The sequence below is a fragment of the Sorex araneus genome, chromosome X, assembly GCF_027595985.1.
Source record: "Sorex araneus isolate mSorAra2 chromosome X, mSorAra2.pri, whole genome shotgun sequence".
NCBI lineage: Eukaryota > Metazoa > Chordata > Mammalia > Eulipotyphla > Soricidae > Sorex > Sorex araneus.
Window position 1 is genome coordinate 70,541,222 of NC_073313.1, and position 144,179 is coordinate 70,685,400.

The 144,179-nt window shown below is 39.4% G+C and overlaps 1 protein-coding gene across 1 annotated transcript; it reads right to left on the minus strand.

The window, feature by feature from the left end:
* Positions 1-14,342: 14,342 nt before the first annotated feature.
* On the minus strand, positions 14,343-100,780 carry LOC101543290 (26S proteasome non-ATPase regulatory subunit 10-like). Its single transcript, XM_055121103.1, is given in 5 exon segments — positions 14,343-14,860; positions 14,863-15,073; positions 17,915-18,061; positions 100,380-100,510; positions 100,687-100,780. Coding segments are annotated over 5 exon segments (1,101 nt in total).
* Positions 100,781-144,179: the final 43,399 nt, after the last annotated feature.

Consider the following 144,179-nt stretch of genomic DNA (forward strand, 5'->3'; position numbering starts at 1 on the left):
TTCATTGCATGAGAGCACAATTTTAGCTTTTGATTTCTACTGATATATTTGGATTTTCTATTTTAATAAGGAATAGCACACACTTATTTCATTTGAAAATTTTGTGAGTACTAATTTAAATATTTGATTATAAAGCACTTGCTTTCATTTTCTGTGAATTGACTGGGACTATTTTCCATTCATTTTCAATTTTGTTTTGAATTTTCCTTAGGCATGTTTTTTATACTCTTGAATGTTTGTAGGAAGATCACTGTAATATAATACAATGATTGTTTTTTTGTTTTATTTTTATCATATACATATATAAATGCAGTTTCAATGGAACTTTAAAATATCACCATTTATGTATGACATAGTTAACTCTGCATTTTACAATTTGATATTTACCTTCATAGATTTCTTTTCTTAAAAAATATAAAGCTTCTAAAATCTTATAAACTTGAGTTATGTTTTAGCTTAATACTTTTTTTTAACTCTTTAACATTTTAACTGTTACAGTTTATAGAGAAATCCTCACATGAATTAGACATTTCTAGCTTTTATACTGTCACAAAGTTCAATATATACTAAGGTTAGTTTCTGAAATATCATAGTATATTTTGTGTTTGACTTTTTGAAAAATATTTGGAATTTTTAGAGTAGCTTTTGGTTCACAGTAAAAATGAGAGTACAATACATAAATTTCTTATCTATGCTCTGTCCCCAAATATGCATAGTATCATCAAATTCTGCCACAGACGTGGGACAAGCATCAAAACTGATGAATTTTCTTCTTCTTCTTCTTCTTCTTCTTCTTCTTCTTCTTCTTCTTCTTCTTCTTCTTCTTCTTCTTCTTCTTCTTCTTCTTCTTCTTCTCCTTCTCCTTCTCCTTCTCCTCCTCCTCCTCCTCCTCCTCCTTCTTCCTTCTTCCTCCTTCCTCCTTCTCCTTCTCCTCCTCCTCCTCCTCCTCCTCCTCCTCCTTCTCCATCTCCTTCTCCTTCTCCTTCTTCCTTCTTCTCCTTCTCCTTCTCCTTCTCCTTCTCCTTCTCCTTCTCCTTCTTCTTCTTCTTCTTCTTCTTCTTCTTCTTCTTCTTCTTCTTCTTCTTCTTCTTCTTCTTCTCCTTCTCCTTCTCCTTCTCCTTCTCCTTCTCCTTCTCCTTCTTCCTTCTTCTCCTTCTCCTTCTCCTTCTTTCTTCTTCTTCTTCTTCTTCTTCTTCTTCTTCTTCTTCTTCTTCTTCTTCTTCTTCTTCTTCTTCTTCTTCTTCTTCTTCTTCTTCTTCTTCTTCTTCTTCTTCTTCTTCTCTCTTTCCTTTTCAGGCATTATGGTTTTCAATAATGATTCTTAAATGTTATCATGATTTTTCCTGTACCTATTTCAGCACAGTTCTTATCAGAGTCATCATTTCCAACTGTAATTGTCATAGTGGTCCCTTCTCTATTGTAACTGCCCTCTGCCCTGACCACTTGAGATCAGCTTCCAACTGTGATCCAGTATTTCTGACCCTTGTTTCTACATTCCTTATTATGTATGTCTCATATAACTGTATCTCTCATACTATGTTTTCTTATATCCCACAAATGAACGCAATCATTCGGTCTGTCCCTCTCCTTCCGACTTATTTTACTCAGCATGATACTCTCTAAGTTCATCCAGTTGTAAGAAAACTTCAGGACTTCATTTTTTCTGGTGGCTGTATAATATTCAAGGTGCCAATATTCCCGTTGCAGCAGGTTGCAACCTGCTGAGTTCTTGTGCACAGTGCCCACGATAGCACACTGACCAGCACAGCTTTTTCATTCTATAGCTCTTTGATTCAACACTTCCAGTTTGGTTCCTCTAGAGGCAGCTAGTCAAACAGGCAGCAGCAGCAGCAAAGGCAGCAGAGCCAGCAGGAAGAGATGCAAGGGAGGAATAGACTTTTATATATAGTGACCTAGGCTTATAGACATGTTTACCCGAACGCCTTAGTTGTTTCTTGTAGAATAACATTGGTTTGTCCTTTCTGCCTTGCCACAGGGAGCTTAGGTTTATTGTGTTACACCCATCACAGTGCCCCCATTCCTCTGTATTTACTTGTAATCTCTTCCTTTTCTTCTCCTTAAGTCCTTTGCATAGTTAATTCAGAGCAATGTCCGTTTTGTATGGACACAAGAATACAGTTAAGGCTACGCTTTTGCAACTTGGGAGTTAATTGACTTTGAATGGTATTTACCTCCTGGACATCTGTTCTCTTGACTTAAGCCTCAGTTGCCCTTACTTCCTAACACCCAAAAATCAGGGTCCCGACGAGGGACTGTATGTACCCAGGGCAAGTGGTGAGCTACATGCTCCCTGGTATTGAAATGGGTCTGGCCAATGCCCTATAATACTTAACTATATGTTAAGAGCATGGTCATGGACAAATTCTGTCATGATCCAAAAATTAATAACTAGATTCAGGCCCTGCTAAGTTAGGAGAGATTAATCCTACCAGAGCACTGTAGTCTGAGTCTGTGGCGAGACGTCCCCAGGAGAGCCACCCTACAGGTTCAGTGTATTTCTTACTGTATCCATACAAAATAGCTAATATTACAAAGTAGAATTAAGATGTGAATTAATTATTGGACTAAGGAGAAGAGGAAAACTCTTAGGTGGTGTTTCCGCCCTTGAGCCTGATGGCGGTCAGGAAGGACTTTCTTATGTTGATTTTGCTACCAGAATGGGTGTAGCGTCTATCCCCAATGCTGAGGACTTTTAGAGAGACAAGAGGGTTGGAGAGAGATGGGAGAGACAGCAGGGAAGCAAGGTGGAGCACAGAGAGACTGCAAGAGGTACAGAGGGATAAGAATGTAGAAGAATACAGGAGCAGGCATATGGAGAGAGAGAGAGTCCAGGAGGCTGTGAGATGGAGTGCTGAAAGACGAGTGGTAGAGATAGAAGGAGAAAGGAATGAGGGACAGTGTGAGACTAGAATGGAGACCTAAGAGAGACTGGAACAGGTGTGTAGGGAGAATAGAATAAACGACAACTAATCATTAACTGGCTTGGCCCTTGTTTCCTCTTTCGTCCACCCATGGCATGGGCCACTCCAGCTTGGAGAGTGGCCCAAGACCACCGCAATCGGGCAGCAAAGGAGAGAGCCGCTGAGACCTACCCCTAGCCACCCAGAGATTATGCAGTTTCCTATCTAACACCCTATGATGTCATCTGATTGGAGCAGCCAATCCAGTTGCAAAAGAGGATGTGGGGTGATTTTGGAAGCCAATCAGTGTGTACGCACCTTTCTGTGGACACTGCAGTGTTCTCTGTCTGTATGTAGCATTGGGTGTCCAGGTGTTCCTGATGTTGAAGAGCCATCTGAATTCAGTCTTTGAGTGTGATGGATCAATCTGTCTCTTTACCAGAGTTTGGTGAATCCAGCTTGGGATACCAGAAGCCTTGATAGCTATGGAAGTACAGAGAATGGAAGTGGACCCTCCAAAGAGATGATCATTCTGGTGAATGTGCTTAGCCTCAAAAGCATATTTATTTTATTTTTATTGCTTTGGTTTGGGGGCCATACTAAGCAGTGCTCAGGGCTTACTCTGACTTCACCCTACCAAGCATTAATTAAGATCAAAATATCTGGGGGATAACAAGATTCCCAAGATAACACAGGAACTCAGGGAATATTTCTGATCAATGTCTTTTATAGCCTGCTGGACATGAGCTGAGAAAGAGTTTGTCTTTATAGTTGACGATAGTCAAAGTCAAATCATAGATATGTGCAGAAGAAGGGCTTCAAAAGAGCTAACCTGATTTTTGGTGAGATTTTCAAACTGAGCTTTCTGATTTGTCTTAGGGTCTCATTTATTTGTCCCAGTTTTCCTGAAGATTGTTGTGTCTGGGCAGAATGGTGCTTGTTTCCCAGGGACTTGGTCACTAGCAGAGCTTCCAAAAGTCATTGTCACTTTGCAAGTTACAGGGTAGCCTAAACCCGAGAATTAATTTCTGGAGAGGTGCCTCAGTCACTTATTGCACCCTCCCAATCTCAGTGCCGGTTGCTAGCCCTCCAATTAAGGCATTCACTGTTACCAGCAACTATTTGAACCCACCTTGTGAGACGGAATGGAGTGAAGTCAAACTGTCAATCATCGCTGGGATATATGCCATGCTTGTGTGCAGTACCAGTCAACTTGGAAGGCTGATTTCTCAAAAGAGAAAGGTAGATTTTTAGTTCAGGTAGCTCCTGTAACCTCCCAAACAAAATAGATCTTAGATAGGAGTCCCGGATATGAATTTACAGTGGAGAAAACCATTCCCACATCCAAAAAGAAGTTAATAGTCTTGCCTTCCCACTCCGATATTTCACTGGGTTGCCCCAAACTCTTCAAACTACTGATGACTTCATTGAAGGCTACCAAAAGCTCAGGGCACTAGCAGTCCTCCTCTGGTTAAACGACTTGAACTGCAATTATCCTATTCTACTTCTTTTGGCCTCAAGGATGTTCTGACAACCAAGATCCCTTTTGACATCGCTGTCAGGGGGCTGGTGAAGTCTTATTCATATGCATATTTCTCCAGTGTTCTTTCTGGTGGCACAGTGAAACTTGCCCCTTGAGGTGGCAAAGGGTAATTTAGAGATAACTGGGTTGATTCTAAGAGCTGTAACTGAGATGATCTTCTCCTTTAGGTTGGGTTCCATTTTTAGGACCCTTTGATCTTTATCTGCTCTAAGTGCTGAAGCCTATTTCAACTGTTTGCCCAAGCTAGCCTCATGTTCAATGCATATTCCTGATAACCCCAGGAGACCTGTAGCCAAAGAGGCACCTTGGTGGGAAGACCTCCAAGCTCTCCTCTCATCAAACCTGACATCTGCTGTGGATGGGACAGAACTGACATGGAGTGAGTGAAAAAACACAAACCGTGAGCCAGAGGTCAGACACATTATGGGAGGAAACCACTGACCAATGGGGAAATATCCATTGATATGATTCAGAGAATCACCATCTGGTGGGTGAAAACAATAGGAGAAAATCCATAGGTGTGGTGCAGACGTATCAGGCCCAGGTGAAATTCTAAGGACATCTTGTCACTGAGTGCAGTTCCTCAGATACAGTGACAGAGACTAACTCAGGGAAGCTGTCCCCTGCCCAGGGCCAAAGTGAGGGAGATTAAGTAGGGAAGACTTTCTACATCAATTTCTGCTGAATTTGCCAGTGTGTAAACCCCAGAGCACAAGATGCATCTTGGTGATGAGACATTTGGATTCTTGCCAGGCCCTGGCCCTGATACTTAGAACCTCAGTATCACTGGTGAGAAACCCAATGCCATGAACCTCATAGGCCAGCCAGGTGTCTCTGTGATCCATAGGCCTGACCAGATGTTGCCAAGACCCTGGGGAATACGCATCGGGGATGAAAGATCCAAGACAGAGAGGGAATCCATGCTTGCAGCCTCGCTGAGATTGCTGGAATAGCTCTGAATATGTGCGACCCACCTTCTGCCTAGCTTGCTCATGCAAAACCTTGGACAGAAAAGGCCTGTCACCTGTCCCCATGCCCGAGAGCCTCCTTGACTGTGGTTTAGAGTTGCTGCCTGGGGGGGCAGAGCCTAAAGACACTGAAGACCCCAGGATTGTCACCACCTGGCACGGAAGTGGCTGGAGCACACAGGGCTGAAGAGCCGCCCTGTCCAGGAAGTTCCCATGATGCAGCACAGCACCTGAAGCCACGCCCATTTATAGGAGGGCAGGGTCAAAAGTGACCAGCCCTTCCGCAGAGCCCAAAGTTACCACCCGCGTCCGAGGGTGGCAGCAAATGCGGCCGTTCCCTGCATCACAGTGAGCCTAAAGTTGACCGCCATTGTGTCATGGTGCACCACAGAGCTCTTTCCCTGACACCAATGTGAATCCTACGGCACGCCTTCCCTGCCCCTCCTCTTTACCCACCCATCTAGTTTTGGTCACGTGGCTATTTGAAACCGTGCTGCAATAAATATCTGTGTGCACATAGATCTTCTAAAATTAGTGAAGTAAATAGATATGTAGAATAATTTGACAAGAAAACATAATGAAGTAGTGAAGGAAAGGATGCACAGAGGATACAGATAAGGACAGAGAAAGAAACAAATGGTGGGGAAGGTAAGAAGATGTGGAAAGGAGTAATGGCCTCACATACATCAGTGATAGAAGTATTATGATATAATATTATAAAATATTATATGTAGAAAATATAATGTTATATATAATATTATCAGTAATATAATGTATCAGTGATATGGGACTGTCATCCCATTGTTCATCGAGTTGCTTGAGTGGGCACCAGTAACGTCTCCATTGTGAGTGTTCTTGTTCCTTTTATCAGCATATCCAATACGCCACGGGTAGCTTGCCATTCTCTGCCATGTGGGCGGGATACTCTTGGTGGCTTGCCAGGCTCTCTGAGAGGGACAGAGGAATTGAACCCAGGTCAGCCACGTGTCAGGCAAATGCCCTATATGCTGTGCTATTGCTCCAGTCTATGTGCATATATATACATACATATATGTACACATATATATATACGTGATGTGTAGATATAAATATGTATGTATGAATATATATAATTTATAATTACTTTTATTTTTAATGAATCACCTCAAGATACAGTTGCAGACTTACAAACTTTCATGATTACGTTTCAGTCATACAATGATCGAACATGATCGAGTACTCATCCCTCCACCAGTGCCCATTCTCCACCACCAATGTTCTATTTTTAATTTTTTGAAACAAATCGCCATACTGTTTTCCACCAAAACCAAAGGAGTTTACGTCCCCAGCAGTGGTGAATGAAGGCTTCTTTTTTGTCCGTATTGCCATCAGATTTTGTTATTTCTGATCTTTTGTTGCTTTGATTAGCCTTTCCCTGGTAATCAGTGATGCTGTTGGTTACCTGTATGTCTCCATTGGAGAGGAGACACCTTTTACATGTGGTTGTTTTTCATGTGGGTTTTTGTTGTTGAATTTGATATCATGACTATTCACCATGTATATGAATATATATGTATTCACGTTTATATGCCTGATGGATGCTAGCTTCCTGTCATATGCAAATATTTTGGCCCACTCAGGCATACATCTTTATTTTAGTGATAGCTTCTTTCACAGTGAATATCACACTTTGATTACTATCATTTTCTTATCTGTCTTGAAGTCAGGTATTACTTATTATCAGAATACCTTTTACTTTCTTTGAGTTTTTCTGGATCATTTGCCTCCCAATATAATATTTATAATTTATACCTATAAAATAATTTTCCTGGATATTTAATGGAATATATTGAATGTAGAGTTCAATAGAAGAACTTCGATCTTGAAAATATTAATAACCTCATTTAAGACTATGGAATATCTTAATATGGAATATCTGAATTTATTTCATTTTTTTACCTTTTCCATCAGACGATTGTAGTTATGATTATATAGCTTGAATGCACAATTTGTCAATTTTATGCCTAAGTATTTTGTCTTCTTAAATAGTTTTATTTAGGAAATATAAGAGAGAGACAGAGAGAGTGAATGAGAAAGGGAGTGAAAGAGAGAGAGAAAATCCCATCAAGTAAAAGAATGGAAAGTATGCAACATAAGCTGGGATCAAGTGTATTCAGAATGGAGTACTTGAGTACTTGAGTAGTTCATTTTTGATGCTGTAATGCACATCATATTGTGTTTTTCATTTCAAATCCCATTTATTCATTGTGACATATACAGTAGGAATTGAGATTAAACTTGTATCTCGATACATTTTGAGTACCTTAAGTATAATTTGAAAATCAAATTTAGTCATTTTATATCCTTGTCCATGCTATTGTCTGTCATTTTTCATTTTTCATTTCCTGTTTTTTCACATGTATTTAATTAAATTATAATTGTTGATTATGCCAGACATAGTAAAGGGGATAGAGTTCTTGCCTTGCAAGTAGATGACCCCAGTCCTGTCCTTGACACCACATATTGTTCCCTGAGTACAGAATCAGGGGTAATTCTTAAGAACAGTTGAGTTTAGCCCATCCCCACACATACACAAAATATTATAACTGATGCTAATTTCAATTGTAGAGGAGGGTTTTTTTTACCTATTTGGAAAAAAAATGAAAATAATTAAAGAAATTGTTTTTAAAAATAAGGGAATGGCCAGAAGCCTACATTATAGAGTAAGAAATAGTTGTGAATGTAGTAAAAGGAAGACCAAAATTATTGTCTGAAAATCTAACTCTAATGATATGAGATACATATATTTAAAAGTAAATGAAAATAAAACATTGAGAAATTATCCATCATCTTCCACTGGACTAAATGCAGTTTATAAGTGTGTATCAAGTATAAAATATTGTTGAAACCACTATAGAAATTATATTAGGAAGAAAAACTGCTTTTGAATAATTATTTCAGGTAGCACTATAGCTCTGTCGTTCCGTTGTTCATCTATTTGCTTGAGTGGGCACCAGTAACATATCCATTGTGAGACTTGTTATTACTGTCTTTGGCATATTAAATATGCCATGGGTAGCTTTATAGGCTCTGCCTTGCGGGTGGGATACTCTCAGTAGTTTGTGGGGCTCTCCGAGAGGGATGGAGGAATTGAACCTGGGTCGGCCGTGTGCGAGGCAAATGCCCTATCCACTGTGCTATCGCTCCATGTGATAATTATTTTCTATGGTTTCAAATTAATTTGAAAAAAATAGTTCAGAATTTTTGGCTTTTTGCAATGCAGCTCCCATGGTTTTTTAATTTGGATTGTATTAAATTTATAAATCAATTTGGACAGGCTTGTTATCCTTACGTTGTTGAGTTGAATCCAAGGGTAAGCAAGTTTTTCCTCATGTCATCTCACAGACTTTTCAAAGGCACAAATATAATTTTTAATTCAGAGGTTTTAGACCATGGTAATTTTAAATTTTATTGAAATACATTATAGCAAACTTATTAAAGCTGCTAAGTATATCACTGATTTTTACTTGTATTTTAAATCTTTCAATATAGCTTCCTTGTAGATAATGGATTCAGAGAATGGGGGAAGTGTTTTGGTTTGAAAGCAAGAGCAGTTAATAGTGGAAATGTGATATTAAGAGGGAACTGATTTAATCGTTCATCTATTTGTTGATTTCTGATGGCTTTAGGGATGCAAATGATAGAGAATGTGTAGTAGGTGAATATCAAATTTCTGATTTAGTTGAGCATATCTTTTACTAGGAGCAATAGAAAACAAAGAAATATCAAGTAACAGGGAGTGATAAGAACGCTGAACAATCCTGGGACCAGAGAGAGGGTGTAGTGGGTAATGTACTAGCCTTGCTTGGTTCAATAGACTTACATGGTTCAATCCCAGCACTCCATATGGTCTCCAACACTACCTGGAGTGACCCTGAGCACAGAGCCAGGAGAAAAATCTTGAGCACATCTGGGTGTGGCCCAAAATTAAAAAATAAAAAGAAACAGAAAGAACGAACTGTAAAAATGCTGAGCAGATGCACAAAAATGATATTATTAGTCTATATTTTAATTTTTTTCCAAGCTCTCATTTGTAGTTTAAGCAATTTTTTCTGTACTTTGAAATAATATTGCTGAATGACAAACATTTGTTTGGTTTATTTTATTTGACATGGGTGAAGGAGAGCAGAATCCATGCTAGGAGTCTAACCTAGAGACTCAGAAAACAGATACATGGTAAGGACTGCCAAATCACATTATTTCTTTTTTGTTTGTGTTTTTTGATTATATCCCACAGTGATCAGGTCTTACTCCTGACTCTGAGTTCAGTGATTACTTCTGCTTGGCTCTGATGACCATCATGGGTGCTGGGAATTGAACCCATGTAGGCTGCGTGCAAGGCAAGAGGCCTGCCCCCCAATTATCTCTCTGCTCCTGCCAAGCCATGTTCTTAACTTCTCAAATACAACATTTAATTTTTTGCTTAGCACCAAATAAGGGTTCATAAATATGTGTTCAATGAACAGCAAGCATTTCTGTGTAGTTCTCTACATATTTTCACGGTATCTCTATTGCTATAATTTCCATAAATGACATATTCCCCATGTACAATGAACATTCTATTGACTTATTCCCATGATTCATTTCTACCCTTGGCACTTTTATATTGCTTATCCTGATATGGCATCCATGAGCCAGTATGATTTCATAGGATATTTTCATCCCATCATTGGTAGTTGCTTATGGGACAGGAAACCAAGATGAAGAAGATATATTTCCTGTTGACATGGTGAAAAGTACACGAATATACAATTTCAACATCCTAAATGACCCTTATAGAGGAGTGTATGTACTGTAATTGAACACAAAGTTTGCACATCTAACCTCCTCGGGAAATCATGTAAAAATAACTAGAATAACGTAAAGTGAACAGCATACAAAGGTACTGTGATATCCATGAAGACAAAGAAATCCGTGTGGGTTGAGCTTGATAAGGGTTATGAAGTAAATTGTGTAAGATAGCAAAAACTCTGTAGGCCAATACTTATGAGAATTTTTATTATAACTCTGGGTAATTAATTATGATTCTAATGTTAGAGTTAAGGACAGGGATGGAGGTATAGAACAGTTATGTAAGTTGATACATGTTTTAGGGGGAAAGATTATGGATGTACGAATGAAGAAATAAAATAGCAGTATATATCTTCAAAATTGATGAGCTAGGCATGCTACTCCTGCACAAATTTCTATAGTTTGTGGTGCTATCTTCTTGGGCTGATTTTCATTTTCATTATTAAACAAAGTGTATGTGACCCGATACCCCATTTTTATTGATGTAACATTAATTTATAAGAATAAAAATGTTTCAGACATCGGAGAGTTCAGCAAGAACTACCCAGATGTGACTGTTTTAATTTAGAGACTTGATATTGCATAGAAAAAAAGGTCATTGAAAATAGATGATGCCAAATTTAACAAATTAATTTCAAGAGAGCCAGATGACTCTCATTGCAAAATTCTGGAGAGACTCAACTGTACTTCTACCAGAAAAAAATGTAGATTCTATCGTTACCAATATGGCAGAGCCTAGCAAACTACCCATGGTGTATTTGATATGCCAAAAACAGTAACAACAAGTCTCAAAATGGAGACGTTACTGGTGACCGCCCGAGCAAATCGATGAGCAACAGGATGACAGTGACAGTGACAGTGACCAATAGCTTAATAAACACTCATCTGGAGGAAAATAAAAATCTAGACTGAATGTGAGAATTGTAGACCAGGCATCTGACTTTGAAAGAATAATTATGAAAAATATCTGAAGAAGACTTTGTTAAGGTCTTCATGATCTGCCACTACCTTTTCCACTAGCATAAATCTTGACTAACACAAAAAAGCTTTTAAATCAAAGCAAGTAGAGCTAGAGTCCAAAGAACTAGTCTGTGAGTAAATTTTCCATGAAACATTTTACAACTTTGGAAACTGCATTTTAGAAAGCTTTCAAAGAAAGTTGATAATTATATTTGTTTCAATCATTCCCTAGTTTTGTATTGTTAAGGTGAAGATCCTAGTGAATTGCAAAGTATTTCACCTTCTCTTAAGACAATTAAAGTTAGAAAATGACCCAAATTGGGAATACTCTTAAATTAATTAAATCAGATACTTACATGATTTTACATCTCATCATACAGATAAGGTAATTAATGTCCAAAGTGTAGAGTGGTTTATTGAATTCTATCTAGTACTATTGACAGTTATTAAAATCATATGCCATTTCCTGCATCTTGAATGTTTTCTTGGCATTCTGCCAAGATACTTTGACATACATTATCTCATTATTAATGTAATCAGACAATGAATAGAGACTTGAAAAACACTTACCCTGTTCAAGGTAACAAAAGTTTTATATTGGGCTCAAGATAACACAGACTTTGTATTGGCTTGTTATTTGTATTGTATGTGAAGGTGTAGATATGGGATTCAAACTTGGGTGTGTCTACTTTCTGCCTCTATTTCTATCCACAATGTTGTATTGCTTGGCCAGACCAGATGAATAATACTCCCAGTGCTACATTCTCCCTCATATTTCCAGCGATTGATATTAGTCATTGTATTGTGACAAATGCAGAAATTAACTGGGTTTACACTCTTAAAGATTCACGTATAGAGTATGTGTTCAACTACAGTAACAAAAATAACCAATTGTGTTGGAAAATAACTGTAACTGGCCAATTCCCTTCCTCTAGCTGTAAGGTAATTCTGCCAGTAAGAATTTGACAAGCTTCCAGTTTGTCTTTAAAGACACAGATGAACAGGTAGAACAACTTGTATAACAGTAATACCTACGTAGTTACTTAAGAGTCTTAACTGGAGGAAGATGTTACCTACAATAAAATGGTTGAAATATGCTCTTTTCAGTTTTTTAAAACATTATGAATCAGATAGCTCTCCAGTATTTTGAGTAATAACAATACCTTGACTTTGTATAAAAAGAAAATGACATATGAAGTGGTGATTCAGTGCTTCATGTATTTGCATAAGTCTGCTCATTCTTCTGCCTGTCTTTCCTCTACATTTTTCTTTCAAACTTTCTTTTGCTCTGTAAGTCATGTGATTGGGGGGGAGGAGGTATTTTGATTCAGGGGTCACACTTTGTGTGTTTCAGGGGCTACTCCATACAGTTCTCATGGGTTTTTCTTGGCAGTTCTCAAGGATATTTGAAGTGCCAGGGATAGAAATTATGTCTCCCCCATGCAAAGCATATGCTTAATACTTTGAGCCATCTCTCAGGCCTATAGCTCTGCGAGTCTGTGTGTTTGTGTGTTGTGTATGCTTCCAATTGCTTGGTCAGTGGTGTTTCATCTTTAAGAAGCCTTTATCTTCTATCTTCAATGTCATGGTGGGTTCCGGCTTTGTTTTCATCCGTGTACATTAGGACTCATGTCTTATGTTGGGGTCTTTAATTCATATTGTTTTCCAACAATGGCTGAACAGGTTAGAATTCTCACCAACAATGAATGAGAGTTCCTTTCTTACTGCATCTGCACCAACACTGGTAGTTTTTGTTCTTTTTTGATGTTTTCCAATCTCTGTGGTGTGAGATGATAACCAATTGTTATTTTGTTTAGCATCTTCTTGATGATTAGTGATGTAGAACATTTTATCATGTGCCTTTTGGGCATTTGTATTTCTTCTTTGAGGAAATTTCCTTTATTTATTTATTTATTCATTCATTTATTCTCTCCATTTTTTTGATGAGCTTAGATGAATTTTTTTCTTGTACGGTTCTACCAGTGCCTTGTATATCGTTGATATTAACCCTTTATCTGATAGGTAAATGTTTTTTCCCATTCCACGAGCTGTCTCTGTATCTTGGTCACATTTTTTTCTTTTGAGGTGCAGAAGCTTAGTGCTTCTTAATGTCAAACTTGGTAACGGGCATCCTTCAACTTAAAATTTTATTATTTAAAATGTATTATTTGAGTGGCTAGAGCGATAGCACAGCGGGTAGGGCAATTTTCTTGTACGCAGTCAAAGCCAGGTTCGATCCCCAGCATCCCATATGGTCCCCCAAGCACCACCAGGAGTAATTCCTGAGTGCATGAGCCAGGAGTAATCCGTGCGCATCACTGGGTGTGACCTAAAAAGCAAAAATAATAATAAAAATGTTTTTATTTAAGGACTGGAGCAATAGCACAGCAGATAGGGCATTTGCCTTGCATGCGGCCAACAAGGGTTCGATTCCTCCATTCCTCTTGGAGAGCCCGGCACGCTACCAAGAGTATCCCGCCCACATGGCAGAGCCTGGCAAGCTACCCATGGCGTATTCAATATGCAAAAATCAGTAAGAAGTTTCACAATGGAGACATTACTGATGCCCGCTCTAGCAAATCGATGAATAATGGGATGACAGTGCAGTGCTACAGTGCTATATGTGTGTGTATATATGTATATGTATATGTATATGCATATGTGTACATGTAGTTTGCCTTCAATCAGCTGTACTCATGCAAAACCAGAAATATTTGTTATAGGACTCTAAGTCAGCTTAAATCCATGCATTAGGGAATGCCTTAATTGTACCATGGAACCTTGTTCAATCCTCCTAGAAATGTTGGGCTTGCTGTTCTTGGGTTGGCTCTACCCTAGAGGAGAACAGATCCTGCATCAGGTGCTTGGGTAGATGCTGATAACTTACTACAGTCTCGTTTGCTCAGAATTAAGTGAAGTGGTAGGGAACAATAAAACAATCTCTAGCTTATTCAGAGTCTGGAAATCAGGGCAAAAGCTACCCCTTTACAAATACCTCACAGCAAAAATACTCAGCATCTTCCTAAGACTTTGAAAGTGAGAAAATGCATTCCTAATTGGTGTCTTGTGCACAAATGCAATAATTTCCAAGGCACTGTGGATGACTAGAAAACATTGAAACTAAAAATTATATCCAAACTGTCTAAACTTCCACCGTTCTCTGAATAGTAAACCCAACCCCCCTTTGACCACTTGCAGAGATGTATTTTCTTTGCTGCTTTCTGGGTAAAGACTGTCTCCATGAGTCACCAGCAGTTTGGCTTCTTCAATTCTTTCCTCATCACAGCCTAAGCCTGGAGAAGTGTTCCCCTTCGTGTCTTGGATATTTGTGGATGCTTTGTAGGACAGAAGAAAATGAATCATCTTCAAGTTACCCTCGGCTGAGGCCTTGCACATTGCTGTGGCCTCATAATGGCCCTTAACATCTGGGTTAGTTCCTCTTTCCAGTAACAGAACAACGATCTCATGCATGTGTGGGGAGACTGCATCACGTAAAGGAGTCCAGACATTGTGATTGACAGCATTCGCTTGAGTTCCTTTTCCCAGGAGGGCTTTTACAATATCATCCGGGCCAGCAGAAACTGCAATGTGAAGAGGACAGCAGCCTGCATCGTCTTTATCATTTACTGGCTCTCCCATTGCAGCAAGAATTCAATGAGGTCTGTATGGCTGGCTGAGCACGCCCAGTGTAATACAGTTCTGCAATCCTGTTCAGTTTTAGTAGCCAGGGATTTATCGGCCAGAAGCCTCTCCTTCAGCTCCTCCAGCTGTCTGGTGGAGGCCAGGTTGCAGACCATTAGTTTTCCTACACACCCCTCCAGTTTTCCTTCCCAGCATTTCTGCCGGAATTTCTGCTTTTAATTGCTGGAGAACTTTTTATGTTGCTGTCCCAAATGGCTGCACCAAGTCAAATTCTCACCAGTAGCCATAAACATATATTTGATATTACTAGAAAACTGATAGGCTAGTTGTTATCTCCTGTTTACAGAAAAAGCCTCAAAAGCTTGACATTTCCCTGACTTGACAAGTTTATGTGAGGAGGCAAACTTGCTCTAACCAGGAGGGTAGAGATCTAAGATTCATGGTTGCCCTGTGCCAATCTGCCTGGTGCAAGATTTCCCAGGAGAGTATCTTGGGTTTAATCACTCAGGACCTTCTCTTTACATTTGAACCCTTTCCCCCATTATTTATCTGTGTTTTCAACACCTGTTTGGACGCTTAGTAGCTAATAAGAATATATTTAGTTGCACTAAACTACATGTGCTACTGACAGCTAATATAGGACATCATAGAGAGGATATTTGGAGGAAGATGGTAAGTAATGCTAATGAGCAAAAGGAAGGGAATCATTTGCATAAACATACATATGGGGTTTTCTGAAGTGCTTCATAAAAGTGTCCAGACATATACCTTTAATGATACTGCTCTGCCAGCATGCATGGAAAAAAAATAAATTACCTGAGAGCTAATCCAGTATTTCTTGGTAACCAGTTCCCTTAGCAAATGCAGTATCTTAAGGCAACTCATGCCATGCCAGGTTGAGATTAGGGTACACGTGTGCCTCTCCCTTTGCTCACCCTCATTTCACTAAAGGATTGGAAAGTGTCACTCCCATTTGGTCCTTGGACTCATTCTGTCATGAAAGCTAAGACAGAAAACTAGCTGTGAATGCCAATAAATGTTTAAAACATTTCATTTCAGCGAAAAGTTCCCCCTTGATTTTTACTGTCAAATACTGAGCATCGCCCAAAAAGTTTCCAACTCTGTTGAAGACATGAGCACTGCATTGTATTCTTACCCTTTTGAGTCAGAGCTTGGTAGATCAGGAGACAGAAAAATTAATCAAAGAACTAAAGCTGCTGGGATGAAAAACTTCACACCGTATATTTAATAACTGGTACAGTTTTGGATGTGAACATATAGTGTCCATTGAAATGTAAAGGCTTAGCTTTATCAACTATTGGGATTATTAAACATATCTGAAGACCTTCCCAATATTTGGTACTTATAATTCAAATCCCTTTATCTTTAATTTCTATCCTTATAAATGCAGGAGGAGAAAGTGCATCCTCGTCCTTTTTCCTGATCAAAGATTTTGCTGCCTTAATTAATCTTTACTTTTCCCCTCAATTCATTATTTGCCTGTTACTAGTTTAATTGGAGCTACTTATTGTCTGCTCTGAAATTCTGCTTCCTTACAGAACCCATTTTCTTTTAATAAACAGAACCAAAGGTGAATTGCAAAACATAATTTTCTGTCAATTTTGGGGCACTCACTTATGATATAGTAAAAAGTAAATTCCTTTCTTGATTTCATTTTGTTTAAGATTGGTAATATTCTTCTTGATTATTAGTATTCTGGTCAGCAATTTACTTTAGCTTTAATTTTAAAAATGCATAAGGCTAAATTAAAAGTTGGGAAGACTTTGGGAATGATAATTCAGTAAGCATCCATGTAAGATGTGATACCAAACCATTAATCATACATTAAAACATTTGCTAGCTATGTTATGAACAGCATAATCTAATATATAGTTTCCCAAAGTGGGCTGTAAACCCTCTAGCGAACACTGGAGTAATTTAGAGCTACAGAAGCTTCTGAGAGCCAGTGTCTTACAGAAGGAAGGTAGATTTCCAGGGGGACACCAAGTGCCCTTTTAGATCTTTTTGACTCTTTTCAAAAATTGTTTTGTTTTGAGCCACACGATTAGTCTCAGGATTTATTCATGGCTCTGTCCTCAGGGATCAATTCTGGCAGGACTTAGGGAACCATATGAGTTGCTGCAGACTGAAGCTGCATTGCCCATGTGTAAGGCAAGCACCCTAAGCAATGTGCAAACTCTCTGCTCCAATTACTTAACTGGTTTTTCTATGCATTTCTCCTTATAAGACAAAATGACAAATGTAATTTATCAAAAATTTAGTATTCACAAGAAGCATTGAGGTAGATATCACAGACACCACACATTGTACATTCACATCTCATGTCTTACCTCTTCCAATCTTTTCTTTATCTTGCTTTTTACTATTGTTTTTGTTTTAATGTTACAGTTGGCATATGCTCTATATTATGTACCTGTTCAAACATATACAATTTTTAAGGTTTTGATGTATAAGCATCAACAAAATCATCACCAAAATGGCTGGAGATATAGATATTGGGTAAGGCAATTGCCTTGCACATAGCAGAACTGAGTTAATTCCCAGCATCCCTTATGGTCCAACAAACTGAATAATACAGATGTCTGAGCACAGAGACTGGAATAATGCCTGACTACCACAGGCACTACAGGAAAGTCATCACCTAAGACACTCTCCTACTGCCTGGTTTCATATCTAATCTGCCTCTTCCTCATTCCATTCCTACATTTATTGAATATCTGCTCCCTGTTATGATTTAGGTGGCAGGCTTGGCACTGGAACTGAACCAAACTAGAGCTCTACTTCAAGGGAATCGTAACTAACAAAGAGCAGAGAAATATGAACTGAGTGCATGTGGTATGATTGTTACTGCAATTTAAGATATTTGGGGAAGAATCATGGAACACTTACCTGAGATTATTTTTGTACAGTGTCTCAGAGAAAATCTAAGGAAAATAATGGCAGTCAAACCTTTCTGAATGAATCACAATGGGAACTTTTGTCTACACTGGTCGTGAAGTCTTTCTGGAAACAATCAGAGGTGAAAATACTCGGAGGTCTGGACAGGAGCTGCCAGCGCCGTGATGGGTAGTAGCTGGAGGGCGCTCTGGAGAGTTTGGCCTATGCAATTTAAGCTGCTCCTGCCCCTCCTTTGTACCCCCTGTAAAGCTGCAGTGATCTGGAGAATAGTAGCTGAACTGCAGGTTTAAGAACCCAGTTACTTAAGTTAGGATCCTGGTTCCTTCATCAACTAGCAACATAATTTAGGCAGGTTATATAACCTCTTCCTGTCCCAGTTTGTTCAACAGTAAGTCTCATCTGGTTGTTAGGAATAAATAATTCAATATATTAAAAGCACTTAGGAAGTTTTGAGGCCCTAATCAGTATTCAAATGAATGCTAATGATTATTGTGATTAATTTATCTCCTAGCAATGTCCTGCTATCTTCATATGCCTCTCCTTCCTCCTTAGACCTGCTTCCCCTCCCTTCTTAACCTACTTACTTCTTACCCACACTTTCTGTTAGTCATTGCAACCTTGGCAGTACCTGACATGAGCAAGTGCGAGCGTAAATAATGAGGAAATAAGGGATTTAGGGCAGAGCATTAAGAAGCTGCAGAATTTGAGGTTTTTGAAAAGAGAATGGAAATAGCAGCAATGTAGCACCAGACAGGTTGGAGGAAAACTCAAAACATTGGTATCATGCAAACCATGGCCACAAGGCCTATGAGTAAGGAGTAAGATGAGGTTACCGAGAACCACTGTGGTGTAGAGTTCACATTATACATGTTCCATAGTATGTTTTGAGGACTAAGAAGTTACTTCTGACATGAACAAGAGCAGCTGCAGTGACATGGTGATACTAAAAAAAGATCGTGGGAAATCAAGAAATGGCTGGAAGCGGACAGGATAGAAATAACTATAAAATCCAGTAAAATGGTACTTCTTTGAGAAATTTGTGGGGGAGACATGAGGAATCGGGATGGATGGAGATAGTCAAAGATGGGGTGTGAGGAGATTGGGAGATGTGTTCAAGGGAGAAAACTGACTTCTCAGAGGGGGCAGATTTAAGAATAGACATCAGTATATATCAGGTGAACCTTCAAGGGGAGACTGTGTAGCTGTTTGTCTTTTGAATGGTGGTTTTATAAAAAGGCTGTTTCCAAGGGACATCATTTTCTTGGTATGCTCAATGAGAAAAGCCTTAGATGTTGATGGTATTTTTCATGGAACCATACTTCTCTGGTGGAACTTTGTTTTCACCATTCCCAAAGAGCTCAGCACTTGAATCTCAAAGAAATGTGGTCTTGGGGCTGGAGCGATAGCACAGTGGGTAGGGCATTGGCATTGCACGTGGCCAACTCGGATTTGGTTCTCAGCATCCCATATGTTCCCCTGAGCACCTCCAGGAGTAATTCCTGAGTGCAAAACCAGGAGTAACCCCTGTGCATCGCCAGGGGGGATCCAAAAAGAAAAGGAAAAAAAAAAGAAATGTGGTCTTTATGCGTGTGAACTATTTCAGGGCTAGAGATAGGACAGTTTATTCTTGGTTTTATCATTTTCTGAAAACTCATTTCCAGGTGCTATTATCTATCTACCTGCAACATTAGCCCTAAATATTTTTTTCCCTTAAATCGTTAAGAAATATATGGGTGAATGTCCAATTATTTTCTGTTTGGGTCACACCCGGTGATACACAGAGGTTACTCCTGGCTCATGCACTCAGGATTTACTCCTGGCAGTGCTCAGGGGACCATATGGGATGCTGGGAATCAAACCCGGGTCAGCCGTTTGCAAGCCAAATGTCCGACTCGCTGTGCTATCGCTCCAGCTCCAAAAGTCCATTTTTTATAGCTACTTTTCCCATTGCCAGCAGGAAATAGTTTACTTTCAGTGCTAGAGTCTATCATAGCTGTTATTTTAAGGTAATAATTTGGATTTGAGATAGGTTCATGCACAGATATTTTACAGATTCAATGTAATCAGCATTAAAATTCCTATGGGAAAATTAAGTTAAATGACTCTGAAATTCTGTAAGTACATAGAATAAATTCTGTTAACAACTTTCTATAATCATAATTATTGTCAAATTGATTAAACAATCCTAAGATGCAATAACATGGCAGGTATTGCATTTTCAGCTTTTTAAGTTGTACCATATCACTGTATAACCACCATCCCGTTGATCATCGATTTGCTCGAGCAGATGCCAGTAACGTCTCCATTAGTCCTAGCCCTGAGATTTTAGCAGGCTCTCTTTACTAATTCTTCCCAGCAGTGCCACATTGGAGGCTCTTTCATGGCAAGGGGAATGAGATCCATCAATCTTACTGTATTTGGCATATTGAATAGCCACGGAGAGCTTGCCAGTCTCTGCCATGCGGGCCGGATTCTCATGGTTGTTTGCCAGGTTCTCTGAAAATGTGAACTAGACTATAAAAGGTTGCTTCTGGGAGCTTTGTTTTATAGTCTCTGGATCTTGGCCATTGATGGGAATTACACAGTGATGCGGACAGTTTGTGGGTGTGGCTGCCAAGCTACTGGAAAATGGGGGATCTGGGTAGAGGAGACCCAGTCCCAATTTAAGCAGGCTTGGAGATCTCAGCCCTGGGTCCTGCGCACCTGGGTTCCTCTGCTGGTTCCTTCATGCGTGAGGCTTGTCCAAACGTGTAGAGAGTGGCCTTGAGCATAGCTGTGGCTGGGTACCAGAGGTCATTGGCTGCTGGGGCTTTGCTCAGGGTGCAGAGGAAAACTCAAGGGGCCCAGGTTAAGACAGCCAGGCGGGGGTAAGAGACTCTGTTTGCAAATATATTTCTAGAAAACAAATGAAGACTGTAATATCCTACTGATATATATGTATATATATATCACAAACATATCAGTGAAAAAATATATATATATCAGTGTAATATTCCATGCATCTATCTATGATATATCAATAGGTATATATGGTAATATACTTATATGTATTAGCATGCAATATATTTTTGATTCTAAATAATTATAAGCACTGTCATGTAATGTTTTATTTGAACAATTAGTTTTAATTATTTTTCTATGACAATGTCTTATAGAGTGTATTATTTCTACATGCTACTTATAGTACCTTATTTCTTTGAAAAAGATGGCCACAAATCTTGATAATATTATGTATTTGAGTAATACATAGATGATAAAACAGACTACTAGTAATAATAGACCTATCTCTTTTATTTCTTGGGAATTTAAGATACAACTTCTATTAGGACAAAATGTATTTATTCTGTGCTTGAATAAGAATGAGTCCACCTCAAAATTTATGTCAGGAAAGTATTTACTGACAAAGGTTCAAAAATAATATGTGACAGAAAAATATGAATCTGACTTGGTTTTAAGAAAAAACTTACAAACAACCAAAATTATACCATAAAGCTATCATAATCAAAACTCTGTGATAATGGATTATAGAATCACAGTCCAATGAAACATAATAAGAGCCCAGAGAAAACCCCTCAGATATATGGAAATGATCTGGGTGCATGAGGTGAACTAAGAAAAGACTCTTCAACAAATGTTGGCAATGGTGGATGATAGCAAGTAAAAAAACTGGGACAATATGTCACACAATTCAAAAAGGTTAACACAAAGCTCATTAAAAGCCTTCAGATAATACAAGAACCCATAAAATACATTGAGGAAAAGATAGTGAGATATATCCAGGATATGGACCTCAGAGGCGGCTTCAATAATTAGGCTCCAAAGGAAAAGATAACATAAACAACAAAACATATGTACAAGTGGACCCACAGCAAATTAAAAGGGTTTGCATTACAATAGCATCTTGGGCTAAAATTAAACTATGCCCTTCTTAATGGGAGAAAAGTTTTGCAAACAATTATTTATACAAAGGAATAATAGGCCCACTCACCACAAATAATCAAGGCATATAATTTACACACAGAGCTCAACTACCAAAAGAATCAATTAACCATCACAAAATGGTGAGAGGAGATAAACCCAAGTTTCCTCAACAAAGATATATGGATGTCTAGTAGGCTTATGAGAACGTGCATCATCATTTATTATTAGGAAGATGCAAATAAAAGCAGTGATAAATCATTTCATACCAGTGAGGATGGCCTAAATCAACAGACTGGAAAAAAACAGTGCTGGCAAAGATGTGGCGAAAAAGGAAGTCTCTTATTGATGGGGAGAGTATCATCTGGTTCAGTCTCTATTGAAGGCAGTATTGAGACTTCTCAGAAAATTTAGAATAGAACTTCCATATTACCCAGTAATTCCTCTTAGTATATCGCACATCCCAAACACAGCATTTATTCAAAGAAATATGTACACACCTATGTTTATTCTAACAATAATCAGGATGTGGAAATATAGAAACAAACCAAATGTCCAACAACATAGAATGGATAAAGAAAATGTAATATATGTATATAATATACATGTATAAATATACTCACACAATGTATATTATATAGCTACAAGAAATGATGAAATTGGGGTCAAGCAATAGTACAATGGGTAGGACACTTACTTGCACACAGCTGGCCTTTTTTTGAAAATAATATGGATATTTCTTCAAAAACTAGAAATTGAGCTTCCATTTGACCCAGTAATGCCACTTATGGGAATATATACTGATAGTGCAAAAAAGTACAGTAGAAATGACATCTGCACCTGTATGTTCATTGCAGCATTGTTCACAATAGCCAGAATCTGGAAACAACCCAAGTGCCCGAAAACAGACGACTGGGTAAAGAAACTTTGGTATATCTACACAATGGAATGCTATGCAGCTGTTAGGAAAAATGAAGTCATGAAATTTGCTTATAAGTGAATGGTCATGGGAGTAACATGCTAAGTTAAATGAGTCAGAAAGAGAGGGATAGACATAGAATGACTACACTCATTTATGGAATATAAAACATTGTAATATGAGACTTACACTCAGAGACAGTAGAGACAAAGGCCAGGCAGATTGCTCCATGGCTGGAAGCCTGCCTTATGAGTTGGGGAAGAAGGCAGCTGTGATAGAGTAGGGATCACTAAGTCAATGATGGTCGGAGGGATTTCATGGAATGGGAGATGTTTGCTGAAAGTAGATGAAGGACCAAACATGATGGCCTCTCACTCTCTGCATATCAAACCATAATACCCAAAAGTATAGAGAGAGTAAGAGGAAAATTGTCTGCAATAGAGGTAGGGGGAGGGGTGAAAATTTGCATCTTCCTAATAATAAATAATGATGCACGTTCTCATAAGCCTACTTTGTATAAATTAGTTCAAATGGGGGCAGGGGTGGGATACTGGGGACATTGGTGGTGGAAAATGTACAGTTGTTTGATCATTGTATGACTGAAACTCAAACATGAAAGTTTTGTGACTGTAGCTTGTGGAGTTTCAATAAAAATAATAATAATAAAAGAGATAAAGGAGAATTATTCTCAAGTCCAACAGATGCGAAAGTATGGAGAACAGTGCAGTGGTTTGGAAATATTGCAGCCTTGATTTCCAAGGTGTTTTTTTAAAGATTATTTTTTATTGAATCACTATGAGACAGACCCTTACAAAGTCTCTCATATTTAGGCTTCAATCATACAGTGTTCCAATATCCATCCCTCCACCAGTGTGCATTTCCCAGCACCAGAGTCCCCAGTTTTTCTTCCTTTGCCTCCCCTCAGCTTGCCTCTTTGGCAGGCAGTTTTCTTCTCTCTCTCTCTCTCTCTCTCTCTCTCTCTCTCTCTCTCTCTCTCTCTCTCTCTCTCTCTCTCTCCCTCCCTCTCTCTCTCTTTTCCCCCCACTTTTGTAAATTGTGGTTTGAAATACAGATACTGAAAGATTATCATTTATATCCCTTTGCCTACTTATCCTACTATTATTGTCACATTGTTCCTTTCTCTATCTTTCATTCCACACACTTGTGGTGGATTACAGTTATTGACCTAGCCGCTGTTTTCCCTAGCCATGAATATGCACCCCTATGTTAATTGTAATGTTCTTCACAACAGCCAGAATCTGGAAATGACCTGAGTGTCCAAGAACAGAAGAATGGATAAAGAAACTATGGCACATGGAATATGAGACAGTTGTTAGGAACAATGAAGTTATGAAATGTGCCTATAAATGGATTGACATGGAGAGTATCATGCTGAGTGAAATGATTCAGAAGGAGATGGACAGCTATATAATGACTGCATTGATTAGTGATATATAGTAGATATATTAGATATATATGTGATATAATATATCTAATATATGCATATATATATTAGAAGACGAATATTGAAAGCACTTTGGAGGCAGACTTACTTCTTTGGGAAAACTTAGTCTTTCCCAGAAAATTATAAATTAACATGATGCTGATGTCAACCCTACTTTCCTTAAATTTTACTAGACTATATTTTTACACATTTCAAAAATTACTTTCCCATGATCATCTAGATTAATATTTGGCCAAACAACTGGGCACCATAGCTTCGTCAAGTTGACACCAAAATTTAGTCTTCACACGGTTACAAACAGAATGCTTATAAATTATTTATAGTGTTACCTTTTCAAAAATTGAAAATGATAATGCATTTTCTTAACTTTATTAACTTTTGCATTGATTTTGTCACTGGTTTATTAGAGAATATAGCTTTATACATCCTGGTAAAAAATCCAGCATCTATTAATATGATCATAGGATTGTTCTCTTTTTGTTGATAAGATGCATTGCAGTGATTTGCATATGTTGATCCATCTTTGCAACCCCAGGAACCCCAGGATGAATCCCACTTGGATGTTATGAATAATTCTCTTGATGTTTTTCTTGATTTGATTTGACAAGGTAATCAAGGTTATCTCCTTTTTTTTCTTGGTAAGTCAGCTGAGGCGTTTATCGATTTTATTGATCCTGCTAAAAAACCATTTCTTGGTTTCCATGATCTTTTGCATTAAGACTTCCTTTTGAGTCACACACACACTATATATATATTTACATATATATATTTACATATATATATAGTCTATCCTATATGATGTTTTCTATGTGCTTGAGATGAAGTTACTTTTTTTTGGAAATGGAAGTTTCTGTATATTTATCTTTTAAGTCTGTCCTGTCAATTCTTATATTTAATGTCATGATTTCTTTAACGGTGTTTCGTATAAATAAGCTTCCCATGGCTCTAAGTGGTGTGTTTAGATCTACAAATTATTGTGTTCCTGTCAATATGTCCTTTCTGTATATAGAAGCAGTAATTGTTTTGTGTATTTAGGTACCCCTTGTCTGGTGCATAAATATTGGTAACTATTGCATTATTTTTTGATTGATTAGTTGATCATTATATAATATCCATATCTATCTCTCCTTACCCTTGTGGGTTCAAGGTCAAATTTGTGAGTTCTTTCTCCTTAATCTGCACTGTTGATTTAGAATAGCTTGCTGCAGCCTTTCTTTCTGAGCCAGTTCGTCGATAGAGCTGATATAAATCGCTAGAAAGAATAGTGTAGTTTTTCATTCAATTATTGTATTTTGGTGTAAAAACTCGATTTGATTATCCAGTTATTTATCATTTGGGGGCACATCCAGTGGTGCTCAAGGTTTATTCTTGATTCTATGCTCAGGAATCACCAATGGTAGGGCTTAGGGGGCCATATGTGTTACCAGAGATTGAACCCAGGTCTGCCGTGAACAAGGCAAGTGCTTGCCACTGTACTATCTCTCCAGCCCCTTTCTCTATCTTTTTTCATTTCAAGTGTGTTTCTAAAATTTTGTTGAAGCTGTTCTTCAAATCTTTGATAATTCTAATATATGCACTAATACCCATTAGCTGTAGTTTTATTCAAGGTGATGTCCTTGAGGTATTTTTATTGATTATTTTGATGTAAAAATCGACATGCTGTACGAAGTTGGATCCTATTTACATTTGTTGTTTTCATTGGCTGTCTCTGACACCATTTTTCCATGAGAAAGGGGGGGAAATGATTGCTTTTTGCCAGGTCTGGGTAGAAATCTAGGTTGCTTACTCAGTTTTCCATTGTTCCCTGAGGATCAGTGTCTGGGGTGAAGGTTGGAGTTTCAATTTGCATTTACACCTCCACTGTACTTCCTCCTCTTGTGAAATTTAGTTTAAACTACTTCACAGTAATATATAAGAAATCTATTTAGATAATAAAACTGTAATTTGCAAAATTATTTCCAAGAGATAAGCAAACTTTTTGGCCAAGATACCCATGTATCTTTTCTTTAATGATTTTTAATTTCAAAAATGTAATTTACTTTTACTCATATGTTTTTGGCAAAAGATTTTATATACATATATATGTATAATGTCTTGGTATCGAATCCACTTTGCTTAGTGGACTTACACAGCTATTTTGTATTTGCTAGGTACTTTCTGGAGTGGGGAAGGTCATACAGTATGAATACATAATTTTGGCTGAATTGCAGTTAGCCTTTATTAATCTTTTTGTCCTGATGATTGAAATATTTCCTTCCATTTAATTTTTTAAAATTTAATTAAAGAGAACAACTTCCTTACCTTTTGATAGTTCAAATATATCTTGATATTAATTTGTGATTGAGAAGGCCATAGCACTAGGTGCTTAAAGGGGCCCTGAGACAAACAATTATTTATGTCAGCACTGGCTATCTATGCAATTCAGCGTCCCCTTGAAACGTGTACATCTGAAAATTACAGCAGACCTGAAATGGTATTTTTAGGAATAAAGATTATTGTGCTTCTTCGTGATACACAGTACATGGACTCAGCATCCCTCATCACCTCGCAGTCAGCCCTCCAACAATCACAGACACACAAAAGCGTTTTCTTGCTTCCATTGATTTTTTTCCAAATTGAATGCACAGCCTTCCCCTGACTGGCACATGCTATTATGCCATGCTGCAGTTCTTCCTAGCCCCTTCTATTACCTTGTGCTACGCTGTTCAAATCCCTAATTACCCTTCTGGATACTGTTATGGCAGCTAATAAAAGGATTCTGCAGACTCAGACTGCCATGATTTTTCAGAAGCTACGTACTCTTCCGCTGCTACCATGGAAGTTTCGGCAAATGTCTATGACTCCACCTGTTGTTTACAGCACCAGGAAATTTTCTTTTTTCTCTATTATACTTTAGAGATTTTCCTGGCAACTCCTTTTCCAAGTGAGGATTCAATACAGGCAACACAGCACATGCCTTTGGCTCAGAACATTTTGATGATGTACATAGAAACAACATCCATTTAGAGTAAGCAGACATGTCCTATTTGCTAAACCATAGGCTACATGTATGTTGGTTTCTTGTGAGTCACAAGGGACAAGCTATACAACTTTGGTTGAAAAGCTGTCTATATAACTTTATAACTCAGGATTGTGTTGAAAAAGGTGTGCTCCAATAAGGTAAGATTTTGACCGAGCAAGAACTCTGCACCAGGCTGTTTTCACTTAGGGCACCCCAGAAGGGGACAGATGAGAACCCTCCCCATCCCAAGGGACCCAGCCGCAGCAGCCGTCATGCTCCAGGCCCCTTTCTGGACCACACTTCTACTTAATGGCTGTGCAACACATAAGACACTTCCTACCCATTTTCCACAATTACCACACTGTATTTGATGGGGTTCAGACATACCTCTTGGAGATCCCAGCAAGCTACCAAAAATATCCCGCCCACACAGGCAGAGCCTGGCAAGTTACCTGTGGTGTATTCAATATGCCAAAATCAGTAACAATAGGTCTCATTCCCCTGACCCTGAAAGAACCTCCAATTGTTGGAAAAGACAAGTAAGGAGAGGCTGCTAAAATCTCAGGACTGGGAGGAATAGAGATGTTACTGGTGCCCGCTCAAGTAAATTGATGAACAACTGGATGACAGTGATACAGTGATACAGTAATTGACCAAGCAGATATGGAGGTGTCCTGTATCACTGTATCACTGTCATCCCTTTGTTCATTAATTTGCTTAAGTGGGAGCCAGTAACATCTCCATTTATCCTAGCCCTGAGATTTTAGCAGCCTCTCTTTACTTCTCCTTCCCAACAGTGCTGCATTGGAGGCTCTTTCAGGGTCAGGGAAAAGAGACCCATCATTGTTACTGTTTTTGGCATATCAAATACACCATGGGGGGATTTCCAGGCTCTGCCGTGCTGGCAGGAAACTCTTGGTAGCTTGCCAGGTTCTCCGAGAGAGAGAACTAGATGATAAGAGGTTGTGTGGCCACAGATGCGGCCGCATGCTCCTGGGAGCTTTGTTTTACAGTCTCTGGGTCTTGACTGTTGATTGAGTTACACAGCGCTGGGGGGCAGTTTGTGGGTGTGACTGCTTAGCTACTGGAGAAAGGGGAATCTAGGTGGAGGAAGACAAGTCCCAATCCGAGCAGGCTTGGAGATCTCAGCCCCGGGTGCCACACACCTGGGTTCCTCTACCGGTTCCTTCATGCATGAGGCTCATCGAAGCATGTAGAGAGTGGCCTTGAGCATGGCTGTGGCTGGGTTCTGTAGGTCTTCAGCTGCCGGGACTCTGCTCAAGGTGGGGAGGGAAACTCAACACTCCCCCCCTCCAAGGGGCCCCAGAGAAGATAGCCAGGCGCAGGGGCTGGAGATTCTGGAGGTGTCCTAGTCTGGAAAAAATGTTTTTAATATATTGCTGTCTTGTGTTGGAAGATCAAGTAACAGATTCCAAAGTGCACTCATTCCTGTCCTATTGGGATCTTAACCATAGTTAAAATAATGTTAATTTACGAGAGAGTGTAGGTCGCAGAAAAGAGGGTACTTATAGGGTAAGTAGTTCAATCCCTTAACTGTGTTCAGAAAAACTCTCTCACCACACAATTATTGCTACCACATAATTGGTGCCACTTGTTCTTTCATTCCCCAAACTGGTTTTCTAACCTCTCATCACCTAAGTACCACACACTATAATTCTGTTCATCATGCCATTTACAAAGTAAGTGTATTTGCTAGTGGCAACTATCCATAGAAAATAAGATGCAACTGATTCACGCCTGTGGTCTAACCTAAGCCTTGCAAACCTCTAAATCTAAACACAATGGCCACTTGTTGATAGGTGTGGTAATGGAATTATAGGCAAGAGAAACTATAATTATCAGCATTGCAAATCACAAAATATAAATGAAAAAAAATTTCTGAAGCAGTTTTTGGACCACGCCTGACAGAGCTTAGGACTTACTCCTGGCTTTGTGACCATGGGTCAATCCTGAAAGCACTTGGGAGATCATATGTGGTGCCAGGAATTCAACTCAGCTCAGTCACGTGTATAAAAGTGCTCTGCCCTCTGTACTACCACTCTGGCCCCTCAGAAAAAAAAAAAAATAAGTAAATTAAATAAAATCATGTAGTAAAATGTAAAAGAACTTGCACTAGTTCAACAATGAGTGAATGATAAGCAATGCTCACCAATTCATATTTGTTAGAAACATTCAGTGTCCTTCCTTTGAACTTCTCTGCCTATGGGGCCCAATAGAACCCAAAGTAGGAATCTAAAGCTTAAACAAAGAGATTATTTCTAGTGCACTAAATGGATCTGAAAAGAACACATCATGTTAACACACAGAGCCATAAAGTAAACACATCTTACATGAGTGGTGCTGAGGACACTGTATCGTGGATGAAACCAATGAGACTAGAGCATAATCTTTGAGTGCAGAGATTGAAGTTATTAGTCTGTGCTTTGTAGAACACTGTGGTATCCGCAATTAAGTATAATACTTCAGCGATAGTGCACAAGTTAGCTAATGTTCTAAAATGTTTTGTTCTTTCAGATCATAAAAATATTCTCTAAACTGTCATGAAGAAATCATGTTTGTTCATTTGTAATACTTAGTTTTAATGAACCAAAGATAGTTTAGCAATGAATGCTTTTTTAGGTAATGCCAATTGGTTTTTAAATATTCACATAATGGTTACAGCCAACTTTTATTTTTAAAGAAAAGGGGGATACATATACTGAAAGGTTATCACGTATGTCCCCTTACCTACTTTCAAAACTCAATACGCTCCAAAATAATCATTTCTATCTATTAATGTCATACTGGTTCCTTCTCTATCCTAACTGTCCTTCACCCCCCAGAAACTCTTGTGATAAGCTTCCAACCATTGACCAGAGCTTCTGGTCCCTATTTTCCCTGGCCTTGGATATTAGTCTAATAATATATATGTAATATTATATATATATATATATATATATATATATAGGACTGGAACGATAGCACAGTGGATAGGGCATTTGCCTTGCACGCGGCTGACGTGGATTCAATTCCTCTGTCCCTCTTGGAAAGTTTGACAAGCTACCTACCAAGAGTATCCCACCCACAGGGCAGAGCCTGGCAAACTACCCATGTTGTATTTGATATGCCAAAAATAGTAACAATGGACTGACAGTGATATAGTGTGTATTGTAAAATTTTAAAAAGAGCTTAAAATCATGACTTAAAATAAAGTATTTTAAGTCAGCTGGAGTTCTAAAATAAGTCAGGTCATAAAATATATATTTTAATAAATTCTTGGTTGATAGATTAAAGTACTATCTAAATAAAAAAGATTTATCCCTTATTGAGTATTTTCCATGTTACAAGACTTGTAAAGTAATTTACGTGGTTTATTATATTAAATTCTCTTATGAATTTGTTGTTGTTTTGCCACACACTCTGGCAACTAAGGGTATAGAAAACAGCTTCACATCAAGAGATCAAGTCTGATGGGGCTCAAGCTCAAGGGACCATCTGTGGTATGAAGATTGAGCCCAGGTCAGCTATGTGCAAGGCAAGCATATTACCCACTTTACTCTCTCTGGCCCCTATCATATTAATTTTATGATGTAATTGCAACTATGACTACACATACAATTAAAGAAAGTCATACTCATATAGTAGGTTTGATATAAATTACATAAATAGGAACAGATTTGGGGTTCCAAGTATACTTACTTCATTTTCATATCCATTAAATATATATATTGCACCATTTCTCATCAGCTGGAGTATATTGTAATTTGCTTTATCTTACTTATGATGTACTTAGGAAAGGATGTGTACAAAGCAAATCACTGACAAAATTTAAGAGCTTATAGGTAATGTATAGAACCATGTTTCCTCACCTATGGTTCGAAACAAAAGTAAGTACCACACTTATTTTTAATAAATGGGTAAAAGCTGTCTGAGGATCTTGGGTAAAGGCAGAGAAAGAATGTATGTGGTGAAAGGCATAAAACATAATAAAATCAGAATTTTCAGAAGAGATTAACCTTTAATATTTACAAAGTTATTAAATTTTGCATGATTCATACATGAAAAGTTCGTCATTCTCCAACACTGACCTTCAGGAATCACTGGGGTAGCCGTAGTGATGTGTAGTACTACTAAGAGTGCTCCCTCCATAAGATAGTTCTAATCAATGAGTGTATTAATTAATTAATTCTATAGCACTGTAACACTGTTGTCCAGTTGTTCATTGATTTGCTCTAGTGGGCACCAGTAACGTCTCCATTGTGAGACTTGCTGTTACTATTTTTGGCATATCGACTATGGCACGGGTAGCTTGCCAGGCTCTGCCCGTGCGGGTGGGTTACTCTCAGTAGCTTGTAGGTCTCTCCAAGAGGGATGGAGGAATCAAACCTGGGTCAGCCGCATGCAAGGCAAATGCCCTACCTGCTGTGTTATCGGTCCAGTCCAATTAATTCTATAGGCATGTAAATAATTTACCGTTCATAATTGTTACTTCTTTATTATTTGGAGCATGAACCATTAGTGGTACTCTGGAGTTCCACGTTTTCTTCCATGCAATTCTTTCCAATCGGGTTAGTTATTCAATCATTCAATGCATACGGATGATGCTTGGATATGGTCCTTGAATACGATGCTGCTCATCCCTGCAGTACTGGGAATTACCCAGATCACCCCAGCAGTTCTATGACTGGGGGGTGGGAAGCTTCTATGGTTGTCCTGGTGATACTCTGTGATTAAATCCTCTACTATTGCTCTGGCTCTCAGAAATTGTATTTATTTAAAATTTTGATTGATGTTCAGGGCCTCTCTCAATTAGAAGAAAATCACAGTTTTCCTGTTTTCAAAGCTTGTGCTCAAGCCCTTGGGGCGATTTCCCCAGCAGTTGAAAGGATTAAACCAGGGCCCCACACATACAAACATGTGCATCACTTTACTGATTATCAGGAATTTTAATCCCTGTGATCACCAGTGTTTTTAGCTACAATATAAATCATTCTACACAACACGGGGGAATACAATGAGTGCATTAATTAATTCTATAGCACGGTAGCACTGTTATCCCATTGTTCATAGATTTGCTCGAGCGGGCACCTAAAACACTGAAGTAAATTTTTTAAGTGATCTCCTACTGGATTGATATGCATGTCTACATAGCATAAATATAAAACCATACACATATAAAGGATATGTATATGTTTATGCATATTTTAATACTTTTATATTTACTATATTTGCTTCCATAAAACTTCATAACTGTGATATCTGCTTCCATCGAAGCTCAAGTTTTCTGTTTCCTGCTTCCAACATATCAGTTGACTAATCCAACAGATTACTAGCTTTATCTATGTCAGTGGTAATCACATTTTAATAAGTTAGGGCTGCCATATTTCAAGCATTATTTTGTTAATTTTATTTGCTCTGTACAGCTAATATGAGGAAGACTTTGGGAAAGATCTAAAGATTATACGCTTTGTATTACTACCAGTAGTTTATTATGATTCTTATCTGCAAAGATATGCTGACATTTCAGAATAGTGTTGACAGTACTTGACTTACATTTTGAAAATAAAGATTAACTTAAGATTCTGAATGGGAAATAGATTAATGAGTGATTTGTCCACCCAAGAGTACTTAGCTGTTTCAATGTGGAATCTAAGATATAACAGATATGGATTAATTTACCTCAAAGTTCTGAATATATATTAATGAATTTATATTATCAATGGTAAATTGGTAAGTTGACATATTGGGCAGATATGCATGAAATAAAGGATTCCATTTATTTAAGATTTTTGTCCTTTATTAAAATCGTTAAAATTTCTCTGAGGGAAAGTGGACATTCTGCTTTTTAATTTTCCTTTCCCAGCATCTAGTGAAGATTGTAATGAGGCTTCTCAGTAGCCACACAAATTATTGGTCTTCTGGTAATTGAGCGTTGTTTCTCTTTGATCATTTAATTGCCACTTTCATTTTAGAAATTTCTTATCATTTTATTTTGTGTGTGTCCCTAATCATGATGATTGAATTCATCTTCATTCCCATTAAGGTTCCATTATGTATGATGGAAATATTAATAAGTAATGTGATAATGTTTCAATAAACAGGGCCTTTTAGATCTCACATTTAAGGGAAATAGTATTTTGGGTGTCTTTATCTGTTTCATATTTTCAAGTCATGTCACAAGGAAGTACTAATGCATTTGATCTTCTTCCTGTCTCGGGATCTTGAGCAAAGTCAAAAAATAAAGTGTGGGGGGAAAGGCATAAAATACAAACTACAAATTAAAAAAAATAGATTAATTTTCAATTTTTATAAATAGTTATTAAATTTCACATCAGTATATTCTTATATCTTAATTTTTGAATTCCCCACCAGATAATTTGCACTCTCGACTTTCAACGTATATTCTACCCAAAATAATTAAAAATCTAAAATTTTTGATGAGACCCTATTATACCACAACTGTTATAGGAAAACTATTGAAGTAGATGACACATTTCCTGTTCAAAATAAGTTTAAAATCTATTCAGGGGAGGAGTTCAAGTTGATACCTGCATACAAAGAAGGCTAAAAATATAAAGAGGATAAAATAACAACTATATATGTATATATATAAATTATGTATCATTAATGTTCCAACTACAATTGTGGCAGAAATGTTTTCTGAGGGTCCGTCTCAGTGTAAAGGTGTTACCTCTCAGTGTAAAGGTATTATGTGAAATTGTCTTTAGAATATACTTTAGTTCTTAAGTAAGTGTTCTCTAGTAATTCTCTTTCCCACAAAAATGTAAGTTGATCTTGAATTGCAAGGAAGGGGAAAAAGAGGAGAAGATTGCTTTGAGCAAAAAATACAGATATCGAGGCAGTCTGGTGAGCAACGCGGCCGGAGAAATGCTCCGGACTCGAATCCGGGCCAACAACACCAGGGATCCAGACGGAGGAGGTACAGCTGGCACCCCTTCTCCGGATGGAACCCTGGCGACACTGAACAGCAACTAACACGGCTCCGGGTTGCGGGACTGGAACACATCTGAGCCGCAGGGGGGCACTGGAGTGGGGCAGCGCCTGCCCGAACTCCAAATGGTCCCGGCCGCCGGAAGTCCCTCCCTCGACCCACCCTCGGCGCCATCTTCCCACCTTCAACAGAGAAGAGGCCAGGCAGTCTGGTGAGCAACGCGGCCGGAGAAATGCTCCGGACCCGAATCCGGGCCAACACCACCAGGGATCCAGACGGAGGAGGTACAGCTGGCACCCCTTCTCCGGATGGAACCCTGGCGACACTGAACAGCAAGTAACACGGCTCCGGGTTGCGGGACTGGAACACATCCGAACCTCGTGGCCGCGTTAGCCGCGACCTTTTCTAAAAACTGAAAACATACAATCTTTTAATGACAAACCAATTATCAAATGCTTCCTTAGTAGGGCTGTCTTCCTTGGGGGGAAACTCCAACAACAATAGTGAGTTTTGTTTTGCAATATGGAATGTAATCAAGGTAGAGAGAAAATGAAGTGAAATTCATCAGTTTTACAGTTGGGGGGGGCTGTGGCGGGGGGTATACTGGGGATTTTGGTGGTGGAATATGGGCACTGGTGAAGGGATGGTGTTTGAATATTGTATAACTGAGACATAAACCTGAAAACTTTGTAACTTTCCACATGGTGATATAATAAAAAAAAAAAATAAAAAAAAATACAGATATCACCAAACGCAAGAACTGTCATGTGGGGAGCTGAGTCTAAGTGGCAACAGCATCCTGGGAACTTCTGGAAAATGAATGTGTTAGATCCATGTCCAAGAAAGTCCGCTCAATTGCCTAAGACAACGTTCAAATACTACTGAAGGTTGTGGGAGGTGCCGTCTTTCTCCATCCCACTCACTTCCATTTTGCAATGACATCTCTCATCCACTTCCAGTGAGTGGTGGTCAGAGAGAGATGGAGCGTGTAGAGTCTGGTCCTTGACACCTTCAACAAAGAACTGAGGTAGACAGAAAAAATAGCCACAGAGAAAGGATTCATTGAAAGTCACAGTGGACTCTGTCAAGCTGAATGTGCTGAGCAGAGTGTTTCCAGGCCCACGTGACATGTTTCAGCTATTATAGGGCCTCTTTTTTAATGGCTAGAGGAGGTGTAGGAAAAGATGGAGTCAGGGAGATGAATCAGGCAGTTAGTTGTAGAATAACATTGGGTTTGTCCTTTTAGCCTTGCTGCGGGGAACTTAGTTTATCTTAAAACAATGTTCTTTCTGCATGGACACAGGAAGATAGTTAATATTATGCTTTGTAACTTGGGAGCTGATTGACTCCAATAATAATTTATTCTTGGGCATCTGCTTTCTCAACTCAGTTGTCCTTAGTTACTAGCACCCCAAAAGCAGGGCCCCGACAAGGGACAGAATGAATACAGGGCAAGCTGTGAGCTACCCTGGCAATGAAATGGGCCAGGCCAAAGTGCCACAATACTCAACTATAAGTTGCGAGCATGATCATAGACAAATGCTGTTATGATCCAAAAGTAATGACGAAAGTAGGACCCTGCTGAGGTTAAGAAGACTAATCTAGTCTGAGGACTGTGGTCTGGAATATATAGTGAGATGTCCTCAGAAAGAACTAAACTTTAAATTTGATATATCTCCTACTGTGCTCATACAGAATGACATTGCTAGAAATATTTGAAGTAGATTTTCTGCAACTATTTAAGTGGATTACTAGCTGGTGAAGGAAGAAAGGGACACACCCTTGTTTGGATCCCACCCTTTAAGGATCTGCTAGTAATCTGGAGTAATCTCCTTAGGTGAGATTTTGTTAATCTCCTGGAGGAGTGGTCTTACACCTCTTTGTTGATTTCTTAATGTTTAACCCACCGTTGTGTCACCAACCTATGTGATTGCTATATAAACTAATACTGTAGGAGAAAGAGGAGTAGACAGAGAGGCAAAGGAGAAGACACAGAAGCAAGAGAAAAGACAGAAGCAAGAGAGAAGACACAGAAGCAGAGACAGAGAGAGGTCGGAAGAGAGCAGAGGAGAGACTATAGAGACAGAGACAGAGAAAGAGAGACAGAAGAGAGCACAGTGGCAAACACAGAAGCAGAGCACAAGGAAGAGCCATCCTGATCTGGTCCATACACAGCAGCTGGAGAACATCGAATGGGAGCGGTGAGAGAGAGGGAGAGAGAGCGCCGCCCCGAGACCCTGCAAACAACACGCACATCACCCCCTTCCGAGCATGCACCTTTGTATTTTTTACAGTTAGTGATCCTTGATAGTCTTAGTTGGGAAGTGTAAAGTTGTTGGGGGACTCTTTGCTGGTCTCAATTGATGCGTGCAGGTTGTTGAACAGGATTCCAGACAACTGGTTGTCTGTTTCTCTACCTTCTGGACTATGGGTAAGGGGTGTATCCCCAGTTACAGTCTGCTAGGAAGTGCTGGGGTGACATTTGGTCATCCCTTGTCATTGTCCTTGTTCTGGATCTGTTTGGCTGATATTACCAAAATAAAGATGCACCATAATTTATTTTGATTAGAAATCCTCACTCTATTTAAGGTACATTAGCAACACTATTCATTCCAGTAATATGTGTTTGTAAAGGACTAATATGTAATATGTCAGTTTCTGCACAAAGTAATATGAGAAACACTAAAATGATATTTTTCCTTTACCAAGCTCTAGGAGAATAAAAGGAAAAGAAAAGAAATCGGAGACATTTCAACATATAAAGTGTTCTCGAGAACAGTAAATTTAGGAAATGATCCGTTATATAAAATAAAGTTAGACTAGTGACTCTTTGAGATCTGAATAAAGACTTCTAAGTGGGAGGAAAGATGAAAATGAGGTGGAGAAATTTAAACTAATTAGGTAAAGAATGTGGCATTTGGAAAACCTCTGAACAGCAAATTATTAAATCTTGAATTAGTGGGAGGGAAATATAATCTTTAAATGGGCCTATGAATAGAGACGCAGGGATTTGAAAGTGTTCAGTCATGCATCTAATTCTGGATAAGAGGTATGATGTGTGAATTGGAGGCACTAAAATAGTGTACAAGGTTGATGAAAGTAGAAGTTGGAGTCCAGGAAGACTAACTGAGGAATTTTAAACAAGAAGCTGACGTAATTGCTCCTCATTTAAAGGATTGGAGGTAGCTGTTAAATTCTGGATAGGTCAGTATCAGGGAAGGAAGGAATATAAACAATCTGAAAAACTAGAAAAATTACCCTAGAACAAAGGAATTATACTCATTAACGGCCATGATCCAGAGACTCAACAATAAATCTCTTGGAAGAGAGCACAGAACGATATGCCATAGGCATGCCTTCAGACTCCATGCCAGGCTGTTTCATTTGGGGAAACCCGGAGGGGGGTCAGGTGAGGCCCCTCCCCATCCCAACGGACTCAGCCCCAGCAGCCAAAACCTCCAAAACTCAACCCTGCCGTGCTCACAGCTGCTCTCCATATGCTCGGACAGGCCTCAGTCATGAGGGAGTCTATTCCTGGACATCTTGTACTTTACACCACCAATATACCAAGAGTAGCACACCACACTTGATGGGATTTAAGGCAACCAATCTTAGAAGGAAACATATTTATACGCATGTAGATATAAGCACACAATGCTCAACTTTTAACAGCCTGTTACCAATCTCCTATAGAAGGGCTTAATGGCTCCTAGGTGAAATACAACAATCTTCACACACTTTCCTTTAAGAAACCTTCTTTTGGATCTCTTTAACAGATTATTCATGACAAGCCATGCAAAATAAATTATTTTGGTTCTGCTTTGGGGGCAGGGTTTGGGGTTTGGGATGAAAACATCCAAATTACGGTGGTGGAAAGGTGTAATGGTGGTGGGGTTGGTGTTTGAATATTAAAGGTAATAAAACATTGTGAACAACTTTATAAAAATAAAAAAATAATAAAATAAGTAAATAAAAAAGAAGGGTTCTATAATGAATAATAGAGACTTCTGCAATGGCTCTTCAGAGATAAACCTCTGTGTGTGTGTATGTGTGTGTGTGTGTGTGTGTGTGTGTGTGTGTGTGTGTGGAGGAGGGAAGGGGAGGAAAGGGGAGAGGAAACAGAGGTCTTAAAGTGAAAGTGCATGAAGAGATTATAGGAATTAATATGTGTAGTTCTGAGAAAGGGTGGCAGAGAAGTCTCTCTGTATATGGTGCAAACCGGAAGACATGCAAGTTATGTTCCTAAAATTATTCAGTTTAAGTGTTAGGCCTGAAAACAATGCTGCTACTGGTCCAAAGTCCCAAGAACCAGGAGTCCAATGGAAAGAAACCTGTGTTGAGAAAAGATAAAAGGTTCTGTGCCTTCATCTGTAACAACATAATATTCTGCTGATGCTGGCTTCCAGTCTCTCTGTGCAGTACTGGCATAGCAGTAGTCTTTGAATGGGTATCCATGCTGGCTTTCCGCCATTTGTACAACAGAGTCTGAAAATGGGTTAATCTTGTCCAGAGTATCATTGGGTAAAGACTGATGATGGATGATTTCACAAAGATCGTGCTGAAAGCAATGAAACCTCTGCCCTTCACCACAGTGCAGTAAAGCCCGAGCTTTGAAGAACAAGAAAGCAGCATCTCCGGTCATAAAAGAAAATAAGAAATAAATCTCATCAAACTTTTGATGGCCCAAGAAACTGTGGCTCCAAACGCAGTCCAAAATGCTCGGAAGTGCACCGTTAGGAGAATCCTACTTGGTTTCTATGCCATCATGCAGTTTCTTCTGACCACCGACTCAACCCTGACAACGACAGCATCAGACAGCATCAGTAATGCTTGAGTTCACCGTGGAAGTGAAGGCTAGCACGCACCAGATTACCCAGAGTGAAGCAGATCTGTGAATGACGTGGCCACATTAGCACCCTGATCATATCTGATTGGCCAGAAGTTTGACTAGTTCTTGAGGATGATACCCCACACGTGGCCAACAAAATAGGGATCATTTGAATTGTGTCCAGAGGGGTGATTCAAAATACACCTTTATGCCATATTTATTTTAAGTTCAAAAAAAGAGCAAGAGAGTGCAGATGTTCAGGTGTTTGCCTTGTACGTAATACACCTTAGTTCAATCACTGGCCACGCATATGGTCCCTTAGGCATTGCCAGGAGTGATCCCTGAGCACAGAACCAAGAGTAAGCCCCAAACAGCACTAGTTGTGCCCTGCACCCACCTTCTAAGAAAGAAAGAACAGGACAAATGGTGAATTGGAAGGATATTCATCGTTCACTTGGATCTAGAGAAGCTTATTACTGATATTTTCCCCGACTCATCTTTTTGTCCCCACATTGCACAAACAAGAGCAACTGGGTCACTTAAATAAGAGAAGGACATTAAGAGCTGGTGATGTTCTAGAAAAATATTGGGGAAAAACAGGTCTAATTCTGATCAAAATATATCATACAACACACCCATAAAAAGAACTAAGCCAGTGCTATTTCTAGGACATAAAAATAACCCTATCTCTCTTAATCAACTAGGGTAGCTCTAAAACAAATTCAGCTTATTTCTCAAGGTTGTCAAAGTTCCAATATCCAAGAAAATTGCATAAAAAGATTTAATGTCTGGTCCCTGGTTTATAGGTGGGTCATAATTTTTCACTTGACCATCTCATGGTAGAAGGGGTCAAAAAACTCTTTGAAGTGTCTTTTATAACCAAACCAATCCCATCCATTATGGTAAGATCCTTAAGACCCTTAACACAAATGCCCAACTCCAAACTCGAGGTCTCTGGGACTCAGGATTAAGAATATAAATTTGAGGAGGAGGACACAAATGTGAAGTATCCAGAATTCTTAACATTTCTTCTCTAAGCCAGTGATGTACCAGGAGTAGTATACCACATTCGATGGGGTGTAAAATAGAAGGCAACTGATTTTGACCAAAAATATATATTAACACATAAGGCTCAACCTGTAACATGATAGTAATCTAGTAATCTCTTATACAAGAGTTTAATGTCTTCAGGGTGAGATACAACAATCTTCACACATTTTATTCTAAAGAAATGTTTTGGGATCATTTTTAGTGGATTATTCATAATAAGAGATACAAAAAATTATTTAGAATCTGCCTTTGGGGCAAGCTTGCGTGGTGGTAGGAAAATTAGAAGTAATGGTGATGGGAAGGTGTAATGGTGGTGGGATTGCCATTGAAATATTGAATATAATAAATTAGTGTGAGCAACTCTATAAAATGGCACTGTTTATAGCACTGTCCTCCCATTGTTCATTGATTTGCTCGATCGGGCACCAGTGATGTCTCCATTGTGAGATATTTTGCTACTGTTTTTGGCATATCAAATATGCCACAGGTAGCTTGCCAGGCTCCGCCATGCAGGCAGGATACTCTCGGTAGCTTGCCGGGCTCTCCGGGAGGTTTGGAGGAATCGAACCGGGTCTGCAAGGCAAATGCCCTACCCGCTGTGCTAAAAAAGGATAAACAAAACTACATTTGCAAACTTCAAATTTTAAAGCTGAATCCTAGTTTTCCTTTTGTTCTTTGATTAATGTTTTGACACAGAAGCCACAAAACAGTGGAGGGAATTTAAACAGTTCCAGGAGCGTGGTTTTGAAATGAATGTAGCATATATATGCGTTGTCTTTAAAAATCATAAAAATCAACAGCCTGCAGCTGCCCCGCCCCGTGCGCTGTGCGTCCCTTCTCCCAATCCCGCTCTCTAACTGCGGCCTGCCTACCCAGGTACCGTCACTGACTCTCGGCCACGCCCTCCCATCCCCCGCTTCCCGCCGAACAGGGTTCCTGGACTGCCTGCAGCTGCCCCGCCCCGTGCCCTGCGCGTCCTGCCTGGCTCTCTAACAGGAAGACACTGGGGGCGTGGCCTGTATCTTAGGGGGCGTGGTCTCAAAGTGGGCGTGGTCTCCTGTCGGAGCTGCCAACGCTAACGCGGGCGTGGTTATTCTTTATTACCTCAGTATAATAGTTACCGTGTATTTCTTTGAAAATCACTTTAGCCATCTCAAACACTCATGCAAAATATCCATTAGCTTAGTTTCACACTATAAAAGCTGTCAGTGAATAAGGAATTTTAGCATAAGCAGAAACCCTCCTTTCCTCAGCAAGAGGGAACAAGAATAGATAATTACAAAGTTCCAACTCTATACTTCCGTAACAACATGAAGAAGCAGCGAAAATCCCCTCCACGAAGAGAGGGAGAAGAAAAAATTCCAGAAACATCAACGGGGGCTACTCACATCTACGACCTCTCAGATAAACAATTCAGAGAGGAGATCTGTAGGAGAGTCTACCTACTCCAAGCAACCATGGAAGAGACATCCAATAAATTAAGGGAGGAGATGAATGAAGCACTGGAACGGTCTACCAAGAAAATACAGGAAGAAATGAGAACAGAAATCTCAAACCTACGAATGGAAGTCAAACAAATAAAGGAATCGGTAGACAAATTAAAAATCTCACTAGATGCCCTCAACAGTAGAATGACTACAGCTGAAGACAGAATCAGTGACCTGGAAGATGAGCTGCAGAAAGCTTATAGACAACAACAAATCATGGCCAAAGACCTCAAAATGGCTATAGAGCGAATCAGAGCCCTGGGGGATGACTTCAAGAGGAACAACATAAGAATCATTGGAGTACCAGAACCACAGGGAAGTAACCCCAATGAAAAAAACATAGTCAAAGACATCATCACTAAGAAATTCCCAGAGCTGGACAAGGCAGGCGTCCAGATACAAGAAGTCCGAATAGTGCCAGCAAAAAGAGACCCAAATAAAAAGACTCCAAGGCATATCATAGTCAGAATGGCGGATGCTGTAGATAGAGACACAATTCTACAAGTAGCAAGGTCAAAGAGGGAAATCACATACAAAGGAGCACCCCTCAGATTTACAGCAGACCTGTCAGAGGAAACCCTCCGAGCCCGAAGACAATGGTGGGACATAGTGAAAAAACTCAACGAAATGAATGCCTCACCAAGAATACTTTATCCGGCTAAACTCTCACTCAAATTCGAAGGAACCATACACTATTTCTCGGATAAACAACAGCTCAGGAACTTCATAGACTCAAAACCAATCTTGAAAGAAGGTCTAAAGGGGCTACTGTAAGACAAGGAGGAGCCCCATAAGAACAACAAATCCCACAGAAAGATGACACAAAACCACATCACAATAATCTCTCTCAATGTCAATGGCCTAAATGCACCTATCAAAAGACACAGAGTGGCTAAATGGATCCGGAAATTAAACCCAACATTCTGTTGCCTGCAAGAAACACACCTGAACAAACAGAGTAAACATAGACTCAAAGTCAAAGGATGGAAAACAATCCTCCAAGCAAACAACCCCCTTAAAAAAGCTGGAGTGGCCATCCTGGTATCCGACAACATAGATTTCAGGATGAAAAAGATCAAAAGGGACAGCGAAGGTCATTTTCTGTTTATCAAGGGATATGTACAACAGGAAGAAATCACACTCTTAAACGTATATGCTCCTAACAAACGACCGGCTAAATATTTAAAACGACTCCTAACAGACTTCAAAGAGGACATCACTAACACCACAATTGTAGTCGGAGACTTCAATATGGCCTTATCACCTCTAGATAGATCCACAAGAACAAAACTCAACAAGGAAACACTGACTCTGAATGAAGAAATTGAAGAGAGAGGCCTAATAGACCTATACAGGGCCTTACACCCCAAAAAGAAAGAATACACATTCTTTTCCAGTGCACATGGAACATTTTCAAAAATAGACCATGTACTGGGCCCCAGAACATACCTCAATAGAATCGGAAAAATAGAAATTGTATCAACCATCTTTTCAGACCACGATGCACTGAAGATAGAAGCTAACCACCCACAAATACGGAAAATCAAATCAAACACCTGGAAATTAAACAATTCCATGTTGAACAATGAGTGGGTCAAGAAGGAAATCAAGGAAGAAATCAAAAGATACTTAGAAACAAATGAGAATGAAGACACGAGCTACCAAAACCTATGGGACGCAGCTAAAGCCGTGTTAAGGGGAAAATTTATAGCTCTCCAAGCATTCCTCAGGAAGGAAGAAAGGATCCACATAGATAGCTTGACTTCACGACTCAAGACCCTAGAAAAGGACCAGAGAAAGGACCCCAAACCAGACCGAAGGAAAGAAATAATAAAAATTAGAGCAGAAATTAATGACATCGAAACCAAAAAAACAATCCGAAAGATCAATGAAACAAAGAGTTGGTTCTTTGAGAAAATAAATAAGATTGATAAACCGCTAGCAGGTCTCACAAAGAAAGAAAGAGAGAAAACTCTAATAAATCGAATCAGAAATGAAAAGGGGGACATCATAACAGAAACCAGTGAGATTCAAAAGATCATTAGAGACTACTTTGAAAGTCTTTACGCCACAAAAAAGGAGAACCTAAAAGAAATGGATGGATTCCTTGATTCCTATAATCTCCCAACACTGAAGAAAGAAGACCTGGAATACCTGAATAGACCCATCAATGTTAAGGAAATTGAAACGGTAATCAAAAACCTCCCCAAAAACAAAAGCCCAGGCCCAGATGGTTTCACTGGCGAATTCTTCCAAACATTTAAAGAAGACCTATTGCCTGTTTTCCTCAAACTTTTCCAGGAAATTGAAAAAACAGGAACTCTCCCAAACAGTTTCTATGAAGCACATATCTCCCTAATACCAAAAGCAAACAAAGACACCACTAAGAAAGAAAATTACAGACCAATTTCCCTGATGAACACCGATGCGAAGATCCTCAACAAAATACTAGCAAATAGGATCCAACAACTCATCAAAAAGATCATACATCACGACCAAGTGGGATTCATCCCAGGGATGCAAGGATGGTTTAACATTCGGAAATCAATCAACATAATCCATCATATCAACAAAAGTAAAGATAAAAACCATATGATCATATCAATAGATGCAGAGAAATCATTTGACAAGATCCAACATCCTTTCATGATGAAAACCCTCGCCAAAATGGGGTTTGGAGGAACTTTCCTCAAGATAGTCGAAGCCATCTATCACAAGCCTACGGCAAGCATTATCCTCAACGGGGAAAAACTAAGGGCCTTTCCTCTGAGATCAGGCACAAGACAAGGATGCCCACTCTCACCACTCCTCTTCAATATAGTACTGGAAGTACTTGCGATAGCTATTAGACAAGAAAAAGAGATTAAGGGCATCCAGATAGGAAGGGAAGAAATCAAACTCTCACTATTTGCAGACGACATGATACTATATCTAGAGAAGCCTAAAACCTCTGCTAAGAAACTCTTAGAAACAATTGACTTATACAGTAAAGTTGCAGGCTACAAAATCAATACCCAAAAATCCATGGCCTTCATATATGCAAACAATGAGGCAGAGGAAAAGGACATGAAAAAAGCAATCCCATTCACAATCGTGCCCCAGAAAATCAGGTACCTCGGAATCAGCTTAACCAAGGAAGTAAAAGACCTTTACAAAGAAAACTACAAAACGCTACTCCATGAAATCAAAGAGGACATGAGGAAATGGAAACATATACCCTGCTCGTGGATAGGGAGAATCAATGTTGTCAAAATGGCAATACTCCCTAAAGCATTATACAGATTCAATGCGATCCCTATAAGTATACCCATGACATTCTTCAAAGAAATGGATCAAGCAATCCTAAAATTCATATGGAATAACAAACGTCCAAGGATAGCTAAAACAATTCTTGGGAAAAAGATGATGGGAGGCATCACCATCCCCAACCTCAAACTTTACTACAAAGCAGTAACAATTAAAACAGCATGGTACTGGAACAAAGGCAGAGCCGTAGACCAATGGAACAGGGTGGAATATCCCTACACACAACCCCAAATGTATGACCATCTAATCTTTGATAAGGGAGCAAGAGATGTGAAGTGGAGCAAGGAAAGCCTCTTTAACAAATGATGCTGGCACAACTGGACAACCACATGCAAAAAAATGGGTTTAGACCTTGACCTGACACCATGCACAAAAGTCAGATCAAAATGGATTAAAGACCTCAACATTAGACCACAAACCATAAGGTACATTGAAGACAAGGTTGGCGAAACCCTCCACGATATTGAAGATAAAGGTATCTTCAAACGTGACACGGAACTAAGCAATCTAGTAAAAACAGAGATCAACAAATGGGACTACATTAAACTAAAAAGCTTCTGCACCGCAAGAGATACAGTGACCAGAATCCAAAGACTATCCACAGAATGGGAAAGGATATTTACACAATACCCATCAGATAAGGGGTTGATATCAATGGTATATAAAGCACTGGTTGAACTCTACAAGAAGAAAACATCCAACCCCATCAAAAAATGGGGCGAAGAAATGAACAGAAACTTTACCAAGGAAGAAATACGAATGGCCAAAAGGCACATGAAAAAGTGCTCTGCATCACTAATCATCAGAGAGATGCAGATCAAAACAACTTTGAGATACCACCTCACACCACAGAGACTAGCACACATCCAAAAGAACAAAAGCAACCGCTGTTGGAGAGGATGTGGGGAGAAAGGGACCCTTCTTCACTGCTGGTGGGAATGCCGACTGGTTCAGCCCTTCTGGAAAACAATTTGGACGACTCTCAAAAAATTAGATATTGAATTCCCATTTGACCCAGCAATACCACTGCTGGGAATATATCCCAGAGAGGCAAAAAAGTACAATCGAAACAACATCTGCACATGTATGTTCATCGCAGCACTGTTTACAATAGCCAGAATCTGGAAAAAACCCGAATGCCCCAGAACGGATGACTGGTTGAGGAAACTTTGGTACATCTATACAATGGAATACTATGCAGCTGTTAGAAAAAAGGAGGTCAAGAATTTTGTAGTCAAGTGGATGGGCATGAAAAGTTTCATGCTGAGTGAAATGAGTCAGAAAGAGAGAGACAGACATAGAAAGATTGCACTCATCTATGGTATATAGAATAACAGAGTGGGAGACTAACACCCAAGAACTGTAGAAATAAGTACCAGGAGGTTGACTCCATGGCTTCGAGGCTGGCCTCATGTTCTGGGGAAAGGTCAACTCAGAGAAACGATCACCAACTACATTGTAGTCGAAGGCCATGTGGGGGAAGGGAGCTGCGGGCTGAATGAGGGCTAGAGACTGAGCACAGCGGCCACTCAACACCTTTATTGCAAACCACAACAGCTAATTAGAGAGAGAAAACAGAAGGGAATGCCTTGCCACAGTGGCAGGGTGGGGTGGGGGGGAGATGGGATTGGGGAGGGTGGGAGGGACACTGGGTTTACGGGTGGTGGAGAATGGGCACTGGTGAAGGGATGGGTTCCAAACTTTGTATGAGGGAAGTATAAGCACAAAAGTGTATAAATCTGTAACTGTACCCTCACGGTGATTCTCTAATTAAAAATAAATAAATTAAAAAAAAAAACCAAAAAAAAAAAATAAATAAGTGTATATATTTTAAGGAAAAAACTATGTTGCTTTTTTGCCAAAATGAGAAAAATTGCAGGAAATGTCTGTCTTATTTGTTTTGATGACTGGAGAAACTCCAAATAATTTACTTTATTGTGCAGATGAAACATAACAGAAATCTTTGTTTTTAAAAAGCCCCAAAACAAAATTTTTCTGCCAGATGTTGTGATACATATATTATTTTGGTATTCTTTGATATCAGCATCAATTTCCCTGGGATATTTTTACATGACCCACATTATTTGTTGGCTAACATCACCAATTTGTAATTGTCATTGTCACTATCACTGTCATCCCGTTGCTCGTCAATTTGTTTGAGCGGGTACCAGTAACGTGTCTCATTGAGAGACTTATTGTTACTGTTTTTGGCATATACAATACACACGGGTAGCTTGCCAGTCTCTGTCTTGTATTTTTTCAGCCCAAATAAGACCTTTCAAATTACTGTTGTTTTGTTTCTAATAATGGTACAATGTGTAATTTGTAAATTTAGTTTGCATGTAATTTTTAAATGTATTTAAATTCATTTTTATTGTATTGTTAAGACATAGAAAATTATGAGATTCATTATGGGATTACTAATATTTGTGGTTGGAATTATGCCATACCCATTGCAATGCACTCTTTGAATTTTCCCCAAATTTTGACTCTAAAGGTCCACAGAGAAGAGTCAATTCTTCCTGATCCCTTTACACTCAGTATGTTCTTTCTAGTCGTGTACATTTACATGACAAACACTGAAAGATAGGATTCCTGGTGCAAAATTTAGCTTTCCTTTTGCCCCCCCCTTCTCCCTAGCCCTTAAATCTGCTGAAATGCAAATATCTAGTGGAGTTAAAATATTAGTTTTTGTTATACTGAGAAACCCTTCTGCCTTTTCTTAGATTTAAGAAAAGATTGTTTCTTTCTACTTTGGGGTGGTGATGGCTTTAAGAATGCTTGGGCTACATCCAGCTTCCCTGGCAGGGCTTTGGGTACCATATTCAGTGCTGAGATTGAACCAGGGTTTGTGGCACAGAATGCAGTGCCTTACTCACTGCAATATCTCTCTGCCCCAGAGAAACTTCTTCAAAAAAGAAGTTTAAGTTTTTTGGCTTTCCAAAGAACTTAGACTAACAGAAAGCATTTTAATATATGAATAATATATAAAACTCAAACTATCATTTTTGGCCGAGAATTTATACATAATTTTCTTATGGGAGATCCTTAGACCCTGGGATGTCAAGATGACCTTAGTTCATACAGGCAATGGGGATTAAACTTAGAGCCTTGTTCTTGCCACGACAAGTGCTTTAGCATTATCATATTTCAACCACAGAACACATAACACATGTTACAGAGAATATATTCAAGAACATATTGAATACAGAGCATTATAGAGAATACGTTATACAGAAGGGAGGAAGTATAATAAAAGTTAACATTAAAACTTACAATTTTTACTTTTCTGTCACATGCTGATTTGTATTTAATTTGCTATTTATGCAGTTGAGTTAACCAATTTCTTATGGAGAATAGTTTCTTATGGCGAATAATCCCATAAGAAAACAGTCAACCTTGATTAATTTTTTATATTTTTTCTCTCTAAAATATATCCCGAATGATGGCCTCAAGTTTCTAGTATTTTCTGTTGTCATCCTATTCCTTGTGAACACCTTTTATCACCAAGGCATTAGTTAACATTTCAGTCATGAATTTTGAAAGCTATTCCTTCTTATCTATTTATCTTTTATTTTAATAAAAGATTTAGATGTTTACTAAACATCACTGTATTACTGTATCACTGTCATCCCATTGATCATCAATTTGCTCGAGTGAGCGCCAGTAACATCTCCATTCATCCTAGCCCTGAGATTTTAGCAGCCTCTCTTTACTCATTCTTCCCAGCAGTGCCGCATTGGAGGCTCTTTCAGGGTAAGGGAAATGAGGCCCATCATTTTTACTGTATTTGCATATTGAATATGCCACAGAGAGCATACAAGGCTCTGCCGGCCGTGTGGACAGAATGCTCTCGGTACCTTGCCAGGTTCTCTGAGAGGGAGAACTAGGCTATTAGAGGTCATGCAGCTGCACTTCTGGGAACTTTGTTTTATAGTATCTGGATTTGGGCCGTTAATGGGGCATTAATAAACATTACTAATAAGGCCTGACAGAACCTCCTGGTATTATGGACACAGCCAAACTATATTTTTTCTTGACTGGTATATTTCTGCTTTTCTCTATTTTTCTCTATTCACTGAGACGATTGCATCACTGGTGACTTGGCTGAAGTGGAGCGCAAGAGAGGTTGCCTCAAATAAACAGTGCTGGGCCAAAGGGTAGACACTTGCATTGCACGCAGCATAGCAAGTTCGATACCCTAAAACCCTGTAATGTCCAGAGCTAGAAGTAACCCCTGAGCATTGCTGGGTGAAGCCCCAAAACCAAAAAGGAAGAGAGAGACAGAGAGAGACAGAGACAGAGAGATAGAGAGAAACAGAGTGCGAGAGACTGAATGAGATTGAATGAGATAGAGATAAAGAGAGACACAGAGAGAAAGAGAGTCAAAGAGACAGAGACAGAGACTCAGAGAAACAGAGAGAAAAAGAGAGACAAAGAGAAAGAGTGAGAGAGAAAGAAAGACAGAGACAGAGAGAAACACAGAATGAAAGAGAGAGGAGAGAGACAGAGACAAAAAGAAACAGAGAGACAGAGACAGAGAAAGAGAAAGATAGAGAGTTAAAGAGAGACACAGAGAAAGAGAGGCAGAGAAAGTGAGAGAGTAAGACAGAAACAAAGAGAAATAGAGAGAAAGAGACAGAAACAGGGATGGAGAGAGAAAGAGACAGAGAGACAGTGACAGAGAGAGAGGAACAGAAACAGAGACAGAGTCAGAGAAAAAAGAGAGTGACAGACACAGAGAGAAACAGAGAGAAAGAGAGAGTGAAAAGAGACAAAGATGAATAGAGAAAGAAAGAGACAGAAACAGAGACAAGAAGAGAGACAGACAGAGAGAGAAACAGAGATAAAGACAGAGTGAAAGAGTGAGTGAGTGAGTGAGTGAGTGAGAGAGAGAGAGAGAGAGAGAGAGAGAGAGAGAGAGAGAGAGAGAGAGGAGAAAATTCCATCCCTCTGCTGAATCCATGTCCACGACCAGGGTAAATGCCTAAATGGCTGGTGAGGTTCAGGACTGGTGCAGTCTGCTAAGAGTAACTACACCCCATGGGTACTTGCATCCCATTTCTCCCCACCCCCAGTTCAGCCCCATAATGCAGCCTTCAAGCTGCCCCTGAAGCGCTTATTCTGAGCCCTGGATTCAGACTGGAGCAAGGAATTGTTCTTTGCAGGAAAAGAAACTCATTTCTAACCTCTGCGCAGGCAGTCCAGATCTGTCATTTTCCCAACCAGAGAAGAACTTCAGGAGGAGGTGAAACTGTGAAGATAACAGGTTTTTAATGAATGAAATTTGGAGAGACAGGAGAGGGGAGGAACCAGACATGTGTCGAGAGAGAAAACAGGCTTCTCCAGAATGGACACAGCGGAGAATGGTTTGAGGAGAAGGTTAGATCGAATTTCTCCAAATTGTCTTGACCTGGAGTTCTCTGCACACAGAAAAAGTGAACCTGGGAGGAGTTGTCACAGGAAAACCTTAGATTTAGCGGGTAGGACGTTTGCCGGGAATGAGGCTGACCTGGGTTCGATTCCTCCGCCCCTCTCGGAGAGCCTGGCAAGCTACTGAGAGTATGCCGCCCGCTCGGCAGAGCCTGGTAAGCTACCTGGGGAGTATTCGATATGCCAAAAACAGTAACAACAAGTCTCACAACGAGACGTTACTGGTGCCCGCTGGAGCAAATCCTGAACAAGGGGACCTCTGTGCTACAGTGCATTATGATCTTTCTGTTCTGATTCTCCTGTAGGTTCCCCTTGCCTGAGGGGCTCACACTCCTTTGTGTGGTGCTTCAGGTCCTGCAGGTGAGTACTGCCTCTGTTTCTCCATTTCCAAAGAGTTCAGGATTTGCATCTCAAAGGGATGTGTCCCTCCTGCCTCAGGAATAGGGGATTTCTTTTTATTTATTTATTTATTTATTTATTTATTTATTTATTTATTTATTTAATTTGTGAATCACCATGAGTTACAGTTGCAAACTCATGAGCTTTCATGTTTGAATTTTGTTTACATCCCTCCACCAGTGCCCAGTCCCCTCCACCAGTGTTCCCAGTATCCCTCCCACCCTCCCACCCCATCCCCCCGACCCCCCCACCTCTGTGGCAGGGCATTCCCTTTTGATCTCTCTCTCCTTTTGGGTGCTGTGGTTTGCAACAGGGGCACTGTGTGGCCATCGCCTTTGGTCTATATTCTATTTTCAGTGCGCATTTCCCATCCTGTGCGGGTCCTCAAACCACACTTTTCCTGGTGTTCCCTTCTCTATGTGAGCTGCCCCTTCCTACAGCGTGTGGGGCCAGCTTCCAAGCCTTGGAGCCACCCTCCTGGTACTTATCTCTACTATTCTTGGATGTTAGTCTCCTATTCTGTTATTTTATATTCCACACATGAGTGCAATCTAAATGTTACTATTTTCCCCCAAACTCTGTACCACGGGGCCCCTATCTGCCCACAACCAATACTGCTTTGCATATCTAATAGATATGACATTTAAAATATACCCCTGATTCCTTTTTCTCTCTCAGTCATAAACTTATATCGTTTTCTACCAAAATGTCTCCTTCCTTGCCTTTAAATATCCATAACATTGGTGATGTTCTTTATTCTCCTATTACCAACAAACCACTTCACACCCTTCTTATCTTGGGCCTCTGTTACTGAAATACCCTCTTGATAGATTCTTGCCCTATACTCCTCTCCCAAATTGCAGTAGCATTTTGCTTGTTGAAAGTGTTATAGTTTTTGTATTTGCTTTGTACTTGTTGCCTACCCAGGGGTCTCCACAGAAATAGAAAAAAGAGATGAATTAAGAAACACATAGGCATAGGCTTTTCTTCAAAAAAACCCAAAGCATCACAGTGCATCAATAAAAATACAGGGGAATGATGTTGGCAGGCAAGTAGATAGGGAAGGCCCCTCCCAAGGCAATGGCAGTAAATTTCCTGGGAAGTAACAGCCCTGACCTCATGGAGAACTGGTGCCAGTCTTAACAGACCCTGAGGAGGCTGGACGCCCCTCAGACAAAAGCTCCTTGTGGAACAAAAGGCCAGGAAAGGAGTTTCAAAGAAGACCATCATCACCACTCCCAACTTTTCCCTGTTGACAACCTCCTTAGTAATGGACTTTGACCTAAGTGGAAGCCCCACCTGGGGATAGGTTGGTGAAACCCTCTAAACGCCACCTTGAACAAAGGAAGGGCACACATATGCTGCCTGGGTCATGTGCTGCTTGTGCCCACATGGCCGAGCACATGTCGTGCTTGAGCACATGTGTTGCCCGCATCTCCCCTCTTGAGATGTGGACTTTCATGCTTTCGTGTCTAATGCTGGGATGTGTGTAAGGGCTCTCTCCGACCTTGGAGAAGCCCGGGTTCTCTCTTGAGCACGTTACTCTCCACTCTCTCCCAATTTCTATCCCTCTTTCCCTTCAAAACCTCCAAGTAGGGGCTGGAGTGATAGCATAGCGGATAGGACATTTGCCTTGCATGCGGCCAACCCTGTTTCAATTCCCAGCATCCCATATGGTCCCCTGAGCACAGCCAGGAGTAATTTCTGAGTGCATGAGCCAGGAGTAACCCCTGTGCATCACCGGGTATGACCCAAAAAGCAAAAACAAACAAACAAACAAAACCTCCAAATAAAAACTATAATTTTCACTTCTTGTCTGCTCCTGAAATTCTTTTCTGTGAGGTGAGACAAGAACCCAGTAATCCTGGTCCCAAGTGGCAGAGTTAAATCAAGAGAAATTGACCATCTTTCTCCTACCCCTTTCAAATTACCCACCCGTGGACCCGCCAACATCAGGAGCGGGCACAGATTTATTATACAGGGCAATGGCATGGATATCACCATGCCATGTACAGCCTATAATGGTCATGTAACTACACGGCAATGCCAAAGATCCAAGAACAAGTGAGGGGCCAGGAAGATATGTGCTCAAATGGTTGAAGCATACATTATACCGGTGGAAGGCTTAGGTTTGAGTTTCCCATCACTGCATGATCCTGTGAGCACTTGCTTTGAGTCATCCCTATACCCCCAGCAACTAGGAAGGGGTATCACATGAGCTAATTTGAGTGGCTCCCCAAAAAATAACAACAAAAGGATAAAAGAAAGCATTCTCCATAAGAATAAGCCAGAGATAGCACAGCAGGTTGGGCATTTGCCTTGAACACCCTGGGCTGGGTGTGATCCCAGCATCCTATATATTCCAGAGAGCACTGCCAGGAGTAATTCCTGAGGTCAGAGCCAGGAGCAATCTCTAAGTATCATTAGTGTGACCCAAAGGAAAAAGAAATGCAGTAGAAATAAGGACAACCATCAGTGCCCCAACGCCTAAAGATAAAGACACTTAATTCTCAGTTTATGCCTCTCCCCATACCTAACCCTAGCTTTGTTTATATTTATAGATAACATGGGATTTACCTTTAGGGACCAATCCCCCAGGTATTTTATCGTTCATTCTGTCATTCACTGGTCTGTACCCTATGCTTTCTGCCCTGTTCTAGAGGGACTTAATTTTATTTGCTGGTTTGTTTTCACACAACCGACCCGTGTTCGATTCCTCCGCCCCTCTCAGAGATCCTAGCAAGCTACTGAGAGTATTGTGCCCGCACAGCAGAGCCTGGCAAGCTACCCGTGGCATATTGGATATGCCAAAAAAAAGTAACAATAAGTCTCACAATGAGAGACGTTACTGGTTCCCGCTTGAACAAATCTATGAGCAACGGGATGGCAGTGACAGTGATTTGTTTATTTTGATTCGGGGACCACATTCATCTGTGCTCAGAACTTACTCCTGGCTTTGTGCTCAGGGATCACTCTTGGTGGGGTTCAGAAACCCTTTGGGATGCTGGTTTAGAACCCGGGTTTGCTACATGCAAGAAATGAACCCTACCCATTGTACTATCTCACAGCCCTCTAGAGGGATTTTTGAGGAGAAGTCTACCATTTCTGAGATTTCTAGCAACAGACTGGTGGTGGGATGGGCACTAGCTTTTGACATCAATACCAGAACCGTTTACCCCATCACCTAAAGTATAATGTGGGGAAAATAAAAAAGAAAAATATTTTCTGCATCAACTCTTGTTCTTCAAGTAATTGACCTTTTTTAGTGAGCATCCAACTTTAGGTTGGCTAATATATGGGAGAGAAAGATCCAAGGGTAGACCAGACAGAGAGTAAATACACCTTTTTTCTCTTTTCTTCTATCTGAGCCCTTTATGGATTTGATGGTACCCTGAGGTCAGAGCCTGGAGTAACCCCTAAGGGTCATTAATGTGACCCAAAGAAAAAAATACAAGTTGAATCAGGTTTGCCAAAGGTCAGTAAAGATAAGGATACCCATCCACATTGGGACAGCAATCTTTTTGGCTTACTTTCCTAATTCAAATATGGAGTTAAGTGGGTTGCGGAAGAAAAAAGACCACGTGTGGAAGTCTTTTTAATTATATAGAAGGAGAAAGGAAAATAAATATATTTTTAACTCCCCCTTTTTTTAAAAAAAAATATTGGATTACCATGTAGAAAGTTACAAAGCTTTCAGGCTTAAGTCTCAGTTATACAATGCTCGAACACCCATCCCTTCACCAGTGCACATATTCAACCACTAAGAATCACAGTATACATCCCACCATTCCCCTGCCTGTGTAGCTGATAAATTTCACTTTACTTTCTCTTTACTTTGATTACATTCAATATTTCAACAAAAAATCACTATTATTATTTGGAGTTTTCCTCCCCCCTCCCCAAAGTTAGACATGCTGAAAAGGAAGCATTTGATAATTTGTTTTCCATTGCTGAGAATGAAGAGACATGATGTCGAGCGGGCTTCAAGAAACTTTGGTACATCTACACAATGGAATACTATGCAGCTGTTAGAAAAGCTGAAGTCATGAAATGTTCATATAAGTGGATCAACATGGAAAGTATCATGTTGAGTGAAATGAGTCAGGAAGAAAGAGACAGACATAGAAGATTGGACTCATGTGGAATATAAGGTAACAGAGAGGTATGAGCTTGCAATGATGCAATTTTTGGCAGAAATTTCTCTGGACTTAGTCAGTAAAATACCAAAATACAGAAATAACTCCCCTTTTTTGGCTACAATATGCTTTAAGACCCTGCCCATTCATAGACCAACCTCCAGTTATGACTGCTTGTCTGGGAGAAACCAGAGCCAAATATTCATCCAGGCAAAATTCTTATGCTGCTTCTCCTTTTTAAAGTCTCTTACGTTGCATGTTCTCAAACCAGGAATGGTTCCTGCTTCAGATAACAGGGGCCAAATAAGCATTTGTTTTATTGAGCCAGGATGTAAGAAAATACCAGAGAATATTAATGAGACAAATATTTCATGATTTGAAATACTTACTCTTTCAAATAATAAAATATTTTTTACAAAATACTGTTAACTTTATCTTACTGGGAATATTTTGCTGGTCACAATACTATAGAAACTAGGGAGATGGTGAGATCAGTTCTTCTAAACAGAACTCTCTTCCTGTTCATTTCCTCCTCCAGGCAGCCCTTAAATTAAACTCTGAAAAATAAAGATATTTGTTTACCTTTCTTCATGCAGTGTTAATGTTTTATTTTAGTTAACAAGTTCTGATCACTTTCAGAAACACCTTCGGAGACACAGCTAGAAATCCTATATTTATCAGCTTCCTGAGCAACCCTTAGCCTGGTCAAGTTAAAACAGAAAAGTAACTGTGATAATTTTCTTCACCAATTCTGGCTTCTCATGTTGAAGTTCTTTGATCTTGAAATTTTAGCACTAAATGCAACTTTCACACAATTATCACCTTATTATTTATGGAAAATATTTTTGTGTTCTGTCTTTATGGCTCTATTAATATTAGTGGATGTGCTCTTTTTGTTTTGTGGTTGATTATATAGACCGGTCTCTATTCCTGTTGTGCATCTTAATTAAAAGAAGCACATAAATATTATCATCATCATCCCATTGATCATTGATTTTTTCGAGCGGTCTCAGTATCGTCTCCATTTGTCCTAGCTCTGAGATTTTAGAAGCTTCTCTTTACTTGTCCTACCCAACGGTGCCGAATTGGAGGCTCTTTCAGGGTCAGGTGAGATAATCCACTGTTTATCTTTCTACCTCTAACTTTCTCTGCTTAACTTTCTCTTTAGTTCTATCCCTGTTATAGCAAAATACAAGATTCCATCTTTTCTTATAGCCTAGTAGTATTCCTTTGTATGTACACCATAGTTCTCTTACCTATACATGTGTTCTGAGACATGTGGGTTGTTTCTACATCTTGACTGTTATAAATTGCACAGCCATAAACATATATAGGAACACATTTTCCCGAATTAGTGTTTATGAGCTATTGGAGTAGATGTCAAGGAGTGGAATTTCTATATCATATAGGAATTCCATCTTATATTGTTGGAGAAGTCTCCAGACTGCTTTCCATAGAGGCTAAACCAGTTTATGTTCCCACTAACAGTGAATGAGGTTTCTTTTTTTCACTGTTCCCCCAACATCACGGGATGTCTCTGACTTTTTGACTGAATCTCCCAGGCCTACCGTGGTGGAACAATGCCATTGCAGCTCTCTCACTGCCTATATATTTATATGACATGGCCCTTCCATTCAATCAGGTTTTTCCCCAAATGTCACAGGGATAAATTTATCAAGAGTTGATTTCTCAGAAAAAAAGTTCACATAAATATACTAAAATAATAATAATCATAAATTAATTTTTAATAACAAAGTTGGTACTGCATTATTTACCACAATCGAGGAAAGTTTTTGGCTATTTTTTTTCAGCCAGTGGCTAAAAGGGAAACTTGTTCACTATTAGAGTAATACAAATTTGTGGAGAGGGGCCTTGAGCATGGCTGTGGCTAGGCTCCGAAGGTCTTCAGCTCTGCTCGGGGTGGGGAGGCAAACTGAAGCCCATTCCCTCCGAGGAGGCCCCGGGAAAGACAGCCAGGCACATGAGCAAGAGACTCTCTGTGTCACTCTCTTCTGGGAGCTTGCTTTTAAGTCTCTGGATGCTGGCCATTGACAGGCCATGCAATATTTTATAGCCTACTTCTCCCTCTGGGAGAACCTGGCAAACTACTGGGAGTTTCCTGCCCACATGAAAGAGCCTCACAAGGTCCCCATGGTGTATTAATATGCAAAAACCAGTAACAATCTGGGTCTCATTCCCCTGACCCTGAAAAAGCCTCCAGAACGGCATTGTTGGAAAGACGAGTAGAGAGAGACTTCTAAAATCTCAGGGCTTGGACGAATGGAAACGTTACTGAGACCACTCGAGAAATTCGATGATCAACGGGATGATGATGTTGATGATGATGATGATGATGATGATGATGATGATGATGATGATGATAAATTTGTGTAGTCGTGATAGAAAATAGCATTCAGGCTCCTCAAAAATTTAAAAATAGAATGGCCAAATAATCTAATCTACAATCCCACTTCCTTTTTATAAAATGCACTCACTTTCCAAACATCAATTTTAATTAACTCCTAGACTCTGAAACTATGGTGTTTCCCATAGGAAATGCTTGCCAGTGGAGGAGGAGTAAGGACAAGGAGATTGTTCTAGCAGGTTCAGGAGCTCATGTTCTTGTCCTCAATCAGTCAAAATTGAAAGCAAGGGACCAGAGATCAAATGGCTGATTTCACAAAAGAGTTGATTTAGGTGAAGGGAAAGGGAGGGAAAAGAAGGCAGGGTGATAAGAGAGAACTCCGAAAGAAGTATTGCAGAAAAAGGCAGAAAACTTTCCCCTTTTATACATTTTTTTAAAAAGGTGGGAGGTGAGCATTTCTTTATTGTGTTGCAAGAATGTAGACCAATAAAGATGCTGAGATAATTACATTCTGGTATATTCTGTGACTTTCACCTAGATTTTGTGATTATGATTGGCCAGATTATGATTATCAAGCAGGGTCTAGGTCATCCAGGTTATCAGGCACCAAGTACACCCTGTGAAATTCCATACCAATAATTCCTTTCTTTAGGCCCGTCTTCCTAATCTCACCCTGCCTCTTCTCCTTTTGTTCCTATCAGGCACTGAAAGTATGGTACTGTGCTGGTGACAATTGCAAATTTATAGAGATATGCAGCTAGTCCCAAGAAATCCTCCCTGTAATATTGCCAACCAACTATAGGGCAACAAAGAACTAAAATTAAGGATGAAATTGATAAACAACAAAAAACATCAATAAAATAAAAGTACAACCCCCCATCGGCATTAAAATTTGCATATTAAAATCACTTCACACTTCAGATAAGGAAATAAAACCCAGAGAGATTAAATGATTGATTCAAGGTCATACATCATTTTCAAAGTTTCAGTGAACTAAAAGTACATTGCACTCAGTAAGGCTTACTTTGAATGAAAGGAATGGTAATATAAGGATCAAGGATCCTTGATACTATAAGTATTCATTTTCTTGTTAGAGGCACATCTGGAGATGCTCAGGGATGACTCCTGGCTCTACACTCAAGAATAATTCCTGACCATGGTTGGGTACCACGTGGGATGCCAAGAATTGAACTTGGCATGACCTCATGAAGGGCAAATGTCCTACCTGCTGTACTATCTCTGCAGCCCCTATATGTATTTATTTTAAGTCTTTATTAAAAATGTTTATAATAACTGTTTTATGCCTGAATTTTGATAATATATTAAAATTTAATTTTTGTTCAGATTAAGAAAATTTACATTGCATTATGAAAGAGAAACACTCTGCTTAATGTTAAATGTTAAGAGATTATGAAAAATCAAGTATTTCATGGCATTGACTGGTATATTGGATATTTTAGTTAATATTTAATATGTTGGGTTAAGTTATAAACTTTCCTCGATGTGATTTCAGATACTAGTTCAAAAATTCATTTTATAGAACTTGAGGAAAACTAAAGTTGCAGAAACAGCATGGGACTTTGTAAAAATCTGGCAAAAAATAAACAGATCTGCTGAAAAGACAAGAAGGTGAATGATGTTATATAATAATGCATCATGTTGTATAAGCTTTGGTAATATCAAACCAAATCCACTGGCTTTAAATTCGATTCTATCTGCCGCCCCTGCCCCCCCCCACACTCTTCAAACAATGCTCTACGTATCAGTATTCACTTTAGTATATGCTTTTCAATTACTATTTTATGAAAAATGCCTTTTTTAGAGAGAATCCTTGTATCATGTTGTCTATAATAAAGAAGATCAACTGCAGGCTTACTATATTCTCTTAACTATATCATCAGTGTGTTTTATTTATATTTCTCTCCTGAATATTATTACTAAACAAAATAAAATGCAAAATCCTTATTGTACAAGCAAGAGCATTTCTTGCTTTCTGGCTGTGGTGGCTTAGGCAATTTGACTTCCTTTCTTTTTTAGTTCTTTTTCCTTCTCAGCTTCTTAGCTGAGTTCTTAAACATGTGCTCAATGTACATTTTTAAGGTGGTTTCTTTCCTTGACTTACTGTGAGTAGATTCGTACTTTGTGCTTGCAAAGTTCTCTCAAGAGTTGGACTCTTTTCAATTATTATTTTTTTAATTACAGGGTGACCTTGTAGGACAGAATCATTACATTTATTCTAAGCTATTTTTTGAATTTGAAAATTCAAGATCTTCTTAAACTCCTTTGTATTTAATTTTATTTAAGTACTTGCAATTTTAGATAAATAGATTGGCAATGAAGACGGGCCAACAAAGGAACTGCTTCTTCCCTTAGTAGTTAGCAGCAAATTATTAGCTTTTAAAGAAAATTGCCTCCTTCACCCTCCTTTAAAATATGCAGTCTTTGTTTATAGCACATTTTGTCTTTATTGCTCTGTAGCACCATATATGTTATTTGCTTCCCTTCACGTTGATTCTGCAGCGTAGCAACCAAGGTAACATTAAAGGAATGATGCTTCCATTAGAATATTCTCTATTTACTCGTAGACCCAAATTACCATTCTATGCCTCAGATAAGCCACACTGGTATTACCAAGTGGAAATAGGAACTTTATTATTTTAGCAAAGTTAATATTATATTTCATGGAAATCATAGTATGTGAAGCCAAGTACATCTATTCGACATAGAGATAGTCACTGTGGGTCGTGACTGCAGAAAATTTAAATAGGGAGCCTCCTGGAAATAATCTCTCATAATCATAATAGATAGCTTAAGTGATTAAAATAGTTTACCATTGGAGTTGAGTGATATATAGTACAAGGATCAAGGCATACTGCTGACCTGGTTCTACTGCAGCATCTCTTGTGCCCCTGAGCAATACTGGGGTTCACTTCCAAGTTCAGGGCCAGGTTTAGCCCACGATCACTGCTAAGTATGGTCCCCAAACCTCAAATGAACGGATTATAATAAAATTGGTTACCCTGAGTATCATAAGACAGATATAGCCAGTGACTTTAAGGTTAACATAATGAAAGCATCCTAAAAACAAAGGCAGTGTGGCAAACAGAAAAATGCTACTTTCAAGTAGATTAAACCTCGCTAAATTCTGTTTCCTACTGTATTATTGAAAAATGACTAAACTGTTTTTCGTTTTTACTTCTTCTGAAGTATTAAAATTGATTTTCACTGATGCACAGTTACATAGTTGTATATTATTGGGCTTTAGACATATAATATTCTAATATCCTTGAATCATTGTATATTTCTTACCACCAGTACCTCCAGTAGTTTACCTCCCACTTCTTTCTTTCTTTCTTTCCTTCTCTCTTTCTTTCTTTCTTTCTTTCTTTCTCTCTCTCTTTCTTTCTTTCTTTCTTTCTTTCTTTCTTTCTTTCTTTCTTTCTTTCTTTCTTTCTTTCTTTCTTTCTTTCTTTCTTTCTTTCCGTTCTTATTTGTTGTAATCTTCTTCTTCTTCTTCTTCTTCTTCTTCTTCTTCTTCTTCTTCTTCTTCTTCTTCTTCTTCTTCTTCTTCTTCTTCTTCTTCTTCTTCTTCTTCTTCTTCTTCTTCTTCTTCTTCTTCTTCTTCTTCTTCTTCTTCTTCTTCTTCTTCTTCTTCTTCTTTTTCTCCTCCTCCTCCTCCTTTTCCTTCTCCTCCTCCTCCTCCTCCTCCTCTTGCTCATCTCTCTTTATTCTCTCATTCCTTTTAGGCAATGTGGTTTGCAATACTCAAACATTATCATGTAAATCTCTTTGCCTCTTTTCAGCTCTCAGTTCTTGTTAAAAATGAACATTTGCAATTATCATTGTCATCCTGGTCTTTTATCTGTCCTAAATGCACTCCCACACAACTTGTAGAAAACTTTCTACCATGAATTGGTCTTCCTGGCCCTTATTTATACTGCATTTGGTTATTATTATCATACTATACTTTATCACTGCATTACTGTATCACTGTCATCCTGTTGATCTTTGATTTTCTTGAGCAGGCGCCAGTAACATCTCCATTCATCCTAGCCCTGAGATTTTAGATTTTAGCAGCCTCTCTTTACTTGTTCTTCCCAGTGGTGCCGCATTGGAGGCTCTCTCTCTCTATATATATACATATATATAATATAAACTATAGTTTATATATGTAATATATATCCCGCTAATCATTGCAATCATTCTATGTCTACACCTGTCCCTCTAACTCATTTTACTCACTATGATACTCTTCTTGTCCATCCATGTATGAGCAACTTCCATGACTGCAGTTTTCCTAATGACTGTGTATTATTGTATTCCATTATATAGATGTCCTATATTTTCTTTAGCTGTTTACCTGTCCTTGAGCACTTGAGTTGTTTCCAGATTATGGCAATTGTGTACAGTGCTGCAGCGAATACAAGAATTCAGATGTCTTCAATATCGTGGAGGGTTAACGGTATCTTCAAAGATGAAGATGACACAGACCTGAGCAATCAAGTAGAAACAGAAATAAACAAATGGAATTATATTAAACTAAGAAACTTCTGCACCGCAAAAGACACAGTGACCCTGATACAAAGGCAATCTACAGAATGGGAAAGGATATTCACCCAATACCCATCCAATAAGGGGTTGATATCAAGGGTATACAGGGCACTGGTTGACCTCTACAAAAAGAAAACATCCAACCCCATCAAAAAGTGGGGCAAAGAAATGAACGGAAACTTTCTCAAGGAGGAAATACGAATGGCTAAAAGCACATGAAAAAATGCTCTTCATCACTAATCATCAGGGAGATTCAGATCAAAATAACTATGAGATACCACCTGTGACCACAGAGAATAGCTCATATCCAAAAGAACAAAAACAACCGCTGTTGGTGTGGTTGTAGGGAGAAAGGAACCCTCCTACACTACTGGTGAGAATGCTGACTGGTCCAGCCCTTTTGGAAAACAATATGGACGCTTCTCAAAAAATTAGAAATTGATCTCCCATTTGACCCAACAATACCACTCCTGGGAATATACCCCGGAGAAGCAAAAAAGTATAGTCAAAATGACATATGCACCTGTATGTTCATCGCAGCATAGTTTACAATAACCAAAATCTGGAAAAAAACCGAATGCTCGAGAACACATGACTGGCTAAAAAAACTTTGGTACATCTACACAATGGAATACTATGCAGCTGTTAGAAAGCATGAAGTCATGAAATTTGCATATAAGTGGATCAACATGGAAAGTATCATGTTGAGTGAAATGAGTCAGAAAGAAAGAGGCAAACACAGAAAGATTGCACTCATATGTGGAATATAAAGTAGCAGAGAGGTACGAGCTAGCAATGATGCAACCTCTAGCAGAAAGCCCTCTGGACTTAGTCACTAAAATACTAAAATACAGAAATCTAGAACCTCGAAGCTGCTACTGTGGCCACACGACCTCATATCTCTTCATTCTCAGCAATGGAAAACAAATTATCAAATGCTTCCTTTCCAGCAGGTCGACTCTGGTGAGGGGGGAACTCCAAACAATAATAGTGAGTTTTTTGTTTGTATGTAATCAAAGTAAAGAGAAAGTAAAGTGAAATTTATCAGCTACACAGGCAGGGTGGGGGGCTGGGGGACGGGGGGGGGCGGGGGGGAGGTTTACAGTGGTTCTTGGTGGTGGAATATATGAACTGGTGAAGGGATGGGTGTTCGAGCATTATGTAACTGAGACTTAAGCCTGAAAGCTTTGTAAATTTCCACAGGGTGATTCAATAAAAAAAAAAGAATTCAGATGGCTTAAATTGTTTTCTTAACCTTAATTTCCTCAACACCTGGCTGTATTCACCGGGACCCTTGTAGGGGGTGGGTTGAGTTTCCCTCCCCACCCCGAACAGAGCTCCTGCAGCCAAAGACCTCCGGAGCCCAGCCACAGCCATGCTCAAGGCCCCTCTCCACACTTTGCAATGAGCTTAGTGATTGTACAACACCTTATAGCTTAGTTTTCCCTCTGAGAGAACCTGGCAAGCTACGGAGAGTTTTCTGCCTGCATGGGAGAGCCTGGCAAGCTCCTTGTGGCATATTCATATGCCAAAACCAGTAACAATGATGGGTTTCATTCCCTTGACCCTCAAAAAGTCTCCAATGCTGCACCAGTGGGAAGGAACAGTAAAGAGAGGTTCTTAAAATCGCAGGGCTAGGACAAATGGAAATGTTACTGAGACCGCTCGAGAAAATCAACTATCAATGGGATGATGATGAATTTCCTCATTAGCTTAATGGAAAGAAGCTATCACGGGATATCACATGAGTGATACCATTTGACTATTATGATACTTCATCCAAGTTGCTTTCAAAAAGCACCTACTGGAGGGACAGCATAACATTCAGTCATTCAGTGTAGCACTGCTGTCCCATTGTTCATCGATTTGCTCGGTTGGGCACCAGTAACGTCTCTATTGTGAGAATTTTTGTTACTGTTTTTGGCATATCCAATACACCACGGCTACCTTTCCAGGCTCTGTATTGCGGGCAGGATACTCTTGGTAGCTTGCTGGGCTCTCGAGAGGGACAGAGGAATCAAACCCGGGTTGGCCTCATGCAAGACAAACGCACTACCCGCTGTGCTATAACTCCAGTCCCATTCAGTGTGAAGTAAATAATTTATGAATGTCCTTTCTGAAAAAAGAGGGACTAGGGCTCTGCATGATTGAATATTAATTATGGAAAAATGTATATTTTAGTAGGGGTGGGGTGCACAGCCGGAAGTGCTCAGGGATTACTCTTGACTCTATTCTGAGGTATCACCCCTGGCAGGCTCTGAGTACTATATGCAGTCCTGGGGATCAAACTCAGATCAACTGCATGCAAGTTAATCACCCTACCCTCTGTATTATATCTCTGGAGCCACTGGGATAATGTAGAGCTGGTCGCAGAGCCTGAGAATAGAGCAAAAGGGAAAATTTAATATTCTTGGAGGAGTCAGGATTAAGAAGTAGAAACAAAGTTTTAGCATCAACTTATAGATCAATGAGTTTAGAAAATCTCTCCCATGAAAGGTCCTACAGATGAAGAGAGAAAATGCAAGCCATAGTTTGGTACAGTGCACAAGAAGGCAGAAACTGAAAAAACAATGTGGGAAAAGAGAAGTTCCCATCTGTTGGTGGGAACTTCAACTTCTTTGGAAAACAATATGAACACTTCTCACAAAACTAAGAATTAAGATTCCATCTATTACTCAGCAATTCCACTTATTGGCACATACTCCAAGGAGCCCAAATCATTGCTCTTAAGAAAATTTTAAAAAGTGTTCCCATGTTTAATTGCAGCAGTATTGATATTGCTCAAGAACAGAAGACTTAACAGGAAAATTTAGGTATATATACACAATGAAATACAACGAAACTGTAGCACTGTAGCACTGCCGTCCCCATTATTAATCAATTTGCTCAAGCGGGCACCAGTAACATCTCCATTGTGAGACTTCTTGTTACTGTTTTTGGCATATTGAATATGCCATTGGTAGCTTGCCAGGCTCTGCCATACGGGTGGGATACTCTCAGTAACTTGCTGGCCTCTCCGTATGGGATGGAGGGATCGAATCTGAGTCAGCCACGTGCAAGACAAACGCCCTACCTGCTGTGCTGTAGCTCCAGTCCACCACAAAACTATAACAAAAAATTAAATCATGTCTTATGTTTGCTATGGGATGGATCTAGTAGGGAAAATTATGAGTGAAGTCAGTCAGGAGAGATACAAAAACAGATTGATCTCTCTCATATATGGGATCTGTAGGAACATAGTAAAGGAGTAATAAATGGTACTAAGCAATAGTACTGTACAGAGAAGCAGGGACTCTTATGCTGGATGTGATATTTGAAAAATGTGTGCATGAAACTATCATTAATAGAGTTATTAATCATGGTACCTTGTAGGAAAAAAGTGTCAAGCTAGGAGATAAGTATTTTTAAAATATGGATCATATGTACCCACATTAAGAGGGCCTCTCCTATAGGGTCTCTGTGTCACAAAAATAAAAATAGAGAAAACACTCTTACTTTGCTGATCATAAAATTGGGAAAAATATATATAATCTGCTGGTTCATTAAAGTAATTCAATTATATTCAGTGTGATAAATATTGAAAAGGTGTCAAATACAAATACAGAGAAATGAGAGTAGAGATTAGGATATACAGACTCATACACTGAACATAAGAAATTGCATATACCATTTCAAGAAAGAGATGCTATACATGTCAAAATATAGCATATGAAACATTAGAAAATATTTTAGCCTAAAATGTTTTCTAAAATTATAGAAGTTATCATATTCAAAAATGATTTGAGATGGGCCTTGATAGTGGTATTGGATTTAAAAGAGTTATAAAATGAAAATGATATGAAAAAATATATATAGAAATAGAAATATGTCCATTTTAGTTCACAATCTGCCTGAATGGAGCAAAGGATTTAGAAGTAGGAGTAAATCATAGGAGTTTTAATAGCAGCACTGCACTGTAGCACTGTCATCCCGTTGTTCATCGATTTGCTCAAGCAGGCACCAGTAATGTCACCCTTGTGAGACTTGTTGTTACTGTTTTTGGCATATCGACTATGCCATGGGTAGGTTGTCAGGTTCTGCTGTGCAGGCAGGATACTCTTGGTAGCTTGCCGGCCTCTCTGAGAGCTTGCAAGGCAAACACCCTACCCCCTGTGCTATCGCTCTGCCCAACACGGCCTAGAGCAGGCATTTTCCTTGCACGCGGCTGACCTGCTTCGATTCCTCTGTCCCTCTCTGAGAGCCCAGCAAGTTACCGAGAGTACCCTGACTGCACAGTAGAGTCTGGCAAGCTACCTGTGGTGTATTTTACATGCCAAAAACAGTAACAAGTCTCACAATGGAGATGTTACTGGTGCCCACTCGAGCAAATTGATGAACAACAGGACAACAGTGCTACAGCGCAATTTATTGAATTCAGAACAGAGCAGTATCTTGCTAAGATTAATGGAAAGCTTTTTGCAATAGAATGGCAATTCTGTTAATAAATAATTTTGAACAGACTTTGAGAATTGGATGGACAAAACTATACCAATAAACTAGTGACCTATATTTGCACAAACTTACACCTTGTAGTACCTCCTCATTTGCGTTTTCAGAAGGTTCATAACAGCTACCACTTATTGAGTGTGTCAACAAACGTACGACTGAAAACTGTATTAATGTTTACTTCACCGTACTCACCCATGCAAAAGATTGGTACCACCTTCCACTGGTACAGTAGAAATGGAGGGTGTTGAATAATCCAGTTAAATACAATTGTTCATTTTAAATCTCACCTAATGAGGTGTAGTCGAAGAAGTCCTGGAAATGGCTGGAGCAGGGGGTACGTTAGAACGTAAGGGTGAGCAGAGAGCAGTAACTTCCACTTTGACCATATACTTGTTCAGATGAACGGCAGCCTCTTTTGTATCCCCACCTTGCCTAGGAGGATGACAGAAACCAGCAGTTCTCAACTACTTATGCAGCATAAGAGAACAGAGGACAGTGAAGAGGACAGAGAACATTAAGCATCAACATGGTGAGACCACAGAGTATGAGGGACAGACCAGCAGGCTATTGAAAGCATGAGGAACGATGGACCGGGACCAGTATGAACGTGGTTAGAGACAGACCATCACGGACAAGTTCATTGAGATACATACCAGGATGAGAGACACAGCACATCGGGGCATCAGAAAATGCCTTCTCAAACTGTTAAAAACTAATTTGAAAATCACAAATATCTGGAGTGTTGTATGCCAATATTATGTACATTACTCAAGAATCCAAACACATAGGAGCTGGCCAATTTTGTTATAAAAGTAGACAGGTATTTTCTATAAAGCAGAAAAGTGGAGAAAGAAAAAACAGAAAACAAGTGAAAGAACAAATTTATATGATGGTTTTTGAAATAAAAATTTCTATAGAAATACTCTTTTAAAAAGGTATAACAGAAATGTAGTAAAATATTAAAATTATCCTTAGTATAGTGTGACACTCATCAATCCTGATGCATAGCCTAATATTTATCAAATAATAGGAACAATTTTTTTCATGTGAGTCAAATGCACACTAAACGGATTTAGGATTTTGTTTGTTCCCTGAGACCTACAGGTCTGGACACGTATTCTCAATGGATAAGCTGAATTACCACGTGGAAGATAAAAATAAAGGTGATTTTTGTTCTCTGGGGTCTGCTTTTCTAAGAACACTAGTTTGGGTGAATGCATGCGAAGCCAAGATTTTATCTTTATCATACTTTCTTTCTTTCTTTCTTTCTTTCTTTCTTTCTTTCTTTCTTTCTTTCTTTCTTTCTTTCTTTCTTTCTTTCTTTCTTTCTTTCTTTCTTTCTTTCTTTCTTTCTTTCTTTCTTTCTTTCTTTCTTTCTTTCTTTCTTTCTTTCTTTCTTTCTTTCTTTCTTTCTCTCTTTTTATTTTTTTGCTTTGTGAGTCACACCAGGCGATGCACAGGGGTTACTTATGGCTCTGTACTCAGCAATTACTCCTGGCGGTCCTCAGGGGACCATATGGGATGCCGAGAATCGAACCCTGGTCGGCCACCTGCAAGGCAAATGCCCTACCCACTGTGCTATCACTCCAGCCCCTCTACCATATTTTCTATATGAGTATTAGGTTAGAACTCCATTCCAGTTTAGAAACCCCAGGAAGAGACAGTCATATAAAGAAAATACCGGTTTGGGGAAGGGACCCTAGGTGTGAGTATGGACTATGGAGGGTCTATGATGTAGCCAGAACACCTCGGTTTCTGCCTCAGAGGCCTCTAATGAAATGAAACTTCCAAGTCGAATAGGGAGACATCACGCATCACTACAAATATTGGGACGGATGTGCTCGGTCACAGAGGAATGAAACCGTGGGAGGTGAGCCAATGGGCAGTGGAGGAGAGATATGGATATTTGGCTGTGGTTGTTGTGTGGTCACATATACACGAAAAAGATCTTATGATGTATACTTTGAAAAGGCATCAATATGACTCATGATCACCTGTGTCATATACATTTACAGATTAGCTTCGTTCACAGTTTAGGAATAACAAAGAACTCGAATCTGAAGCTGAAAACACCAACTTGAAATGTTGAGGCATTAAGAAGATTTGGCTGCTTTATATCTGAGTTTCTTTGCAAAATTTACTTTAAAAAGATGAATTCCCAAAGGCCAGAGAGATAGTACAGGATATAAGGTATTTGCCTTGCATGTGACCATCCCTGTTCAATCCTCTGCACTGCACATGGACTCCCAAAGGTCACTCCTGAACACAGAGCCAGGAATAGGCCCCCAGCATGTCGTAGAGTGGCCCAAGACCCCTATTCCCATCGCCCCCAAAGAAAACCAAACTTGAACTCCTTAGTTTTCTCCTCTAATATACATATACAGATATACATTATATACACACACATGCAGGTGCACACAGACACACACACACAAATAAATGAATTTGGGGCCACACCTAGCAATACTCACAGGTCACTTTCCTCTTCTGATAAACTGAGGAGTACAAGTTGGCAACGATGCTACTTCTGGCAGATATCTCTCTGGACTTAGTTACTAAAATACTAAAATACAGAAACCCAAAACCGAGAGGCCGCTAAGTGTGGTCACTCGACCTCATACCTCTTCATCCTCAGCAATGGAAAACAAATTATCTAATGCTTCCTTTTCAGCAGGTCTGACTTTAGGGGAGAGACTCTCCAAACAATAATAGTGAGTTTTGTTGAAATATTGTATGCAATCAAAGTGAAAGTAAAGTAAAATTTATTAGTTACACAGGCGGGGGGGCTAAGGGTGGGAGGCTAGGAGCGTGGGGGTGTTAGGGGGGTGGGGGTGCGGGGTGGAGCTATACTGGGATTCTTGGTGGTGGAATATGTGCACTGGTGAAGGGATGGGTATTCGAGCATTGTATAACTGAGATTTAAACCTGAAAACTTTGTAAGTCTCCACATGGTGAATCAATAAAAAATTTAAAAAAATTAAAAAAATAAATGTTGGGCCACAATTGGAGATCCTCAGGGATTATTCCTCTCCTAGCTCTTTATTAGGAATTACTCCTGGTGGGACTCGGGGGACCACATGGGGTATAAGGGATCGAACCCCAGCCAGCTGCATGCAAGGTAAGTGCCTTCCCTGCTGTACTAACACTTCAGCATTCAAAAAAATCTGGAAGATGAGGTAATATATGAGACATTTTTATGGTGCATGTTTAAGGTATATTTAATTTCTTTTAAAAATAAATTTAATAGAGGTAACATTGATGACAGCATAGGTTTTAATTTTGCACCTGTATAACTGCATCATGGTCTCTGCCAAACTGCTAGTTTCCATCCACCACAAAGCCATCAAATCTATTCATTAACCAAGTTAGTCTCTTCTGAATTCTCTTCCCCATTGCTGACTGTCAACTTGTTCTCTGAGTAAAGAAATGTTTTTGTTTGTGCATTGGCTATATACATATATGTATATATATATAATATTTGAGTGAAAGCTTATTGTATTTCTCAAGCAGATGTATTTTACTTAAAATATTACCATAATTAGGGGCCAGAGAGATAGTACATGAGTAGGGCATTTGCCTTGCACACGGCCAACCCAGGTTCAATCTCTGGCATCTCCTGTGGTCCCCCAAGCACAGCCAGGAATATTTCTTGAGTGCAGAGCCATGACTAACCACTGAGCTTCACTGTGTGTGATGCAAAAAGCAAAAAAAAAAATACTATAATTATTTTAAATGGAAAAGATTCTTAGGAAATAGAACCTAATGGTGAAGATTTGGATTATGTGCAAATCTTAAGGTACAGTTAAACATACAGTGTCTCATTCTGTAAAGAAAATTCTATACTTTCAAAACACAGAAACAAAAAGAGAAAAGTCATTAGTCAATGTCATATTTCTGTACTTGAATACTTGATGGACAGAAGAACCTGTCCTTATGAAATTCATAAGGGGTATAAAAAGTAACCTAAGTGTGAGAGTAAAGAAGATGGCTATTTTCTAAATTAAAAAAAGTTTAAAAAATTAGAAAAATTTACATAATGAAGTGGAAGAAATTTTAAGACTCAATTATTCTTGGGGAAATTCATTTGAGCATTAGGACACTGAAATGTGTTATAAAAATGACTCCTACCCATGTCTTGATAAAATCAGGTTTGAAATGAATCATAATCAGCTCAGTCTGTTTGTAAAATTTGGATATGTCAAAATCAAGCCCAAATTGGTTCCTTGAGTCAGTCTGTATCTGAACAAAAAGTGTTAAAAATCTTTGTCTATCATCAAGAATTAAAGAGAAAGTTAGGATAGGAATTCATTCCTTTAATATATATCTTACTTGGGAAGCATCCTTTATAGCACAATATAATTTTTCTTTTTTTTAAATTTGGGGGGGGGGATTGTGGGCTGTTTCTGACTGTGATAAGTGAGTGCTCCTGACTCTTCTCAGGGATCATTCCTGGCAGTGCTTCAGGGACCAACTGTGGTGCTAGGTATTAAAACTGGGTCAGCTGTATGCAAGGAAATTACTTACCCACTGCATTATTTCTCTACCCCCAGTATAATGTTTTATTGGTTTTTTCTGTTGTGGTTTTGGTTTGGGGTCACACCCAGCAGTTCTCAGGGTTTACTCCAGGCTCTTTGCTCAGAGATCACTCCTGGTGGTGTTCAGGAACCCTAGGTGGTGGTAGAGTTTGAATTTGGGTTGGCTGCAGCGACACAAGTGTCCTACAAGCTGTAGGACAGCTCTGGCCAGACTTTTAATCATTTATGCAAAATGGTATTAATCTAGAATGATCAGAAGTATTTCCTACTAAACACTAGTGTAGCTAGTCACACTTATGGTTGAAAACTGAAGAGTCAATTCCAAAGTGCCTGAACATTTCTCACACAAGCATCGTGAACATGCAAAAGTCATCACATAATTCTTGACTTTCCAATGAGAACCACAAAGCTAAGTCCAGTAAGAAACCTTACAATCACCATAAACTATTTGGGAAAAAGCAAGCTTTCCATATGTGTGAAATGCCTCAAATTAGTTATATCATTTGATCAAATGACACTACATCTGGGAAGTTATTTGAAAGGAATAATCAGATTCATAAAGAACAATCAGAATACCAAAATCTTTACGACAATCCCTGTATCACTATCACTGTCATCCCGTTGTTCATTGATTTGCTCTAGCAGGCACCAGTAGCATCTCCATTCGTCCTTGTCATGTGCTAGTATAGCCCAATTGGGGGCTCTCTCAGGGTCAGGGGAATGAGGACGTCATTGTTACTGTTTTTGGCATATAGAGTACGCCATGAGTAGCTGTGTGGGTGGGATACTCTCAGTACCTGCCCGGCTCTCCAAAAGGGCGGAGGCTTTGGGGGCTACCTCTAATCGCCTTTACCGCTGTTCCCAGTCTACTGAATGTAAGCTTTTGGTCAACTGGCATGTTGTAATGATCTACACATTGACAACACGCATCTGTCTGCATCTCTGGGCAGAACCTGGGACATCAGCGGCTCCAGGTTGATCTCCTTGAGGTTGATGGAGTATGTCCAGAGGAATTGATAATAATTAATGTGTATATAACACAACAGAAGACTGTCTATATAACTTATGATATCAATATTATGGTATTTTGCATAGTTCATCATAATTTTATTTGGAGAGAATTACAAATGAATGACATAGAAACTATACATAATATTATGTTATGCCATAAACACATAAGAATGAAATTTTAACTGAATATACATGCGTTGTGTTTATGAGTATGTGTGTGACTATTCTATGTACACATTTTTAAAAGGTTCTGAAAATAAAATGTCCAATATGTTATTGAAATTAACAGCTTTTATTTTTTGTTGTAGATATATTTTCAGTTTATAATATTGATTGAATTTTCAATAGGAAAAGCAATCCTTTTATGACTGTGTCCACTAGGATTCTTATTTACTACTGTATAGGAGACATGAAGTTAGAATAAATTTTGATGAATAAATATTCTGGTGGGCTCAATTGAAACTGAAAGATTATTTGTTATCCTATTCCCACATTGAGGCAACTTGCCTTATACTTATCTACCATTGGTAGATAAAGACTTGGAGCACTTGGAAGCTGCCTCATAAATAATCATTTCCTCTAGATGAATCCTTCCTGGTCTGGTGCAGTTCAATAATTCTTATCATCTGTCCTATTTGCCAGCTGCTCCTTTCCTTCATGGCACCTAGGTCAGTGACATTCATGCTTCTAATGATGCAGTATAAACAGGAATGAATGCTATAAACCTGGGCCATAATTTTATCCCAAACCTTAAGAAATATTTTAAAAATTAGTCTACAAACTAAGACCAATGTCAGCATTCGTGGTGGTTTTACCTTTAAGTATGTAAAGACTGAAATCAGTGTTATTGTGAGTGAGATTACTTCATTAAAGTGAAAATGGTTAACAGACTTCCAAAGGATTTTATAGTCTCTTGCAGATTCGTGATAAGCCTTCATGACTTTTGGTGATCTAGATTTTATTGTTGGCATAGACTAGCTATGTATGTCACTTCTCATTCTGCTGGTTCCCCAAAATAAAAAAAAATGTGATTTAGGGGTCTTGAATGTCTTACCTCCCAAGGCAATGCCCCTCACTCTATATTAGCTACTGTGCAAGATTCAGAAATTTGATACAATGCAGTCCAACCATCTTCAGTGCATACAATCTTCAAAAACAAAAGTGTTTCATTTCTCTTGGAAACAAGCTGATTACTGTACGTAAATCAAGGGTCAGGATGAGTTATGAAGAGATGAGAAGGCTGATGAGTACTTCATCTAGATTATAAACCAAGAAGAACCTAATATTTGTCTTAAGAAACCCATTTGTTGTCTATAGATGGCTTTTTGAAGCTAAGTTTCTCTAGTATGCTTGAAAGACTTTATCATAACTCACTTGTGAAATTTACATATTTGTTCTTGTCTGTAAGACTGTGCATTTTGGATGTAGACCAAGTGTAATTTTCCTTCCAGAAACCATGCCTTTCATCACAAATGACAAATTATACCTTAAAACAAATCGCTATATTCGCACACCTGCCCATTCAAATTTCCACAGTATTGCGTTCAGTCCATCATTAACTTAGAGACTAGAAATGGAATACTTTTAGTCAAGAAAAATACTTTTTGCAAATAATAATGCCCAAAAGAAATGAGAGAGAGAAAGAGAGAGAGAGAGAGAGCAAGAAGAAAAGTACCTGCAAGGGGGCCGGAGCGATAGCACAGCGGGTAGGGCGTTTGCCTTGCACGCGGCCGACCCGGGTTCGATCCCCGGCATCCCATATGGTGCCCCCAAGCACCAGGAGTAATTCCTGAGTGCAAAGCCAGGAGTAACCCCTGAGCATCGCTGGGTGTGACCCAAAAAGCAAAAAAAAAAAAAGAAGAAGAAGAAAAGTACCTGCAGGCTTGGAATTGGAAAAGGGGTGGCAGGAGGTAAACTGGGAATATTGGTTTTGGAAATGTATACTGGTGAAGGGATATGTGTTGGAATATCATGTGACTGAAACCCAATCTTGAACAGATTTGAAACTATCTCACAGTGATTCAATTTTTATAAAAAAAAGAAGAAAAAAGAAACATACTTAGAAGTGTAAGCAGGATATATGTTTTACTCTCCCCTCTCATTGAACTAGACTATTTTTAGATGGTTATTCCTTTAGTTTAGGAAATAACTTTTAAATATGTACCAAAATATTCATTATAAAATTATAACATGCAAACCAAAGACAAATGAAAATGTGAGTTATGACAATTCTTTAAATCCATAAGTGTTCCAAACTACAAATGGAAACTGTATCTTTGAGAAAACTCTGACACTGCAACAAGGTTATAGAGATTATTCATCAAAAATCTACATTTAAAATGAACTCATGAGTAGATTTTATTCTTGGACTATTTGTACACAGAAGCATTCAATCATTTTCCACTTTCTAAAATTACAGTTCTTTTTCTGTTTATTATTGCATGAAAGTATCAATCAAGACTAGCCAAACTAATTTCTAAAATGCAACTAAAGGTAGCTATAATTAAATTAATTAAAATATGAATTTCTATGCTGATTTTTATAGAGAAGATGGAAATGAACTACACATAGTGTCCCTATATAAAATATTTGTGAATAAATTTACATACTCACATCAAAATATCTATTGCTTATCCAATCTGCCAATTTCTTAGGGAATACAGTGATGACCATTGAAAATGAGTAATAACAAAAGGCAATGTGGCATCTTACACAGATTATATTTTAATTTATACAATGATTATCTGTCACTATATATGTCATGGCATATGTCTGTGGTTATACAACTGCATTGTTATAAAAGCATAGCTATTTAGCAGCAACTGGAGCAATCAAACATTCATGAAATGCTAGTTTTAGCTAGTTTTAGTCTTGGAACATACAAAGAAGGTCCCAAAATATCTCTTTCACAATTTGATTTTGACACATCTAATCAACAGGCGAACTCTAGTTCCCATCTCTGTCAATTATATTCCTATCTGTTTCAATCTTTAGATTGTGTTACTTGCTTATAATTCTAGAAATTAAATCAAATCATTGCTAAGACAAGTCTAAAGTTCAGTTATTATTTTCTTGGTATCTTCAGGCATATTCCCTGGGTGAAGCCAACAATATAAAAAGTATAATTTTTTTCAAGGGTTCCCTCTTGGAAGGGCTATATGTAGACACTTGGGTGGTCAAAAGTCTCACATGAAAGTCGAGAAAGAGAATACAGAGGTGAAGATATTTTCCTTGCACATAGTTGATCCTAGATCAACCCCTAATACTGCATAGGGTCCATTGAGCACCACCAGGTATTTTCCCTAAACACAAAGCGAGGAGCAAGCCCTGAACACCACCTAAAGCGATTCATAAGCAGAGTAAAGCCTGAGCACCACTAGGCATGGGCAAAACACAAAAACAAAAAGACTCAGTTGATTCCTAACATCCTCTAATTATTTCTTCTAAGGTGTCAGGACATGTGTTGGAAGCAGTAGTGGACACTACATACCTGAGCGCCATTAAATGATTTCAGTCAATGTCATAAGAACACAATGACCCAACTGAGACCTGATCAAATTCTTCCTTTACCAAATATACAATAAGTAGTAAAATAAACTTTTGGTTAATCACTTTTTTAGGGGTAAGAGGTGGGGACAAGGCACATTGCAGCAGTGCTCAAGGGTCACTCCTGGTAGTTCTCCGGGAATCATAAAACAGTGCAGGGTCACAAACGAAGGTTGTCACATTTTAAGCAAATGCTTTCACCCCTGTACTGTTGCCATAAGACTATGACACTTGGTCTGTGCTTTCACGGCAATAACAAAACATAACTAGGAAAGTGTAGAACTTAATTGGTCTATAAATATCAAGACGTCATTCATTTCTCTGAACTCTGTTAGAATTTTCATCTACAAAAAATGAATGTAGCAATATCTGTCCATTGAGTGCAACATCAGAGATGAGAATAGCTATGGAAAGCATTTATGTGAAGATGTCATACTAGTAAATAATCATCTATATCTATGTGTTTATCTCTATATAATAGTTAAAATACATGTAGAATTGTGAAATTATGTTTAAATTGTGTATATAATTATATTTAAATGAATGATAAAATCAGTTTAATGTTTCTGACATTAAAAGCACTTATACTCTAGATTATACGGAGGTGTCCAAATGATTTTAAGGCTTGTGACATGTTACCTAAGGTACAACCTCAGACCCAATTGGAGATTATATTTTGCAATCTCATTCAGAAAAGAAAATCAATTATCCCCCAAATTCAGGTACATCCGGCTTAGCTGAGTCACATGGACACAACACTGAAATCACCTTTATTTAAATTTTATCTCAGTTATGGTTTTTAAGGTACCACAATTACAAGCATCATCTTAGCACCTATTTTCCTCAAACCAATATTTCTATTTCATTGTCTCAGCAAATTAAATACCAAGTTAATCTACTTTCTTCACCTTTTATCCACCAATCCATTTTGTGTCAGGAAATTTAAGTTGCAATCAAGGACAGTGTACTATCTTGTTTAATTCCCAAAGCTAATTGGTGACTTTGATACATCCTCTAGGTTTCAACCTTCCAGGGCTTCAGAAATTTTATTTTGGATTTTTTCTTCAACTTCCTTTCCACGGTGACTTTAAGAGACATATTAGAAATAGTATTAAAATATTTTTTTCAACTGGAACTCAGACATCTCATCAAGTTTTTCTACTTTGATTGTTCCTGGATGCAAATGTCAACGGTCACAATTTACTTTTCTACAACAAGAAAGAGCCCGGCAAGCTACTGAGAGTATCCCGCCCATGTGGCAGAGCCTGGCAAGCTAACCGTGGTATATTTGATATGCCAAAACAGTAACAACAAGTCTCATGATGGAGACATTACTGGTGCCTGCTTGAGCAAATTTATGAACAATGGGACGACAGTGCTACTACAAGAAAAAAATGGTATATGTCCATGTCTGCTAAGATGTCTTCTCCTGTAAATATATAGATATACATAAATTCACACATTAAGAAGTTTTTCCAAGAGCCTCATGAACTGAAGCATTTTCAGTGTTATAGTTTGACCTTTGATTATTACTTTCTGATAAGGAAAGTAAAATTCTAGTCTATAAGAGTTTAGATTTTCCTGCAGTTCTTTGAGGTCAGCACTGCCTGGGCAAGAACAAGCTCTGAGTTCAGTCTTTAAAGTCTATTTGTGCTAAGGTGATCTTGACATCCCACTCTCCAAAGATCCCCAGGAGAAAAACATAAATAAAGCCTCATCAAAAATGACAATTTGATTTCTACCTTTAATATTATATACTGAAATCCTTCTAGTTTAGGTTCTTTGAAAGGCAACATGAGCCAGTATTAATTCTTTTTTACTTCTCTTTTAAAAAAATATTTTTATAAAGCTTTAAATAATTCCAAGAACAGTAACAAGTCTTACAATGAAGACGTTACTGGTGCCCATTCGAGCAAATCAATGAACAACAGGACAACAGTGCTACAGTGGTACAGTTAGTAATAGCACTGTAGCACTATTGTCTCATTGTTCATTGATTTGCTCGAGCGGGCACCAGTACATCTCCATTGTGAGACTTGTTGTTACTGTTGTTGGTATATCAAATATGCCAAGGGTAATTTGCCAGGCTCTGCCGTGAGGGCTGGATAATCTCTGTAGCTTGCCAGGCTCTCTGAGAGGGAAGGAGTAATCAAACGCAGGTCAGCTGCCTGCAAGGCAAACACCCTACCCGCTGTGTTATTGCTCCGCCCTACACCGATCCCACCACCACTGCACCTTCAGACCACCAATTTTAAATGTTTCCACCCCAAATCCCAAACCGTGCTCCCAAGGCGGAACCAAAATAATTAATTTTGTATAGAAGAAAGTGTGTGAAGATAGTTGTATTGTCATCTACTTTTAAAACCCATCCAATATGGTGCACCACTCTTGGTACATCAGTGGTGTAGAGTATGATATGTCATGCATTCCAGGAATTCTACAGCAAATTCATTCATGGGTGAGGCTTATCAGAGCCTGTGGAGAGTGGCCATGAGCATGGCAGTGATTGAGTTCTGGAGATTTTCGGCTGCAGGAGCTATGTTGGGGTGTGGAGGGGAAGTCACTTGCCCTCTTCAGAATCGCCATTCATGAGACAGCCTGGAGCAGGGTCTGGGGACTTCTCTGCCACATGTCTTCCTATATGTCATCTTCCGGAAGCTTTATTTCTGAGTGAACCAGTATTAATTTTATGGTAGCCAGAGACACAGTACAGTGTGTAAAGCTCTTGCCTTTCATGTGACCAACTATGGGTTGATTCTAGCACCAATTATGGTTTCTGAACCCTACCAGGAGTGGTCCCTGAGCACAGAGCCAGAAGTAAGCCCTGAGCGCCATGGGGTGTAGCGGGAGGAAGGAAGGAAGGAAGGAAGGAAGGAAGGAAGGAAGGAAGGAAGGAAGGAAGGAAGGAAGGAAGGAAGGAAGGAAGGGAGGGAGGGAGGGAGGGAGGGAGGGAGGGAGGGAGGGAGGGAGGGAGGGAGGGAGGGAGGAAGGAAGGAAGGAAGGAAGGAAGGAAGGAAGGAAGGAAGGAAGGAAGGAAGGAAGGAAGGAAGGAAGGAAGGAAGGGAGGGAGGGAGGAGGAAGGAAGGAAGGAAGGAAGGAAGGAAGGAAGGAAGGAAGGAAGGAAGGAAGGAAGGAAGGAAGGAAGGAAGGGAGGGAGGGAGGAGGAAGGGAGGAAGGGAAGGAGGGAAGGAGGGAAGGAGGGAAGAAGGGAGGAAGGAAGGGAGGAAGGAAGGAAGGAAGGAAGGAGGGAGGGAGGAAGGGAGGGAGGGGAGGGAGGGAGGGAGGAAGGAAGGGAGGGGAGGGAGGGAGGAAGGAAGGAAGGAAGGAAGGAAGGAAGGAAGGAAGGAAGGAAGGAAGGAAGGAAGGATGGAAGGAAGGAAGGGAGGAAGGGGTAGGGAGGGTGGGAGGAAGGAGGGAGGGAGGAAGGAAGGGAGAAAGGAAGGAAGGAGGGAGGGAGGGAGAGAGGGAGGGAGGGAGCAAGGGAGGGAGGGAGGAGGGAGGGAGGGAGGGAGGGAGGGAGGGAGGGAGGGAGGGAGGGAGGAAGGGAGGAAAGGAGAAAGAGGGAGAGAGGAAAAATGGCTAGAGAAATAATTCAATGAGATGAGAAAACTCTGCATGAAGGAGCCCAAACATTACTAGGAACAACTCTGAACATAAAGTTGGGGATGCTCTAAGCCTATGGATATGGAAAACAAATGAACAAAAAGAAAATATGATGTTTGAAAATCTGTATTTATGAAGTGGAGAAAAATTGACAAAGTGGTTAGAAATTTAGCTATAGTTTCAATAGTACTGAGCCAAACACAGGTCCTCAATTTTACATTTAAATGCAATATTAGTAATAAACATGTATTTCCTCATAAAATAGTCAGAATTATATATAATATAGATATATTATATCCATAAAATATAACTATGAAAAGTATTGTTTTGCAATAAAAGCTACTGATGGGTACTACCAAATCTTTTGAATACTTTGTGCAAGAATTGTGCTAAGAATAAGTGTTCTCTGACACCCAAGGACAGTAGATACAAGGGCCAGGGGGATTGCCCCATAGCTGGAAGACTGCTTCATGATTGGAGGGGAGAAGGCAGATGGAATAGAGAAGGGATCACTAAGAAAATGATAGCTGGATGAACCAGTTGGGATGGGAGATGCATGCCAAAAGTAGATAACGGACCAAACATGATGACCTCTCAGTGTCTGTGTTGCAATCTATAATGCCCAAAAATAGAGAGAGAGTATGGAGAATATTGTCTGCCATGGAGGCAGGGGGAGGGTGGGAAAGGGGGGTATACCCGGGATATTGGTGGTGGGGAATGTGTACTGGTGGAGGGATGGGTGTTTGATTATTGTGAGATTGTAACCCAAACATGAAAGCTTGTAACTTTCTGAGTGATTCAATAGCATTTAAAAAACTTTTTAAAAATGAATTAGTGTTCTTTCTGTTAATATTCTTTAAATATTATTCCAGATTTTGAATCAGAACGCTGTCTCCTTTGTGCAAAATTCTACTTCACAGAGTGGGGAGAAAGGTCTGCAAAGTTATTTTTTTTCTTTTTGAGTCACACCTGGGGATTCTCAGAGGTTATTTCAGGCTCGTACTCAGGAAATACTCCTGGCACTGCTCAGGGGACCATATGGGATACTGGGAACTGAATCCGGGTCGACCACGTGTAAGGCAAATGCCCTACCCACTGTGCTATTGCTCAAGCCCCAGGTCTGCAAAGTTTAAGTTTAAGAAGAGAACTCCCAGAATGACCACCAACTGGGAGCTCTTTGGCACTAATACAGCAACGTGGGAAAATGCCGTCATTGACATCAACTAGGAATATGATTGACTGGTTCAGCACCTCCATGACTGCGTGAAGAATGCCGAGAGTGGGAAAGCCACAAACAGACACATGTCCTCAGAAACTCTCGAGCTCATTCGCCAACATAGTTTGGCACGAGCCTCAGGCAATCACAAACTGACATCCGAGCTTGCAAAGCTGTGCAGAGAAGTGTTAAAGGAAGACCTCAAAGAGAGAAGAGCAGCAGTGTTTGCTGATGCAGTAGAAGACAGGAAAAGTATTCTCAACGCTCACCTGTACTTCGCCAACTACAAGGCCAAGATGACTGCCCTCCGATGTCCTGATGGATCTATCACATCTTCCAGAAGGGCAATGGAAAAGGTTATCCATGACTTTTACTCAGATCTCTTTGATAGCCATGTCAACCTGCCCATATACCAAATTCCACAGGATGGGTATTTCTTTCCCAGCATTTTCCCTTTTGAAATCCAACACGCAATTTCATTGGTAAAGACTTGTATAGCACCTGGTCCAGACAAGGTCAGACCCGAACACCTGAAGAATCTGCCGCCAGTACTCATCAATACACTGGCTTGCCTCTTCACATGCTACCTGTCCGTATGCAAGATTCTGTCCCAATAGAAAATCAGCAGGACCCTCCTGTTGTACAAGAAGTGAGACATCCACAACATCAGCAACTATCGCCCAATCTGCCTGTTGTCCATTTTCTACAAGTGGTACACTCAAGTAATCCTGAATAGAATAGGTAGAACACTAGATGAAGAACAATCATGAGAGCAAGCTGGCTTCCAAAAAGGATTCAGCATCATCGACCATATCCAAACAGTGATCGAGCACATTGAAGTTTCGTAACAGTTCAAGATGCCGCTCTGTCTAACGTTCATGGATTTAAAAAAGGCCTTTGATTCTGTTGAGACTGAAGCAGTCATTGAAGCCCTAGCCAAATAGGGTGTTCAAACTCAGTACATCAAGGTCCTCTGTGAGCTGTATTACAGATTCACCACCAGCATCTCATGTGACGATTGGAATGGGAAGGAATGGGAGCTTCGCTGATGACATCGTTCTAATAACGCCAAACATTTACCAACCAGCACAAATGCTGGCCAACTTCAACCGTGAGTATTGAAAGGTTGGACTACAGCTGAATCTCACCAAAACAATCAATCAATCAATCAATCAGTCACAAAATCCCGTTAATCGTCGATTTCTCGAGCAGGCTCAGTAACCTCTTCATTCGTCCTTTCCCTAGGATCTTAGAAGTCTCTCTCAACTCGGCCCTCCCAACGATGTAGTACTGGAGGCTCTTTCAGGGTCAGGGGAATGAGATCCAGCTTGTTACTGGATTTAGCATATGAATACACCATGGGAAGCTTGCAAGGCTGTATTATGTGGGCAGGAAACTCTCAGAAGCTTGCCAGTTTCTCCCAGAGGGAGAAGTAGGCTACAAGATATGGAGAGGCTGCTTCGTGGCCACGCCCTTCTGGGAGCTTGCTTTTAAGTCTCTGGATGTTGGCTGTTGATGGAATTACACACACCTAGGTTCCTCTGCCTGTACCTTCATGTGTGAGGCCTGTTCAAACATGTGGAGAGGGGCCTCGAGCATGGCTGTGGCTAGGTTCTGGTAGTCCTTGGCTGCCAGGAGCTCTGCTTGGGGTGAGGAGGGAAGCTGGAGCCCATCCCCTCCAAGGGGCCTTTGGGAAGACATCCAGGCGTGTGGGCAAGAGACTCTCTGCCAAAACAATGTTCATGAAAAATGAACTAGTCACTGATGTTCTATTTGCTCTCAACGTAATGAACATCTCCAAATGCAGCAACTATGTGTAACTGGGTTGAGAACTCAACATAAAGAATGACTTGGCTCCAGAACTGTGCAGAAAGAAGAGAGCAGCATGGAATGCCTTCAGAGCATCAAGAAGTGGTTAAGAGGACGAAGAACCTCTGGCTCTGGGCATATCTTTTCGACTCTACCATTCTTCCTGCACTAATATATGCCTCAGAGACCTGGGATCTACTAAAACAGGATGATAACATTATTCGGGTATCCAAAGAGGAATCAAAAGTGCTATGCTTGGAGTATCACGTTTCTCTCAAGTGAGAGAAGGAATCCCGAGTTCTGGCCTCCTTCGATGATCAAGAATAAGGACTGCTGTCTCATTTGCCAAGGCGAGATCAAAGATAAGATTGGCTGGACACATAATGCGATTTAAAGAGGACCGCTTGATTAGAGCTGTTACGGACTGGATTCCACGGGACGTCAAAAGACCGCGTGGCTGCCCACCTACGAGATGGTCAGACTTCTTCGTCAAAACCCTGAATGAATGGTCTGAGGCTCTTCCTGTTCCTGGAGTGAGCAGATACCATTGTGCTGCATAGCACGTGACAGAGCCAAATGGAGACATTACTGGTGTCCACTCCAGCAAATGGAAGATCAATGAGATGACAAGTGACAAGTGGTTCTGAGTTTAGAACTGAGAAATGAGATTCAGATTAAATAGGTAAATTGCCTAAGATCAGTTCACTATTAAAGAAAGGAAACATTAATTGTATTACACAGTCTGAAAACTAAGGTCTCCCTAAAAATTGTCAAGTACAATCTTTCATTATTATGTCTCATCTATTTACATACCATCATACTGTGTTTGAACAAGCTTAAGTCACAAGGTCTGGATTTCTACAGACCTTAATATTTCAATGCAGAAAAAGCTCAATTTATTCTGTCTTCTTGAAGCTTTTTCTTCTACCTTTTGTGAATTACTGATCTGCAAATTTTACTTGGATCCTCTAAATCCCTATATTTAAACAATGAACAATTTCTTTGTGGTATAATAATTTCTCATTCACAAATATTTAGATACATCAGCTATTGAACCTATTTCAGTGACATAAAAACAACCAACTAACGCACTAAGTTTAGCTACCTCTTTTATTTTTTTATTCGACTACCATTACTTTTTAAAATAAATATCTATGACCATATTAGTTGTTTATTGTTGGATATTATTGGTTTATCCTGCTCCCCTTGCCACAAGGAGCTTAGGTTTATCAGTCACGCCCATCAAAGTGCTCCCGAGTCACTCCCATTCCTTTGTTTATCTGTAACCATTTCTACCAGTTTATCTGCTCTTCCCTTAATCAAACTCTGTTAATTGGTAAGGTCAGAACTTCCTAGGACACTGAATATTATAACATTGCCTTTCTCTCCTCTTTATGCCTTTTGAATAATTTACTTTAAAGCTATGTCTTTTTTGTATAGACACAAGAAGACAATATTATGTTTTTGTAACTTGGGACTTAATTGGCCTCGAATATTATTCCCTCCTGGGCATCTGCTTTGTCCACTTAAGCCTCAGTTGCCCTCAGTTCCTAGCACCCCAAAGTAGGGTCCCCGACATGGGACGGGAAGGATCCAGGGCAAGCAGTGAATTATGTGCTACCCTGGCATCGAGATGGGCCTGGCAAAGTGCCTAATTCTTAACTATAAGTTAAGAGCTTGATCATAGACAAATGCTGTCATGATCCAATAGTAATTATGAGACTGGGACCCTGCCAGGGATAGGAAAGACTACAGTGCTGGCCTGAGCACTGTAGTCTGAGATTGAGATGGCCCCAGGAGAGCAATTCTATAAGCTTTAATGCATCTCTTATTGTGTCCATACAAAATAATTAATATTATGAATTCTTATATGTTTGCTGGCTGAGGAGAAGAGAAACACATTCATGGGACTCCGCCCTTGGGTGGATCCTCCTGCTGAAAGAGAATTAAGTCCTAGGAGAAGCATCCCCTGAGGGAAAGGAACCTTACCCTATTGCTGACCACACCTATGTGTATGCCCCAACACCCTCATGCTGTGGAGATTTAACTAGGCTGTAAGAGTGGGTTGGGGGGCGAGATCCACGGGGGGCCAGATCCACGGGGGCCAGATCCATAGATCGAGAGAGAGAATGAAGTAGGATGGGGGAGGAAGAAGAGGGGGAGAGTTACAGAGGAGCGTGTATAGAGGGAAGATTGGAATAAACTGCAAGTGAGACCAACCATCTTGGCTCCGTCCGTTCCTTCACCTGCCTTGCCACCCGCACCTTTCTTTTCTTTTAATTTTGTGTTTTACACAGTTTATAACATTATATACTTCAGGCATTGTAACCTTAACATTCTACCTCTGTAAAAATCATGATCAGTACCCCAAATAATAAAAAAATAGGTAGAAGTTCTAAAATTTCCCTTCTCAAAAGATGATCTGCATATGCTTATTTTACTTTTGGAGCAAGACCCTTTGGTGCCCATGTTTTATTTCTGGCTCTGCCCTCAGATTCACTCCTGGCATTTCTTGGGGGAGCATATGGGATACTGGGCATCAAACTTGGGTTAGCAACTTACAAGGAAAATACCCAAACCTCTGTATTATCTCTCTCCCTGGATGCTTGATATGGACATGGAAAGAAGTGAATTATTATCACGATTAGGAAAATGCATATGAAAACAACAATGATGTAATATCATGTGCCTGTGATACTGTTAAGTAAAAGAAAAGAAACAACTAATGTTAGTGAAGATTTGGGGAAAAGGGAAGTCTTATACACTGCTGATGGAACATAAAATGATGCAACCATTATAGAACACCATCTAAGGTTATTCCCCAGATTAATAATCCAAGGATCATTTTCAACAACTCTCCTACTTCTTAAGCATTTCTCCAAAGAACATGCTACTATGGACATAATGCCACTGCAATAAAGATAGATGTGCTTGGATGTTAATTGCATTATTTATGATGGTGAAGGGCTGGAAAAAAGCCCTAGTGGCCAATGATAGATGAGTGGATAAGGAAGCTGTGGTATATACACACAATAACATACTCAGCACTAAACAGATGAAGTAGAAACAGGTTTCATTTGGAAGTTCTGAGGAATGGGAGCAGGGGAGAGAGTAATAGAGACAGAGACAGACAGAAATAGAGATGGAGAGCTGCTTATTAAAGAACACAGGCTTCTCCAGTGTGGAGAGGGAGAACCAGTATACATTCATTGTAGCATTAAAGTGCGAAGGCACACATCCCAACATTAGATATGAGAATATAAAAGTACACATCTCAAGAGCAGATATGCAGGTGACACATGTGCTCTGGCACCATGTGTACTCAGCAGCAACACATGAGCACAGCAGCACAAGGGCTCAGGCAGCATACACGTGGTCTTTGTTCAAGTTGGCTTTTATATTATTTCCCAAGCCGCCCCTCCTGGGGCTTTCTAGCTAGGTAAGAGTCTGTTGCTAGGGTGTTTGCCAAGGGGGTAGACCTGGGAGCAGTCAATGGATGGTCTCCTTTAAAATTCCTTTTCTGACCTTTGTTTCTGCTTGAGCTTCTCTCTGTGGGGTTTCAGCTTTCTTTTGGGATTTGTGCTGGTGCCAGGTAAAAGATTTATCGGGCCCTAATTCCTGAGTCCACAAAGTGGATCCTGGCATACTTGAAGCCAGTTTGTTTTATTACTTCCCAGCAGTTCATTATCATTTGTTCCCTTCCCTGCCTTCTTGCTTAGTATTACCCCCATAGACATTCCACAGCTTTAAAGCTTTATGGGGAAAAATGGGTGAAGGTCTGTTTTCTGGAGTTTCTTCACGCTGAACAAAGGAAGAGACCCTGAGTGCCTAAGAGGAAAAACCCCATGCTACCTCAGACTTGTTCTTATCATCATAGGAATGGATACCAGGCTATGTAGTATTGGCTTTTGTTGCTTTAGCTTCTGGCTGACTTAAATTAAAAAAAATATATAAAAAGCCTGACTTAAATAATAAAACTTCCAGAGGTTGCATAGGAAATCCATTCCTCTCCACAGTGACAATAAACTGGAGCAATAGCACAGTGGGTAGGGCGTTTGCCTTGCATGAGGCTGACCTGGGTTCGATTCCTCCGTCCCTCTCTGAGAGCTTGGCGCCAAGCTAACAAGAGTATCCCACCCACATGGCAAAGCCTGTCAAGCTATCCATGGTGTATTCGATATGCCACAAACAGTAACAACAATTCTCAAAATGGAGACGTTACTGATGCCCGCTTGAGCAAATAGATGAACAACTAGAAGATAGTGCTACAGTGCTACCTCAGTTTTAATGTACTCCAAGCAATGATTCACTGGGTTTCAGAGTTGTGAGTCTTAAAAGTTTAAAAAGAGAGAAGAGCATGATTAGAGGAGTTAAAACCCTTTTCTCTGGGTGGACATAATCAGAGTACTTTGTTACACTCTCTCTGGGATGGTAAGTCAGAAGCTAAAGCAACAAAAACCAATGCAACATAGCATGGTTCCTATTCCTATGATGATAAGAACAAACATAATTCTTTAACCATGAGTTTGGCTGATAAACGTACTATGTCCAGCTTCTCTAAGGGACATGAAAACAGCAGGCCGATCCCTTTCCCTGGACCAGGTAATAGAGAAGTTTAAAGAAAAAAAAGTTGCTTATAAAGATTTATGAGCTCATACAGAGCTGACCAATTTGTTCTTGAAATGGGGACACCCATCAGGTCAATACTGAGGGGCTATGTAGAGGCATAAGCCCACATACCCAGCATGCACTTAGATTTCTTTCTTTTTTTAAAAATTTTATTGAATCACCGTGATATAGTTACAAGCTTGCATATTTGGGTTACAATCAAATAATGATCAAATACCCATCCCTCCACCAGTTCACATTCCCCACCACCAATATCCCTAGTATAACCCCCTTACCCTCCCTCCCCCTGCCTCCATGGCAGACAATATTCCCCATACTGTCTCTTTACTTTTGGGCATTATGGATTGCAACACAGACACTGATAGGTCATCATGTTTAGTCCATTATCATTTTAGGTCACATGTGGCAATGCTCAGGGGTTACTCCTAGCTCTAAACTCAGGAGTTACTCCTGGCGGTGCTTGGGGGACCATAAGGGATGCTGGGGCTTGAACCTGGGTTGGCTGCATGCAAGGCAAACACCCTAACTGCTGTGGTATCGCTCTAGACCCTAGTTTTAGGATTTCTGCCTCAAGTGTTCTTGGACTCTTTCAGTTGTTTAAAAATCCTTCTTCTCTCCAAATTACTGTATGTGCACATAGAATGAAGAAGCAGTTTAGCTTTTGACTTGAAAGTCCCTCAGCCTATAGGCAGACTCAAGAAAGAGCATTTCTGCCTTTCCATCTGAAGTTCTGCCTAATCTGCTTCTGGCTTCCACTGTCCTGGTTAGACGAGTGACAGCATGGGCAGGTCTGATCCTGCAACCCCAAGGCTGTTCTCTAAAGTCAGTAAATGGGGTATCATCTGGATCACCCAGGAAGTACCTTTGAAATCAAGACTATCAGAGACCATGTATTCAATAACCTTCTGTAGAACTAGAATCTGATTTTTTTTGATTTTTGGGTCACATCTAGCAATGCTCAGGGATTACTCCTTTCTTTGCACTCAGGAATTACTCCTGGAAGTGCTTGGGGGACCATATAGGGAATCGAATCCAGGTTGGCTGCATGCGAGTCAAACGCCCTACCTGCTGTATTATCACTCCGGTCCCAGAATCTGATTTCTTCTTCTTCTTTTTTATTGAATCACCATGAAAAAAGTTACAAAGCTTTCAGGTTCAAGTCTCAGTCACTCAATGATCAGATCCCCATCCCCTCACCAGTGCACATGTTCCACCACCAAGAACCCCAGTATACCTCCCTCCCATCCCCCACCTCTGTGGCTAATGATCTTCACTTTATTCTCTCTATACTTTGAACACATTCCATATTTCAACAGAATATTATTATTAATATTTAGCTACTGAGAGCTTCCTGCCCACATGGGACAGCCTTGCAAGCTTTCCACGGTGTATCTATATGCCAAAGCCAGTAACCAGCTGAATCTCATCCCCCTGACCCTGAAAGAGCCTCCAATGCGGCATCGTTGGGAAGGCTGAGAAGAGAGAGGCTTCTAAAATCTCAGGGATAGGATGAATGTAGAGGTTACTGAGACCACTCGAGCAACTCAACAATCAACGGGATTTCATGATCCTGGTCATAACTATTATTATTTAGAATTTTGCCCCAACAATCAAACCTCAACAGGTTTGATTGTTGGGGCAAAATAGATACAAAAGGTATCATTTGATAATTTGCTTTCCATTGCTGAGAATGAAGAATATATGAGCTCGCGCGGCCTGCATGCCACATCACTGCAAACTCGTACCTCTGGGTAGTGCATTCTAGAAGATGGTGGTCTCCACATGGGTGACGCCGCTGCCACTGCCGCCACTCCTGCCAAAAGAAACGGTCAAGATAGAAAAACCTTTCCCTTCCTGGGGCGGCATGGGATCGTAGCTCAGTTCACAGTCTAGATGCATTTCGATAAGAAGCCGCTGGGTGCCCAAAGAGATTAGTAGCCCTCCAGTATCATAGTCTTTAAGGAGCAGAGGAGACTTTTCATGTGCGGCTGCTCCAGATCACATCTGGGTGAAGAGCGTCGAATCTGATTTCTTACAAGATACAAGTTACACAAAGAGTTTTTCTCCAAGCACCACTTTTTCTTTTGGAGCCCCATATTTACCAAGAGGCCCTGGGGATTGGCTAAAGTCACAGACGTTGCCTTACTTAAATGAGAGCATTCAGATGTTTTTACCTATCACATCAGTGTCACACACCAATCTCTCAGCTCCTGGTGGACAGTCCATGCCTTCCCTCTCCCGGACTTTCTTGGACGTTGGGAGCAGGACCAACACTGTGATCCGTGAATGCAGATCTGGCAGCTCCAGACTTGGAGCTTTCTTGTTTTCCGTAGCACTGTAGCACTGCAGTCCCTATTTGCTTGAGGGGGCACCAGTAACATCTCCATTGTGAAACTTGTTAATTTTTTGGCATATTGAATATGCCATGGGTAGCTTGCCAGGCTCTGCCATGCAGGAAGATACTCTCAGTATCTTGCCGGGCTCTCCGAGAGGGATGGAGGAATCGAACCTGGGTCGGCCACGTGCAAGGCAAATGCCCTATCCACTGTGCTATCGCTCCAGCCCATAGCAGAGACAATTTCATTCTCCCTTGAGCTGGCTGCCTCCGGAGTTCCCCGAGGTTTGTAGAGTTCTTGGATCAGTACCCTTATTAGTGGAGCTGCTGCTGTCTCTCATCCCCTTTCAACTCTATTTCCCTGCTGGGGAACAGTTTTTCGCCAACGTGCCTGGAAGCATTGAGCACCGGGTCTGGGCAGATGTTGGTTAAAGGATGATGGGCGCGCGGAGAAACCACTCTGGGAAACAGCTGATGGAGACTCACTTTAGTGCCGAATACACACATATTTTATAGAGGGTTTTGGCTTAAGACGATGGTACATTCATACAAAGTTTAGCATTACTAACCTATCACCTTTCCAACTCTGCTTTGCCCCTGCCCAGTCCCAATTAGGGCTAGATGCTGCCCTTAGGAATGCAGCTAGGTGACAATTCTTGGGGGATGGGGCTCCACACTGGATATCTGGTGCTTGAAAAATGCACCCAGACACTTTTTACTAGGTCACTAGGCAGGGACAGTCTTGCCTGCTACACAGGGACAGATCTTATCAGCTCTGTTGCCTGTTGCCATGCTCCACATTTCGCTGGAAGATGGCTTGAGAGTCCCATAGTGGCTTTGAGATTTCCTGTCTGTATGAGGGTTAGTCCCTACCACAGAGAGGACAGACTTCCCATCTGGATTTCTGCAAACCAACTTAATGCCAAGAAACATCAAAAATGCATTGAAGGTGCCAGGAGAGAAAATCCAACACTTTACTCACAATAAAATGCAAAATACCCATTTGCTCTGGGTTCTAGTAAAAAGAAGCGTGCCAAAATGTAGAAAGGTAGACCACACAGGTTAATAATATTAGGTTTAATGTGTTTAGTCCCATATTGAAAAACTTGAGCTCCTGTAACATTTTAAGGGTCTACTTATCTGAGTGCACCGTAACTGGATTCTGAACCATCTGTCTAAAATCGTTCTATAGAGCTCACCAAAATGTTATTAGAAGAATTCTGCAGATATATTTTTCTTTCCTTAAAATACAACATCATACCTTCTACACATTTTTTTAAATATTCATTCTGGCACCCTCGGCGCCATCTTGCCACAATCCACAGAGAAGCGGCAGGCATTCTGGTGAGCAACGCGGCCCGGACAATGCTCCGGACCCGAATCGGGGCCAGCAACACCGGGGGCCGGAAGGAGGAGGTGCCGCCAGCACACCTTCTCCAGATGGAGCCCTGGCGACACTGAGCAGCAACTAACACGGCTCTAGGATTCGGGACTGGGACACATCCGAGCTAATGCAGCCGCGTGACTTTTCCTAAAACCTGAAAACATACAATCTTTTAATGGAAAACTAATTATCAAATGCCTCCTTATTAGGGTTATCTTGTTTGGGGATATAACTTCCACAACAATAGTGAGTTTTGTGTTGAAATATGGAACGTAATCAAGGTGAAGAGAAAATGAAATGAAATTCATCAGTTATACAGTTGGGGTGGGGGGCGGGGGGTATACCGGGGATTTTGGTGGTGGAATATGGGCACTGGTGAAGGGATGGTGTTTGAATACGGTATAACTGAGACATAAACCTGAGAACTCTGTAACTTTCCACATGGTGATAAAATTTTTAAAAATAAATAAATAAATAAAAATAAACAAATATTTTAAAAAAATTCATTCTGCCCTTTAACTTAATTCACTGCAATTCAGAATCAATCAGTTTCACTTTAGCAGAATTCATTTCTTTCTCCCCAATGATGGCATCTCTGTCTATTATTTTTCTTTCTTAATGTACACATCTATACTCCTAAGTCATGTCTTACAGATTTAACTTCCTGATTTTACTGAACTTCGTAGAGTTTGCTCTTGAAAGAAATTTGGAATCAATTTCTGATGATTGTCTCATTTAGCATGAGACAATTTTACTCTGCAGTATTTGTTAAAGACCACTATCTCTGCAAAGCTCTATGAATTCAAGTATGACATCATTTCTATAGATGTCCAAAAAGGCTTAGGATGTTCATATTTAAAGATCTTAAAAATACATACTAGTCTGGGCAAAAAGTTTTCTTCACATTATGAATAAACTAAAGCATATTAAAAAGTTCTTTCTGGGAACTGGAGCAATAGTACAGAGGGTAGGGTGTTTACCTTGCATGCCGCCTACCCAAGTTTGATCCTCAGGATCCTACACGGTACCCCTAGCACTGCCAGGTGTAATTCCTGAATGCAGAGCCTGGAGTAACCCCTGCTGTACATAGCTGGGTGTGACCCAAACAGAAAAAAGTTTTTCCCCTAATTCTGATTTATAGGAAAACACAGATGTAAAAATGTTTAAAACACAAAAATTACCATGAAACATCAAGACTTTCACGTTTGCTGATAAAGTTTTCTTCAGGTCAAGAGTAGGTTTGATACCCAGTGATAAAGCTGACAAAAAATTAAGTTACCTTAAAAATACCATGAATTTCCATGTACTGGAAGGAATGAATAGTTAAGAATACAGTCCAATTTGACAAAGGAGAAAGAAATGTGAAGTGAAGCAAAGAAAGCATCTTCAACAAGTGGTGCTGGGAAAACTGGACAGCTACATGAAAAAAAGAACTAGGATCTCTGTCTAACGCCAGGCACAAAACTCACATCAAAGTGGATTAAAGACCTCAACATCATACCTGAATCTATAAGGTACATGGAGGAAAACATAGGCGGAAACCTCCATATACTGAAGGCATCTTTAAAGATGAAATGCCACTGACCAAATGAGTAGAAGCAAAGATAAACAAATAGGACTGCTTTAAACTAAGAAGCTTCAGCGCCTGAAAAGAAATGATGATGAAAATACAGACACAGCCCATGGAATGGGACAATTATTTACAAATACATCAGATAAGGGGTCATTATCCAATATATGTAAGGCACTAGTAGAACTTTATAAGAAAAAAGCCTCCAACCCATTCCAAAAATTGGGAAAAGAACTGAACAGAAAATTTCTCAAAGAAGAAATACAAATGGCAAAAAAACATGAAAAATGCTCTACAATCACTAATCATCAGGGAGATGCAAATCAAAAAAACAATGAGATGTCATCTCACATCACAGAGACTGACACACATCAAAAAAAAAAGAAAAAAACAAGAGTAACCAGTGCCGTTGTGGATGTGAGGAGAAAGGTAGCCTCACTCATTGTTGGTGAGGATGCCAACTAGTCCAGCCTTTTTGGAAAACAAAATAGGCATTCCCCAAAAAACTAGAATTTGAGATTCTATATCATTCAGCAATGCCAATTCTGGAAATATGCCCCTCTGGGGTGCAAAAACACACAGCAGAAATGACACCAGAAATTATATGTTTATTTCAGCATTGTTCACAGCAGCCAGAAACTGAAAACAACCTGAGTGCTCAAGAACAAACAAGCTGGTTAAACTGGCACATCTACACAGTGGAATTCTATACAGCTTTTAGAAAAAAATGAAGCGATGAAATTTGCTTATAAATGGATGCACATGAGGAGTATCATACTGTGTGAAATATATCCAAAGGATAGGGACAGGCATGGAATGACAGAACTCATTTGTGGGATCTATATATTTAAAAATAGAACATAGTATGGGACTGACACCCAAAGATAGTAGAAACAGGGGCCAGGAGAATTGGTCCATGGTTGGAAGCCTGCCTCAAGGGCTGGCAAGAGGGCCGTTGGGATAGAAAAGGGACGTTATGACAATGATGGTTGGAGGGATGACTCTGGATGGGAGATGAGTGCTGAAAGTGGGTAAAGAACCAAACATGATGGTCTCCAAGTAGTATTGCAAACCATAATGCCCAAAGAGAGAGGGGGGGAGGGAACTAGGGAGGGAGGGAGAGAGAGAGAAGAAATGTACCTGCTATAGAGGCGGGTAGGAGGGGTGGGCAAGAGGTGTAAGTTAAATATTGGGGTGGGATATGAACACTGGTAGAGGGATGGGTGTTGGAACATTGTTAATGTTCTATTGAATCATGCAAACTTTGTAAGTGTATCTCATGACGATTCAATTTAAAAAATAAATTAAAAAAAGAATCTGGGCTTTTCAGGTTCACTACTTTTATTCTCCACAATTTCACATAATTCCCCATTTTCAGAAACCACTAAAGTTGCAGTTGCTCTTTGTAGCAGAGACTGAGTTTTTAAAAGGCCATTTATTTTCCCCCTCTAGGACTGGAGCGATAGCACAGCAGGTAGGGCTTTTGCCTTGCACGCGGCCAGCCCAGTTTCGACTCCTCTGTCCCTCTCGGAAAGCCTGGCAAGCTACAGAAAGTATCCCGCCTGCATGGCAGAGCTTGGCAAGCTACCCGTGGAGTATTCGATATGCCAAAAATGGTAACAAGTCTCACAATGGAGACATTACTGGTGCCTGCTCGAGTAAATCGATGAACAACGGGACGACAGTGCTACAGTGCTGCAGGTCTGTTATGAGTAGCTGACTCATTAACAAACCTAAGAAAAGTGTCCTAGATTCCTTCTATAAGGAAGTGGTGAGAAATGGAAGTTTTGTGCAGTTCCTAAGGATCCTTGAACCTTTGAAACTGCAGGGATATCACCAAATACCACAAAGGGGGACATTTCAGAATTGTGGCCTAACTTTTCAAACTTCTGAGTAGCAAGAATCTATGGAAAGGAAAAGCTAAAACACAGGATCTTTGCCACTCTCTCAGGAATTCTTTAATTGTTCCCATGAGGACATTAACTCTTTTGACATACATCTCCAGTGTAACTTTCCGTTATCTGTCATCTGGGGCCAGGAGCCTTTAATCCCTTCAAAATTGCAGGAGCAGACGCCACCCCACGCCCTGGCAAGGAAACCCTAAAAGTCACAGGAGAAGATGCTATCCCACTCCATGGCACGAGTCCCTAGAAGTTGTCAGAGAATCCTTGGATTGGATGTCTTTGTCAGTGACTGTACTACAAGCACCCGTGGGGTGTGACCTGGCCTTAGACATGAACACAGCTGCACGCCAGGCCTCGCCTAGAGCGCCATGGCTTTGGAAGACCTGCTTCTGGATCAGGAGAGCAACATGTTCTTCCTTGCTCCCTTGCAGTTTCTTTTCACGGATTCTTTCCGTGGGTCTTTAATTAGCTGAGACCAAACCCTGGGTGCTGGCCTCATTAACACCCGGATTTCCTCTGGGTGGTTCTCCCCTTTGCTGGGCTAAGAGCAGAGATAGGGGTAAAGGGTCCTGCCTCGGGGTAGATCTATGCCATGGCGCTCCCCCCCCCCCACACACACACTAATCTTCAAGTTCTTAAACACTAGTGAGTTTTGCTTGTGTGCTTCTTACTGTGGCTGGTGGCACAGGAGACATACAAGGGCGGGGGAGCCTCTTCACAGAGACCACACGTTCACACAGCATCTCAAGTGGGAGGACTTGACATGCTTCCCCAAGAGGAAACATCCCCACAGGAGGTTTTCCTCCTTCCTCTTGAAGTTCTTCACTGCATCCTCATTATCCTTTTCTGGTCACCACTTAATGATGCCAGTGGGGTCCCTGGGTGACTTCTGTGAAGTGGGGAGGAGAGAAGAGGCAGCGTCAAGAAGGAGATCTGCTACTTTCTCTCTATTCACCTCTGCCACGCAGGCAACGGCTGGGGAAATCTAGGACTGTGAATAGAGCTCCTTGCGGGAAACGGAAGTCGGTCCTAGACCTGATGCAGGCCTTTCAGATTCTTGCCTTTCTCTCGAAAAGAATTTCAGGAGGGGCTGGGGCAATAGCACAATGGATAGGGTGTTTGCCTTGCACGCTGCCAACCCAGGTTCTATCCCCAGCATCCCATATAGTCCCCCGAGCACCACCAGGAGAAATTCCTGAGTGCAAAGCCAGGAGTAACCCCTGAGCATTGCTAGGTGTGACCCACAAAGCTAAAAAAAAAAAGGATTCGGGAGAAAATGAGCAGAGAAGTAAAAAATTGGTTTTATTTGAAAGTTGTTTCATGTATTTAGGGGGTGGAGGGAGAAGGAATAACACAGTCAAGAGAAAATAAAGCTTTCTCCAGAACACAGGGAACCCAAGTAAACATCCCAGCATTAGACAGGAAAATATGAAGGCAACCATCTCAAGAGGAGAGTTGTGGGCAACATGTTCTTGGACACTGCACATGCTCAGTGGCACATGGGTATGGGCAGCGTATGCCCACCACTCTCTCATATGACTGTTGGGCATTTTTGTGTCTTTTAAGGAGAAGTGTCCATTCATCTTCTCTCCCCATTCTTTGGTCATTCTTTAATGGTGTTGTTTGTTTCTGTTTCTGAGTTTTGAAAAAGAGTTTTGTATTTCTTAGATATTAGCCCTTTCTTTGATGTACAATGTATTAACATTTTCTTTCTCATTCAGTAGGGTGTCTTCACTTTAGGTCTCACTTAGTTTGAACTGCAGAAGCTTTTTACTTTGATTTAGTCCCACTTAAATGTACTCTTATTTTGGTTGTCTGTTGGGTTGTATCATTGAAGATTCCTCTGAGGTCAGTTTCATGGAGAGACACCTTCCCATATTTTCCTCGATTTTAGATTTGATATACAGGTCTCTGATTCATTTTGAATTAACTTTGTATAGGCCATGCGATAAAAGGCTAATTTCACTCTTTGCGTATGGTTATCAAGTGCTCTGACTACTGTGTGTTAAACTCGCCTTGCTCAGCTTTGGAATCCAGCCATTTAGTGATACATTAACTGTCTACACTTCTGAGCATTTACTCTGGACCTCAACTCAGAACACTCATTGTTCTTCTTTGTTTTAATACTGTGAAATTTTGATTATTAAAGCTTTGTAATATAGTTTACAATCTGGGACTTACCATTTTAATTTTTCTCATGTTTTCTTTGGTATTTCTGAGGCTTTTGTGGTTCCATATGATTAATTTAATTTTATTTAATTTTATTATTTTGCTTTTTGGGTCACACCTGGCAATGCACAGGGATCACTCCTGGCTCTGCACTCAGGAATTACCCCTGGCTGTGCTCAGGGGACCATATGGGATGCTGGGAATTGAATCCGGGTTGGCCGCATGCAAGGCAAACGCCCTACCCACTGTGCTATCACTCCAGCCCACATATGATTAATTTTAAAAGTATTTGTTTTATGTCCTTGATAACTGTTATGGAAATATTAAAGAAATGTGTATTGATTTTGTAACTTACTTTAGTAAGATAGTCATTTTAACAATGTTGATTCTTAAAAAAGAAATTGTGTCTTTTATTGCTTCGAGAACAAATTCTTTTGTTTATTTGCTTATTTTTCATTAGGAACCACACCCAGCTAAGCTCAGGGCTTATTCCTGGTTCTGTGTTCAGGAATAACTCTTGGAGGTGCTCAGGGGACCATATATAAAGTCAGCGATCAAACCAAGGTCTAACACGTACATAACAAGAGCCTTAACCTCTCTACTCTCTCTGACTTTTCTGAAGTGATTTGTAGTTTTCACTAAATAAGTTTTTTACTGTCTTTGTTAAATTGATGTGTAGATATTTGAGCTGTATTGGCATGGTAATAAATGGAATAGCTTTATTACTACTTTCCTATATGGCTGTTAACGTATATCATAATGCAACAGATTTCAGTACATTGACCATATAGCCTTCTACTTTACTGTATACAGGTTGATTCTAAGAGGTTTTTTTGATGAAGTCTTTAGAGTTTTCTATGTAAAATATCAATACCTGCTAACTGGTACATTGTGACTCCTTTACCAATTTGATTTTCTTTAATTTCTCTCTATGTCTAATTTTTCTGATAATGAATCGTAGCGGTGACAGTGAACATCTCTGTCTTGTGCCTGAACTTAGAAGGAAAATATCCCCCTTTAAGCACAGATTTTAGATGTGGGTTTTTTTAAAATAATTTTTTAATTTTTAGAGCATTACAAAACTGTTCATAATTGAATTCTAGTCATACAGTATCCCAATACCCATCCCTCCAACAGTGTATATTTTCCAGCACCAGTGTCAACAGGTTCCTTCCCATCACCCCCCATCCTCCACCCTTTTTATGGCTTTTTGGCATATACTTTCCTTCTCTCTTCTTTCTCTCTCTTTCTCTTTGTCTCTTTCTCTCTGTCTCTGTCTTTCTCTCCCTTTGGGCACTATGATTTGCAATACAGATACTGAAAGGTTATCCAGAATATCCCTTATCTACTCTTAACTCTCAGATCTTGTCCAGAGTGACCATCCCCAGCTATTTTTGTCATAGTGGTCTCTTCTCTATCTTACCTAACCTCAGATCCAGCAATACCACTCCTGTGAATATACCCTGAGGGCCCCAAAACACAGATCAGACACACAATCTGCACCCCTATGTTCATTGTTTTACCAGGACAAGTTCCTTGGATCAACTGATAGGCTCTAACCTGTGGATGCCATGCCGCCTCCCAGAGTTACACCACCTCTCTTTCACTAGTTCAGCTCTCAGGTCACAGGTGGTCTGGAAGTCAGTCCCTGCTTCATATTCCCCACCTAATGCAGTCCTGGACTCTGTAGTCAATTATTGGATGGTTCTGCTGGGAACAGGACCAGTGTAGGCCGTCAGATGTGAAGGGGAAGAGAAGATCTGGTTACCAGTGGATTCCCTGCATCCCTTAGACTCTCTGCTTCTCTGCTCTGAGCTGGGGAGAGAGGCTCTGCGCAAGTGACAGATGATGTCTGTGATGGTGATCCACTGGAGATTCTGGCAGCTCTTCTCTCTCCTCTTAGCTTCCTCAGGGGCTGCGGGCTGCTCTAGGCTTCACAGAGGCTACCTGCAGCAGCGATGCTGTGTCAGTTTTTTCCTCTCTCATCACGCATATTGTGACAGCTCTCATCTCCTCCTGGGGCCCTGGTGATGGCTGCTGGGGCAACAAAAAAACAGAGATGGGGGTGGGGGGAGCTCCTGGAGATTTCTTCTTTATTATTAGCTCCTTGGAAGGGCTAAGATTGTGGTGAAGATTGTGGAGGATGATAGCTCTTAAGTAAAACTTTTTAAGCATGTATTTTGAGTTTAGAAATATTTTTAGTGAAAGACCTTAGCAAGAATATTTTCTTTTTTGTGTTGGGGCCACACCCAGAGATGCTTAGGGGTTACTCGTAGCTCTTTCCTGGGCAATCAATTCTGGCAGTGCTCCAGGGACCATATAGGATGCCAGGGATCGAAACCCAGTTTGGCTGCATGCAAGGCAAGCACTTTACATGCTGCACTATCTCTCTGGCAGCTACAAGAATATTTTTAGTATCTATATTCTTTAATTTCTTGAAAACCCCTGACCATTAGCCTGTATTCATTTTCCAGTTAACTAACACAAATATCCTTCAGACAGGATATATTTAAGAGAAGCCATTGATTTCTAATGACATGTTGAATTTTCTCATCATATAAATTATTTAAAAAACAAAGAATTATGTTAGTACAAAATCTGTACTAGATGTGATATATTTTGTGTTTTCTGGAGTGGGTTCTTTTATTGATCATACAAAGTGATCTGTTCTTTTTAATAAAAACAATTTTGTTAAATCTGTAATGTTGTTAAATCTGAAAGCATAACTGCACTATAGAGGAAGTCTATTTAAATGTCATGAAGTAGATGAGGATTAAGCACAACTTAGATAAGGAAAAATACAGTAGATCTGGTCTATGGATGTGTGTGTTGTGTGTGTTTATGCCTCTATTTATCACAGTTAATGGAGGTAATTCCAGAGTTTGCAGTCAATTTTTGGTTTGCTTTTGTTGCCATTGCTTTGTTTGGAGACCATGTTGGGGGTGATGACCAGCTGATTGTCCAGATATTACACTCAGCAGTGCCCAGGGGACCAAAGCAGTAGTAGATTGAACCCAATCCTTTCTCATGCAAAAAAAATGCACTAGGTGTATTGAGTCTTTTCTTTGGCTCTGAATAATTTTTGTGTGTATGAGGGGCACACCCAACAGTGTTCATGGCTTACTCCTAGCTCTGTGCTGAGGAATCACCCATGAAAGTTCTCAGGGTACCATATGTGGCACTGAAGATGGAACTGGGCTTGGCCATAGGCAAATCAAACACCTTAAGCTGGCACTGTCTCTCTGTCGCTGTAAAAGTTTGCATATGAGTCATCTCTAGTGAGTCATAGAAAACTCAGGCTGTTCCCAGTAATTTCTGATCCTAGCAATGTGGGGCTGATAATTTGAACTCAAAGCTCAGACCTGCTGATGCAGTGCTGCACAGGAAATACTAGCACCATAACTAAAAGTATTCAGTAGCGAGCAAGGGTACAACTACAGTTCTTAGGGTACTATGCAGTGTCAGAGTTGGAAATCAGTGTCTCGTTCATGCTTTCCATATGCTCCCTTGCTTTAGCTATCTGCCCAGTCCTAGATCCTTGTTTCTAATAAAGTTATCACCTATTACATGCAGACAATTATTCTGTCTCTGGAGACACACTGATGAGTAAGATATAATCCTGGTGTAAACAGAATTCAAGTCTGCTTGTTGTCCAAGGGCAGATAGCATGGTAAGGTTCAGACACACATCCCAGCAAACTCAAATCACTGTTACTGATGCATAAGAGACTCTTTTAAGTGTTTTAAATATCGGAGTCCCTTTGAACACTTCCTACCACTTCCTTAGTGATCTCTTCCATTGCCATATTTCAAAAACAAACATGTTGACAACCAGTTATTTCCTCAGTCTGAAGTACTATTACAAATTCCAGTTTTGTATAACCTTCTCTTTTTGTCTGTAAAATTATGCCATAAAGGTGCTTTAAATTCAAGACTCACATTATGGAACTGGTGATCTTCAGACCTACCTCTTAATCACACTATGTATTTGCTCCATACACATTTGTTCCTCAGTTTAGTATATGGCATTGCCATCTAGCAAGATGAAATGCCATTATAACACACAGACACAAGTATGATCCTCTAATCTCTGCCTCCAGGATACACCTTTTTTATAATTTCTGTGTATATGATCAAGAGCCATGATTAATGTCTAACCCATAGAACAGGACAGGGTAATAGAATATCACTCGCATGATTATTGTCACATCTTGTAAGAAATCCTCTTGTTATCCAACTCACTATAGAATTCTTTACTGGTTTAATGGAAGGAATGGTCATGTTTGAGTACTCCTAGTGGCAAGAAACTGTGTGCAGCCTCTATAAACGTGGCAGGCTTCTTTTGCAGTGAGAAAATATTGAATACTTAATAAAAGAGATGATTAGAGAACATCCTTGAATGGAAGTTTAGGTCTGTATTATGAAAGCTATCCTTCAGGTGAAGGATAATCTGTTACCATGGCAACAAATTAGTAAATTCATTCAATAAATAGTTGTTTGATGTCTATTAGGAACAAGCACATTCTTGGTTACTGTAGAGACACACGAGCAACAGAATAAATGAAAATCCCAGGTTTCAGAAGCTTACATTTGGAGGCATGAAAGTCATTGAATAGTTAAAGCAAGTTCGCACTGAGATTTCAAAAGCAGAGCTGAAACGATTACCATGAAGAGAAGAAAAAATGGACATGGGAAGAACGTAAATCTCATACTGAGAAACTGTGAAATAATAAAATACAGATTATATAGGTAAGAAGGAAATATGCAACTACCATGAAGTGTGGAGGACAGGATGACTGTTAGATTGAATCTAGCTCTGGCTTTATTTGAACTTACTCTAGCCAACTGAATTTTTGTGACTTGGATCTGGGTTCACTCATATACATCCCACTGACAGATCTTCTCAAACAGGTGACATTTGCGTGGGCTCCTTTCTTCAAAAATTCCTTCTCGGAAGTAATAGATTTTATCTGAGGATCTGTGTGCCATCTTTAAGCATTATTAGAACAGTAGCCCTTCTGCCAATTGGAAATGCAATCTGTTCTTGTGAACAGCTGCTTCTCTTCATGGAAAGAAACAACTTTATTTGAATTTAATAATCTTCCTACTTGACTCTAGGTTCTCATTTGGCATCTGCTTGTGATGACCTTATCCATAGATAGATCTCTTTTGAATGTTTTGGAGGATAATACTTAAGGCAGAATATCATTTTGAAAGCAAGTTAAATATACTTCAGTGTGCTTTTCAGAATGTACTGTTGGAAAATAACAGATGAAACTAATCCCAAGGGTAAAAGTAGTATGCCAGTTTTCTCTTATTCATCTATGTCATTAGTGTAACAAAATGTAGGTCAGTATAGAAAAATTAAAAAGGCAATGGGAAGCCTTTAATATAATACATTAGCATACTTACAAGTAGCGAATGCCTTGTCAGAAGTTATGTTAATAGACAATATTGTCATCTTATTACACTGAATGCAGCCACCTTAAAATTTGGAACCCACCGTAATATTTAATTGTGGTCGCTTCTCACTACTGACATTGACAGGTTCCTTTTTAATGCTGCCTTAATTTAAAGTGGTTTTGTGAATCGAATTTAAATGCTGCTAGGCAGCTGATAATGTATAATACATTCGAAAGTGGGATTTCTGTTATTGTCTTTAACATTCAGGTTTCACTTATAAGGGAGATAGAGTATTTCTATTAGCATCAGACTAATTTCTAGTTCCGAGGGTCAGGAAACTCCCGAAAAGATAAAAGTTCATCACAGTAAGGATCATGTTGGTTTAGGCCCACAAAAGAAATCATCATGTACTCCTCTTGGTTCTTAATAGACTTGGCAAGTAGTTTATTATTATTATTATTATTATTATTATTATTATTATTATTATTATTATTAATTATTGGGCTGGAGAGATAGCACAGTGGTAGGGCACTTTCACGTGTCTGACCTGTGTTCCATTCCTCTGCCCCTCTCGGAGAACCCGGCAAGCTACCGAGAGTATTTCGTCTGCATGGCAGAGCCTGGCAAGCTACCCGTGGTGTATTGGATATGCCAAACACAGTAACAATAAGTCTCACAATGAGAGACCAGTAGGTGCCCACTCGAACAAATCAATGAGCAACGGGATGACAGTGACAGTGATTATTATTATTTTCATTTTAATGAATCGCTTTGAGATATAGTTACAGGCTTACCAGCTTTCGTGATTACATTTCAATCAAACAATGTTCGAGTACCCATCCCTCCACCAGTGCCCATTCTCCACTACCAATGTTCCGAGTGTCCTTCCCGCCACCCCCACCTCTTCCCACCACCTGCCTCTGTGGCAGACACTTTCCCTCTTACTTTCTCTCTCCTTTTGGGTGTTATGGTTTTCCACAGGTTATTAAATAGGCATGAGACAGATTGATAAGAGAAAAAGGAGTAATTTATTAATAATACGAAAACCTCCTGTGTGTACAGGGGGGACCCAGCAGAGCAACTTAATGACATGATCTTAGATACAGTTATTAAATGTTTTTGCTAAAGAGTACATTGAGGGGGAGTGGAGTGTGGTGCGGGGAAGGAAAGGTCATTGTTTATATGCAATTCTAAGAAAGAAATAAAATTCATGCAATGTGCAGCAAAGGAATGTAGCTACAAAATATCATGGTGAGTCAAGTCTGTCAAAAGGAAAGGGATAGATACAGGATGACCTCTAGCATATGTGAGACATTAAGATACACAGAAAGCCAGTGATGTAGGCAGGCAGGTAGATAGGGAAGGCGTCCTCCCTCAAAGCAATGGCAATGAATTTCCTGGAAAACAATAATATCAATAGCCCTGAAGTTGCAAACAGCCAACTTCGCAGAAAACCAAAACTAAGGCCTGATAAGACTTTCACTTGGCATCAACAGACCCAGAGAGGGTTGGACCCTTCTCTGAAAGAAGCTGCAGCAGAAACAAAAGGCCATAAAAGGAATTTCAAAAAACACCATTAACCACTCCCAACCTTACACCACCCCCTTGGCAACCTCTCTAGCAACAGACTTTGATGTAGGTAGAAGTCCCACATGGGGGCAGGTTGAATTTCTCCTATAAAAGCCACCTTGAACAAAGGAATTGCATAGGCTGCTTGAGCCCATGTGCTGCTTATGTCCATGTGGCCGAGAACATGTGGTGGTTGAGCATATGTGTCACCCGCATCTCCCCTCTTGAGATGTGTACTTTCCTAACTAATGCTGGGATGTGCGTAGAGGCTCTCTCTGCCTTAGAGAAGCCTGGGTCCTCCTGATTACCCTCTGTTCTCCTGTTACTCTCTCTTCACTTTCTCTTCCTCCTTCCCCTTCCTAAAAAATCTTCCAAATAAAATCTGTTTTTACTTCACAGCTCATCTACTCCTAAAATTCTTTTCTGCAAGGCAAGACAAGAACTCAGTAACCCTGGGTCCCAGGGTGGCAGAGGCAGATCGGGAGAAAGTGACTATCTTTCTGCTCTTCGCCCCACATAAACTACCCATGGCATCCACTGACATCAATTGGAACAAAGCGGGAAACAACACGGTAGATAAACAAATCAAGAAATTGACTTGGTGAAGCTTGAGGACCAAAGAGAATAAAGTTTAAGGTCTTTGGCAAAGGGAGGTGGGTACATTAGTGATGGGTGTGGTGGTGACATTATGTGCATGGAAAGCCACCAATAGCAGTGCTATAAATCAAAGAATCCCAATCAATAATAACAGTTAAAAGAAACAAATACAAATTATCATTTCAAAAATACAGAAAGGTCAATTAGGAAAGTTACTAAAAACTGGTCCAGAAAACTGTTGGTGTATCTGAATTTTACCTTCTCCATAAATTCTATCTTCTCTGGGGATGCCCTTACAAGTCAAGTTTACATGCGGTTACCTCTCAGAGGCTATATTCCTCTGGCCTTAAGAGCCCTTACCATGAAATTAATCATTTACTAAAGACATATTTTAAGTTAGCAATTTTCCCACATATACAGATAATATTACTACTTGGATTTACTCAGGGAATACTCCTGTCTCTATTCTGAGGAATCAGTACTGAAGGTGCTCAGAGGAACATATGTGGTGCCAGGGATCAAAGTAGGGTACTGTGTCTCTGGCTCCATGGCCAAGTTATTCTTGCTTAGCTATATTAAGCACTATATATCAATTTTAGTAACTAAGGCTTGCAAATATTAGCTTCAAATATTAAAGGCATATACAACTTTATCACTTTTGATAGTTTTACCCCGAAGATCTGTACAAAATTGCTCTTTGTTTATAATAATTTTTATGGTATGTACATATTCAGATTAAAGAGTAGTAAAGTTTAAAGTAAAGTATAAATCTGTAGACTTAACATATACAACTGCATCAAATTAATTTTTCCAATGCATAATATATGAAGAATTATGCTAATATAATTCAGTATTCCTAAAAATCTCAAGAAAAGAGAATTAACTTTAAGCTTTCAATATCAAATACTTAGACAATGTGTTTAGAAATTAATGGACAAATAGCTTATATATTAAGGGTTCATTTCCTGCTGATTTATTAAAAGCTAGGGCAAACCATGGTAACCTAATAGTATCTTGTATTTGGCTATGCTATGATTTTACCCAGAAGTTAGAAAATTTGGCTGTGAGTGGTTTAATTTTTCACTGGCTCTGGGCTGTAGGATATCATTGGTTTGCCCTTTCTCCCTTGCCACAGAGTTTGGGCTTATCTGGTAATAATCTGTAAACAATTCTAGACTGCATTGGTATGTCCTGCTCCCCTTGCCACTAGGAGCTTAGGTATATCAGTCACACCCATTAAGGTGCTCCCGAGTCACTCCCACTCCTTTGTCTATATGTAATCACTTCTATTCTCCCTTTCCCAACTAGTTAATCAGCTCTTCCCCTAATCAGACTCTGTTAATTTGTAAAGTCAGACCTTGCTAGGACAGTGAACTTGTATTGTAAGTTAATATTGCCTTTTCTCCTCTTTTTATGTCTTTTGAATAGTTTACTTTAGAGTAATGTCCTTTTTGTATGGACAAAGAAAGACAGTTGTTAATATGCTTTGGTAACATGGGATTTAATTGACTTCAAATATTATTCACTCCCGGGCATCTGCTTTCTCGACTTAAGCTTCAGCTGCCCTTACTTCCTAGCAACTCCAAAAGCAGGGTCCCGATGAGGGACGGGATGGACCCTGGACAAGCGGTGAGTTATGTGCTACCCTGGCCAAAGTGCTAATGCTTAACTATATGTTAAGAGCTTGGTCATGGACATGTCATGTCATGATCCAAAAGCAACAACGAGACTAGGACCCTGCTAGGGATAGGAAAGACTAATCTTGCCTGAGCACTGTAGTCTGAGATTGAGGTGACCCCAGGAAAGCAATTCTATAAGCTTAACCCATCTCTTGGTATGTCCATACAAAATGATTAATATTATGAAGGTGACATGGGGTAGAAAAGAGCACAGATTTATTCCAAGCATATATATTTTATATATTGAAATTCCTTATAAGATTTCATTTGAAGGAAATTTTCTACTGTAAAAGTGATTTGATAAAGGCTGGAGCAGTCATTTGATAAAGATATGTCCAGCCTTTCTGGAAAACAATATGGACATTCTTTCAAAAACTAGAAATTGAGCTTCCATATCACTTCCATATCAAATCTTGTTTGATTGGAACTCAAACAAGAAAGCTCGTGACTTGTTTCTCACAGTGATTCCATTGAGCAATACCATTTCTGGGAATATATCCCAAGGGTGCAAAAAAGCACAGTAGAAATGACATCTGCACCTGCATGGTCATTACAGCACTGTTTACAATAGCCAGAGTCTGGAAACAACCGGAGTGCTGAGAACAGATGACTGGTTAAAGAAACATTGGTACATCTACACAATGAAATACTGTGCAGCTTTTAGGAGAGATGAAGTCATGAAATTTACATATAAGTGGATACACATGGAGAGTATCATGCTAAGTGAAATGAGTCAGAAAGAGAGGGACAGACAAAAGAGGACTGCGCTTGTTTGTGGAATATAAAGTAACATCATATGAGACTAACACCCAAGGACAGCAGACACAAGGACCAGGAATATCACTCTATAGTTGGTACCCTTCCTCATGAGCTGGGAGAAGGCAACTGGAATAGAGAAAGGATCACTAAGAAAATGACGGTTGGAGAGATCAATCGGGATGGGAGATGCATGCTGAAAGTAGATAAAGGACCCAACATGATCACCTCTCAGTATCTATATTACAAACCATAATACTCAAAAGTAGAGAACATGGGGGAAATTGTCTGCCATGGTGGCAGTAGGAGGCTGTGAAAGGAGGACTATACTGGGAGATTGGTGGTGGGGAATGTACACTTGTGGAGGGATGGGTGTTTGATCATTGTATGATTACAACTCAAACAAGAAAGCTTGTAACTGTATCTCATGATTATTCAATTAAAAAAAGTAATTTGATACAGCCACACCTATGTTTCATCTCTGTTGTTATGTAAGCTCATCTACCAGCCTTGTTCCAGACATCTCAAATTATATCAACTAGCTCTGATACACAGGTTCCCAGCTATGACCTTCAGGGCGATCTCATGAGGGCCTGGACCAATTTCACATCAAATCAAAGCCCTGGTAACTGCACTCACACACCAAAAGCTGCTATGTACTGCACTATGACAGTACTGCACTGCCTCACAACTGAGATTCACAGAGATGCCAAGCAGCTGAAAATTTCAGGTACACTGGATTTTTTGGGATGAAAACTCTGTACTTTCTTGGAGTTGGGATGGATGACTTCTCTCTACCTCTCCATACTTCCAGAATTCAGGCAGCCGTACCCACATTCCACTCCAGCACCATGTAAGCTCACTATCCAGTTAAATATTCTGAATTTTCTGGAGCCACAGCTCCAAACTCTAAGATACTAACATCTGAGTAGGAGCACACCAGATTGGATAGAAATATTTCATAGAATCCAACTAAGTTTGACTAACAAAGACATTAACACAGAAACAATTTTCACAAATTTTCTTTCACTGGATTTTTTTTCATATTTCCATTAGCCATTTAGAGGTAATAAGCAATATACAATAAATGATATTTGGTCCTGCTATGGAGGCAGGCTTTAGTGGTGGTGTTTGGGAAAACGGAAACAGTGGTGGAGGGAAGGTCAAAGTGGCCATGGGGTTTCTGTTGGGATATTGAAGACCTGTAACAAGTGCATCAAGAACAGCTTTTTAATCCACAGTGTCTAAATGCACTGTTACACTGTCCCACTGTCATCCCATTGTTCATCTATCTGCTCAAGTGGCCACCAGTAACGTCTTCATTGTGGACTTGTTGTTACTGTTTTTGGCATATTGAATACGCCATGAGTAGCTTGCCAGGCTCTGCATTGTGAGTGGGATGCTCTCGGTAGCTTGCCAGGCTCTTCGAGAGGGACAGAGGAATGGAAACTGGGTTGGCCTTGTGAAAGGCAAATTCCCTACCCACTGTTATAAAATAAAAAATGTTACAAAAAATCTTTCCACAACTGCTGTTTTGGAAATGTGTCATCCATTTTTTATCGGCTTTGGAGATAAACTTAAATCTTGGTACTTCCCCTGGATTTAAATCTTCTGTGTAGAAAGAAAATAATGGAAGCTTCTCTTGAACCTACAGGGCCTCGATAAACTTTTGCTCAAAATCATACCTCTATTGGTGTGCTGTGCCATGGGGTAGCCTGCTCTGGATATCCTGGGTGGAGCTATTCTACAATGAACTCTAGAAGCCATGAAATTAAAATTACATTCTTAAAACAAGTCACATTCAAGTATCCCTCAAAAGGTATTCATAGGCTGCTTCACACAGATACGCACGCAATTGTTTAAAAATCCACTTCACTGAAGACTCTCTTGGATCTCTTCAGATTTTATAATTTTGTGATCGTTGTAGGCTGTTGTATTCATGATTATAACCCAAAAGCCCTTTGTAATAGGTACACAAAAGGAAATATTTATTTTACAAATGCAAATTTTGCACAAACATTTAACATTATTCATGTGCATTTACATCAGATTAAACCTCTGTAAATGGTGCTATCCCCCAAACCAGTTATTGTTCCTCTCATGTGCATCTGATTGAAAACTGAACTTGAAAATTGAGTTTTACACTTTACTTGTAAGTAGATCCACAGCAAATCAGCCTTGTTTCATGCCTCTTGCTTACTGATAAATTGAATTGACTTGAGCAGAAACACATTAATATGTAATGTGAGAAAAATATAGGAAGGAGGGGGATATGGTATGAGAATTGCCATTGAGACATTATATCGACCCTGTTATTAGTTCTTTGTGTCACGAGAAAAACTGAGAAGCAAGCTCATCAGAGAAAATTCGAAGAATACTTTTTGTTGCAATTATATTGTTCTAGTTTGGAAGAGGAGCATGACACAACTACATGAGTTCTGTTTGGAGCACTTTAAGTAATGAAGTCCTGTAGTGACACACTATTTGCATAAAATAAGGCACATGTAATTTTCACCTGAGTTCACCTGTGTGAAGCATCCTATAAATACCTTTTGAGGGATACTTGAATGTGACTTGTTTTAAGAATGTTTGATTTCATCAGCGGAGACTATACTGCAGGGGACTACTTACTTATTCTCTGTATATAGCATGGCATATGTACCTGTCCTTCCTTATTGTGAAAGACCTCTATATCATAAAAGTCTTTCATATTGAATACAAATGTATAATATAGTTAGATAGATAGTAAAAAGGAGAGGGGCCAGATCTTCTTGACCTCAAATTGGTCGCTCCTTTACACATATGATCTGATGAGTCATTTCCACAAGGCCTCATTGATAGAGTGTAATCAATCAGACAACAACAACAATGACTAAAATGTGGGGATACACTGATACATAAAAGCCTAGAACACTATGTTCAGGGGCTGCTGCTTTGGTTTTTCTGGTCACTGTTGTTGGTGGACTATGGCTGAAACAACTGTTTCTGCTGCTGCTGATTTCACTAAAGTCAACCCACAGAGTATATGCCTAGTCATGCTAACAATTAGGGAGTGCATCATGGAAGTCATTTAACGGTGCTATTTTTCAATGTTAACACAGTCAGGTACTGTTTTTAATCACTGTCCACAAGAACCTGAAGTTAGCCAAGTCTGCTGCACCATATATTTGGCAAGCCAGCCTGGAGAAAGAACAGCTCCAAGACAAGACATAATGGGTGTCTCTCCTAAAACTGTGCCAGTGCAAGATCTCTTTCTGTGATGGCCACAACTTTGGTCCCATGCTGTACCTGGAAATGAGGTTAACAGAGTTGCTCCTGAAGGATCAAAGGCCTAAATATAGAGAACTTCTGCATCAAAATTCCCATCTATTTTGAGAACCCTTCACTCACTCTTTTTGTATCTGTCTCTCAGTTTCAAGTAATTGCATGGAGTGAAAACTCCCTGAATCCATAAGACCTCAAGTAGAAACCAAACTCATAATGCTACAATGAAACTATAACATTGGTGATATATTTTTGACCCTGATGGGCAATTGAAGAGAATTATGGATTTGAAATGGATTTGAGGCCATCACTGAAGCAACTTTCTTGGTTCTATGGAAAATCCATCTTTGCCAAGAAAAATTAGCACAAGGGGCAGTGAGGGTCTTTCTTTCCCAGAATGTAGCAACATGATACCTGCCATAGCCATTACACTGGACCCCACACAGGGTGTTTCACTCAGGGTGCCCCAGAGGAGGGTGGGTGAGAGCCCTCCCTGCCCCAAGGGTCCCAGCACCAGCAGCCGAAAACCTCCACAACCCAACCACTGCCATGCTCAAGGCCACTCCCCACATGCTCAGGCCAAGCCTCACACATTAGTGAACATATTTTTGGACACATCATAAAAGACTCCATACCCATTCTCTAAGAGTACCACACCACATTTGATGGGTTCAAATAGTAGGCAACTATGTATTTACTAAATAAAATTTCAAGGGGGCATCATAGGGCAGCTCTCTCTCCAGCCGCTTGTGTTCGATATTCTCATTCCGCTTCCCCCACCCCCGGGAGGCCAATGGTGATGTGCAGTTGAAGAGTTGAAGGGAGGAACAAGGGCCAGGCTGGTTGGTCTCAATTGCCATTTATTCTGATTTCCTCTCCATTCTCCCCTGTTTCTCCTTCTGCTTCTTCCTCCCCCATGCTACATCATTCTCCTTCTTGTTCCCACTTTATTCTCCTTTTCACTCTGGATCCTCCAGCCCCCTCTTACAGCCTAATTAAATATCATAGCATGAGGGGTTGGGATAATAATTACACATAGGTGTGGTCATACAATCAACAGAAATAAAGTTCTTCCCTCAGGGGAAGCTTTTTCTAGGACAGATTCTCATTCAGCAGGACGACCCACCCAAGAGCAGAATCCCATGGATGTGTTTCTCCTCTCCTTGTCCAACACACATAAACATTCATAATATTAATCATTTTGTATGGACACAGTAAGAGATACATTAAGCTTATAGAATTGCTCCCCTAGGGCATCTCAATCTCAGACTACAGTGTTCAGGGCAGATTAGTCTTTCCTATCCCTGCTAGGGATAGGAAAGACTTGTCATTACTTTTGGATCATGACAAAATTTGTCCATGACCATGATCTCAACTTATAGTTGAGTATCATGGAATTTTGGCCTGGCCATTTTGATGCCAGCGTAGCTCAGAGCTTGCCCTGGGTCCATTCAGTCCCTCGTCAGGACCCTGCTATTGGGGTGCTAGGAACTAAGGGCAACTGAGGCTTAAGTCGAGGAAGCAGATGCCCCAGAGTATGGATTGTTTGGAGACAATTTACTTCCAAGTTACAAAAGCATAATATTATTTGTCTTCCTTTTTCCATACAAAAATGGCATTGCTTTAAAGTAAACTGTTAAAAAGATATAAGGAGAGGAGAAAAGCAGTATTAACTTACAACACAAGTTCAGTGTCCTAGAAGGATCTGACCTTACAAGTTAACAAAATCTTATTAGGGGAAAAAGCTGATTAACTGGTTGGGGAAGAGAGCATAGAGAAGTTACAGATAAGCACAGAGGAATGGGAGTGACTTGGCAGCACTGTGATGGGTGTAACCCAATAAACCTAAGCTCTCTGTAGCAAGGTAGAAAGTACATACCAATGTTATCCTACAGGTAATCAATCATATAGGGAAATATATATATGCATATATATTTTTGTTATATATGCAAATACACACACACACACACACACACACACACACACATATATATATATATATATATATACCAAAGTTCACATCACTCAACTTTTAACAACAATATGTTAGTGATACTCTAACGGAGGTATTAATGGCCCCTGCCAAAATAGAACAGTCTTCACACTGCTTCCTCTATGGATAATTTTTTGCAGTATTTCCAGCAGTTTTTCATAACGAACAACACAAAATATATTATTTAGTTTGTACTTTGAGACAGGGATTAGGGTTTGGGATGGAAACATCCCAAATATGGTGGTGGGAAGGTATAATGGTGGTGGGATTGGTTTTGAATATTAAATGTAATCAAACATTGTCAGCTAACTCATAAAAAAATTAAAAGGGGTCAGTCAGAGAGACTGCCAAAACCAGAAACTGAAAGAGAGTTGCAACTTTCCCCTTGGTACTTCACCCCACTGCATGGTATCTGTACTCTCACTTCTATAGTAAATGCTGACCTTACTTTTCTTCATGGTTCTTGTGAATTCCTTAAGATAAACATACATAAAATATAAGTTCTCTGGCTTTGACAATATCAAAATTAAATTTGGTGGCTAGCTTCTATTGTCAAATTTGGATTCTTCCTGGAATAATATATACAGCCAGAATGACTGTTTTGGGGTTCAGAAGTTTGGAATATTTGATCAATATTTGTGGAAAGAAGGAAAGGAATAGGATGGGGAACATATTATTTTAAAAAATGTTAGAACATATAGTTATTTATGAATGGCATGATTCATAATGTGTTCTAATCACATTCAAAGATTTTGTAACTCATCCTTTACATTTTATGTGTATATATGTGCATGGATAAGTATATATAGAGAGATTATAATTAAATATATGCATATATAGGGAGATATAAAGAGAGAGACAGACATACAGGCAGACTAGACTCTTTGGACCTATAATTTTTCTTTTACTTCCAAGTCTAAAGTTGGAAATTTTCCTCAACTTTTCTTAAAATACAACTACCACCTTTATTCTTCAATGACTTGTGATTAGATATAATGCCATCACATATTCAGAGCAAAATAAAATGAATAAATGAAACATAATGAATTAATAGTTACAGATGTTGAAGAAGACACGTGTCTCTAATTTTGAATCTTTACATTTGAATCTCAACTGAATCCCAAAAAACCAGAAATCAGTGGGCTTTACTTTATTGGGAGAACACATCATTTTTTTTTATTTCTCCAAAGAGATAAAGGAATTATAGTGACAGAAACTAGAGATTTCTCTCAAAGGTGTCATAGTGTTGTTCCCCAAATTAGGACTGAGTTACAATCGCAGCACCATTTGGTAATGTTCAGACCTTTAGCAAGATGCCTCTTTTCTATATACCTCAGCTGTAATTGTTCAAAGAACCTAAGAATTACTGAAATCTTAGACTGTTACAATACTACATTGCCTATAAATTGTACTTCACTGCAGATCTATAACTATAAAAATCAATGTTTATTTAATTAATTTTTACTAAAATATGATAAAGAAGCAAAGTATTGTATTGATTCAATTACAGAGCTCTGTGGTAATAAAAAAGCACAGATTTTGCAATGTGATAAACATGTTCCTTCTGTTTCAATTGCATGTTTTGGGGCCACACCTGGCTGTGCTCAGGGCTTATTCTTGTATTTGGGTTTTATTGTTTGTTTGGGGACCACATCTGGTGATGTTCAGAGGTTAACAATTTCAGATGCTCAGCACTCAGAAATTACTCCTGGATCTGCTCAGGGGACTATATGGGATGTCATGTGCTAACCTGGGTTGACCAGGTGCAAGGCAAATGCCCTACCCACTCCATTATCTTTATCCCCTAAGCTCTTACTCTTGTCTCTGTGATAAGTGAACTCTCTTGGCAGTGCCAGGGTGCCAGGGATTTAATCAGGCTAGTCTGTGTGCAAAGCAAGTATATTACACCATGGCCCTAAACCTAATCAAAGCTATGTGACTCTGAGAAAGTTCCATAAGCCATAAGATGGTCATATTTATCTCTGTATAGCATAACACATATCTTGTACATACCAGTGACAACTTGCTACATGCTATTCTAAGAATAAAATTTGATCATTTTATCCTCACAGAAGCCCAGTAAAATTCAGGATTGTTTCTCCTTTTAGCTACACACTTGACATTGCAATAATTATCCTCATCTGGCAATTGTAAGAAAAATACTGAGATTTCAAAAAGAATCCAAGGTTGTTTTCCTGGGATTTTGGTCAGGGGCTAGTTCTGATTCCGTGCTCAGGGGTCACTCCTGGAGGTTCCTGGGGACTATATGCAGTGCTGGGGATAAAAAAATCCCACTTGATGTTAAATAAATGTACAATGAAGAAAGTTGGGAATATGTTTAGCAGAAGTCAATTCTTTAAAATTTATGATGGCTTGGTGAATATAGTTTTTGAAACCCTAGAGCTCCTGAGAATGAAGTTGGGGTAAAGTGTATAAGATGGTAGACTTGTCAATTTGGCAGTTGATAAATAAAAATGCCATAAGCAGCATTTTTCAGGAAGATAAACTTAATCATTTGAAACCCATGGGAAAATGAATCAAAAATTTACCTAAAAATCTGAATGTTATCATTTCAGATCTTAGACACTTTTCTCTTACAAACATTAGCAAAATTATTGATGTTCACTTATTAAACTCAAAAAGAATAAAAGGAAACTTAAAACTGTCAATAACACTAAATTTAATTTTATTAATAAGGAAAAGAAAGATTTACTTTTCTATATATAAAAGTATGAATAATACATAGGGATAATAGAAGCTTTATTTAATAGTTTAATTAACTCTAAAGCAAAAGTGGAAGGCACTGTCTTTCTCTGGATCAGATATAGAGATAGGTTTTTAATATAGCTGTGTTTTTGCATTATAAGATTCTCTGAATGAATTTTAACAGCTTGTGCTTTATAATTTCAAATATAGTTTCAAGAATTGTCCGAATGATTTAAACTTGATAATATCATGGCTGCTGTTATTGATATTGCTGCTACTGTTTTTGTTGTATTAATTCCCAATTTGAAAAGGAAGAAATTAATCTGCAGACAAGTGAATTCAACTATTTAGAGATATATAAACTATATTGTAAAATTATGTCTTTATGTATATAAAAGTAATGTAAGACCAATTTCCTAGTCAATGTAACTAAGTTCAAAGAAAAATGGTAATGACATGTATTTAAATTAGGCATAAATTATGTCTGTATGAATAAGGACTAATATTAAATGGCACATAGGATCTGTCATAACATCATTTACAGAAAATATCTGGTATAATTTTATATATCATAAATATATACATTATAATTATGTATAGCGGATAGGGCATTTTCCTTGTGCTCGGCCGACCCAGGTTCAATTCCTCTACCCCTCGCAGAGAGCCCGGCAAGCTATCGAGAGTATCCCACCCACACAGCAGAGCCTGGCAAGCTACCCGTGGCATATTCGATATGCCAAAAACAGTAACAAGTCTCACAATGGAGACATTACTGGTGCCCACTGGAGCAAATTGATGAACAATGGGACAACAGTGCTACCGTGCTTTAATATGTGACTTATATCCCATTATTAAGTAATTTTTCCATTAATAACTATGAAAGCATATTTAAAATTGCAAGTTACTGGAGATGGAGAATTAAAGAAAAACTGCCTGAGTCCTCCCTTTATTGTGCTTTATATGGGTAATGGAAATGTAATAAATGTGTGTAGTACAAGGGAAAGTCTATGTTATTAAAGTAAAATATTATACTGAGACCAGTGTAGGCAAGTAAGTTCTAAAAGTCTGCAGAGAGTGATATTTAGGTGAGACTTAAAGATGAGAAATATCGAGCTAACTGAAGATTATGAACAAGTTGGGAGATAGATGAAGCATGGGGAGTATTTGTTAAAATTCTATAGTCAAAACCATCTCCAGCCTTTTGAGAAACTGAATTAGGTCTAAGTGGATGGAATCAGTAAGTTCAATTATATGAAACTACACTACTATTTTGAGTAGAGAAAAGATAAGTCTGCAACATTCCATTCAACAGAAAGTTAATGGGATATGAAATCAGAATTCATCCCAAAGTCCCAAAGGGACTGGAGAGATAGTATAGCAAGTAGAGCACTTGCTTTGCGTGCCTTGGGTTCAATCCCCGGCACTCCCTAAGTTCCCCTGAGCACTGCCAGCAGTGATCTTTGAGAACAAAGCAAAGAATGAGCCTTGAACCTCACTGGGTGTGGCCTTCAAACAAACAAACAAAAAATGAAAGAATTATCACTAACATGAGCAATAGTAATATAATGACTGAGGAAAGAGGAGGGAATTTATTAAAAATATTGTTTACTCAGAGTATAGAATATTCTAAACATTCTTCCAAGCACTGAAGATACTGCAATGAATAAGCAATAATTTTTCTCTCCTAACAGTTGAAATTCTAGTGAAGGAGAAAACTTTAAAGGATGGTGTCATGGACTCCTTGGAAGGAAATCTTGTCTTATAATTAATGAGAAAATTTACCCTGTGCTAAGCTTGTAAATTACTGGGTCAGCTATATAATCTTAAAATATGATATTAACAAAAGTATGTTAATATTAATTAAGTTGGAAGCAGGGTCAAAAGTGAAAATTGATAGACAGATTAGATACTTGATCATCGGCTGGGCAATCAAATTCAGGACAAGTATACAATAAACAAATACAGTAAAAACAGAGAGAAGTAGACACAGGTTTATTTCTGAGGTAGAGTCAGTAAATATTTGTAACTTTGAGATGTACAGGGAAGAGAAATAACATTTTGGGTCACTTCGAGAATTTTCGAATGTAGCTCTGGTGTTTAGTATTATGATTTGCTATTACAATCAGAAATGCCTGAGGACAAATAAATTTGAGATGTAGCTATGGTTGGCTGAAGAAGTCAACATGAGATAGCTGGTAAATAATCAAGAAAAGTAAGTAGTCATTTGTAAAAATAAAAACATGGAAGAATAGAAGAAGTGGTCCTTTCTGAATGTAATAAAATAGAAAAATTGACTGGATGCAATTTGCTTTTCTGTTTGGTTTGGTTAGGTTTTTGGCCACACCCAGCTGTGCATAGAGCTAACTTCTGGTTCTGCACTCAGTGAGTACTCCTGGCAGACTCAAAGGACCATGTTAAGTGCCTGGAATCAAGCCTCGGTCAGCCATGTACACTGCTAGTCTCTTACTTGTTTCTCTTGGGCATGTAGCAATTTGCTTTTTGATTATTATTCTCCAGCAAGTCTAGAGACAAATTATTCCATACTAAAGAGATTTTTTATCACCCAATATCTTCCATTCTTCATACAATTACCACCTTTGGGTATATGTAGATCCCAGCTTAGCTACGGAGAAAAAACTTATCTGAACTCACGGTAGTTATTCCGAATGTCATCACATGGGTGAAAATGAAAGTCATAAGAGAAGTGACAAATTCTTAAGAATTATGAATGCTTTGTTAGAGGTTTGCATAGAAAGAAGTATAAAAGGTGACTGGAAAATATTTTCCAGAGCTGCAGATGAAAATAACAGGAGAGAATCACAGAAGCCAAAGGAGGAATGTGATTTTATAAATATAAGTGATTAAATGTCAGGAAAGTAAGGACCAAGGAAGTTTAATCTTCTCTAAGATATATTGAGAATGAGCCACAACAACAACAACAATAACAACAAAAACACAGTTCTCATCCCTAAGAATCTTTGTTGAACTTTAAAAACAATTCTTCCTCTGTGTTATGTATAAAACCTTGTGGTAGAGTCCATTTCTTATTTTGTATGGAAAACATTTTAATGTTTTTAACTCTAAGCAGCATGGCATTGAAACTCTATATGGTTTAGGTGTGTATTATTAGAAAGCAATGCATGCCTATTCTTCATTAATATTACCATTAAAAGTCCTGTTCTGGAGTGTGTGGGAGGTGAAGGGGGAAGTTAGAATAGAAAAGGGACCAACATGATAATAATAGTTGGAAATGATCATTTTCGACAAGAGTGTTGAGAGTAAGTAAAGGGATATACCTGATAACATTTCAAACACCCAAAAAGAGAGAAAGACACAGAGAGAGGAGAGAGAGAGAGAGAGAGAGAGAGAGAGAGGCAGATGGGGCATTGGGGTATGGGGGGACTGGAGGGAAACTGGGGCCATTGGTGCTTGGAAATGTACACTCATGAAGCGACCGATGTTAGAACATTATATGACTAAAACCCAATCATGAACAACTTTGTGACTATGTATATCACTGTGATTAAATTAAATTTATTTTTAAAAAACATAGAAATCAACATCCTGTTCTGGGGCTGGAGTCGTGGTTCAGTCCCTAGCAGTAAGCACTGCAGGGTGTGGACCAAGAGAGCCGGAGCCCCATCCCTTCCTCTAGCCCTGACATTTCGTCTCAGGCCAGTTGGCCAAACATTTCCATGATGCTGCACTCCCCTCCCTGCTCCTTGGCCTCCTCCACCCAAGCCCAAGGCTATTGTTTATAAGAAAACTTCCCTCATTAGTCTAACCTGTATTTTGTTTCATAAAGTTTATCAGTTTGTTCTATTTCTTTATCTACCACATACAAGGGAAATCAGAGTGTTCGTCTTATTCAATCTGACTTATTCCATTAATGATAATATCCTACAGGAATAGGCAAGTAGTGCAGATTCTAGGGTTTTATCTTGTTTTAAATTTAACTTTAAAATATGCCACACTCTGTTGCTTACAATACTGAAAATACTGCTACGGATAGCATTGCAGGCATATACTCTTCCATGGCGAGTCTGCTTTCTTTCACCATCTCAGTATCTTCTAAAAATACTTGACTTGGACATTGTTGCTTCAATCCTCTTGTTCATTTTCTTGTGTACCACACTTGGTCGTGCTCATGCTGGATTGAGAGTGCTTGGGGAACCATATATAGTGTTGAGTACTGAGCCCCGGATGGCCATGAGCAATGTATGTGCCTGAGGAGATGTACTATCTGTCCTATGCCATTACTTAAAATTGAGTTTTCTTTGCAAAATTCTTGAATTTTCACAATACATCCTTTTTTTCTATAGTCCATTTAAAGTTGCTGTTGGAGCGATAGTACAACCGATAGGGCAGTTGCCTTGCATGCAGACGACCCAGATTTAACCCCCAACATCTAATACGGTCCCCCAAACACTGCTGGGAGTAATTACTGAGTGCAGAACCATAAGTAAACCCTGACCATGGCCAGGTGTGACCCAAAAAGAAAAAAAAAAGTACGGTCAAAGTTATTTCCCTTTATAAATGCATTTAATACTAAAGAAACATCAAATAGAACCTACCACCATACTTCTAAAAGAAGTAACTATGATACTTAGTGCTAATAGTTACTCCTTTACAAGAACCATAAGCTTTGATTATGGAGTATTTTACACTTTCAAGAAAAACACTCATCTCTTATAAGTTTCTAAATATACATTAGAAGGAATATTTCGGTGAAATTGTTTATGTCCATGTTGTGCTCTTTCCAAAGAATTCAATATCTCTTCTATGTGGACTGTCTCCATTCTAAATTACCACTATATTTCTTTTGAATTATTTTTGTTCTCTGGTGCTTCAAAGAAATTTAAATGAATTGACTTGTCTGCTTTGGGAAGCTCTTACTGGCTTTCTACTTTTGGTAATTTCTATCAATACAGAAGCTGAATTTCTCCAGAGTCATGCTAATTATGGTCTCAAGAAAGTCGCAGATCAATTAGTACTTGTTCATCCATTACCAACTGCAGTCATATTTAAATGACCACAGTTACAAGAGTCAATTTTATTTATCGACACAGATATCAGAGCACTCAGTCAAAAATATCATTAATGACCTTTTGATTGTGACTAAATGCAGTGAATTAGTTGATTATATGTTTCCTCTCATATTGTAGCAAATAACTCGGGCTAACAAAACTTTGGGAAAATATCACTGATTATGGCTTTTCAGTGGTTATTGAAATGTATCTTTAGTTTTTCTGTCAAATGAGATGTGTTTAGTAATAACTGTGGTATATGTATAAAGCACTGAATGTCCATTATACTGCATTCTTCAGATATTATTGTCAATCTCCTGCTGTTTGCAAAGGAATTAAAAAATCAAAGAATGCCTAAATTAAATTCCACCATCAATGTTTGTATTATCCAGCTTGAGGCATTACATACAGCTAGATCCATTTATTTTTTAAATTTACCCAACATAATTAAAAAAAACTTTTGATAAAAGTTTCAGGCATTCAATGCCCGAACTCTGAATCCAGTGCTCCAATTGCAATGCCCCAGTGCTCCAACTCTGACCAGTGCCAAAGTCCCTTCACAATGGATCCAAGGCTCCCTCACTCTCTCCAATTCACATTCTCAGAAAACTCATCTGTGAAGGATACGGGAAGTGAGATTTGGGCCACACTGTGTGGTGCGCCGGGTTTGCTCCTGGCTCTGTTCTCTATGCTTTGCTCAGGAAACTACATGTGGTGGTGGATATTGAACCCAGGTCAGCCACATTCATGGGAAGTGCCTTAAGCCATGTACTAATTCTCTGGCCCTCTCCTGTTTTCTAATTTACGAATCATAATAATTCAGATCATCCCAAGTATTTACTCCGATGGTTTTGGTATATGTGGCTATCTTTCTCTGTCACTGTCACTGTCATTGTCATCCCATTACTCATCGATTTACTGGAGCGAGCACCAGTAATGTCTCCATTGTGAGACTTGTTGTTACTGTTTTTGGCATATCAAATACACCATGGGTAGCTTGCCAGGCTCTGTCATGCGGGTGAGATACTCTCGGTAGCTCGCTGGGCTCTCCGAGAGAGGCAGAGGAATCAAACTCAGTTTGGCTGCATGCAAGGCAAACGCCCTACCCACTGTGCTATCGCTCCAGCTTCACTTGTATAATATTGTCTTCATTACTGAGAACAAAATGTTTCACTCAACACACAGGAAGCCAGCCCTTCATTTGGCTTTAACCTGGACTTAGGAAAGTTACTGGGTATTTGCTGCTAAGAACACCCAGAGCCAAGGTGGGAGCGATAGCACAGCCGGGAGGGCATTGGCCTTGCACAAGACCAACCCAGGTTCAATCCCTGGCATCCCATAGGGTCTTCCGAGCACTCCCAGGAGTTTATCACTAAATAAAAGATACCCAGAGCCTCAGAGAAACTCTCATGTGAAAATTGTGTGGAGAAAGTTCTGGAAACCAAGTGTTCTGTTTCCATCAAAATATTCTACATGCACTTTATGCGGTTGCATAACAAAATGTTCTTACTTTGTTTTCACACAGTTCTTCCATTCTGTCTACGCCCCATCACATTTATATAAGGCCAGAAGGAACATCGGTTAAGGCCCACCTCAAACATCTCATTGAAATCTCACCCCCTTCAAAGTCATCCTGATGTCAGTGGGCCCCACGGATGGCTTATATGAAGTGGGGAGTAGAAATACCATCACCTTCTCCTCATCTGCCTCTGCCATCTGGGACCCAGGGTCAATGGGTTCTTGTCTCGCCTCACAGAAAAGAATTTCAGGATTAGACAAGCAGTGAAGTAAAACAGATTTTACTTGGAGGTTATGAAGGGAAGGAGGGAGAGAAAGTGGGAGAGAGTGTAGAGTAACACACTCAAGAAAGAACCCAGGCTTCTCCAAGGGAGGAGAGAGCCCCTACACACACCCCAGCATTAGACATGAAAGCATGTCACCTATGGCCAGCAACAGACCCAGAGAAGCTCCTGCAGATACAAAAGGCCTGGAAAGGAATTTCAAAGAAGACCATCGCCACTCCCAACCCCCCAGGCAACCTTCTTAGCAACCTAGGTAAAATTCCTACCGTGAGGTATTCAATATGCCAAAAAAAGTAACCACAAGTCTCACAATGGAGATGTTACTGGTGCCCACTTGAGCAAATTAATGAGCAAGGGATGACAGTGACAGTGACAACGAGTTACTGTGAGATACAGTTATAAGCTTTCATGCTTGAGTTTCAATCACACAGTGATCAAATACCCATCGCTCCACCAGTGTATATTCCCCACCACCAAAGTTCCTAGTATAACACCCCCCCTTTACAATCTTCCACTTGCCTCCATGGCCGATAATTTCACCCAGACTCTATTTATACTTTTGGATATTATGGTTTTCAATACAGATACTGAGAGGTTAACATGTTTGGTCCTTTATCTACTTTCAGCACACATCTTTGATCCCAAACAATCCCTCAAACCATCATTCTCTTAGTAATCCCTTCTATATTCCAGCTGCCTTCTCCCCCTCTTAATGAGACAGACTTCCAACTCTGGGGCAATATTCCTGACCCTTGTGCCTACTGTCATTAAGTCTCATTTATAAATAGAATGGTTGATGGAAGTTGTTGACTTTAAATAGTGGTAGGTATATCTCCATGGTCCTTTACTTCAGCAAGTCTTTTTGGTAAAGTGGCATTGGCAGATTTCTTCCATACTACCTTTCTTCATTTTGAAAACAAAAAAACATTTTTAGTGAAAGAAATTTAGAGACATACCATGATTGTAAACCATAGTGCCTAAAGAAAAAAAAAAAGTTGCCAGCCATAGAAGCAGGGATAGAGGTGGTAGGAGGAGGGGAGCCGGAGTCATTGGTCGAGGAAGTTGATGCTGAAGAAGGAATAATTGTTGGAACATATGCATGAAACACAGTCATGAATATCTTTGTAAATCACAGTCCCTCAATTAAAAAAAATAAAAGATGTTCAGAGAGTCATGGGGGAGAGAGCGAGATTTATTTTTTTCAAGCAAAAACATGAGTTTTGCATGTTCACTACATTTAAAAAGCAGGTTTTTGGGGAGAAAGTTATACACAATTCCTCCAGATTGTCTTAGTCTATAGTTTGCTAAATGCAGTAAAGTTAATCAGGGGCATTTCATCCTCCTCTCATGACCTTCAGATTCTCCCCTTTCCAAGGGGTCCCAGTTCTTCCCTTTCCAAGGGGTCCACCTTTCGATGACCGAGATCGATTTCTACATTTGAGTGGAACCTGAGCTTCTCCAACTTCAAGGAGCTCAAGATTTTCATCTCAAAGGGATGTGTTCTCATGCCTTTGGGCTACTTTAGGACTGGGCATTTTTTCAAATTGTATTATTTCTAAAAGTCTCCCTGCCAAGATCTTTCTATCTGTCTGCCTGCAACATCCCCCCCACAGCTATCACCCCCTGAAAACTTTAAATGTTTCATGGGTGAAGGTTCCTCTTCTGTGATCTCTTCCTGTTGAAAAAAAGGATTCAGACCTTGCCTATTGTAGGATAACATAGCCTCAGGTAGTTTAGGTTTATTGGGTTACTCCCATCACAGTGCTCCCATTCCTCTGTGTTTATTTGTAGCTTCTTTCTTAGTCTTCTGTTGACTTATAAATATTGTTTTTCTCTTCTCCTTGAGTCCTTTGCATAGTTTATTCAGAGCAATGTTCTTTTTGTATGGACATAGGAAGACTTAGCAAATGCTATGCTTTGGTAACCTGGGAGTCATTTGACTCTACATGATATTTTCCTCCTGGGCATCTGTTCTCTCAACCTAAGCCTCAGCTGCCCTTACTTCCTAGCACCCCCAAAAGCAGGGTCCCACCGAGGGACCTGACGGACCCAGGCCAAGCAGTAAGTTGTGTGCTACCCTGGCATCGAGATGAGCCTGGCCAAAGTGCCTAATGCTTATCTATAAGTTAAGAGCTTGGTCATGGACAAATGCTGTCATGATCCAAACAGTGATAACTAGATTTGGACCCTGCTAGGGTTAGGAGTGATTAATCTGGCCTGAGTGCTGTAGTCTGAGTCTGTGGCAAGATGTTGCCAGGAGAGCTGCCTTGCAAGCCTCAATTTATCTCTTGCTATGTCCATCCAAAAATAACTAGTATTAAGATGTTAATGAGTGTTTGGACTGAGGAAAGGAGAAAAACACCTTAAGAGTCAGGAAGGGCTTTGGAATGCCTGGCCCTCAGGAAGGGCTTTCTTATGATGATTTTGCTACCTGGCTGTGTGTAGCCTAGGGGTAAGGGGTGAGATGGGAAAGATGGAGGATTGAATAAAGGTAACTAATCAGCAACCAGCTTGGTCCTCATTCTTCCTTCCTTTGCCTGCCCTTGGCCAACCTGTGCCCCGATCCAGCCCATACACAGCGGTTCCAGAGCACCGAACTCGGGTGGTGAGACAGAGTCACCCAGAGAGCCTGAGAGTGCACACACCCCTTAGCGTGCTTTAGTTTTTTACAGCCTATGAATGGTGTGGGTGTGAAATCTCATGCTCACTTAGTATTAATGAAGCCCGAACAATGGTTTATTGGCTTTAGGAGTTGTCAGAGGACAAACTTTTCAGTAATGCTGATAGAGCAAGTTGCCTTGGAAGAAAGTGTTTCCCAAGGTAGAGAACCTGTATTCTTTCTTATCACGATTATGACAGTAATATCTCTTTCTGAGTCAAATGGTTGGGCAGTTCCTGGAGTTTCATCTGTAAGACTGTGCTCACGCATAGACTTCATCATGTCCCAGAGCTGCTGTTCACAGTCTATCAGGCTCACTCTAGAATTTGGGGGAGATTTCAAGTGGGACCAGTACAACAAACACAAGCAAGAATTTCACACTGTCTACATATTGTCTGTAACTAAATCCTTGTGTCAAAACAAGAGTTTTCTGTGCTGTCATCCATAAAATTAAGAAAAACTAACTTTGTTCTTGCAAGGGAAATAAAAAAACCTTGGGCACTATTTTAAAAACCTCCTGTTGGATGATGATTGGAAGGGATCACTCTCAAGATGGGAGATGTGTGCTGAAAGTGGGTAAAGGACCAAACATGATGGCCTCTCAGTATCTGTATTGTGAACCATAATGCTCAAAAGGAGACAGAAAGAGAGAGACAGAGAGAGAGAGAGAGACAACAGACAGAAATAGAGACAGAGACAGACAGAGACAAAGACAGAGACAGACAGTGGCACGAGGGATAAGAAGGGTATGGTGGGTGTAATGTATACTGGTAGACGGATGGGTGTCGAAATATTGCATGATTGAAACTTGATCACAAAAGCTTTGTAACTAACTCACCATGGTTTCACAAAACATAAATTAAAATAAATAAAGTTAACAGAATTTTATTATTTTTATCTTTGCAGCCGCACGATATATCATAAGACATTTCCTACCCATTTTCCATATTTGATGGAGTTCAGACAATAGGCAACAAATCATAGAGTTATATATATATAGCACTTCGTCCCGTTGTTCATTGATTTTGCTCTAGCGGGCACCAGTAATATGTCTCCATTGTGAGACTTGTTGCTACTGTTTTTGGCATATTGAATACCCCATTGGTAGCTTGCCAGGTTCTGCCGTGCAGGTGGAATACTCTCAGTAGCTTGCTGGGCTGTCTGAGATGGATAGAGGAATCAAACCTGGGCTGGCCACATGCAAGGCAAACACCCTACCCACTGTGCTATTGCTGCAGTCCTATAAACATACATAAGCTTTAAAATATTTGTTTTTTTCACTAAAAGAGGCAGGGAGCTTGAGTTGCACCCAGCCAACCCAGGGTTTGATGTCCGGTCAGGAATGATCTCTCACTGTAGAACCACAAGTAATTCCTGAACACTGCTGGGTGGTCCAACTCCTTTCCCCAAAAAATGTTTCGCTTTGGGGCTGGATTAATGGATATTTGGTACAGCATTGGCCTTGGACACAGCCAACAGTTGTTTGATCTCGCAGCACTGCCAGGAGTGGTTCCTAAAAGTGCAGAGCCTGTAACCCTTGAGCACTGCCAGAAGTGGCACAAAAACAATCAAACAAAAGTACTAATAGTATTAGTTTTTAAAAATAAAATTTTGCCTTTTAATGAGTGGTAAATGCACTGGTAGTGAAAAATCATTCTTTAATCCACACTGCATATAATTGTTTAAGTTTATAAAACAACTAACAAAAAACATAAAGGCGACAGTGAAAGGGGAAGGGAAATGATTATTTTATTGGGGTGGGTGTGGTGGGGGATTGGGCCATATCCAGTGATGGTCAGGTCTTACTCCAAACTCTGTGCTCAGGGATTATGCCTAGTGATATTACAGAGACAGAACTGGGGTTGGTTGCATTTAAGGAATGGACTTTAACACGGGTACCTCTCCGGTCCCTATTGTTTCTTATACTTCTGTCCAGAGGCCAGAGATAGTACAGCAGGTAAGGCACTTATCTTGCATAAAGCTGACCCAGGTCCGATCCCCTATACATCATATGTTGTCCGAAGTCCCACCTTTGGGAGAGCCTGGCAAACTACCAAGAGTATCCCGCTTGCATGGGCAAAGCCTGGCAAGCTACCTGTGGCATATTCGATATGCCAAAAACAGTAACAATAGGTCTCATTTCCCTGACCCTGAAAGAGCCTTCAATCATTGGGAAAGACGAGTAAGGAGAAGATGCTAAAATCTCATGACTGGGAGGAATTGAGACGTTACTGGTACCCGCTCAAGTGATTAGATGAACAACGGGATGGCAGTGATACAGTGAAAAAATTTTAACAAATCTGTCAGTATTCTAGTATCTAGGGCATTGCACTTAAAACGCTATGCATGCCATTAGCCCTGGGTAGCGGTTAATAAAGTGAACACACTAATGAAACCATGACTCTACAGTTTTATTAGTACTAGGTTTGTTATCAAATCCTAATTTCTTAGAGAATAATTAAAGTCAGAAATACACAAATAAATGTTGGTTTAACTCTTATTGTGTATCATGGCATGGTATAGCATTAGATGGTAAATAACTTGGACTTCCAATCCATTAAAACTAGTATGCATTAGTTGTAAGTATGGTCTTGGCTATGAGTAAATAATGCCATTAAATAACCTAGCTGAAAATAAAAATGTCTTTAAGCTTTTTGATGCCATGTTAAAAAATAGTGACTTGGGGATCGTACATTTAAAAGCTGTTTTTACCTTACCATCATCTATGGCCCCCTTGAGAACCAAATACCACCAGGTGTGGTTCAGAAACAAATAAAGACAAAAAAAGTAAAAACAGCTTTTAAAAATAAGAAGCAATTTCAGATAAAAGATAGCATCATATTTTCAAGACTACATATTTAGATTTTGTGAAAATTTTAGGGCTGGAGCAGTAGCACAGCGGTAGGGCGTTCGCCTTTTATGCAGCTGACCCATGTTTGATTCCTCTGTCCCTCTCGGAGAGCCCTGCAGCTACCGAGAGTATCCTGCCCACACAGCAGAGCCTGGCAAGCTACCCGTGGCATATTCGATATGCCAAAAACAGTAACAATAAGTCTCACATTGAGAGACGTTACTGCTGCCCGCTCGAACAAATCGATGAAGAGCAGGATGACAGTGACAGTGATTCTAAAGAATAAACTCACTACTAATATGCTGAAAGCTAATAATCAGGGGTATTAGTGATATTTTGATTATTACAAATAATTTCTTATCTGGTTCAAGTTTAATGAGAGTATAAATAATATTGTGGTTAGCTTTTTAACTGTAGTATCGCATATATTTTTGTGTTCCTGGTTATCATTCAGAAATTTTGGCAGCATTGTAGTCTATATTTTTGTGTTTATAAGTAATTCAGTAGTTGGCATACAGTAGCTTCTTACTGAGGTGCTGAAGACATGATGTGATATTTTGAACTGCCATTGCTTCTAGAAAAAGCAAAAGATGATTAACTTTGTTTTAAAAATAGCAAGAACATATTTCTCAGTACAGGTGCATCTGTGATATTGCTTTAAATCAACCCCATGAAATGTAATAGCTGTTTGTTCAAGTGTTGAATGATATTCTACTTTCATGTACATCATTTCCTTTTTTGTTTTTCAGGTCATCACTTTATTAATTAAGAAGTCAGTACGTAGGAAGAAATGAGCTTTTGAATTCGTGCACTTCTTTTTTCATCTTTTCCTTTTTAATAAACACACTTTCTACTAGAAATGGTTGTTTGATCATTGTGTGATTGTAACCCAAATATGAAAGCTTGCAACTATCTTATTGTGATTCAATAAGATTAAAATATATCTATTAAAAATAAATAAATAAATAATAAAAACACTTTCTAAATTATACACTGCTCAACTGCAATTTGGAATAACACATTTCTTTTTAATTTTTCTATTTTTCCTTTTAAAGATTTTTTAATTTAATGTATAAAAAAGCCAAAACTGTTGATAAAATTCTAGAATTAAAATTGATTAGATAAAAAAGCTGCAATATTAAAATCAATAGGAATGAGAAATCAATCTATGTAAAAATTTATATACCTGATTGCAGAATATTTAAATCCTTGTCTAAGAATTTATTAAGTTGTTTGTTGCCTTTGTTGCTTGGTAATCCAGAGACTTCAGGATCTATGGACTACCCACCCCGTATCCTAAGAAAAACTAGAGTTTTCAGCCCTGACACAGGATACCTGAAATTATTAACAGATTGACATTTCCACAGAGAATATTCTTGAAGCTGTAGAGTTGAGCCATTGACGTAGCTTCTGTGGTGGGACATAGGTACAGTGGCTAGATTTTGGCTGGGTGGGTACTCAGTTCACCCTTTTTTATTGATATAAATAAGACACTCAGACATGCAAATATAGCTATGAAACTATGAATTATTCAATGTCCGCATTCTAGTAATTTCTGATATTCAAATTAGTCTAAAGTTAATCTTAGCACGATTATGGCTCTGAGAACTGTCATGTCAAAGTTCTTTATGTAACTTCATTTATCTGATATACATAGAACATTCTTTGGAAAGGTATTGGGCATATTAACTACAATTTTAAGTGTAGCACATGTACGATATACCATATTCACTAGAATATAACTTCTATGATGTTTTAGTTGGATTTTCATACTTATTTTTCTGGCCTGCCAATTAAATATTTTAAGGAGTGGCATATATTAGGCTAAAGAAGTATATTCAATTTGCACAGAGGTGCCTCTGCCAATATATAGTAAAATCAGTTTGTACGCATAATCAGAGCATAGTTTATGAAGAGAGCGACATACTCTATTTTGTTTGTTGGTATTTTCTATCAAATTGCTCATCAAGTCCTATTAATTTCCCCTTCTTCATTATTCTGCATTATTATTTTCCTTCTCTGAAATCCAAATTTTACCTTTTTAAATTCATAGTATTCTCCCCTTTAACTGAAGTAAGATCATACTGACCACTTTACTTATCTAAACCTCTTTAATCTCTTTAGTCTCATCTTTTAAAATTCACTTATCATACTGTCACCTAAATTAAGATTGATCATATCATACCACACTCTGAAGCTAAATCTTTATTAACTATTTCCAGGAAGAAACAAAATGCACACGAATATGCATGCATACATATACACACTAATTTTAAAAAAGCTACAGAACCAGGCAGCCTTTATAATCAACTAAATCCGTACTTCCACCTTCTCTCTAAAACTCTCTTCGTATGCCCTGTGTTTCCACAATGATTGCCTCAATGCTGCCATTCTAAATTGTGCAGAACCTTCCTTTCATAATCTTATATGCTGGCATTCGGAAATGACTTTACACTCTTTATCTGCCTCCAAAGGTCCTTTTTCATCAGGACTGAAGTCAAATGCTACTTCCCTTATGAAGCTTTTCTTGATTTGAACTCTCTCTCTCTCTCTCTCTCTCTCTCTCTCTCTCTCTCCACAATATATCAAACTTTTGCCTTCTCTTTTATTTGTGATTTGGGCATTTCTGCTTTTATCATTACATTATTATGTTGTTATCACCTTGAGGTCAGGGAGGTAGTTCAAAGAGTTAGTATATACACTTTGTATATGAAAGGTACAGGTTTAATAACTGACAAGAAATGGTCCCCAAGCACTTAGAGGAAAGATTCTCAAGCAATGTAGCAGGAGCAACCTCTAAACACCAGGGATGTGGTCCCAAGAGAAAAGTCTTTAGAGTATGGCCTCTATCTTCCTTTCTTCCATATCCTATTCTCTTTGTTTGCTCATGCTACTTTAAATAACTTGAATTGGGTTGCTTCATAGATCAAAGAAATTATGCATCAGATATTGCACTTGCCTTGTACTTGACTGACCAGAGTTCAATACATGGCACCCCATAGTGTCTTCCAAGCTCATCAAAAGTGATAGCTTAGTGGAGAGACTTGAAAACTGTCAGGCACTCCTGCCCCAAACTGAGTTGCTTTAGCAACAACAAACATTTGTTGTATTTTTTTTAAATTTTTGGGTGACACCCCACGATGCACAGGGCTTACTTCTGGCTCATGCACTCAGGAATTACTCCTGGTAGTGCTCAGAAGACCATATGGGATCCTAGGAATTGAACCTGAGTCAGCCACGTGCAAGACAAATGCCTTACCTGCTGTGCTATAGCTCCAGCTCAAATTTAAAAAAAAATATTTGGAATTTTCATTTAGGTGCACACCAAGCAGTGACTAGAGCCTGGCAAGTTTTCTGTGGTGTATTCGATATGCCAAGAACAGTAACAACAAGTCTCACAATGGAGACGTTACTGGTGCCCGCTCGAACAAATCAATGAACAACAGGATGACTGTGATACAGTGACAGTGAGCTCAGGAACCACTCCTGGCAGGCTTGGAAAACCATATGGGCTCCAGATATGCATGCAAGTCAAGTGCGCTCCCCTATACTATCATTCTGGCACCGAACAGTTATTTGTTTTGTGGTAATTATTGCACAGTATCAGATCCATGTGTCAGCATATTTATTTTCTGGAGAGGATTTTTTTTATTTGTAGTCACATGCAGAAAGAGGAGGGAGTGAAGGAGTATCTTCCTTTTCTTAATAACAGTATCATCATGGAATCCTGCTCTCATGATCTCTTCTGAATCTATTAACATTCCAAATTCCCTACCTCCCAATACCATCATATGGAGGGGTAGAAGTTCATCATTTGTATTTGTCGGGGGATATAAGCTTTTAGCTCACGAACCCATCTACTTGTCCCTTAACACACTTCGTGTTTAGGACAGGTGATGTAGTGTGGAACATATAAGATAGTCCTGGAGGTATATAAAAAAATCAACCTTGCAGATACCCTACTGCTCTCAGATCTTTATTTCTGGATGGCCAGCAGCCTCTGCTACTACACTCTTTATCTAATATCGCATTTATGTGGAAGTCTTCTTTTCCTTCTAGCTGCTTCTGGACAATGATAGAGTGTAATAGGAATACTAAGTCTGAACTGCCTCCCAGACATTTGAGAGTCCTCAGTGATTAACTGCTTGGAAGACTTCCACTGACCTTGCTGAATTCTCTTAGAACTTCGCTGTAGTCTTAAAATACATTCATGCAACCCATTTTTAATCCCTCATTTCCTTTCCAAGAGTTAGACCTGTATTGTTGTCTTATACTTTCCTTGTCCTCCTTTCCTCAGTTTTTCTCACGAGTATTACTTCTATTGTGATCTGAAATGGGAACTCTTGGTGTGTATGTTCAAGAGGACCTTAAATATAACAAGTTCAAATGAATCAGATAATGTACATTCTTTGCCCATCTCTCAGTTGCCTTGATGCTATTCAAATCCTTAATCTGACTCTTAATCAGATTAAGAATTAATCTGGGGGGCTGGAGCGACAGAACAGCAGGTAGGGCGTTTTCCTTGCACGCGGCCAACCCGGGTTCGATTCCCAGCATCCCATATGGTCCCCTGAGCACCGCAACAGGTAATTCCTGAGTACAGAGCCGGGAGTGAACCCTGTGCATCGCCGGGTGTGACCCAAAAAGCAAAAGAAAAAAAGAATTAATCTGAAACCCAGTTTTTTTTTTAAGTTCATTCTTATTGATAGGCATTGGAGATTATGGCATTACTGTGTGAAAAATTTGTTAGTGAAAAAGACCATATGTGGGACCAGGGCCAGTAGCTAACTACTCCTTTATTGTCCTTACTTTGAAACAAATTGTTGAGGAAATAAAATTAATGTTGAACTGATAATGTATATTATCAATATTATCTTAATTTATGTTTATAGAAACCACTTAGTATTTGTCTTCTTTGTGTTAAAACACTTTCAGTTTTATGTATTTATATGTATATATGGACTGGAGCAATAGCACAGCCGTAGGGCATTTGCCTTGCACACAACCGGCCCTGGGTTCTATTCCTCTGTGCCTCTCAGAGAATCCGGCAAGCTACCAAGTGTATGCCACCCATATGGCAGTGCCTGGCAAGCTACTGGTGGCGTATTTGATATGCCAAAACCAGTAACAACAAGTCTCACAATGGAGACATTACTGGTGCCCGCTAGAGCAAATCAATGAACAACGGGACGACAACTATACAGTACTATGTATATATGTACATTTTATGCATAAATATACACAAGAAATAACTCAAAGATATAAAAGTAACAGCAGAAGAAATATAACATGATCACTAGAGAACTGAACTTGTCATCTTATTTCTATTATCATTCTCCGTTTTATATTGGCACTACAGACAGCTAAACAGAGGGAATGTTCCAAACGACTGCATGCATTTTTCCGGTTCTATAGGTAGTTTCACATCAGACACATGAAGCAAAAAAGGAAACATTAAATCTGATCATCTTAGATATTATCTTAAGTTCTCCCTCCCATAGGAACAATGTTGGCGTTAAGATCAACACTTAATCCTCCTGGTCCTTATCTCTACTGCTCTTAGGTGTTAGTCCCATAATATGCTAATTTATATTCCTCAAATGAGTGCAGTCCTTCTATGTCTGTCCCTCTCTTTCTGACTAACTTCACTTAGCATGATACTCTCCATGTCCATCCACTTGTATGTCTTGCAAATCATAATGCCCAAATTTAGAGAAAAAGAAGGATTGTACCTGCCACAGAGGCTGGAGATGGGATGGGGTGGGGTTGGCAGGAAGGACACTGGGAACATTGGTGGTGGAAAATGTGCACTGGTGGAGGGATAAGTATTTGATCATTGTATGACTAAACTGTAATCATGAAAGTTTGCAACTGTATCTTACGGTGATCCAATAAAATTTATTTAAAAAAAGAAAAAAACAGATCAACACTTAGTTTTAAATTGACAATCTCTGATTTTAAATGTTCTTTAAAATTGGACACAAAGCAGTGTGTTAATCATAATGTTTGCAATTTGATATGTTTTGTCTTTTAAAAGAATTTATTTACTGGAGCTGTAGAGATAGTGCAGCAGGCAGGGCTGATTGTGCAAAGAGTAGACAAGGATTCAAGCCCAGAGGCCCATCTGTTTCCCCTGAGAACCACCAGGATAAATTCTGGAGTGCAGAGCCAGGAATAACCACTGAGCATAACTGGACTTGGCCCCCAAACAAAAATGTATGTGTATATAAGTATATACATATATATATGCATGTTTTATTATTTAAACAGTTATTTACAAAGTTGTCCATAATACAGTTTTTTCAGGTATTCAAGTTTCCAACACCAATCCACCACCAGTGCCACCTTCCCTCCGATTGTCCCTAATTTCCCACCCATCCCCCAGCCTGCCCCTTTACCAGACACAAGATAATTTACTTTGTGTTGCTCTTTGCAACAAAGATGGCAAATGGAATCATCAGAAAATAGATCACTAAAAAAATCCATTTGTGATTACTTTTGTATTTCACATATGTTTCTAACGTCTCTGAGCATTTACTGAGCCGGCTGGTGCTGACTGAGCATTGTGCCTTATTGTTTTTGCTCCTTGAGCTTTGTGGGATTCTGTGCAACTTTCCCATCAGATTTGTTGTGACCCTCCTGGGTTGTCATTACTGTAAAATATGGAAGCGTTGTCATGGGACTGAGAATGCATTGTAGAATGTTGGTTGTGACACCTGCTAGGTCTCTGCATGGGAGGGGAATCTGCCCACCCCCATTCTAAGAAGGCTCGGAATAATCTTTGATTACTCATCTGTGCCAGTTTCCTGTCTTATCTTATGCTATTCATCCTGGTTTCCATTCCAACTTCATTAAAGATTTTGACATTTGTCCTTGGGTAGGATCTTTGCCCTTGAAGGTCATAGATTGCATAGCATAGTGAAGAGTGGACATTCTTTTTTTGGGGGGCAGGTCATACCTGGAGATGCAGATGCACAAGGGTTATTCCTGGCTCATACACTCAGGAATTACTCCTGGCGGTGCTTGGGAGACTATATGGGATGCTGGGAATCGAAACCAGGTTGACCACATGCAAGGCAAACGCTTTACCCGCTGTGCTATCGCTCTACTTCCAAGAGTGGACATTTTTAAGCCAGAACACTTGAGTTTAAATCCTACCTCTTGTGCTAAAAAGCTATTTAATGCTGCAAAAACTGCATCAGGTTTTGAATGCTTCTGTGAACTTTGATGGTTAATACATGTACTTCCTTTGCAAAATCATCAGGTACGTATTAAGTACTGAATAAATGAGAGTTTTTCCACTCTCCAAGATTCAATGTTTAAATTACATGAATGATTGTTATATATCATTGCAGTTCTTAATTTCTACTTACAATTATATTTGAAAACTAGCATTGATATCATATGCAAATCTATTTAATTAGATTTATATATTTGATTATGCCATAATATTAATTATATAGTATATTTGCAGTGGACATCTAGAGTGTATCTAACTCTCAGCTACAATATGCAGTAATATTTCAAATTAATTCGTTGGGACTATATTTTCCTAAAAGTAATAGAAACCAAAGAATCACTTATACATTTCATATAATTTGAAGACTCTAGAGTACTTCATTCTTCATAATGATTCTTACTTCAAATAATTGAGTATTACTGTGATAAATACTCTGTTGAAATTCCTACAGGTAATTGATAATGTCATACACACACATATATATGTATATATATTTATATATACTTTTATATATGACTGCCCTCCGATGTCCTGATGGATCTATCATATCTACCAGAAGGGCACTGGAGAGGATTATTCATGACTTCTACTCCAATCACTTCAACAGCCACGTCCACCTGCCCACATACCAAATTCTGCAGGATGGGTATGTCATTCTCAATGTCCTCCCTTCTGAAATCTGACATGCCATTTCATCTGTAAAGACGCATACAGCACCATGTCCAGACAATGTCAGACCTGAACACCTGAAAAATCTGCTGCCAGTACTCATCAATACACTGGCTCTGTTCTTCACACACTACCTGTGAGAATTCAAGGTTCCATCCCAATGGAAAACCAGCAGGACCGTTCTATTGTACAAGAAGGGAGACATCCATGACATCGGCAACTATCGCCCATTCTGCCTGGTATCCGTTGTCTACAAGTTGTTCACTGGAGTCATTCTGAATAGAATATGCAGAGGACTAGGACAATCACAAGATCAAGCTGGGTTCTAAAAAGAATTCAGCACAATTGAATATCCACACATTGACCAAGCTCATTGAAGTTTCAGGAGAGTTCAAGATGCTGCTCTGTCTAAATATCATAGACTTAAAGAACGTCTTTGATTCTGTTGAGACTGAAGCAGTTATCGAAGTCCTAGCCAAACAGGGTGTTCAAACTCAGTATGTCAATATCCTCAGCAAGCTGTATTATGGATTCACCACCAGGATCTCACCATTCTACAAGGAAGTGATTATTGACATAGAGATGGGTTCAGCAGGGTAACACCATTTCAGCAAAATTCTTTAGTGCCACCCTCGAGAACATCATGCGATGACTGGAATGGGAAGGAATGGGAGTGAAGATAGACGGTAGGCAACTACATCACCTCCTCTTTGCTGATGACATCCTTCTGATAACATCAAACATTAGCCAAGAGGCACAAATGCTGGCTGACTCTGACCACGAATGTGGAAAGGGTCAGACTGCAGTTGAATCTCACCAAGACAATGTTCAAGACAATGTTCATGAAAAACAAACTATTCCCTGACGTTCCATTTACTCTCAATGGAATGAACCTCTCTGAATGAAGCAACTATGTGTACCTGGGTTGAGGAACATGAGGAACAACTTGGCACTAGAACTGTGAAGGAGGAACAGAGCAATGTGCAATGCCTTCGAGAGCATTGAAGTTGTTAAGAGGATGAAGAACCTCCGGCTCTGGGCACATCTTTTTGACTCCACCATTCTTCCTGCTCTAACATATACCTCAGAGACCTGGACCCAAAGACTGGATTCCCCAGGACCTCAAAAGACCACGTGGTCTCCCACTATGAGATGGTCAGACTTCTTTGTCAAAACCCTGATCGAATAGTTTGAGGCTCATCGTGTTCCTGGAGCAAGTAGATACCATTGAGCTGCACTAGCACATGGCAGGGACAAATGCAGATATTACTGGCACCCACTCAAGCAAATCATAGATCAATGAAATGACAAGTGATACAAGTGATACACACACACACATATACACATTTATAATGTCTTTCATTCCTGATGAACACTACTGTTCTTTTTCCGTTGTTTGGGTCCATACCTGGTGATGCATAGTGGTTATTCCTCGCTTTACATTGAGGAATTACTCCTAACAGTGCTCAGGGGATCATATGGGATGCTGTGGTTCAATCCGAGGTTGGCCATGTGCAAGGCAAATGACCTACCAATCTATCTCCTGATGATTCTAACTATTGCTGTTTTTGGTTTGGCCATGGTGACTGAAGGCTGTCTTCAGCTGAGCACTGTAAAGTGAGCATCAAAATTGAGGCAGTCCTGAGGGAGTTGGTAATAAGTTTTCAGGAATTAATGAAACCATGATGTGTTAAGGAAGTCATTATGTCACTAACACTACAGTAGCCAAAAAGGTATAAAAATAGGAAGGCTGGACCAACTCTGTGGATATAGGAACTGAGGCGATAAGACTAATTGGTGGCAGCAGTGTCCACAGATATCTGGCTTCCCCGGAGAAATATTTCAGCAGGAACTAAGAACTGTGAACTTTTCCCTTCATAATGCTCTAGCAGTGAATTCATCTCCATCGGAAGCCCCAAGTTGATGCCGTTAGGGAGAAAACACATAAAACTGAATTTGCAAAGGCAAAGAGCGTTCTGCCTCGTTCTGAGCATTGTCTGAATCTCAACTTGGAATGTTTAGTGACTTTCTTTTATTTTACAGTATACCCTCTGGAAAGTGTACATACTGAATTGAACATACGATTTTCTCTCTTAACTCCCTCTTGATTTGTAGTCACATGGCAGAAAGAGGAGGAAGCGAAGGAGTATCTTCCTTTTCTTAATAACAGTACCATCATGGAATCTGCTCTCATGATCTCTTCTAAATCTATTAACTTTCCAAATTCCCTACCTCCCAATACCTCCAAAACCACAAAATAAAGCTGTATTAACTTCATTATTCATATACCCTTGGAAAACTTTTCATCCAGAAGAAGTAACAGACTTTGGTAGGATGTGAATACGAGTTTGGACTGATTTCCCATTTTCTGCAAAGGGACATTCCCCACTCAAGCTGGAGTTTTATGACTCACCAAGAAAACATGAGGTAAGAATTCAGTTCCATGTCATTAAGTGGGACTCATGCTTAATATGATGATTTCTCAGAGCAGCTGTGGGGACACAAGTGTCCAAGTCAGATGGGTGCTCATGCCCCCCATGCACCTACACATGCACTTCGTGCATTGACTGAGGTAGGTGGAGAGGAAAGTGGTACACCTCTCTCTGCAGGCTAGCACTCCTCTTCTCCCCACTTCATATGAGTCACCTGCAACACAATGAAAATACTGACAAGTAATTTGCTGACTTAAAAAGTTGATGGACTGGGGCTGGAGTGATAGCACAGCGGGTAGGGCGTTTGCCTTGCACGCAGCCGACCCGGGTTCAAATCCCAGCATCCCATATGGTCCCCTGAGCACCGCTAGGGGTGATTCCTGAGTGCATGAGCCAGGAGTGACCCCTGTGCATTGCTGGGTGTGACCCAAAAAAGAAAAAAAAAAGTTCATGGACTGAATTGTGGTATAGCTCAGTGTCAGAATATCCTTTTTGCACATGTGAGGTGAGACCTTGGAAATTACAGACCTGTAATTTAAATAAATAAACAAATAAATGAATGACGACTGCTGAAGTAGAGCCACTCCTGACTGGATTCTACGGGATATCAAAAGAATGCCTGGCCGCTCACCTACAAGGTAGTCAGACTTGTTCAAGACCTGAATGAACTGTTTGATGCTCTTTGTGTTCCTAGTATGAGCAGACCCCTTTGGGCTACACTAGTATGCAACAGGGATGAATGGAGTCATTACTGGCACCTGCTTGAGCAAATCGATGAACAATGGAATGACAAGTGATACAAGTGAAGTGAAACAAATAATTAGAACTTTGGGCTGGGGATATGACTCATTGAGAAAGTACATAACTTGCATGCATGAGACCAGAATTTAATGGCATCACAAAATTATATTGAGGAATATATTTTGTAATGTTACTGATCACCCTAGGTTGAATGTGAAATATGTATGCCAATATATTTTCAAAAACATCGATGGTTAAATTTTCTCATTTAAATTTGCATGCTTTGCCTTCTCTTTAAACTCAACATCTTATAAAGTTTCATAAACATGATGACATGACGAGGGCTTGGTGTTTGTAGGACTCATTGAAATCATGACTGATTAAAGAAACTTTAGTACATCTCACAAAGGAATACTATGTGGTTGTTAGAAAAGATGAAGTCATGAAATTTGCATGTAAGTGGATCAACATGAAGATCATGTTCAGTGAAATGAATCAAAAAGGGAGGGACAAACATAGAAAGATTGCACTCATTTGTGGAATATAAAGTATCAATGGGAGACTAACACCCAAGGATAGTAGAGATAAGGATCAGAAGGACTGTCCCAGGGCTTGGAAGCCAGCCTCACATGCTGAGGGAAAAAGGCAGTGCAGATAAAGGAGGGAACACTAAGTAAAGGATGCTTGTAGATCCCGCTTGGGATGGGAGATGTGTGCTGAAAGTAGACTATAGACCGAACATGATGGCCACGTAATACCTCTATTGCAAACCACAACACCAAAAATGGAGAGAGAGCAAAAGGGAATGTGCCTGCTACAGAGATGGGGGTGGCAGAATGGAGTGGGGTGGTGCGAGGGATACTGGGATCATTGGTGTTGAAGAATGGGCACTAGTGGAGGGATGGTTACTCGAACGTCATTTGATTGAAACGTATGCACGGAAGTTTGTAAGTCTGTAACTGTGCCTCATGGTAATACATTAAAAAAAATAACTCATGCTGGACAAATGACCCCAGAAGGCATATTTATGTAAGTGGTGAAAATAAATATGCAAACCCTATAAGTGAGTCATATACTTATGTAACCAGAAAGAAGTATGATTCACAGTGTGTTGTCACTTAAATACATATGTGGAAAACAAGCAGACAAAAATGAAATCATATAAGTAACATCTTTTGTGTACTGTGACAGTAACTAAATAAATGCTTGGAAATTGAATTAAGCATAGTTTTGAGTGAGCTAGCTCAACGGTAAGGGGGTAATTTATCAAATTTATCAATAAAATTTAGGATTTTCTTGTCCTTCCAGACATCATGATGATCCCATATTCCACATCCAATGAAACCCTCTTCCATGGCACAACTGTCAGTATTTGGGAAATCCTGAATTGGGCATCAAGGATCAAAGAGCTGCCTAATCCTGAATTACACATCAAAGGATAAAATAAAGGGAAAGGACCTGCTTTAAGATATAGGTGCAGTCAATATGGCAGAGGGAAGTAATGCATATCTTCTAGGGAATCTAATCAGCATGCTTTGCTCATGTAATGAAATAACAGCTAAGCAGTTTGTAGAAAATCTCCAGAAAGAATTGGAATAAATAATACATGTGAAAAATATGAAAATTCCTCTTGAGAAGCTCTTAATTGGAAGATAAAATAAATGGGAAAAGTTAAGTCATTGAGTACTCAGGTATCTAAAGTGATACCCAAGGATGGTAGAATTCTCCCTGCGCTCTCTGTTTCTGTCTCTCTGTGTCTCTCTTTCTCTCAATTACTTGCTCTCACCCTAGATTTTTAACATTTTCATTTTTAATATATGATCAATGGAGCAATAATGCTTGGCATTTCTGTGGCCACAAAAGATGAAGTTAATGAGTGTTGTTTTGAAGGAGGAAATGCTTTCAAAATTCTGGAAGATTAATCACTGCCTCCTCACCTCCAGAAACCTTATTTCATGCAATTGTATTCCCAATCTGAATGAAAGCTCATATTTTCCATAACCCACCAACAAGGAATCTGACAAATCTACAAATACTTCCCTCAAGACACTTCCCTAAGGCGTGTCCAAGTGTCCTTGCCTTGCTTCACCCACTTAGGCATTTATTAGACATTACAGGCACAGAACATTCAGCTTGAGTTTCTATAATAATGATGCTGCATAGGAATAGTACATGAGGATATTCCACATGTTGCTGTGTCATCTTCCAAATAAATCAAACCTGGACAAAGTATTCAGCCATAAGGATACACTGACTGTAACACACTTTGAATCAGGTCTGGCTTGCGAGCATGTTGGCACATCTAGGATTCCATAATTGAAAAGCAACTCTGTGTTATTAGATGCCGTTCTAGAATCTTCCTTCTCTCTGAACTGTCATATCAAGTCCAGAAGCTTTACATCCTAAATTTCTTTCTAATTTATCCACTTCTCTACTCACTGACAGTTATAGTCCCATAGTAGGCTTCATTGTGTTTCGAAGAAACAGTTCCACAAATTGTGTCCTGGCTTTAAGACTGTACCCTTCCAGTTTGATATCCACACTGCTACCTGGGGTATATCAAAAACGAGTTTATTCCTTCTAGTTTGGGCATCAAAAGCATCAATTTACATAACCATTTAATAAAAGTATATATCTGAAATCCTAAGCAAGGTCTATGGCGCTCTTAAAATATGTCTCAGAACCTTTCTTATGTAATCATTTTTTATATCAACTATATGGAGTATGCCATTGTCATCTTTTGATTTTTTTGCCCAGTAAAGTTCTAGATCTTAAATAAGTTCTTTTATAGGGAATTATTCCTGGATAGTCCGCAATCTTATTGAATCCCCAATTTTCTTATGTTGCCTGTGGTATAGCATTATAATAAATATTGTAATAGTAAATGTTGCCTCTCCTATTATTTATCTAATCCTCCACTGAGCTGTGAACACTGACCATTCTAGCAGACTATAAACTCTCTGAGGGCAAAGTATATCATATTGACTTCTTAGAACTAAGCACTTAATCTTGTGTATTAGTTAGCAACTGGAAATGATTTTTAACTAAAATGAAAAGTTGCATTGCACAGAATGTAGAATTAAATATAAATTGACCCTTGTGACACCACTAAAACCACCACCAAAATGTATCAATGCTCATTCACGTACTTCATATCTTTTCCTTTTATCATCACTTTCACTTTCCTAATTAAAATTCTCATAATCTCCCACTTGGCTTATGAAAATATCCTTAAAACTGACCTTAAGTTATGGGATATGTGTGTAAAAAAATAAGGATCCATCTTGTACATAGATAAAAATCACCACTGAAATATTATAAAGTATATGATATGGGTTTCAAAAGAAAGTAAAATATCCATGCATGTTACTAGTTTCTTGAAACCAATATCTATTAAAACATATCCTGTTCACAAAGTACAACCTCCTAATACCAGTTATGTGGATTATGAACTAAATTAGAGAGAATAAAAATATTTATAAGTGAGGCAAGATCTCCTGACCCCACACCAGGCTGTCTTCACCTCAGAGGAGGGAGGGTTGAGTTTCCCTCCCTGCCCCAAGAAGAGCCCCAGGAGCTGAAAACCTCCAGAACCCAGCCACAGCCATGCTCAAGGCCACGCTCCACACGCTCGGATGAGCCTCATCCTTGAGAGAGTCAACAGAGAAACCGAGGTAGGTATGTGGGACCCATGACTGAGATCTCCAAGTCTACTTGGATTAGGACTGGGCCTCCTCCACCCAGCTCCCCAGTTTACCAGTAGCTTGGCAGTCACAAGCACAAACTGCCCCACAGGCACCATGTAATCTCACCAATGGCCAAGATCCAGAGACTGTAAAATAAAACTTCCAGAGAGAGCGATGCAGTATTTCCTGGAGTGCGCGTCCTCGAACTTCTTATACTCTAGCCCACTGATGTACCTAAAGTAGCACTACGTTTGTTTGATTTTAACATACTTGCTTGTATTCTTTTATATATGGGCATAAATGGCTCCAGATGAAATACAACAACCTTCATGCACTTCCCTCTTATTTTGGTGGAAAGATGCTTGCTGGTGGGGTGGGCACTTGAATATTATCTGTAATGAACTATTGTAAACTACTTTATGAAAATGAAATGTACAAAAATCTCAAAAATATTTATAACTGAACATATTCATCATAAGTATATGCATATCCTGAGACATTAATTTTTTTGTCTTAAAAGTGGAACAAGATGTGGGCCATGGTGATAGATAACTCAACAGACCACAGCACATGCTTTACAGGAAGGAAACTTCAGCTCTAACCCCAGCACTTCCGCCTTCCTGAACCATCACCGGGAGCAACCAGAACACTGCTGGGTTAACTCTTCCTTCCAAAATAACAAGAAAATTATATGAAGGAGGTAATAATGAAAATTACCATTCTGTGTTAAATTTTATTAATTTGTTTGTTGAATACAGCATAAACAGGACACTAGATCATCACTGTTTTACAACCTATAGAGTGTAGACTAATAGTAAAGAAAATCAAATAATAAATTATGAAAATCTCTATGCAGAATGCCAGGATTTTCTGAATATATGTAATATCCTGAATTTGGTATCATTATTCTTAAATTTATCAGAGTGTTTTTGGCTTAATAAGATTAATAATATTACCAATTTCTGTGTTAAATATCTTCTGTTTACTGTTCACAAAGATTTTTGCATCATTAACACGTTTATTCTTTCAACACAAACATTTATTGAAATTTTGATGCACAAAGATCTAACTCTATTATGAATTAAATAATCATATAGCTAAGGCTACAACTGAGTACTATGAAAGTTTTTTCTATCACCAAATGACCAGTGTTTGGAACAATAATATTATGTATAAAAGACAATCACAAAATATTTTAATTTAACATTGGCTAGTTTTATGATGATGATAGATTTTAAAACACTTCCTTAAAAAGTAATCTCTTCCTTTCATTAATTAATACATAAGCATTGTATGATTTTCAGGAACTCTTCCATACTCTATAATCCCTTTCCCCTGCAAATTTCCATTCCATTTGTTTGGAGAGCTCAGGTCGTTATTGGGTGTGTGTGTGGGGAAATTTGATTAGAATAATTTAAAATACAGTATAAGTATATCAACGGCTTACTCTTATAGTTTTAACCATATTTTCTTTAGTTTTGTTTTGTGTTTGGGGACCACATGGCAAGCTCAGGGCTTATCCCTGGTGCTCAGGGATCACTTCTGGAGGAACCATATGAGGTGGTGGCGTTGAATCTAGATCAGCCATGTTCAAGGCAAGTACCATATTCACTGGACCATCACTTGTTATCAGAGATGACTGTATTTTAAAAATCTATTATGTAAAATTAACACATCTCTAGTTGCTATGGGTATTGCTGTAATATACTTGATATTCACAGACTTTATGAAGTCCCAGTCAGGGACCAGAGAAGATAATTACCTTTACTGTTTGTACTGAGGAGCAATTCCTTAACAGGTAGGGATCAATCAATGCAAAACAAAATCTCATTATTTTATTTTGTAAATTTATGTCTAAAATATACCAGATTTACTTTTTGAAGTAAGATAATTTTCTTTTGGAAATATGAGAATAGAGTGAGAAAGAGAGAAGAGGTAGTCCCATGAAGTAAAAGAAATAAATGAAGCACCCCAAATTAGGGATGCAGATCATTCACAGAAAGAGTATGTTTAGACTATCCCAGGGCTATTCAAGTGCCCATGGCTACCATTGTAGTTTTGATTAATCAGATATCATGATATTAAAGAACATTGCAAGATCTACCAATTACATCAACCTTGAAGCATTTCAAGATTCTCAAAAAAAAAAAAACCACACTTATGACCCCTAAGTACTACTCAACCACCATTTCAACATACAACTGCAAACACAACTTTCAATGATAATGACTAAGATACTATTAGTTTTTGAGTAACTTTTAGCTAAATAGAAAAAATATACATTTTTAAAGACAAACAACTGATTCCCCATGCAGATTAGATAATTGGGGTTTTATGGTACATTAACATAAACATTAGACAATTATTTCTCTCATCTGTTTCCCTGTTTTAAAGCCCCCAGCAAAAGTCTTTGTAGGAGCTCTTTAAAATGTTCCTTGAATTTTATACCATTTCAGTAGCTCTAGATAGTCTTTTGCAGATACCATTTTCTTTAATGGCAATACTGCACAGCAAGCATTTTTTTCTTGTTTTTGTTGTGTCACTTTCTCGTTTGCATTTATTCAACTTAAAAACAAGACTCTTCTCACCCGGTGATGCATGGGGATCACTCCTGGCTCTGCACTCAGGAATTATTCCTGCCAGTGCTCGGAGGACCATATGGGATGCTGGGAATTGAACCCTGGTCAGCCGCGTGCAAGGCAAAAATCCTACCCGCTGTGCTATCGCTCTAGCCCCCAATTAAGACATTCTTTAGGATATCAATAACCTGTTATTAAAAGTTGAGTGATGTGAGCTTTTGTATATATATCTGAAAATATGTATATATGCAAATATATATATTTCCTTCTATGATTTGTTGCCTACTATTTGAACCCCATTAAATGCGGTTTGTAACATATAAAATAAAAAACTCCATCATAGCTGAAATGACCAATTATGATTAGGTATTAAACATTGGGATTATTTAGCATTAAATGTGATTTCTCCATGTTTCACTGTCTCAAAAGTTCAACATTAGATGAGTTGAGACTTCCACCGATATTAAAGAAAAGTGTCTAATAAATTAACAGATTAGTATACCTCACATTTTATCAAAAGATCTGTTCATTTGCGGGTCTGCCAATGAGACTCTGGGTTATGAAATCAGCAACTACAGCAAAAGCTTTTTTTCCTGTTTTTCTATTACATATGAAAAATAGCTCTTCTCTATATATATTCTTATTATTTTAGTTACTATTTTATTGTTACTATTATTTTTAGTTAGCTGTTTTTAGAAGATAGCACAGCGGTAGGGTATTTGCCTTTCATGTGGC